Source organism: Dama dama, chromosome 8 (genome assembly GCF_033118175.1).
Source record: "Dama dama isolate Ldn47 chromosome 8, ASM3311817v1, whole genome shotgun sequence".
In the NCBI taxonomy this organism is placed as follows: Eukaryota; Metazoa; Chordata; class Mammalia; order Artiodactyla; family Cervidae; genus Dama; species Dama dama.
In genome coordinates, this window is record NC_083688.1 from 10,357,276 (window position 1) to 10,500,526 (window position 143,251).

A 143,251-nucleotide genomic window follows, 5' to 3' on the forward strand; every position below is an offset into this window, starting at 1 on the left:
TTTAATTTCATGACTGTAATCACCATATGCAGTGATTTTGGAGCCCAGAAAAATAAAGTCAGCCACTGTTTCCACTGTTTCCCCATCTATTTTCCATGAAGTGATGGGACCTGATGCCATGATCTTAGTTTTCTGAATGTTGAGCTTTAAACCAACTTTTTCACTCTCCTCTTTCACTTTCATCAAGAGGCTCTTTAGTTCTTCTTCACTTTCTGCCATAAGGGTGGTGTCATCTGCATATCTGGGGTTATTGATATTTCTCCCAGCAATCTTGATTCCAGCTTGTGCTTCCTCCAGCCTAGCGTTTCTCATGATGTACTCTGCATATAAGTTAAATAAGTAGGGTGACAATATACAGCCTTGACATGCTCCTTTTCCTCTTTGGAACCAGTCTGTTGTTCCATATTCAGTTCTAACTGTGACTTCCTGACCTGCATACAGATTTCTCAAGAGGCAGGTCAGGTGGTCTGGTATTCCCATCTCTTTCAGAATTTTCCACAGTTTATTGTGATCCACACAGACAAAGGCTTTGGCATAGTCAATAAAGCAGAAATAGATATTTTTCTGGAACTTTCTTGCTTTTTCGATGATCCAGTGGATGTTGGCAATTTGATCTCTGGTTCCTCTGCCTTTTCTAAAACCAGCTTGAACATCTGGAAGTTCACAGCTCACATATTGCTGAAGCCTGGCTTGGAGAATTTTGAGCATTACTTTACTAGTATGTGAGATGAGTGCAATTGTGCGGTAGTTTGAGCATTCTTTGGCATTGCCTTTCTTTGGGACTGGAATGAAAACTGACCTTTTCCAGTCCTGTGGTCACTGCTGAGTTTTCCAAATTTGCTGGCATATTGAGTGCATTGATATGTGGTCCCATCACTTCAAGTCAAATAGAAAGGGAAAAAGTGGAAGCAATGACAGATATTATTTTCTTGGGCTCCAAAATCACTGCAGATGGTGACTGCAGCCACAAAATTAAAAGACACTTGCTCCTTGGGAGGAAAACTATGACAAACCTAGAGAGCATATTAGAAAGCAGAGACATTACTTTGCTGACAAATGTTCATATAGTCAAAGTTATGGTTTTTCCAGTATTCATTATGGATGTGAGAGTTGGACCATAAAGAAAGCTGTTGTTGTTCAATCGCTAAGTTGTATACAACTCTTTGTGACCCCATGAATTGGAGCATGCCAGGTTTCCTTGTCCTTCATTGTTCCTTATGGTCCAATAAAAGAAGGCTGAGCCCCAAAGAATAGGTGTTTTTGAACTGTGGTGAGGGAGAAGACTCTTGACAGTCCCTTGGATTGCAAGGAGATCAAATCAGTCAGTCCTAAAGGAAATCAACCCTGGATATTCATTGGAAGGACTGATGCTGAAGCTGAAGCTCCAATACTTTGGCCATCTAATGCAAAGAGCCAACTCATTGGAAAAGACCTTGATTCTGGGAAAGACTGAAGGCAAAACAAGTAGGGAACAGCAGAGGATGATAATACAGAATGTACTCATTTTGGTCTGCTTCTTTTGCCAGACATTATGTTTGGACGAAATCACGCATGTTGTTCACATAGTAATAGGCCAGTAATTTTCACGCTCTGTGATACTACAATTTGTCCACCCTATTGCTGATGGACATTTAGGTTGTTTCCAGTATGGAACTTGTAGACATAAATGCTGCTCTGCAACAGAAAACAATAGAATTCTATATCATTAACACTACCATTTAATAGGAAAACTATAATTACTTTAAAAAATCCAGATGCATATCAGAATTATCTTGCAATTATTTGAGAAATACAAATGCTCAGGTATTGCTTTTTTCCTCCAAAGCTCCAGACGTGTTTCTAGTGAACAACCGCGTTTAAAAACAACTGGACTGTATAATCATCTTTTGCTTTTATCTGGTTGTTTCACTTTTCCTATTTCATATTCAGTGCTCCCATTTCATTTAGTTTATGTTTTCCAATTTCTGCACCTCTTTTTTTTATCACTGTTGTTCTTTCCCAAGATTTTATTAAGTGTAGTAGAAAAACTTTTGTATGCATGTATATAATATATACAGAACTAGTATGTATAATATGTACACATATATAGTCATGTATAATATATATATTTTAGAAAACTTATGAATTTTTGCCATTTGATTCCACTTGTTTGACATACTATGAATAGAAATACCAGATTTCTAATTTATATTCACTCAAAACTTTGATATAGTTTCATGTATTTTGGCATCTAGTATTACTGCTTAAAGTCTAGAAAATTTATTATCTTAGTGATTTTTTTTTTTTTTAACTTACCGGCTCTGACCCTCCCGGCCCATCGCCTCCACCGCCCAGCGGGGGCGAGAAGGCGAAGTCAGAAGCGAGCTGTCCCCCCATGGGGAAGGAAGGCACCCCGAGCCGGGGGGTATCTTAGTGATTTTTTAAAAAAAATTTTTGAATGAGGATTGAAACTTGAAACTTCTAATCCAGTTCTGAGAATATAAAGAAATATTATGTTGTTAAAAAAAAAAAAAAAAGGAAATTAACATGTGATACAGTAATATTTGCAGGTCAGGAAGCAACAGTTAGAACTAGACATGTAACAACAGACTGGTTCCAAATAGGAAAAGGAGTACATCAAGGCTGTATATTGCCACCCTTATGTGCAGAGTACATCATGAGAAACGCTAGGCTGGAGGAAGCACAAGCTGGAATCAAGATTGCTGGGAGAAATAGCAATAAACTCAGATATGCAGATGACACCACCCTTATGGCAGAAAGTGAAGAAGAACTAAAGAGCCTCTTGATGAAAGTGAAAGAGGAGAGTGAAAAAGTTGGTTTAAAGCTCAACATTCAGAAAACTAAGATCATGGCATCAGGTCCCATCACTTCATGGAAAATAGATGGGGAAACAGTGGAAACAGTGGCTGACTTTATTTTTTTGGGCTCCAAAATCACTGCATATGGTGATTACAGTCATGAAATTAAAAGATGCTTACTCCTTGGAAGGAAAGTTATGACCAACCTAGACAGCATATTAAAAAGCAGAGACATTACTTTGTCAACAAAGTTCTGTGTAGTCAAGGCTATGGTTTTTCCAGTGGTCATGTATGGATGTGAGAGTTGGACTATAAAGAAAGCTGAGCATGGAAGAATTGATGCTTTTGAACTGTGGTGTTGGAGAAGACTCTTGAGAGTCCCTTGGACTGCAAGGAGATCCAACCAGTCCATCCTAAAGATCAGTCCTGGGTGTTCATTGGAAGGACTGATGCTGAAGCTGAAACTCCAATACTTTGGCCACCTGATGTGAAGAGTTGACTCATTGGAAAAGACCCTGATGCTGGGAAAGATTGAAGGCAGGAGGAGAAGAGGATGACAGAGGATGAGATGGTTGGATGGCATCACCAACACAATAGACATAGGTTTGGGTGGACTCTGGGAGTTGGTGATGGACAGGGAGGCCTGGAGTGCTGCAGTTCATGGGGTTGCAAAGAGTCAGAGACGACTGAGCGACTGAACTGAATAGTATTATTAACTACAGTATTGATTTTGTTCAAATTTCACAAAATTTTATGCTAGTGTGCATTATTTGTTTTCATATCTTATTCAAGACTCCACATTGTATTTAATTGTATTGAGCAGCTTCAGCTGTGTACAACAAACTGGTAAATTCTTTCTTCATTTTTATTCTTTGCAAATATTTTCTAATTTTCCTTGTTATGACTTAGATACAGCCATCATTTAAAAACGGACATTTAATTTCCAAATACATGAGATTTTAAAAGTATCTTTGATATTAATTTCTCATTTTGATATTAATATCTCCTTTAAAATGCTCTCTTCTCTGCAATCACCCTCTGCATTTTTTCAGTCTTCTAACTTTAGTGAGGCTTTCCAAGGCTAAGTCAAAGATCTCTCTTGGTAAATGTCACATTGCACTTGAAAATTATTTTCAAATGTCTTTTGATATTGATTTCTAACATAATTCCACAGTGATAAGAGAACAGATTCTATACGATTTCAATGCCTTTTGACCATGAAATTTTTGCACCTTGTTTTATGTCCCTAGATATGTTCCAGTGTCTCCTAGTTTATAATGTATGAGAACTTGAATAAAATTTGTATCCTATCATTGCATGAAAATCGTATAAATCTTAATTATGTTGAATTGGTTCATAGTACTTTGCAGGTCTACTATATCCTTCAACTTCTCTGTATATTCATTCTATTAATTTTTGAGAATTTGATATTGAAGCTCCAACCAAAAAATTAATTTATCTACTTTAAAAATAACTGTAATATAAATAGAACTATATGTAACCTTGTTATGTATTTTCCAACTCTCCTGTAAATGTGTTATCATATTTTCACAATTTAAAAAATAAAAAAGAAATATATCTAAAAAAAATAAATGCTTCTCTGGCCTTCTTCATAATAGCTTTGAACTGGAAACAACTCCAATGTTCATCAATAAGGGAATGGATAATCAAATTGTAGTAAAATCATGTGATAAAATACTACTAGCAATAAAAAAGACTAACCCACTGACATATGCAACATCATGGAAATATCTCAGAAGCATATTAATTGAAATAAGCCAACACTAAAGAATACATAAAGTATGATCAAAAAACAAAAACATAAAGTATGATCCCTTCTTGATGAAGCCTGAGAATAGACAAAACCAATCTGTAATGATAATAATCAGAAAGTGATTTCTGGGAATGAGGGAAATTGATTAGAATGGAGCACAGATGGGACTTCCCTGGTGGTCCAGTGTTTAAGAACCCACCTGCCAATACAGGGGACACAGGTTCAGTCCCGGGTCTCCTGGTCCAGGAGCTAAAATCCCACATGCCCAGGGGCAAACCCATGTACCACAACTACTGAGTCCCCAACCCTAACTAATGACTGAAGTCCATGTGCCCTAGAGCCCATGCTCTGCAACAAGAGAAAACACCACATTGAGAAGCCCAAGCATCTCAACTAGAGAACAGCTCCAGATCACCACAACTAGAGAAAGCCCAAGTGCAGCAACAGTGTAGCCCCTCCACTGCCACAAAAAAAGGACCACAGTTTGAAGAAACTTTCTTTGATAACAATGAAAATGTTGTATTTCTCAGTTTGGGTGGTGGTTATGTGGGTGTATGGGCTTCCCTGGTGGCTGGTGGCTCAGATGGAAAAGAATCTGCTTGCAATGCAGGAGACACCGGTTTGATCCCTGGGTTGGGAAGATTCCCTGGAGAAGGAAATGGCAACCCACTCATTGTTCTTGCGTGGAAATTTCCATGAACAGAGGAGCCTGGCAGGTTACAGTCCACGGGGTCACAAAGAGTTGGACATGACTGAGCAACTAACACAGTATGTGGGTATATACAAATGTCAAAATTCATTGAAATGAACATGTAATATCTGTGCATTCTATTGTATGTTAATAATAACACAATAAAAATTAATACAGATGAATTCTGCTTAGTCATAAAAAAATGCTGGTATGAACTTCCTTATACTTGGTTTTTGGAACACATATGGATGCATACCTGTTGAGTATATAGTTAGTAGAATTACTGGGTCATAGAATATGCATGAATCATGGCTCTGCAATTTAATAGCTGCATGACTGTGGGCAAGCATCCAGACCTCTAGAGAACACCAGTTTCTTCATCTGTTACCAAGGAGCTAATCTCACCTTGATGGGTTTAAACCAAGAAAAACTGTTTTTGTCAATTAGCAAAAAAGACATAATGCTGAGAAATCTCATTTTCTAAAAGCAGTGCTTTTTCAGAAAATTTGCTATTTGAAATATCAGTAAGACCAGAATATTCCACCCTTGCCTGGAGCATCTGAGTGACTTTGACACAGAGAAGCAGCCTCAATTTCCAACCCAGGTGCAGAGCTTCAGATAAGGGGTTTCTAGATACAGCATTCCACATTTATCTTCACGTTGTTAGTTTCCAAGGAAACAGGATTCTGAGTCCTCTTGTTAGCTCAGGCCCGATGATAATCCCTTTACACATAGCCTGGTATGTTTTGCGGCTATCAAAAACACTGCTTCTTTTAAATTTTACCTACAGTCCATCCTTCAAAATTCTAGAATAATTCTCTCTCCCTGTGCTTGGTGAGACGCCTCACAATTCCTCTAGTTTGTAGTCCCTTTTGCAGCATTAAGTTAATAAATCTGTCAGACCATAGGTGGTCTCTGTCAGATAGGTTTCATCTTAGGAATTACCAATAACTTTGTAAAATGTGTTCACATTGCCTTAATAGGCATTTAAGAAATTATTATTTATTATTCATGTATAAATTCAATATATACTCATTTGACATCTAGTATTTGCAAGGCACAAATGTATTTCTACAAGTGACAGCACAAGATAGCCACGGCACAAATGGAAAACCACTTTTTATTTTAGTTGAAGAAAAACCAACAATAACAACCACCATTTTTGCTGAAACCAGGATGAAAATCTTTACTGAACTTCACTTCATTAAACAGTCAAATGTAAATGAAAACATTCCCAAGACTACTTTCTAGGTAAAAAGTACAATGTACATGATTTACTATGGTGGTGTTTCAGTTGCTAAGGCATGTACAACTCTTGTCATGGACTGTAGCCAGCCAGGCTCCTCTGTCTACGGAATCTCCCAGACAAGAATACTGATTTACTCTACTATGTGTGCTGTGTGCTAAGTCGATTCAGTCATGTCCAGCTTTTTGTGACCCTATGGACTGTAGCTCGCCAGACTCCTCTGTCCATGGGATTCTCCAGGCAAGAATACTGGAGTGGGTTGCCATGCCGTCCTCCAGGGGATCTTCCCCACCTAGGGATTGAACTGGCATCTCTTAGGTCTCCTGCATTGGCATGGGGTTCTTTACCACTAGTGCCACCTGGGAAGCCCATACAATACTACCGTTGTTGTTTAGGTGCTAAGTTGTGTCCAACTCTGTGATCCCACGGACTGCAGCACACTAGGCTTCCCTGTCCTTCACTATCTCCTGGAGTTTGCTCAAACTCATGTTCATTGAGTAGGTGATGCCATCCAACCATCTCATCCTCTGTCACCCCCTTCTCTTGCCCTCAGTCCTTCCCAGCATCAGGGTCTTTTCCAATGAGTTGGCTCTTCATGTCAGGTGGCCAAAGTATTGGAGCTTCAGCTTCAGCATCAGTCCTTCCAATGAATATTCAGGGTTGATTTCCTTTAGGAGTGACTGGTTTGATCTCCTTGCTGTCCAAGGGACTTTAAAGAGTCTTCTCCAGCACCACAACTCAAAACCATCAATTCTTTAGCTCAGCCTTCTTTATGGTCTAACTTTTACATCCACATCTGACTACTGGAAAAACCATAGCTTTGACTATATGGACCTTTGTCGGCAAGATATATAAAATTATGGACTTCCCAGTTGGTGCTAGTGGTAAAGAACCCATCTGCCAATGTAGGAGACAGAAGAGACACAGGGTTGCAAAGAGTCAGACAAAACTGAAGCGACTTAGCCGGCAAACATATAAAACTAAGGATTCTAAAAAAAAAAAAGAAATGGTTTTAAAAACCAGAATGAAAGCCCCCAAATGTCATCTGTCCTTCTCTAAAGAGAAAAAAAAAATGCTCTTATAAATGCTTCAACAAAAAATAGAGACAGATTTGCTTATAAAAGCTCTAAGGCTGAATGCAGGCTCATTCACCCATTAAGGGCCCCCTCCCACCTAGGCAAGCAGCTTCCTCTCTTGGTCATTCCCCAGAGACTGCAAAGCAGACTGGGGTGAAGTGGGGTGGAGAAAATGGAAAACAAACACTGCCAGCTTCCCCTCACTTCTGTCTATCTTGATCTCCTCCCAAAGCAAAATCTACCCTTGTCTTTCCATTTACCATAAGCTCACAAAATGCAGTCTTCTGTGGAAACACTGAGGTCATACATTACAAGTTACTTAAGGGAATGATTTTAAAAATTTGAGAATCTAGTTCTCCAAGAAATCCTAGTTTGGGATATAGATGAAGAAGCTATTTGGAGGGGATTTAGATGGAGAATGAATTTGGTAATATGAGAATGCATTTTAAGGACATAGCAAGATGACAATATGATTAGCTTAGTGCTTGAGTTTTGCAATCAAATCTCAGAAAAGCAAATTAACCTCTGTGGCATTAACTTTCTCACCTGAAATAGGGAAAATGATGATGCTTGTTCTGTTGTTACTTTCAGTTCAGTTCAGTTCAGTCGCTCAGTCGTGTCCGACTCTTTGCGACCCCATGAATCGCAGCATGCCAGGCTTCCCTGTCCATCACCAACTCCCGGAGTTTCCTCAAACTCATGCCCATCGAGTTGGTGATGCCATCCAGCCATCTTATCCTCTGTTGTCCCCTTCTTCTCCTGCCCCCAATCCCTCCCAGCATCAGGGTCTTTTCCAATGAGTCAGCTCTTCGCATGAGGTGGCCAAAAGTATTGTTGTTACTTTACTTCAACATTTAAAAATCGATTGTCCGTTATCTAGTCTGAAGGTAAGAATAGTTAGGACATCGTCCCTTGGCGTGAAACAGCTTACGAACAACTGAACTGCAGTGTGTGTGTGTGTGTGTGTGGGGGGGGGGGGGTCACACCTAATACGTGCTTAAAAAATCTTTTCATTATTATTATTTTATTGTTAGGCTTCCCAGGTGGCGCACTGATCAAGTATCCGCCTGCCAATGCAGGACACACAAGAGACGCTGGTTCGATCCCTGGGTGGGGAAAGATCCCCTGGAGAAGGAAATGGCAACCCACTCCAATATTCCTGCCTGGAAACTTCTATAGACAGAGGAACCTGGCGGGCTACAGCCCACAGGGTCGCAAAGAGTAGGACACGATTGAGCGACTAAGCACTCAGACTAGAAAAGGGGTGGAGGGAGAAATGAAAGTGATTTGTAAACCATAAAAGTGCTTCAAAAATCCTCCCAAAGCCCTAGGGGATGAAAACAGAGTGAGGCATCTCAGGAGTTCGGTTACGGATCTGGGTTTCAAGGTTGTCGAATTCTCCATATTTGGGCCTGGGTTCTCAGAATAGAACAGGATAGGATGTTAGAGTTGAGATCATCTGGTACAATTTTATGCTAATCGAAAAATTCTTGCCTTCTGTCGCCGCGCCCTGACAATAAACAACACCGCCACCCCACATTCTCCCATCCAAGTCCCAACGGCATGACGTCATCGCTCCGCCTCTCAAGCTCCAGGGCGTCGCGTCTCTAAGCTACCTTTCAGCCACCAGGTCCAGCGGCGCCTGCGCAAATGCGGGGCGGGTCGAACCGGGGCCGACGCGGGCGCGCCGCGAGGGGGCGGGGCTGGTGCGCACGCAGCTTCATCCCGTCCCCGCCCTTTCTCTTCCCGGTTTCCCTGTCAGCTTGCGGGTCGGGTCTGGCGGCTGTTTCCGGTAGGAGCCGAGTCGGTGTCTGCTCCTCGTCATGTCCTACGGTCCCTTAGACATGTACCGGAACCCGGGGGCCTCGGGGCCCCCGCTTCGGGACTTCAACAGCATCATCCAGACGTGCAGCGGCAACATCCAGCGGATCAGCCAAGCCAGTGAGCCGGGGTACCGCGGCGGCTGGGGGGCGGGGGCCGTCCTGACAAGGCTGCCGGGACCGCAGGGTCCAGCCGGGGCTACGGCCAAAGCCACACCTGAGGCCATCTCGGGCGCTCCGCTCTGGATACGGTGGGCTGCCATCCGCGAATCTGCCAGGCCCAGGCAGCCTGAGGGTCCGGAGCCTCAACTGAAGCTCGAGTTTCTTCTCAGGAGTTCTGCCCTTAAGGTGTTTTGGGGCTAAGACAGCCGTCCTGACAGCCCCAGGGTGGGAGGGTGTGTTTGTCTGCTCCAGAGCAGTGAGTGAGTCGACCTGATGCAGCGGTCAGCCGAGTTTTTCCTGTCATCTGCTTCCCTCCACCCACTTCTCTTTGACCAGTTTGGATCGGGAGTTGTTTACCGGTTTAGACTTTACATTCTGCTCAGCTTCTTGAAAGTCAGCTGCTTTCAATTAAGCAGACTGGAGAATGCATGTGTTTTGGTGACTTTAATACAGTTCTTCCTGTAATGTTTGGAAGTCAGTTACAATGACTTGTATTCAAGGGATCTGATGACTTCTACTTTAATAAAAAGAATTCACCAAAGACACTTCAGTTTACAGTATTTTGTCTTTTGTAGCAGAAGATTTGCGTGTTTTTGGATTTCAAGCTGATGAGTCTTTTGTTTTCCTTCCCCGTCTAGTTACTCTTTTCAACAAGCATGATACACAGAAGCTCAGGGACATGGCCACAGTCACATAGCAAGTAAGACATGGTAGAGCTGGTGGTGGATTTCGGAATGTCTTTGCTTGTCTTAAAACTGCCTCCCCACTGTTAGGATCTAAATGAGACTGTAGATGAATGTGTTAAATCTTGTGCCTGAAAATCAGCTCAGAGCCTTATAAACAGGAGGTCAGCAGCAGCAGCAGCAAATACTTGGAAGGAATGGTATCATCATCCGTGTTGTTTATTATTGTGTTTTTGTGAGCTTGGCTGTACCCTGTTAATGGGTAGAACTAATTGGTCCTGAATCACAATTATGTTCTATATTTTAAAGAAAAAAATACCACTTAGCTTTTAAATTTAATATATAATGTAGAATTTGAGAGAGGGAAAATTTCTGATGGAAATCATTTGAGTCTTGGCTCCTTGGAAGTGGAAAGAAGACTATGTGATCTGTGAAATCCAAAAATTTGAAACAAAAATTTATATGACCACTGGTGGGACTTTCCTGGTGGTCCAGGGAAGTTAAGACTCCATGCTTCCACTGCATGGGGCACGGGTTCAATCCTGGTTGGGGAACTAAGATCCCACATGCTGCATGATGCAGCCAAAAAATAAAAATATTTTAAAAATATATGACCACTAGTTAGGAAGTATAGTACTTTGTGTTCCAGTTTCCTTTTGTGAGGTAACTGTAATACAGGCTAGATCAGAAAATTCTGATTCAAAGCCAAAGATTTATTGTTGAGACCAAATCTAATTTTAATGTCTATTTGTGAAATGTTCATTCTGTATGCATTTATTTGAGTATCATGCATGTACTGTGTGTAAGAACTGGCAGGGAGCCTGTGGCGTACATAGCAACTGAAAGGGTTTGGTGCTATAGAAGAGATAAAATAAAGTTATAGGTATTCAGGAGAGACATCTTTTTCATTTGGGAGGGACCAGGGAAGGCATTATGGCATTTGAGTTAGGTCTGGCTGGAAAGATGGTGGAACGGATTTGAACTTTTTACAATAAATAAGAGAAGGGCATTTTAAAGAGGGAATTAAATGAACAAGGCATGGTAGGGGGAAAGCGTGTGCTGTGTATAGAAAAGTAGAGTGGTTTAATTTGGCTAATGTGGTGGATTCTAGAAAGTAGTGCAAAGTAGGCTTGGAAAGGTTAAGTTGGGACCCAGATATGAAGGGCCTTAAGTGCTAACCTCATAGGTTTGGATTTAATTCTATAGGAATGTGTAAGTCGAGTTGGAAGGGAGAGGCTGGAATCAGAGACACCAGTTAGAAACTGAAAATGAAAAGAAAGAAAGGATAGGAGAGGTGTCTTTGGCAGTAGAATTCATAAGATTTAGCTCTTGGTTAGGCATCAGGCTCAAGTAATAGTTGGATTCAGCCACTAATAACATTAATAGCTAACACTTTTGATGCCTACTGTGTGCGAGGCGATGTAAGTGCTTTACAGGCATCATGTAACTTGATTTTGTAACAACCCTGTGAAGTAATGACCAGTATTATTTCTTTTTATGGGTTAGGAAACAGGCTAAGAAATTTGAAACCATATCTGTCTCTTATGACCAACATTTAGCCTTTTTATAGTTTTTAACTAATATTACAGTTTTGTAGCAGTTAACACTTCAGCAGGTTAGAAGTGACTTTTTTTTTTTTTTACTCTTCATAAGATGCTATGGGGAATACCTGAGCTGTGGACCTTTCTCCTCTTGTGGTTTGTCTACCTCTCCTGCTAGATTGTTAGTTCCTTTAAAGAAATGAGACCTGACTTATTTATCTTTATATTTCTAGTACTTACCTCAGATCTATCCATATGATAGATTCACTCATTCGCTGTTCAGTAAGTATTCTTTGAGGACCTGCTATTAACTGGGGATGGAGTGATGAGCAAGATAGACAAAACCCTGCCCTGATAGTGTGTGTGTGTGTATATATATGTGTATGAATGTGTGTATATACATACATATGCATACATACACATATATAACTAATATGGAGAAGTAATAAATGCTATGGAGAAAAAATAAAGCAGGATAAGGAGACACAAAGTAACCCGAGGAAGAAGCGCTATTTATCTTACACCAGATGGTCAAGGAGGGCCTCTCTGAGTAGACATCTGAATGAAGTGAGGGAGAGAGCCATGTAAGTAACTGAGGGAAGGCATTCTAGGCAGAGGAAATTGCAAGAGCAAAGACCTCAGTGCCTTCCAGAATGGCAGGGAGACTAATGTGTCTGGACTGCAGTTAGAGAAGGGAGCGTAGTAGGAAAAGAGGCCGTGGAGATAGCCAGGGCTCATATTATTTAGGGTTTTGATGCTCAGTAAATTGTATTTAGTAGATTTGAATGAATGAGGTTTTTCCACCATTTTGGAACTCTTCCTGCCTCATTTACCTTGTGCTATGTGGCTCCTACCACATCTTATGACCCTTGGCAGTGTGAGTTGGAATTTTCCCTTTGGGATTGTTTAGTGAGGCTCTGGGAAATGGAAATTGGTAGGGTGACATTGCCTCTACCCAGTTATCAGACTGGTACCCATCCCCCAAACTTGGCCAGTGGACCTAAGTATATAGTCTAGATGTGACACTCCCCCTCCACCCCGCTCCAGACATATGCCCACATCCATATAGTCCTGCAAGGACCTGTACTTATTGAAAATATGAGAGAATAGCTTATTCTTTTTTCTCAACTTTTTAGCTGCATTTGTGGGTTTGGAATTGCTGAGCCTGTCAGGCTGAAATACGGCAGGCCACTGTGTGGGTTGTTATAGGTACAGCTAAGGTTGACTGCCTGGCACAGACGGTTGTTATCAGTATGTGTGGGCAACAGAAGAAAAATGCTTGACTCCGCCTGTTGTGAAACGAAGGGTCTAGGCAGATAGAGGGAAATAACCTAACAGGCTCCAAGTTATCTATGAAGAGATGAAAGAACAGCATGTCTGTTCTTTAATGTTGCTAATTTTGATATGATTTTGTTTACTAAAAAATTAAAAGCAGCTAAACTTTTGAAATTGACTGTTGTGTGAAATCCTGTGGGCTGTTCTTTCAAAATTGTTTCCCTATTGTCCCTTTGCTGTTTATTTCATTGCCCCTTTGTGAAGTCTTCATGATCTCAACATCTGTATCCAGCAGCACAGTCTAGTGTTTCCGTTCCCTTTCTAGTTCATTCAATAATGCTATCAGCAGTGTGTCTAAAATCCCTCTTACCTCCTCAAGAGCCTACAGTGGCTGGCTGTTGTCTGCTGCATCAGGTCTTAGCATTCCACTTTGCTTCCATTGTCTTTGTCATCTTAATCCAAATTAGCCATGTTTTCTCCTACTCATCACCCTTTGCTCCAGGCAGGCTATTTTTCTTAACATCCCTAAACACTGGTTTGTGCAGCAAGTTTTTGCTCATTCTATTCTCCTTTCTTCAATCGTTTCCTACCTTGCAAGCCACCTAAATTATACAAATCCTTTGAGTTGTGCTTAAATCCTGCCCCTTGTAACTAAGCTTTCCCTTGCTTTTCAAAGAATGAAGTCAACAGGAGCCTGGGAGTTAGGCTCAGCAGATCTGTGACAGAGTTCTTGCTCCTCTGTGTTGTACCATTAGCCTGGAGCAGTTCCCCTTTCTGTCTGTTACCCCATCTGTAAAATGAATGCTATTGGTAAAATGGGATATTTGAAAGTGCCTAGTATAGTGCCCGGCACATAGTAGACATTCCATAAATGGTAATATTAATGGTTGAGTCCCCTGCTCCACTATAGTTTAGTAGTTAAGTGAGCGGGCTCAGGAGTCAGACTGTCTGGGTTTGAGTCCTAGTTCTGCTTCTAACTAGCTATGTAAGCATATTGCTGTACTTCTCTGTTTCAGTTTCCTCATCTATAAGATGGAGTTAATAACAGTCTTTACTTCATAGGATCCTGAGAATTAAATGAGGAAATTTATGTAAAGTGCTTGAAGCAGGCCTGCAACATTGTTTAAGAAATATTAACTGTCATTTTGTTTTCCTTTTTGAATTCGCAAGCTTAGCACTTACTTTATTCTGTATTCTGTAATTAATTCATGCTTTTTGACCTTGTTATTCCAACTGAGAGATCACTGTTAGTTTTGTGGGGCTAGCGACCATGCATTGTACAGCTCTCTTTAGCTACAGGGCCTGGCACCGCAGTGGATATGTATTAATAGTTGGCATTCAGTATGTACTTAATTGATTTTTATCATTGCTAAGTACATTTTTCTTGGTCTCGAGTTTGATAATAATAGCTATGCTTGATTGAGTTCTTTTAAGTGCCAGACACTGTTCTGAATTTAGCTTCATATTATCTTAATGTCAGCCTCACAACAACCACATGAGGAGTCTCTTGTTATTCCTATTTTTTAGGTGAGGAAACTGAGGCACAAAGGAGTGGAGCCTTTCACTAGGAAGTGTGGAACTGGGAATAACACACAGGCAGTCTTAATTCAGAGTCTATGTTCTTAACCCATTGTGTGTTCTGTTATGGGTATGGTAAATAGAAGATTATACCTTTGATATTCAGTGTTCATGTTCAGTTTAGTTTAGAGCTTTCCTATTATAGTAGCTAAAAAGTCAGGTCATTTTCATTGTAGCTTTGCAAAAACATTGCAAACCTAATTTTCAGAGTAAGACACTGAGATGACTTCATTGTCATATGATTTATGTCATAACATAAGCTATCATGTTCTCATTTTATGTAAACACGATTCTTTCTTAGAATATATGTTTGCTTGCTTACCTTTATGGTGGTTGCTTTCAATGTGTCTAGACTTTGATATGGACTAAGGTTCATTTGGAGATTCAGATTCTGCTAAAAGCTGATATCAGCTAAAAGTCCATGAAGAGTGTTCAGTTTAGAGTAGGTCCTAGTGTGGATGTTAGCTGTAATGTGCAATAAATTGGTTTGCTTCGTAGTCTTATAAAAGTTTTAGCCAGGACATGCTTTTAAACATGAGAGGTCAGTGATAGGAGAAATTGAGGCCTAGTTTTAAAAATAACAAAATTGCTTACACAGAACTGAAGAACTTTTGTTTACATTTGGCCTAGTCATCTGGTTTCCAGATTATGTAGCATTTCATAGAGGATAGATACCCAGTGATTTTCATCCAAAATGTAACAAATCAATCTAAAAGTAAAACTTTTATTTACTAGAATGCTTAGAAAAGGCTAACCAAGCTGACCAGAAAACTCTTTCAGATTTAACCCATTTTGATAAAAATTATTCCAAAAAGTATCACTTTACTTTTTAACATCTTAAGTGCATTCAAGGGAAAATAAGTGTGTATGTAACTATTTCTTTTTGTGATTTAGGTTTAAGGGATACAGTTCTTTTCTTTTTTAAAGAAGAATTATTTGTTTATTTTTATAGCTGGGCTGGGTCTTTGTTGCTGTGTGTGAACTTTCTCTAGTTGTAGCAAGCGGGGGCTATTACCTAGTTGTGGTGTGTGGGCTTCTCATTGCCATGGCTTCTCTTGTTGTAGAGCACAGGTTCTAGGCTCTCAGGCTCAATAGTTGTGGCACACAGGCTGAGTTGTACCCCACCGTGTGGGATCTTCCCAGACTAGGGATCAAACCCATGTCCCCTGCATTGGCAGGTGGTTTCTTAACCACTTGACCATCTGGGAAGTCTCAAGTGATACAGTTCTTGGTTGTGAAACAGATGGGTCATTGAGTCACTATTTTCAAATAAACCCTGATGTTGGTTATGGAGGGCAGTATACAGAGAATTCTACTTCCAGTAAACAAAGAGGCTACTGTCCTTATCATTTGAGTTTTGGGGCATCTTGCTGGGAACTTTTAGGAAAATATCAATATTCAGGAATTTGAATAGAATTGATGAAAGCTTGGATTCATTCTGGTGCTTAGCTAACAAGTGATGCTATAAAGTCCTCCTCCATCCCGCCACCCCAATCCCCCCATCCCGATTTACATATCTCAGCAAACGAAGTCAGAAAAGACTAGGTAAAAAAAGTTCTCGGCTGAGGATAAACCAAGAACAGCTGATTTTAAATTGACTTTTCCCCCATAGTCTATAAAATCCCCTTTGCTGTCTAGGGCATTTAATACGTTTTGATCAGTGATTAACAACTTGAAATTTTGAAATCTCTAGAGTTTCTAAAGAGAATGCTCTATGTAAAGACAGTCAATAAGATGAGATCTATTTCCTTGAACTGTAACATTCATGTTACATACTAGTAACATTTACCTTTATGTGTCACCCTGTAACCAGTTATTTTCTGGAGGAGTGTGTATGCATGTGTGGTTATGCAAACACAAAAATGAGTTAGAATGTGGTCCCTCCTCTCCAGAGGCGTATAGTCAGTCCAGTCCCATTTGTACAGAGAGGCAGAGTCTCTCTCAGCCAAACTGTGGCTTGCAAAAAAACTGCTTGGTTACACAGCATCATTCTGGGACTAGAGCTTCTTCATTATTGTTGACTTTTATCATTGAGCAGTGGTGGGAGTACTTAGAGGTCATTTAGTCCTTATGTAGTCGTAATAATTGAATGAGGAAAAAAGCCCCACCCACACAAATAGTAAGTACTGTGACAGACAATAAGTACTCGATATGTGTTAGTTAAACCTGAATATCATATACAATTGGTGAAAGAGACCCAGCAACATGAAATGATTTATATGGTGCCGTACATGTAGTTAGTGGTCCTGTTTGGCTTAGAGTTTAGATCTCATTATTCCTAGCTCTTGTTCATTCATATCTTCTGCCTTGAAAGTGGCGTGACATAAAACTGAAGCTAACTCAATTAATCAGCAATTGCTTACTGCTCCCTGGGTGCTGGCACTCTGCTGGACTCCAGTAAGTACGAAGGAACCTTCCCAAAGGTGGCAGGGCCTTAGGGAAGGAAGCAGGTTAGAGCAAGGGCATCAGCCTGTATGGAGGAGAGAGAACTGTTAAGTTAGGGACCTGTCAGATAAGCAGGGTGGGGCAACACTGGCAAATGGAAGCCTGCCCTAAGTCACTATATTCTGTGTATTTCCTTTAAAGGTCTGCTTGCCTGTGAGAGAATCTAATGTGACATAAAAAAATATAGTTATTGGAATTAGCCCTGGATTTGAATTCTGGTTTTTATGACCCTGCTTAAAACCACTGGTGGCGTCCCACTTCATTAAAATGCAAAGGCCTTGCTCTAGTTTACAGGGTCCTGTGTGTCCTGGCTCCCCTCTCTGTCATCTCTCTCTAGTCACACTGGCCCCCTGTTTATCCATCACAAGTGCGCTCGCCTTGGGCACTTTGTGCTTCATGCTCTCTGCTAGAAAGCTTTTCCCCCAGATATTCTTCAGGATTTGATCTTTCACTTCCTTTAGGTCTCTGCTCTGTGTCACCTTATCAGGTCATCTCTGACTACCTTGTATGAACTAGTCCCCTCTCCCTACCCTGTTATTCCTGCCCGTACCTGATTTTATTTTTCTTTATAGCACTTATCACTACCTGATACATGCTTATTATCTCTTCTCCTAAGAATGAAAGCTTCTTGAGAGCAATATCTTCCAGAGCACATAACTGGAGAATAGGTATTCCGAGTGAAGGAATGAGTTTTGTAACAGTGTGAGCTCAGTGTCCCCACCTGTAATAATGCTTACCTAATAAGATAAGGGGCTTCCCTGGTGGGACAGCCGGTAAAGAATCTGCCTGCAATGCGAGAGACCGGGATTCAGTCCCTGGGTTGGGAAGATCCCCTGGAGAGGGGAATGGTAACCCACTCCAGTATTCTTGCCTGGAGAATCCCATGGACAGAGGAACCTAGCGGGCTACGGTCCGTGGGGTCACAAAGAGGTGGACATGACTGAACAACTAGCCCAGCAACAGCAGTGAGATAATGCTTATCAGGAGCGAAGGAAAGGCACTTCTCTGGTGTTTCCTCCACTCTCAATACTTCTGACACCAGATGTGTGGGTTTACCGCACGCCACTGGTCAGTTTCTCTGGACTTAAGTTGGGTGTCCTACAGTTTAATTCAATTCTGACACTACCTGGAGTTAGCATCAGATTCCACAAATTAAGGGCTTAGTCCCACAAGGCTCCCCCGACCCCGCCCCCCTTCAGATGCCAATTGTAAGTCTAGGTTCTTATCTGTCCTTCTGCTCCGTGAGCTGTATTCGAGGTGTTCCCATGAGCCCCTCTTCAGGTTCAGCTAGTTTGCTGGTCCAGCTCACGTAACTCAGGAAAACATTCACTTACTGGTTTATTATAAAAGGATATAATTCAGGAGCAGCCAGATAGAAGAGATTCCTAGAAGAAGGTATGTAGGAAGAGCTCAAAATTTCCATGCTCTCTCTGGGCACTGACACCCTCCCTGCATCTGCATGTGGTCACCAGTCTGTGCTTGTGTGTGTGTGGTCACTCAGTCGTGTCTGATTCTTTGCGACCCCCTGGACTGTTCCAGGCTCCTCTGTCCATGGGATTTCCCAGGCAAGAATACTGGAGTGGGTTGTCATGCCCTCCTCCAGGGGATCTTCCTGACCCAGGGATCCGACCCGTGTCTCCTGAGTCTCCTGCTTTGGCAGGTGGGTTCTTTACCACTGAACTACCTGGGGAGCCCACCAATCTGGAAGCTCATCAAATCTAGTTCAAGAATTTATAGTGTTTAATTTGTACTTCTCCCTACCCCTAGTTTCCCTTCTCAGAGGTTGGTGGGTGGAACTGAAATTTCCAACCTGCTAATTACTTGGTCCTTCTGGTGACAAACCCTACCCACCCTGAGGCTATCAGGGCTTAGGTCACCTCAATAGGTAAGCTCTGTATGCTCCAAAGGAGCCCTTTATGAATAACGAAAGACACTCCTATCACTCAGGAAATTCCAAGGCTTTTAGGAACTCTTTGCCAGGAACTGAGGACAAAGACCAAATATACTTTTTATTATACCACATCAAGTACATAGCCCAGTGTCTGGCACATGGTGAATGCTCTGTAGATGATAATGTCTGTCCTCTTTCTTAAACTATTTGTTTGGCCAGCCAGTTGATAGCTTTGATTCTAATTCCCATTAGACTTAGGTAAGAAGGACATTATACATCTTAGTGATGAAAAATGGTTATTTATATCTTACATAATGCTTTTTTAGCAGAATGCAATCTTTTATAGTGCTTTACATTTTCCTATGGAACCATTAAGCTAAAAAACCCTCATTTAATAGAATAGTTATATTTTAGGAAAGTTTGTCAAAAGGCAACTTTTTAGTCATGTGAATTTTAATCATTTTTAATCATTTAAGCACTTTAATCATTTATATTTCTGTTATAAAATTGGAGTTATATTTTTGCTTAAAAGATGGTCTTAAAATAAGATAAAATCATGATTTGAAGTGTTACATACATATATATTCTGGACTGTGGAAACTTTTGCTTTGCAACACCCATGATGGCACAGTGATCTGGGAAGCCTCATAGAAGACAGTGAATGCTTTTAAAATGCAAGCATGCAAACAAACAAAAAAGTCATACAATAAAATTTCAAGCTCTATAAATGAATGAATGAATGAATCTCCCCTATCTTCTCTGCCAACAGATAAAGAGAATAGAAAGTAGGACATAGGAAATCAGGGGCTCTATTCCTGTTGTAGAAGTCAGTGAGCGACAAGGGTGTTCAGATTACCAGGCAGTCTGTTTCTGCTTATTGATAGACTTATCAGTTCCTCCAGAACTCTGCTTTCCTCGTCCAGGGCTAGGGGCTTAAACATCTAGGATTCAAATATGACCATTCCTAATCTTAGTACAGTATCTTGGTAGAGTAATCTGAACAAAGCAATGTACTATTTGTCTACAGACAGCATAGCTTTAAAGGAACATAGGCATTGGAGTATGATGTCCCTGGGGTTGAATGTTTTGCCCTACTTCTTTTTGTGTGTGCACTTACATAAGATATTTAACTTCTCTAAATCTATTTCCTCATCTGCAAAATGAAGATACATCCACTTCAGACTGTTGCTATGAAAATGAATAACATTGTGTATACAAAGCTCCTAATATAGTACTTGGCACATAGAAGTGCTCAATTAGTGGTAACTTACTATCAATAATAAATGTACATTGTCTTTCCAAATATGTTTGCTGTAGAAAATTATTTTGTATTCATGAATTTAAATTTTTGTTGTTGTGAATTGATACTTGGTATCAAGGCCATTCCAAAAGAGAGAAACATTTTAACCAGTGCCACTGGAAATCTGGCAGAATGTGGAAGTTCTTTGGGAGTGCGGGACAGAGCCACCATCTTCTGCTTGGTGGCATATTTACTCTCTAGGAGAAAGGTAGATCTCACAGGTAGATTTAGAAGAGAATAGAAGATCAAGACCAGGGTCTTGATCATAGCATGCTTCCTATTGGTTGTACATACTTACTCAGGATATGGGGAGAGACCAGTGATCTGAGAATTAGGGTGCTTGTTTTTTAAAAAAATTTTTATTGAAGTATAATTGATTTACAGTGTTGTGTTAGTTTTAGGTGTACAGCCCAGTGAATCATATATATATATATACACTCTCTTTTTTAGTTTCTTTTCCCTTATAGACCATTGCAGAGTATTGAGTAGAGTTCCCTGTGCTATACAATAGGTCCTTATTAGGTTTCTACTTTATATATAGTAGTATGTATACATCAATCTCAGTCTCCCAATTTATCCCTTCCCCCCTCCCCAGGGTGCTTGTGATGAATGTATTTTTCTTTTTAATAAATTTGTTTTTCTCCTCTCCCCAGCCGCTCAGATAAAGAACTTGATGAGCCAACTAGGAACTAAGCAGGATTCAAGCAAGCTACAGGAAAATCTGTGAGTAGCTTCCTAACAAGGTTGGGATTTGTGAGGGCCTTTTAGGGACACACTTAATGCTCTTGCTGCTTGGCGGCTTAGGTTTCAGGCCTGTGATTCAGCATGAGAGGCAGTGGGACATGAGGTCATAGATGGATCTAGAAGAGGAGCAACAAAATACATTAATGGGTTGTGATCTCCCCTGCCTCTCAGAGTCCTTGGACTCTGCTTTTCTTCCTCCCTTGGGCAGCTTAGCAGAACAATTTAGGGAAGTAGAGGGGGAATCCCTACCACTCTGCATTCAGCCTACATGAGCTTCATTGTTGGCACAGTGCTCACCTAATCTGTTGGATTTCCAACTGTATATAATATTAGAAAAGTGTATTCGGAATGACCCAAGGGGAGAATAGTGGAATAGATTCTTTTTATTACATCCTTCTTGACTCCGCCTCTGCTGTTAGAAGTTCTAGTTTTCATCTTTAACAATGTTTTTGTTTCCTGTCTTAGACATTGGGAAGTGAGAGAATGACTTATTGTTAGTACTTTGAGCTTTTTTGAGGGAGACGTGAGGTAGCTGTGGGTATGTTAGTACTGTCTGTGATGCTCAGGCTTCGGATTGACTCTTTTGGGGGACTTTTTTGTTTTGTTTTGTTATTGTTATTTTTTTTGCTGTACCATATGGCTGGTTGGATCTTAGTTCACCAAGCAGGGATTGATCCAGTGTCCTCTTCGGTGGAAGGGGGAACCACTGAACCACCAGGAAATCCCATTTTTGTTTTTTGTTTTTTTGACTCCCTCTTGGTTTTGACTCTCATTTTTTGTTGTTGTTGTTGTTGTTTGTTTTGCTTTTTTTTTTCCCTTCTATCTTGGAGATCCCTTTGCAGTGAAAAAATATTAGTAATTAGTAGTGTGGTTTCTCTGTCCTCCCTTAAAACCTTTGCAGAAATGGCCAGAAAATAGAAGAAACCATGACTGAAAGGAATCTTTTTTGTATTTCTAGTACCTTTCAATCCCACACATTTTTCCCTCTTTAATTTCCTTCCCCCTCTGCTCCTTCCATTTTTTTTTTTTTTTACACAATATAGGGCTTCTTTGTTTTGGAGGAAAGAACCAGAAAGTCTAGCATAAACCATAGGTAGGGAGCCAAAGATAAAGCTGAAAAAGCACCAGCTTTAAGCACAAACGTGGGAGTTGATCTTTGGAGGTTGTTCCCTCGGGTAGAATCTGTGCTTCTAATGCACCTTTCATCCAACCCCCAGTGCGTGGATTCTGTCACTAGTCAGTGGACTGTGACAGACAGTAACCATGCAGAACTCTTGGGCAAATCAGTGTGAGAATTTTTGGAGAGTTCAACATGTTAAAACTATTAGATTGAGGTGTGGGGGCAGCTGTTCTTGTATTTCTATCAGAACTGCTGAGAATGCTTTTCTTTTCTCCCCAAAGAATTAAAATAACTAATCAGCACTTTTCATTGAGGTAGGTTCTTTCTACTCGTTAACGTGAAGACAACTTGAAGTGAGTTTGAATGGGTGGTACTTTTGGAATTTTGTTGTGAACCTGAGCATCTGGGAACCCATTCCTTCAGGTGCCCTTTCATTCCCTGCATCATGAGACACTCTGAGAACAGACTGATGCTAACAGCTCTCAAGAAATGAGAATATCCTAAAACATATCTTTTCTCTCTTAGGCAACAGTTACAACACTCTACAAATCAGCTTGCCAAGGAAACAAATGAATTACTGAAGGAACTGGGATCCTTGCCCCTTCCTTTATCTACTTCAGAACAGGTTGGTATTTTCTGGGGTTTTGATTTGTTTATTTTGAAAAAGAAAAATACTGTTTTTTTTTTGAAGATGCAGTATGTGAAACAAACTTGGCCTTCACACTGAACCTCAGTTTCCTTATCCATAAAATGGATAAGTGTCTATTGTGACAACAGAAAGAGTGCATGTACCAGATCTTGCAAGGTATTAGCAGGTACTCAATATGGGTAGCTGCTGCGATAATTAGCAGTAATATATTAATATATTAGTAAAATGGGTTTAACTGAAGAAGAATCTCAGTGTTTGCATCTTGTTGGGATTTGATTAGCAGCTTTATGCTTTCTGGCTTGATTCTAGTTGGCTTGTATCCAGTGTCTATAAATTTCAAGCAAACGTCTTTTTCACTTTGCAGTCACTTTCATGTCACATCAAGTCATTTGTAGGTTTCCAGTTAAGGAAATGCTCTGAGAAATAGATTTCTCTACTCAAGTCATTTTCTTCAGTGACCATTTAAATCCTTTAAAGACACAGTTTCTGCTGGAATTCATTGTTCCCTTGATATGCCATGCCTTTACTTCACTTGTTCTTAAAGTCAAATGTGTCCCCTCCATTGTAGTTTGACTTTTTAACCTACTGTTCATGGTCTGCCTTACATCCCGTCTCTTCCAGGACAAAAATCTTCTCTATCTTAGACTATTGTGATTTTATTTTGCTTTAGTTTCTATACCATTCATGGGGGCACTTAACTTGCGTTGTTTTTTATTAGTGAATTTTTTAAATGATGATATTTTGTCTCTGATGGCTCTAAAGATGAAGCCTACCACTCCCCTTCCTGGATTGTCTATGAATTGTAACTGTTGGAACATAAAATAATTTTAGTGTGTTGTGATCACCATTTAAAAGAAATGAAACAGAATAGAAATATCAGAGTGTATAACCATGTAATTGAGGGAAATACTGTTACATGAAACTTTTGTTTCACACATATGTGTGTATATGATGCTAGGTCAAGATGTCACATTCTTATTCTGGATCTCCATCAAAAAGTTTGAAAATCATCAGTTTAACTCATTCCTGGCAAAGCGTTTAATGAAGTATGTGTTCAATCTTTGGATTTTTGGCATCCCCTTTCCCAAAAGAAAAGAACCAAAACTAGGTACTTTGTCATCCTGCTACAAAGTAGTAACCTTAACATAATCACCCTTTGATTCTGCCTCTGTGTGCTATTTGTGTTGGCTGTTTCTCATACTGGACCAGTTCCCCTTGCCATTCATTCTTTCAAATTGTTCCCAAATCACCCCTTTCCTCCTCCCAGCTGTGCACATAGGGAATACACACTTGTAGATAGTTTTAGCAGTAAAAAAAGGGAATCTCTTAGTCTGATATGTCAACACAATGTGCTGCAGTCCATGGGGGTCTCAAAGAGTTGGACACAACTGAGCGACTAAGCAACAGCAAAGTGTTAAATAGTAGCCTAAGCAAAATAGAAAGTTCAATCTACTTAAAAAAAAAAAAAAATCTAATGTATTCCAAAATCAAATAGAAATTATTTTTGGATTATGTATCTTCTTGTTTCCTTCCATTATCTTGAATCATTCAGTTCAGTTCAGTTGCTCAGTTGTATCCGACTCTTTGCGACCCCAGCGACCCCATGGACTGCAGTATGCCTGGCCTCCCTGTCCGTCACCAACTCCCGGAGTTTACTCAAACTCATGTTCATTGAGTCAGTGATGCCACCCAACCATCTCATCCTCTGTCATCCCCTTCTCCCGCCTTCTATCTTTCCCAGTTTCAGGGTCTTTTCAAATGAGTCAGCTCTTTGCATCAGGTGGCCAAAGTATTGGAGTTTCAGCTTCAACATTAGTCCTTCCAATGAATATTCAGGACTGGTTTACTTTAGGATGGACTGGTTGGATCTCCTTGCAGTCCAAGGGACTCTCAAGAGTCTTTCTTCTCCAACACCACAGTTCAAAAGCATCAATTCTTCGGCACTCAGCTTTCTTTATAGTCCAACTTCACATCCATATGTGACTACTGGAAAAACCATAGCCTTGACTAGATGGACATTTGTTGGCAAAGTTTGGATCATTAAGAACATGAAATAAATCCACAGAGGTGTCATCTCTGGTGAAATATAAATCCTGGATTCCCTTCCTCCTATTGTGCTGAATATTCTTTTCCTTTTCAACTGTTTCTTTATCTAATTAATCTTAGCCCTATCACTCATCTTTTTGCTACTGGACTATCAAACCATACATCCTACTTTCACACTTCTTTCATACTTATGCACTATTATCAGTGATCTTCTAATTGCCAAATCCAGTGGACTTTTTTTGAGTTTTTATTCATTTTTCTTTGTTTTATTTGATCCTCCTGTTCATCCTGTCTTTACTGAAACGTCCTTCTTCTTCCCATGATTTCCATAGTAAAGATGACAAAATAGTTTTTTCGTGTTCCCCAACTCTGGTGACCCATTTCTGGCCTTTTGTCTTTCTTACCCCAGGTTGAGTCTCAGCGTCTTTCTCTGACTGTGTGTCTTCCTAGAAGTGGGTGTGCCCCAAGGCGCTACCAGTGATCCTGTAATTTTGTTATTTTGTGCTTTCCCCCCCAGGAGTCTTTTCTACTTTTATGAGCTTCCTGTGACTTTTATGACCATGGTCCCCAAATCTTTTTCAATCCCTTGCCCCTGCACCTCTAAGTACTTGGCCCATATTGCTAATTCCTGCTCTGACATCTCCTCTTTGATATGCTAATGAACCCCTCCTGTTTCACCCAAACCCCTCACTAAGCTGACTGACAGTACTTATTGTCATAAAAAAATGTTTGTGCCTTTTGACCTAATATTTCCACTCATGCAAATGTTTCTAAGTTCTAAGAAAAAAAAAGCCAACTGTTCACTCTGGAGCCAGGTTTCCTGGATTTAAATTCTGCCCCTGCCATTTATTATATGATCCTAGGCGAACTGCTTAACCTCTCTGTGCCTCATTTTCCAGATCTGTCAAATAGGTACTTTAATAGTATAGGTAGATATATGGATTAAATGAGTTATTATATAAAGTAGTTATAACAAGATGATATGTGATAAGAACTGTATAAATATTAGCTGTTACAATAGGGCTTACTTTAGCTTTGTTTATTTATAATAGTTAAAAATAGAACAATCTAAAAAAAAATAGAATAATCTAGAAGGGATGCTTATGTAAAATTTACTAGATCAACTTAGTGGAGTATTATGTAGCAAAGACCAAATTGTGAAGAGTATGTTAACATGGAAAATGTTTATAATATACTTCAAAGATAATATTTTTGGATAGTGAGATTGGGGAATGATGTTTTTCCCCCTCTATTATTTAATTTTTATGTAAAAATTAAAATCTCAGGATAAAAAGTCCCTCATCTAAATTTGCTTTCAGTGTTACCATCTCTCTCCCAGGTGTGAAATGTGAGTCATCCTTTGAAATTATCCTCCTTTCCCCACAGCCAGTCGCATAATGTTTTTTAGATTCATTTCTTTATGTTCTCATTACTGATACCATGTCTTCCTAACCTTAAATTTTGATTCTTGTGGTCATCTTTTTGACTTATTTCATTTTTCCATTCCATTGTGTTCACCATCACGGACTCATTTTTCTAAGTTATCATTTTGTACATATCATGTTCCCCTCATAGAAATCTTCATTGCTCTTGGTTATTTAGAGGTTGAATCCCAAACTCATTAGCTTGGCATTTAAAACCTGCAGCTGCAGCGGGTGGACTTCTTCGGTGGTCCAGTGTTTAAGAATTCGCCTGCCAATGCAGAGGACATGGGTTCAGTCCCTCACCTGGGAAGATCCTGCATGCCACAGAGCAACTAAGTCTGTGAGCCACAGCTACTAAGCCTGAGCTCTAAAGCCTGTGGTCCGCAGTAAGAGAAGTCACTGCTTTGAGAAGCCTTCGCACTGCAACAAAGTGTAACCCCTGCTCTAGAGAAGGCCGGCGTGAAGCAACAAAGACTTGGACAGCCAAAAATAAACTAAAAAATAAAATAAAACCTGCTGTGGGGGCTTCCCTAGTGGTCCAGTGGCCAAGACTCCGCCCTCCAATGCAGGGGCCCCAAGTTCACATTCTACAACTAAAACCCCCCAGGCCACAACTAAAGAACCTGCATACCTGAGTGCATCTGTGCTAAGTCGCTCCCATCATATCTGACTCTTAGCAACCCTATGGACTGTAGTCTGGCAGGCTTCTCTGTTCATGGGATTCTCCAGGCAAGAATACTGGAGTGGATTGCCGTGCCCTACTCCAGGGGATCTTCCAGACTAGGAGTGGAACCCACGTCTCTTAGTCTCCTGCATTGGCAAGCAAGTTCTTTATCACTAGCGCCACCTGGGAAGCCCTACATGCCGCAGTGAAGATCAAAAATCCTGTGTGTGCCACTACGACCTGGTGTGGCCAAGTAAGTAAATCTTTAAAAAAGAAAAATAAAACCTGCAGTGGCCAGCCCCTTCCCTATTTTTTCAATTTTATCTTTTAGCTATTCTCATGAAAAAAACCTTTGGTTCCAGTCAAACTACCTTTTTATAAATCCTCTGCAAATTTCTGCCACTGTGCCTTTGCTCACAGTTACCTTGCATGGCTTTGCCTTTCCCCTTCTCTCTGCTATTCATGCCTTACTCTTCCCTTAGTGTCCACCACCTCTTGAGGCCTTGGCCACTTGGATTCTTACTGATTATACTTGCCTCTGTATAACGGTGTAGTACCAATTGACAATAGCAAGTGCTCTCAGTGTGTGCTTTTTGAGACATAGTATCAGTAAGCTACTAAGTAAACATAGCCTGTAACTCTGCGGAATAAGCTTTTAGGTTCTCAAAGATTTTGAACCTCACTACAGTGTGAAGGCAAATGATTCTACGGTGTTCAGGTAAGCTGTGAACTAACTATAGATGAATACAGTTTTTAACATGTTAGCAAGGAAACAGTCTCTGAGTCCAGTCTAAATCCATAGGTGTTTATTCTGCTTTTAGATTCTCCTGGGAACCAAAATTCTGAACTGTGGTTCCCTCTGAGATTCCCTTACAAGGTAAAAGACACCCAGGTCACAGGTTTGTCAGAGTGAAAGAAGGAAAACTCTGACTTGGCCTATAGTATTAACCAGAGATTTGAGTTAGAAAAGAGCAAGTTCGTTCATTTAAGGAAGAGCCTATTTCACAGTTCTTTTCCTAGTTGGGAATTTTTAGGGGGTATACTTTTGCTTTTAAAGGGAATTAAAACGAAATGATTCTGGGTTAATATGAAATTTTAAGTTCTTGTTTAATTTCCCAGCGCCAGCAGAAACTTCAGAAGGAACGTCTCATGAATGACTTCTCTGCAGCCTTAAACAGTTTCCAGGCTGTGCAGAGAAGGGTGTCTGAAAAGGAGAAGGAGAGCATTGCCCGAGCAAGAGCTGGATCTCGTCTTTCTGTGAGTTTATTTCCAAAAGAAGACCTCTGTAAATTTCAGGATGTTCTTTCCTAAGTTTAAAAAATTTTTTTGATCATTTGTCTTTGCTTACTATTCCTCCAAATAATAAACATGGACATTAGCTGCTATGAAAATGTCAGATTGGTATGACCTTTGTTAAAAAAGTGTACATATGGTCAAAGACTGGAAAGGAATATGCACAACGATTTACAAAAATGACAGGTAGAATTATGTGTAATTTTCTTTTTTCTTTCTAATTGTCATATTGATCTTATGTTAAAAACTTTTTAAAAAGAAAGGATAAATCCATTTCCTAGAATGTAGCAGGCTAGGTTATTTGGACTAGCCTTCTCTTTGAAAAGAATTAACATACTAGATTTTAACAACCCAATGTCTCAAAAATATCGAAGAGCCATGAAAATATTAAGATCAAAGCCTAAGAGAAAGTGTGAACCCATAGAGATAAGCAGAGCACTGAAAAACTACTTTTCTACTGAGTACATTTACTGAGAGCAAACGTGAATTCAGTTTTGATGTCCTTATGGCATGAAGTCAAAGTAATGTGTCCATGCAAGGTGAATATTGTAAAAGAAGGTGCTGCTCAAATTAAGCTGGGCCCTAAAAAAAATGAAAAGTAAGCCCTCTTCTCCCCTAGCAGACTGCTAAAAAGTTGCATTAGCACTGAGGATGGCAGGAGGGAGGGGAAATCCCGACAGTAAATTGTACCACAAAGTAACCTTCAGGCAGATTTGCTGCCCAAATTCATACTACCTGAATGGTCCAAAAGCCTGAAGCTTCTAGTAGTCCTGGTCTGGTCAGGTACCTTCGTGCCAGACAAAAGCAAATACAAATTGTCTCTATTCAGACACCTTTATCCTAGCCCGCAAAGAATACTGGCAAATAATTTTTGCAGTGTAATGAACAGCCCAGGGTACGCAAAGGATGTAATGCAGCAGGAACTTTCCTACCTGACCAGTGGTGGTGTAAGTTGGAACAGCCACTGGAAAACATTTGGCTGTAACTTCAGAACACACGCACACCTTATGACCCAGCTGTTCTACCCCAGAGAACTCTGTGTGTTTGTACCAGGATATACGCACAGGAGTGTTCATAGCAACATTATTTGTAGTAGTCAAAAATCAGAAACATTCCAATGTCAGTTAACAATAGAAGAGATAAATACGTGGTGGTACTATATTACAACAGAGAAAATGAACCATAGTTATATTTAGCATGAGGGATGGATCTGGCATAATCTAATGTGATCCAATCAAAGCATGAAAGAATACAAACAGTAGAATTCCATTCATGTAAAATTCAAAGTCAGATAAAATATTAAATATTGATATGTATAAATAATTTAAAAATACAAGAAAATGGTGGCCAGAAAGTCAGGATAATGGTTACTATGGAGGAGAGGGAGGTGGTTGTTATTGGAGAAGGGCACAGAGGTAGGCTCTAGGACACTAGCCGTGTTTCGTTTCTTGATCAGGGGAAAGAGTGAAAACTAATAATAATTTTAAAAAACCCACTGTATTCCTCTGGGTGGGTAGAATTTTGAAATTTTCTTTATTTTGCTTAACTTTTTGATTACTGTGATCACAAAAAACGGAAGGTTTTTTTTTAAATAGATTGCTCTTTTAACTTTTTTTCTTAGTTGTTAAATTACAAAAGTAATGTATCATTAGACTGATTTTTGAAGTCAATTTGTCACTTTAGAACCTGATATGCTTTAAAGGTCTATTAAAAAAAAAATCTTTACAAGTTCTGAAAATTTGTTTGCTTGCACCTTTTCAATGCTTTCCCTTAATCCACCTCTCTCCAAATTTTAAAATAAGTTGTCACTGTTATTAATTTTTATTCCTTTCTTCTACCATGTTCTCTCCATCCTACTTAGTATGCTTTTGATTCTGAACCCAAAGTGGAATGCAGATTGGCTTTTGACTACTTTACACCCATTTCCTAGTCAAGACAGATTGCCAGAGCCCTGTGTCATCTTATAGATCCTATCAGAGCCAAAGGATGTTGCTTCTTTATACTGTAGCTAAAGGAGGCCATTGTGTGTGTGTGTGTGTGTGTGTGTCTGTGTCTGTGACATGTTTGTGAATAACAGCAGCAATAATGCCATCTACTTTCTAGGCGGAGGAGAGGCAGAGAGAGGAACAGCTCGTCTCCTTTGACAGGTAAAGGAATTATTCTAAGGTAGATAGTTGAGATGGGATTTTATACTTTATACTTACTTTTAATTTTAAAAATCAGTGAGAAAAAAAGGAGGAAAAATAAAGGAACCCCTGGGATCAGTTCAGTTCAGTCACTCAGTCGTGTCTGGCTCTTTGCCACCCAGTGGACTGTAGCACGCCTGGCTTCCCTGTCCATCACCAACTCGCGGAGCTTGCTCAAACTCATGTCCATCAAGTTGATGATGCCATCCAACCATCTCATCCTCTGTCGTCCCCTTCTCCTGCCTTCAATCTTTCCCAGCATCAGGGTCTTTTCCAGTGAGTCAGTTCTTTGCATCAGATGGCCAAAGTATTAGAGCTTCAGCTTCAGCATCAGTCCTTCCAATGAATATTTAGGACTGATTTCCTTTAAGATTGACTAGTTTGATCTCCTTGCAGTCCAAGGGACTCTCAAGAGCCCTGGGGTAGGTAATTTATAATCCATCAAATTAAAAAAGTCAAAACAGTGGGCTTTTCCATAATCTTTGAATTATGAAAGGGATAATTTCAAAGTGAATAAAAAACTTTCAAGAAATCTCTGATGTCTGTGTGTTGAGGAGAGGGTTTGGCTCAAGAGGAATAGAAACCCCAAAACCTACAAATTAGGAGGGTTGAAATTTTACCTGTAATTCAGATTTAAGTTCTTCAAAGTTCCTGGGTTTCTGTTTACTCACCCCTAAAATGGAGGCAACCCTAGAAAAAGCAAATGATTTGTATCTACAAAACATCTCCTATCTCCTCCAAACTGTATTAACTAATTCCATAGAAATGTATTGATGGTATTAGTTCAGAACATAAAGTATTTTGTCACAGGTATGCATCTGTCTTGCCACCACTATCCTATGAGCACCTCAGAGGCCTGGAGTGCTCTCTGTCTCAGCTTTGTATCTCCAGAACATGGAGAAAATTCTCTAAGTATTGTGGAGATGACATGTGATTTATGTGTACTACTGGAAAGGCGCTTCATACTGAATTTTCAAAGTGCATGTCTCGTATGTCATATGCCTTTCTTCTAAATATGGTAGCAGAAAAGAAGAGTTGTAACATTTCATTAGCTTTTTTACTTTGGTTTTCTATTAAGAAACATTTAACAGCCTTGAAGAGAGTCTTGAAAACCGGGAGATGTGATTCTGTCAGACTAATTGGTGAAGCACTGACAGATCACTTAACCCGCTCTTCTCTACCCATTTAGTACCTGAGATACCAACACAGCTTGTACTTTGAGAGTGCCCTGGGAGAGAATGGGCCAGAGATTTAACATCTCTGCCCGCTTCTTGTCTAGCAAGATTATAGAGTGTACTCCTGAATGGAAACAGCAAGGAGCCCCATCCCTTGTGATTCTGCCCCCTCTTGGTTTTGCCCATGAAAGCTGAGACCTGGTTTTCTTGGTGTTACCCGTTCTTTGCCTCTGGATGTGAAGAATGTAACCCCCAGGGACTTGTATTGTTACTAGAGGAGATGGAGGCCTGGTACTGTCTTTGGACAGGCTCTGCTGACAGAAGACATGATATGTCTTATGACCACCTTTGCGGGGAGGAATCAGCCCATGTGCTTGTCTCTCTGCAGCCATGAGGAGTGGAACCAGATGCAGAGACAGGAGGATGAGGTGGCCATCACCGAACAGGACCTGGAGCTTATTAAGGAGAGGGAGACGGCAATTCGGCAGCTGGAGGTGAGGGCCAGGTCATGTATTTTGTTTGACTCAGTGTATCTGCAATCTGGTTTTTCTCTCAGTAATTATGAGAAAGGATGAAATGAGTTATATGGTTTGCATATTATGTCTCAGTGTAATCATGGTGAATATGAACTACTCTTATGATCGTATCAGGATTCCCTGGGACCTCAGCTGGTAAAGAATCCACCTGCAATCCAGGAGACCCTGGTTTGATGCCTGGGTTGGGAAGATCCCCTGGAGAAGGGATAGGCTACCCATTCCAGTATTCTTGGGCTTCACTGGTGGCTCAGCTGGTAAAGAATCCGTCTGCAATGTGGGAGACCCGGGTTCAATCCCTGGGTTGGGAAGATCCCCTGAAGAAGAAGGGAATGGCTACCCATTCTAGTATTCTGGCGTGGAGAATTCAGACCACAAAGAGAATTCAGGGTCACAAAGAGTCGGACACGACTGAGCAACTTTCACACTTCACTAGGATGGTATTGGTCATGGTGCATGAGGATATCTGGACCCCCTCTTCAGTCACCCTATTTTATATGGTCTGCATGAGAATACCCACAGAGAACAGAGTAAGGCCAGCAAATATTTTATTAAGACATTGTCCCAAACCTCAGTGCCAATCTCTAGGTTCAGTGGGGCTCTATGGAGAGTCCTTTGCTTAGTCTGAATAACCCAGAATAAAGACAGGCCAAAAAGTTTGCTCCATTTTTGTGCATCTGAAAGCCCAATCCCAAATTGTGGGTATCTCATCAGTGAGTCAGAGAAACAGGAACAATTTTTGAGGTGAGTGTTGAGAGAGAGGTCTCAAGGCCTTTCTTACCTGAGTTTCCAACTTTAATTTTTTGCATGATGACCAGTAAAATATCCTTAAACCTGAGTACTTTTCTCCATGGAGATGGAAGACTGCCATCTTGGGGGCAGTGAGGGGAGGAGGGTTGTAGAGAGGAGAAACTTTGACCTCCTCCTTGACCTTCATCTATGGCAGTGGTTCTGAACCTTGACTGCACTTTTAGAATCACTTGGAGATTTTTTTTTTAATGCCCCAGCTCTTCTCATCCACCCACCAATTACTAGTTTGAACTGCGTGTGATTCTCTTAAATTTTTATAGGTTAAAAATGGGCAAACATGCACAGGAAGCCCTGGGTGGGGCCATTTTTTATCTTATAAACTTCCCAGGTGATTACAAAGTACAGTCAAGCTTGAGACACACTGCCCTAGAGTCCTCTGTTTTTTTTTTCTTGATATTTCTTTTTTTAATTGAAGGATAATTGCTTTACAGAATTTTGTTGTTGCCCTCTCTTTTTTGATGAAACAGTTCATCCTTGTGCTCGTACTTAGTCATGTCTGACTCTTTGCGACGCCATGGACGTGCCAGACGCCTCTGTCCAAGTGATTCTCCAAGCAAGAATTGGAGTGGGTTTGTCATTTCCTACTCCAGGGGATCTTCCCAACCCAGGGATCGAACACATATCTCCTGTGTTTCCTGCATTACAGGTGGATTCTTTACCGGCTGAGCCATTGGGGATCATTTCCTACTCCAGGGGATCTTCCCAACCCAGGGATCGAACACATATCTCCTGTGTTTCCTGCATTACAGGTGGATTCTTTACCGGCTGAGCCATTGGGGAAAGCCCAAAGTTTGACTTCAAAGATGTCATGTGTTTTCTTTTTCATCTGTTGCTACTAATCATCTAATTGATTCTTTAACATGAGAAATCCTGTCTAGCCGAGAGTAGAATGAGATGTGTGGAGCTGAGGAGAGGAGTGTAATGGGCACTTCACATTCAACAGAATCAAGGTCTAATTCCTTAGCCGTTGCTTTTTCGTATCCAGTCATTTCCTGCATCTAACATGCAAACCCTGTTCTAACAGTGCAGCAACACACTCCTGTGTTTCCCTTCTCCTCCCACTCTATTATACTTCTCACACTCTGGTCACCAAATCTGTTTTTTCCCCCACATCAAGCAATTCTGCCACATTATCAGGATGTGCTACAGTGCAACTTAGTTCTAATACTGTCTTCCTGGAGTTAGCCTCAGATCCCACAGATTGAAGGTTCAATCCCACAAGACTGACTCCCTTTCAGCAACTTCAGGTGCCAGTCGCAAATCCAAGTTATCACCTGTGCTTCTGACCAACAGGTTGGAAATTGGAAGTTCTCACGACCCCCTCCTTGGGTTTGATTAATTAGCTGGAGCAGTTCACAGAACTCAAGAAAACTGTTTACTCATTTACTGGTTTATTATAAAAGGATACAGCTCAGGAAGAGCCAGACGGAAGACGTGCATAGGGCAAAGTATATGGCCAGGGTACATGGCTTCCATGGGGCTTCCCCAGTGGCTCAGCGGCGAAGAATCCGCCTGCAGTGTAGGAGATTCAGGAGACGCAGGTTCGATCCCTGGGTCGGGAAGATCCCCTGGAGGAGGACATGGCAACCCACTCTAGTATTCTTGCCTGGAGAATCCCATGCACAGAGGAGCCTGGTGGGCTACAGTCCATAGGGTCACAAAGAGTCAGACATGACTGAAGTGACTGAGCTCGCACGCATGCATGGCTTCCAGGCACACTTCACTCCCCATATCTCCATGTGATCACTAACCAAGAAGCTCTCTGATCTTCTGGTTACATGGGCATGATTGATTAAATAATTGGCCTTTGGTGATTGATCTAACCTTGAGCCCTCTTCCCCTCCCCAGAGGTCAGAACTGGGGCTGAAAGTTCCAACCAACTAAACACCAGGTTGGTTCCCCTGGCAACTAGCCCCTGTCCTTAGGGGTTTTCCAAAAGCCAAGCTATTAACATAAACTCAGGAGTGGTTGAAAGGGTTTGTTTTGAATAAAAAAGGACATCTTTATCTCTTTTATCACTTAGAAAAAAATTTTAGGAGCTCTGTGCTGGGATTGGGACAAAGATCAAATATATATTTCTTATTATGAATCATAATATCACACCCATGTTATAGCCAAACTGGGCTGTTTGTTCTTTAACCCAGTTACCTTTCTATGTATATGTCTTCTTAAGTCCTGCTTCTTCTGCCATAATCTTCCTTCTCTGCTTGAGGTAAATGCTATACCATTTATTAGTCATTTACCATATAATACCCTTTCTTCATACTTCTCTTATTGTATACTGATCCCTCCACCCCACCTCCACCTCCAGATAACTATTATTAAGCCCTTTTATATTCACAGCAACTAGCCAACTGTCCTAACTATAGTAGACTCTTAACAAGTAACGGAGGTGCTGGCTAGAACTGTTCTTGCCAAGTTGTGATTAGGAAGTCATTGCTTTGAAGGTATCATTTTTTTATTGTAGCATCTGAGAGGCAGCACATTGCTTATTGAAAGAGCGTGGGCTTTAGGAATATAATCCTGGCTGCAGAACTTAAGTTTCCTCACTGATGAGTTGTGTGACTAGACAAGTTACATAACCTCTCTGAGCCTCATTATCCTCAAAGAAGACATTTACTTCATAAGAGTTACTGAATGATTAATTCAAACATCGTGAACTTTTAAAAAGATTATTTATTTATTTACTTACGACTGTGCTGGGTCTTTATTGCTACCCAAGGGCTTTCTCTAGGTTCAGAGAGCTGGGGCTATTCTTTGTTGTGGTGCGCAGGCTTCTCATTGTGGTGGCTTCTCTTGTTGCAGAGCACAGGCTCTAGAGTGCAGGCCAAGGATCAGACGTGTATCCCCTGCCTTGGCAGATGGAGTCTTTACCACTGGACCACCAGGGAAGCCCATCATGAACTTTTAATTCTCAGTTTTGCCATGTGTAGCTGTGAGACCTTAGGACAAGTCATTAAACCTCTTTGAGCCTTGACTTTCCTCTTCTGTAGAATGGAGATAATACATGTGTTATTGGGTTTTCATGAGGACCAGTTACGCACGCACGCACGCTATGTCGCTTCAGTCATGTCCGACTCTGTGTGACCCCATGGACAGCAGCCCACCAGGCTCCTCTGTCCACAGGATTCTCCAGGCAAGGCTACTGGAGTGGGTTGCCATTTCCTTCTCCAGAGGACCAGTTAAGTAATAATAATAGCTAACACTTACGAAGTGGTTATTGCATAGTTTTAAGACCTTTTTATTTAGTATTTCTGAAAATCCTATGAGATGGGTACTGTCATTGTCCACATTTTAGTAGGGAGGTCCAGAGAAGTTCTTAAGGTTGAACAAGATTGTGGAGGGTTAACAGTCCTCTGTAACTGATAGTCAGGCTCCAAGAGACTGTGCTTCTAATTTCCTACCTGGCATAGTACTCTGCCTACAGAAGTCATTTAGTAAGTATTAATAAATTAACTTCATTTTCATTTTCTGTTTATAAAGAAAGCCTGATTTATAAGCTTTAAAAACACATGTGTTGTTAGTAGCCAGAACTTTAGGTAAATAGAGGAAGTGAATCTTCCAACATGTTACTTAATGTTGGTTAATTTTTGTGTGTGTGTGTTCCTTAGGCTGATATTTTGGATGTCAATCAGATATTTAAAGATTTGGCCATGATGATCCACGACCAAGGTGATCTCATTGGTATGTATTATTGATACCTTTAACATAAAGGTGAGTGGATAGTTTTTGTATGCAAAGAAGTCAGTAAGCTGTGTCTTAGGAATCTAGGACTACCATTTAAAAATCACTAAATTCATTTTCGTAGCAATTTTCTTACATTGTCAAATGTGGGAGTTAAAATGAGGCTTCCATGAATAGCTACTGCCGTAGCCTCATGGTAAGTCTTTGGTTGTTTAGGGAAATAGCTGTCAGCTTCTCAGTTTTTATCTTCAGAAACTTGCACAACTATGGGATTCGAAACCCTTTTTAAAAAAACTTTTTATTTGGAAATAATTTCAAGTTCACAAAAAGTTGCAAAAATGAAAATAACAAGAAACTCCTTTATAAGCTTTACTTAGATTTACTTCTTGTTAACATTCTACCACATTTGCTTTTTATTTGCACTCTTTCTATGTATTTACCTGATTTTTTTCTGAACTGTTTGTGGATGATTTGCATACTTCATAACCCTCTACCTCTAAATAATTCTTCAGTGTTTATTTCCGAAGAAGAGGGCTATTCTCTTATGGGGCTGGTAACTTTTGATCTCATGGCTGGATAGTTGGAGTGATGATGGTGAACAGGATCCTTAGCATCAGAATTCTCTTCAGTTTGCAGTCTTGAAACATCTGACTGTGATAAAACATCAACTGCCCTTCTTTTTTGCAGACAGCATAGAAGCCAACGTGGAAAGCTCAGAGGTGCATGTAGAAAGAGCCACTGACCAGCTACAGCGAGCTGCTTACTATCAGGTAAAAGCAGGTACAAAAGAAAGTCACTCTGTGCTGTAGACTCTGGGGGCCATCAGAGTCACTGACACGGTGAGAACAGCTGCAGCCATTTGTTTAGTCTTAAGCTGGAGGCAGGTAGTCATAATTGCCATCCCAGCTCCATTTTTAGTATTTTCCTTTGCAGAGAGATCTACAAAAAAGGTATCAAACTTTGAATAAACTGACATAGAAGCCTCTCAGCTACAAAGCTATCCCCGTAAGCTAGCATGATACCTGATTTAGGGTAAGGCTAATTTTCTAACCTAAACAGCTGAAATTTGTTTCAGTTAGGATATAGGTACAAAGTAGGACTTTGCAGATAATGTATGTTGACTGTTGCCACAGAAAATGGACAGACTCAACTTGGACTGCTGTTTATGTATGAATTAATTGGGGCTTTATCATATGGGGGTTATTTTGCTGTGAACAAATAGGGGTTAATTGTTCTACTTTCTGTAAAGTGGTATTTTTCTACATACTAGTTGAAACTCTGGTTTTACGAACTTTATCCAGGTATTCACCTCAGTTTACACATCTTGTGAGTGAGGTTCTTCTCATTTCTCCTCAACCTGATGTTGCATGGCTTTTTAGAAACAAATAGCATTTAGTCATTTACCATGTTCCTAAGATAATTGTATTTCCCCTGGGACTGTTCTTAAAGAAATTTGTATTTAACAATAGTTTCCTTTTAAAAACTGAGTGATGACTTTAATATCCAACAGTAAAGAACAGTCAAGTAAATTATATACATCCACTTCATGTTATTTTATGTGGGAATTAAAAGAGATGTTTATGAAGAGTTTATAATATCACAAATTTTATTCTAAAATATTGAGTGAGAAAACCATCAGACATGATACAGTATGGTCCCAATTATGTCAGATAAATGTGCCTGGATAAAAGATCAGAAGGAAATACAATTAAAATGTCAGCTGTTTTATCTGTGGATGATAATTTTCTCTTCTGCTTGTCTGTATTTTTTACAGTGAACATAAAATTTTATAATAGGTATAAAACCTTTATTCAAATACACATGTACAAATAACTTGTTTTATGGCAAATAACACCTTGCAACATAAACAGTTCCTTTGCAAAATTGTATTTGGGAGCATTGAATGAGAACTTGCACTGCTGTCTAGCACTGGTACCTTGAGATTTTTGAGACAGTGTCTGCATAATCATACACAGAGTTTCATTTTGCATTATCAGGAGGCCGATTGATGAAGCACTCTTTGAGTCTTATAAACATTTTTTACTTGTTTCATGAGCGTCTTCTTTACATATTTCTCTCCTCAGAAAAAATCTCGCAAGAAGATCTGTATCCTGGTGCTTGTCCTGACAGTGATTATTGTAATCTTGGGATTTATTTTGTGGATAGTTAATAAATGAAGTGATTGCGTCCAGCCTTCTCCCGCTGAGCTGTTTTCAAGGGCAAGTGCTTGTTGGAGTCTTGCCAGAACAAACTGATCATAAGAAGAGAGAATACACCAGAATGTCTTGTAATAATTTAGTTAGAAACTAACTACTAACTAGTCCTTGGAATTAGTGACCTATGGAGACAGTATTTATCAGTTTGTGTATACATTTTATTGATTTCTCAAATTAAGAATTAATTTATGTGGATTTTCTTTTCTCTTGTATTCTGATTGCTCATCATCCCAAGTGTTTACTGAAAATTCCATTCTAGATATTCTTGTTTTAGTAGGTTAACACTACAGTCTTGTAATATTGTCTTTTTATGTATATACAAGATTTACCTTTTTACTAGCAACTGAGATAGAATTACTTTCTGTCACCCAGCACATTGGAGTTTGTCAGAAACTATATAATAAGCCAGCAGTTTTTATTATTTAACATTGTAATTTGAATTTCTAAGAAGCCTGTTCCCTATATGCTTTGAAAAATTTTGGCAATGTATTTAACTAGAGAGTGAAAAATTGCACATGTGATCCAGATTAAATGAGAAGTAATGATTTGAGCTGGCCAGCTATTGGGGATATGTGTTCATCTAGGTTTAAAGTTTATTACTTGTTAGTGTCATTGACTGCAGTTCATCCATATATACGCTAAACCATCTTGTCCACTTTTTGAAGAGGTTAATTTAATTAACATTATGATGCTCTGTGGCGTTCCTCTCCCACCTGTCTGTATAGAATGGGAGAATTAGACAAAGCATGCTTTTGGAAAGCAAATAGGAATTGTTTGGAATGATTTAATCTTTTGTTGTTGTTGCTCAGTTGTGGTTCTACATTCCTGGTAAATGATGACTGTTGCCATCAAAAGGCTGCCCCCTACCCTAATAAGGTTTGCTGGGCATATGGTGGCAGGGAAATTTTAAAAGCTAGACTGAAGTTTGTTTAAAATTTAGTCCTGTGAACTGGCAAGAAAGCAAAGAAAAGTTTCTTTTTTTGTAAATAATATTGGTTTGGAATAGTGATGTTAGAATTACCCTAATTTATGAACAAGAGGTTAATCTCTCCATGCATAGTTTTAGACACACAAAAAATGTTTCAATAAAAGATTGCTGTCTTGTAATATAAATGTTGTCCACTCCCCTTTTTCACAGGTCTAGGGAAGTTACAGGGGAAGTAATTTTTTTAGGTTCTCAATAAGTATGAATTGGGCCAACAGTTTCAGTTCATCCTTTAGTGAATTAGAGGATTTGGCTGGGTATATTTATATTTACTTCTTCCATTCCTTTTAATGTTACTTAATCTTCTTTTACTAAAATATTGTGAACAGCAGGGAAACAAGGGCTAAGTACTTTAGTTTCTTTGCACTCTTGCACCATTTCACCATCGTAATACAAATAAACATTTTAAAAGCTTCTATTATAAGTTTCTATGTGTTAACATCCTAATGCAGTAGATGCCAGATGATGTGCTGTCCAGAGAAAAACTGAGACCTGCAAGAAAACTGGGGATTAGGTGAGGACTGGTTTGGGTGGGGGGAAGAGGCCCTTTCCTTGAAGAACACAATAGAGCTGTTGGGGTGTCTCAGAGGCCCAGGCAGCAGCTTCGGAGCTAATTCACTGGTTCTGCAATCACTGCCCCTTCAGCTCTAAATTATAGTTGGACCTGAATACATCATTTATAACACTCCAGGCAAGAAAAAAAAGGCTTGATTGTAAAAAACAAAACAAAACACTTTTCAGTTTGGGTTAAATGAAGCCACCATAGTTCTGTTCTATAATACTATGTAATCCCATGGTGGGATTACATAGTAATCCAAATATGACCTTGGACTAGAATTGCAATGGCCTGGAACTTGTAGTAGTTACCAAGAGCTTCTGCTAAATGGGCCTAAGAAACCTGTTCACAGAATCATCCTTATCTGTGCTTCGTCCACCTTGAGGCACCATGGTTTAGGGCAGTGATGTTCTTAACTATGGCTTCACATTAGAAACAAAAAAATACTGATATCTTGGTACCCCCTGCCACAAGATTCTAATTTAGTTAGTGGGGGTTATAGCTTAGATATAGGGACTTTTAAAGCTCCAGATAATTCTCAGGTATAACCATGATTGAAAACCATTGGTTTGGAGGTCAAAAACTAGACTGGGGTACAGAAGGCCTGAAGAATCTTAACTCTCTTGTTTACTCACTGTAGGTATTTGAACAAGTTTCTTAACCCATAGGCCACAAGTGTTCTCAGTTACTCTTTTATAGTAACTTTAAATTATAGCTTTAAATTCTCTGATTATAAGGATCACAAGGGTTTAGTCTGAACATACAGATTCTGTTTGTCTCTGTATTCCTTTCCTTTTCTCTTTCTCCCTTTCTCCTTTCTTTATGGAATGTTTTCTCTTCAAGTGAATTAAAACTGTAGTACTGTAGTATAGGGTAGAGTAGAAGTGTCCTGTGGGCCACTTCCTCTCTGAATATTCGAGAACAGGAACTTGCTAGCTGCTAGATCTGTGCTCCCTGAACAGGTTTTGTTTTGTTAAGGAGTGGAGATACACTCCCTTGTACCACTGGCAAAAATATCAAAATGAAATTATGCTTCAGTCAGTGCAAATTAAAACACCTTGAGCCTCCTCCATTCAGTTTTTGTTTTGGGTTTGTTTTTTTCCCCCCTTCTTCTGTTCAGAGGCAGTTCTCAGCCATGGGAATGAAACTTTCACTTTTGGTCACTAAATGCAGACCAGAACCCAACTCAGTGTTAAATAGAACCCAATTCTATCATGTTTCTAGGAGTAGGAATCACCTGCTTCATCCCTGCTTTTCTAAGCAAGTTTAGGGTATCCCTAGGTTTCAAAGAATTTTTCAGTATTGCTTTCCAGTATTATGAATTACAACTACTTCAGAATCTCCACCTTGCCATGGAATAGCTTGAAAGATTTTGATTCTAACCCTTGATCTGCTTTTAGGTCAACTGAGGAGTTCATTTGAATCCTTATCCAAAATGAAATTTGATTGACAAAATAGTACTTAATTTTTAAAAGAGATAAACTTGAAATAATAGAATTTTTAATGTGAGACTCTGATTGAGGACCAGATTTTCACAGTCCATGGAGAAATGAGAAAAATAATGTTAGTGGGCTTTTTAAAGTGCCATCTTTGAGCTAATGGCTCCCTCACTTTTTAAAAAGATTATGAAAATGAAAAGGTGGTGATGTTAGGTCACAGTCTTCATTTAAAAATCTCCTTAGTTGGCAAAATAAAAGTTGATGCCCCTGTAGTATTTTCTTTTTCCCCTAGTCCATGACATCTCTAATGTCTGAATCACTCATCTAGACTAGACCCATCGCTTTACAGCTGAAGAAGCTGAGGCCAAGGATGGTGGTCTACTGCAGGAATTTAAAGGCTTGTGGAAGTGCTCTCAGTGGTCATTTGTGGGGTGATATTGAAGCCCTTATTACAAACAATTCACTGTGTTAAACATTTTACATTTATCATCTTATAGCCACAAAATCATTGAAGAGATTATTTTTCTTGTCCTCTTTTTATGGATTAGGAAACTGAGGCATAGTAAGTGACCTGGCCAAGGGCACACAGTTTAGGAGCAGTGGAGCCAGGATTTGATCTCAAGCATACAGACTTTAAAACCATACCTTTAGACACTTATACACTGTCTCCATTTATCACTAATACAAACTGTCCTGCCCACCACCTCTTGAACAAAGCTTTAACTATCTGGAGTAATGGCAATTTCTATTCACTTTTCATGAACATCTTTTCTTTTCTTAGCACCTTGTAAATTTTTTGTTCACCACCCGGCTAAATGAAGTTTCCTGATGTACCATCTGTATACAAACATTTTTTTCAGTGTCTCCATTTGATCATATCAAAGATCTTCTAAGGAAGTTTTTTTGATATCAGTATGTTCCTTATGTCTTTAGATTCTATTCTAAGGAAGTCTCAAAGTGTAAGAAATTAATCTTTTTTGAGATACCAAAACCCATTGGCAGCTAGTCCATCAGTCTTTACATTTCAAAAGGTTCACCTCCTAGACTGCTGTCCTCTAGTTTGCATATCTGTACTGACATCATTGGTGCCCAAACAAAGAGCATTTTGCTTTATAAGGCCTAGGTAAGTGTGCCATTACATCAGCAGTCAGTGTGAATGTTAGCTGTGCTGAAAACAGGGGAAATGGCCGAGGAATAAGTTATAAGGGTAAGAATGTAGTTTTAGGTTTCTTTATAAGGGATTAAATAATGGACCACCCATGGAAGCTGAGAAATTGAAAGATGAAGCTGACGTGTTCTTAAGGTCACTGATAGCTAGAAATGGCTTCAATACCACCTCATGCCTGAAAAGGGCATAGGACCTCAAAGGCCCACACAATCTCTCCAGATAAAAGTACCTTCTCTTTTTCTGTTACACTCAAAACACTTGAGACGATTTAATTCTTTTTAAGAATCAAGTCCTTGTGCTCAAAGGAGGGAGCTATAGCCTGTTTTCCTGAAACCAAGTTTAGAACTACTGGCCTAGTCTATCTTTGGAATTGCAGGGCTGCAAAAGGGGGTATATTAACCTGTTCACTTGATAAGTGATCTGAGGGAGTCCCCTGGCAGTCCAGTGGTCAGGGCTTGGTGCTTTCACTGTTGTGGCCTGGGTTCAATCCCTGGTGAGGAAACTAAGATCCTGAAAGCCACGGATGCAACAACAACAACAACAAAAAGTGATCTGACCAGTTAGCATCCTTGCTGGATGAGTTTATTGTGCTTTTGAAGACCAGTGGAAAATGGTATTCTAAGAGTTGATCAGTTTAAATTCTAAGTTAATATTATGCTACAGTTAAATCTTGATGCCTGGAGATGTCACCCAGGGCAAAATCTTTTGAACAGGTTGATGTTCGATTTAAAATCTAGAGGACCACTAGTAGGAAATCAGGACAAGAACTCCACCAGAGAAAGAGATAATTTGCCATGCAATGCCTTTTTATAGGTGAACAGTAATTTTGCATTTGGTTTCCTTAAAAGAAAAAAACAGGTTGGATAACCCTCTCATGTTTTCTACAAAACTGAAAAAGTGTTGGGCTTCAGTTGCATGCTAATAATAAATATGACCATACCAACATCAAAGTATGAGAGAGAGTGATGATTCAAGAGCATGGGCTTTGGCCTCATACAGATTTAGGTTTGAATCACACTCGTTCTAGTGTGAGGCTGGGCAACTCAGTCTCTCTGAGCCTCCCCTCAGGGATCATAATACCTATTTCAAAGAGAGTTTTGAGGATTAAATGAGATGATCCATATAAACTACATTCTAGCCCAAATAAGCACTCAGTAGACATAGGCCATTACAACCAAGAAGCCCTGCTGATGATCGTTCACTCAGCTGTTGGACAAAAGCAGACCTGAATCCTAAGTCTTCCTTATACAATCTAGTCACTATGACCAAAATTTTAAAATCCAAAGAGGCCTCCACTTGATTAAATAAGCTTTTCATTCATGCATTTTGATGATCTGGACGCCTGCCATCTGGTTGGATCCGTCCCTGGCTCCTGTTTGTCTAGAGTTTACACGATCCCGTAAGGTAGCTTCTCAGGACCATCAGAGGAGAAACAACAGACTGGTGTTTTTCCAATCCCTAAGCCCTATACCCTCTAACTTCTCTCCGTCTTGGGAGTAAAAAGGCTGACGGTGCGAGCCCAGGGCAAGGGTGGCATCACAAGACTTTAGAGCCTGGGAGCGTGTTTGAAAAAAGAACGTAGAGGGAAACCGAACCCCTCCCTACGAGCCCATTTTCCTCAGAAAGCTGCCGACCGAGAGAAGCCCTGGCCTCCAGAGAAGGTCAATTCTCAAACCCTGAAAAACATCCCTGAACAGGATCCCAGTCTCCACCTCTACTACAACGCGCTGTGCGTCGGTGCGTCCGTGCGTGCGTGGGTGTGTGTGTGCGCGCGCAGACGCACAGGCCGCTGGGAAGCCGCCTCTCCCCTTCTGGGTCTTCCAGTTTCCCAGCGTGCTTAGGGCCCGCCAAATGGGAGGGGGAGACGCAAGATGGCGGCAGCCGCGAACTCCGGCTCCAGCCTCCCGCTGTTCGACTGCCCGACCTGGTGAGTGGCGGGGCGACCAGCGCTGAAGTGGCCTGGCCTGCGCTGGCCTGTGCCGGCCGGGCGGCTGATTTCTCGCGGCGAGCCGAACGGCCCAGACATCTTGGGACTGACTGAGGGAGAACTGTCCGTCGGGCCGGGCGGCGTGTGGAGGAACCAGGAGCTCGGAGCCCGGGCCCAGAAACTGAGGAAACCCAGAGTTGGGGGCTCTGAGGCGCTGGCTTAGGCAGCCCCTCGGGCAGTCAGCCTGTTGCCGGGGCACTTCGGGGCCTTGGCCTCGAACTTACCCCAACTCCTGACTGAGTGCCTGGTGCTCTTGTGGAGCCCGGTACCTGCCCCCCGCTCTCTGTCCCGAGCGCGCGCGAGCTAGCTTCCTGGCCCCGATTCCCGCTCGGAGCCTCGCATCCCGCGGTTGTTACTGCAGCCTGGTGCGATCCTTGCCTGTCTCTCCCTGACTGGGAGCTCCCTGAGGGCAGGAACGGCTCTGACCTACCTCTGCGCTCTCAGCCACTGGCGCGAAGTCGGGCGCCAGAGGGCATCCTTGCTTGTTAGGAAGAACCCCTTTCTTCCCTTCGCAAGTTCTTGGGAATAATGGAATAATTTTAGTCTTTGAGTGGAGTACACGATGAATTATATGAATTGCCTGGCAAGGCGACCCATCCGAGTTAGAGCTATTTCTGCTCATCACAGTGTATTGTTATGTGTGTGTTTCTCTCTGGCTCTGTTATATTGAACCCCTCAAGGGCAAGGGCTGCCTAATGCATCTCTATAGTCACAGTTCCTAGGCCTGAGCCAGACACATAGTAGGAGTTCAGAAAGCATATTTTGGATGTAACTTGGCTTTTCCTGTTTTCCAGACAAAATGGGCTTTTGTCCAATGCACTGTCCTCCCAGCAACCACCATAGAGGAGTTGGGTCAGACTTGTGAGATGACTGTGTTGTCTCTTCAGTTAGATGTAAATGAATGCATTTGTGTTTTGTGTGTGTGCACGCGCGTGTGTGCGTAGATGTTGGGGCTCTGGCAAGATTGTTCTTCCTTCAAACTTCAGAGGAGCAAACACAGGAAACAAGTGAATGTGTAGCTATTTTCTGAGTCCCTTTGCACTTCTGCAACACACAGTTGCTCCAGTCTGCAAATTGTGTCCATTTCGGTTCCTTGCCGCATTGATTTCAGAATGTTTACTTATGTCTTCTAACTGTAAGTTTACTGGGCCAGGATAGTAAATTTATAGTTAGAAGAGACTGTATAAGATCACTTACCATTTCCTTAACTTCTGGTGTGCACCAGACACTGTGTTAGGTGCTTTGACATATATGTGTCTCCCTTGGATGGTATGGTTATAGGAGTATAGAGAAAAGTTCCCTTATACATGCCATTGTAGAATGACCTGTTCAGGGTAACAAATATCTTTTGTATTTATTAGTACCTGGTTTCATGGCATAGTTTTGGATTGCCCTAACTGCCTAAATTATGTGTCTGGTTTGACCTCAGAGCTCAGGACAATACCCTCTGTTTATTCTGTGATAAGTCTACCTTGATCAACCCCAGACACCAACTGATTTATTCTACCTTTGTATGGTATTATTGGTAGTGGCAATCTTAGAATCAAACTCCAAGTGACCAGACAACCCCAACTATAGTACTTGCATTCTCTGTGCTGCTTTCTCTCCAAGGTAGATAATTCAGTGTTAAAATACAGGTTTTTTTGGTGCTGCTCTAAATACAGATCCCCTGAAATATGTTTTAGAGTAGTTGAATCACTGGGGAGGTAAGTGTCAAATGCAGAAAGGAACTATAATAACAGTGAAGTAGATGACATTTCTGCTTGAACATGAACTAATTATAGGCTGGTAGGAGAGCTGCAGTGTTGAATGGGATAATGATTGTAAATGGCATTTGCAAACTCATCCTGAAAATATTTTTTCACTGTTACTTTTCAGGGCAGGTAAACCCCCTCCTGGTTTACATCTGGATGTAGTCAAAGGAGACAAGCTAATTGAGGTATGGAAATACACGTCTTCTCTTTTTTCCCCACCACACTGAAGATTCTTGCCGGTGACTCACTTTTCCACCCCCTCTCCTGTGCTTTGTTTTCCAGCAATGCTACTTTTGTTCATCCTGATTTTTTTCTATTAAAAGCACATAGTGATAAAACACATGCCAATGTGTATCTTCACTGATACTGTGTGTTTTTGTGACTTCTCTCACCTTCCAAATGAAAGGTTTTAATAGATCGTGGGCCTGTAGGCCTCAGTGAAACTGGATGCCCTATAACTTGGTGAATTCCTTCTCTCTGAGTATGTGGAGTTGTGTGGAAGTTGCAAGGTCTGCAATAATTGAAGAAGAAAGTGAATGATATAGATTGAATTCAACTTTTAAGTTGCTTTTATGAGATTCAAGCTAAAGCCCTTCATAGAAGAGAGTAAACTAAGACACATGTTCAAAAAAGAGAATGGAAATGGTGATGAAATTCATTCATTCATTTAAAACATTTACTGAGTGCTTACTATGTGCCAGTCTTTGTGCTCGTCATAGGGAATACAGCAGTGAACAAAATGAACATGGTTCCTGTCTTCAAAGAAATCATTTGGTGGGAAACACAGAACCATACAAAAATTTACATGATTATAATTGAAGTAAGTACTATAAAGAACAAGTGTAGCAGCATTCTAGCTTTTCTCCAAGTCTCTAGAATGAAAACCACATAGAACTGCAAGGGAACACGAATTTTGATTAGCTATTAGGTTGTGTGGATTTTTTTTTAAAATTCTTTTGTTGCCATTTATTTACCAAGAAATGGGGATTAAGCCCATTGTGGCCATCTAGTTGTGAGTCTTCGTGTATTCAACCAACTTTATGTTTGCTTGCTCAGATATTTAAGTTAAAGGCTCTATTATTGAGTGCAGTTATTTTTCTTTGGTGTATATAGTAAAAACATTGCACTCTGTAATGAAAACTGTCTGTGAGATCTCCTGAAGGATGTTCTATAAATACATTGTTTTCACTTTCAGGATGTTGTAGTGATACATGTATTTTGCAAAACATTAAGGCAGAAGTTATGATGAATTTATCAAGCCCTTAGCCAGTCACTTAGAACCACTTTGTCATGGGTTCTTCTATCTTAAAGGTTACAAAATATCAGGATTATTCAAGGGAATAATTTAGCTAAAATGTCTTTTTTTTTTTTAAACTATAAATTGTTCCACACATATAAAATGTTGCTCAGTAGACATATAGGAATCTATTTTTTTAACCAGAATTTAATAAATCTTTAATTTGCAATAGGGAGAAACATATAAGGAGCCTAACTTTAATGATAATATAATTCTTTTCAGAAATAACTTATGTATTTTTATTTTTTAGAAATAATTTATATTTTCAAAGCACTCTTAACTTGTCAAACATCCCTCTGATTACTGGTTTCCATTAACTGGTAATGCTGTCTTTCAGTGCTCTTAGGTGTGCTGAGTTGCCACAGAGGTGTCATGTTACAATCCGTAGGCATCACTGTGTTGTTTCTGAGAGAAATAAACTCCAAATCTGCTTATTATTTAAGGATTTAGGCAGCACTTGATACTAACCGAGCTATCTATGTCCAAGCCTTATGTCAGAGGCCTGTGATGTGTTGTGATAGCTGGGTTTAAGAAGTGCAATATTAAAACAAAAGCCATGAGTCTTTTAAGCCCAGGGTGTAAAGCTACACTCTGAGTTATAACTCAGAGGCACAACTGGATAATGGTATTAGCCATAGCTGTTTAAGCAATTGTGGTTTAGTGACTACTGAAGGGCCAGTGCATTATTTCATTCACTTGGACAGAAGAAGCAAGTTGTCTTAAGAATTCACTCATTTTTTTGCTTCTGAGGCATACTGTTTTTTCTCTACATTTTCACACTTCTATAATTGAGATACCTTTAATTGTGAATGTGCATATTTAATTTGGAGGCCTTTTCTCTTTTTCCTTCTCTAAACACCTAAATCTCTGGTATTTTCACCTTGTGGTGGTGGTTAGTCGCTAAGTTGTATCCAACTCTTTTGTGACCCAGTGGATTGTAGCCCACCAGGCTCCTGTGTCCTTGGCATTTCACAGGCAAGAATACTGGAGTGGGTTGCCATTTCCTTCTCCAGCGATCTTCCCAACCCAGGGATCAAACTTGTGTCTCCTGCATTGGTAGGTGGATTCTTTACCACTGAGCCACCAGGGAAGCCTGGAATCATAGAAGGTGATCAGTTTTGTATTAGAACCCAAGAGCTGGTGGTCTTATGACTGTTTAAGTCCAGCCTTTGAGCTCTGTGGTTAGCAAATTTAAGTTTGTGAAGACATCATGTATGTGCAAATAGATAGGAATGGGAAATGCATCTATGAGATTCAACTTGCATAGATATTACCTAGAGAAAAAAACATGTTGACATGTTAGGGCTCTCTCAATTCTAAAACAATATCTTATTTTTAACCCAAGTCTTAATATTTGGGTCTAAGCAGGCGTGGGATGATTGTGGGATTGAGCTGTCAGACTGTTTTTGAATCTTGGTGCCCCCTAGCACTAGGGGCCTGAGACAAGCTCTGCCAGCAGCAAGTGGGCTCTGCTGGACAGAGTTTCCCAAAAGTGACCCCTATCCCTTTGAGCCTTAAAGTATAAGCTGGCAAGGAACTGGGTAAGTGTTTAAAAAAAAAATTAAGAGTGTGACCTATACTACTTGTTCACTCCTTAAATGTTTTTTGCCATATGGTGGATTTTTTGATGCAGGAATAGTGAAGAAAATATATAGTGGTTATAAAAGCTTAGACTCTGTGAAGGCAGACCTGAATTTCTGATCCAGTTTATAAATATCTAGCAGTGTGAACTTGCATATATTAATTAATTTCTTTATGCCTCACTGTTCCTATCTATAAAAATAGGAATAATAGTACCTACTTACCTCACAGTGTGGCTGTGAAGATGAAATGACATAGCATAAATCTCATAGTACAATGTGTGCACTTAAGTACTCAGCAGTTGTTAACTGTTACCAGTTTGTGAGGTACATTTCTGGTTTTGTAAGAACACTGAAGCATAGGGGAGAATAGTAGCCCACTGTGAGTTCAGTGACATAGCCAGGAACGAAAAATAAGCCTCTTGATTCCTAGCCTGGTATCATCTTAATTTGACTGTACTTCCTTACTCAGCTTTGTGCTGTCTTCTCTCAGGGATTTTAGAAGGAGCATAGTGTGAAATGTGAACTAGAGCTTAGTGAGACATTCTGTTTAAAGGAAAAAAACAGGGAATTCCCTGGCATTCCAGTGGTTAGGGATCGGCGCTTTCACTGCGAAGGGCATGGGTTCAGTCACTGATCAGGGAACTAAGATCCTACAAGCCACGTGGTGCAGATAAAAATAAAAACTGTAAAGGAACAACATAATGTATATGAATGAGGGTTATTCTTCAAAGGCTCAAATTGTAGACCTTAAGAACTGAACGAAGTGTTAGCAAAAATTTAACCTAGAGTCCTTCATCTTTGACAGCCCAGTCCACAACCAATATGTGGCAAAAGCTTTACTGATCTAGGATTAAAAGAAAAGGACAGTGTAGTGAATTTTTCATAAAGCTAAATTCAACTCAAAGAGTGGCCCTTTATCCTTGTCCTCCCTGCTTTTTTGTTAAAATGACCTTTCTTTTATAAAATGATCGGTGACAATGGTAAAAGAAAGTTCTTTATTGGTAAAATGAAAGTTAATAGTGCTACGTCAGCCCCTACAATTTTTAAAGTAACAGTTTGCTGCTCTGCAAAATCCTCTTTTCTGCTATTATATTGAGACATTATATAGTTCTATTTTTTCCAGTTTCACAGGAGTGGTTAGAAACATTTTGGAGTTCTTCTCAGAATTATTTCAGACCCATGGCACTGTTGTTTAGAATATTAGCATTGCAAGTTATTCATACCTGAATTTAAATCCCACATCTGCTACTTAACCAGCCTGACTGCCTTGAATGACTAGATTCATCTCTCTGAATTTATTTTCTTATGTTTAATAATAAAGGTGATAGGCTTCCCTGGTGGCTCAGACGGTAAAGAATCTGCCTGCAGTGCAGGAGACTGCAGTTCGATCCCTGGGTCGGGAAGATTCCCTGAAGCGGGTAATGGCAACCCACTCCAGTATTCTTGCCTGGAGAATTCCATGGACAGAGGAGCCTGGCGGGTTTACAGTCCATGGGGTTGCAAAGAGTTGGACAAACTCAGCAACTAACACTTTCACTTTCTATAATAAAGGTGATGTTTAGTTCACAGACTTGTTTTGATGATTAGATGAGATAATGCTTAAAATGCCTAGCAAAAAATAGCCCTTCAATAAATGTGAATCTCTACATTCTCTTCCCTCAAACCTGGAAAATCTTTGCCCTGTGAGGTCATACCATATTTGGACACAGCAAGTACTCATTTAGAGTTAACTCTGAGTAATGCTTTTTTGTGGTCAAAATGAAATGGGACCATAAAGTTAGATCTAGAGGCTCATACAGGGATGTCTAATGTAATTCTGATTTCAAGGGGTTTCCAAAAATAAGTTGGGGCTCTGGCAGCATGATTAGAATATAGGTAAGTGTTTATACCTCCCTTCCTTTGTGAACCAGTAGATAATCTTCATTTGAATAAAAGACGTCTTATTCCTTTATAGGCATGGCTTATGTTTTTATTTCCTGCTCAACCTAAAGTTAAGTGAAATCTTAAATTTACAATGAAAAGAAGACAGCCTCTCTTGCAGGCCATTTACATCTAATAGGATTAGGGAAAGTTCTTTTCATATCAGCACTCAACATGAGACCACTATATTTGGGGAGAATAATTGCCAACCCCCAGAAATGTTACTAAATTTTTCTGAGCTGTTTATCTTGAAGAATAATAGGAAATATATATATATATATATTTTTTTTTTTACTTTGACAAGGAATTTTACCTTAATATGCTCTACTTTTATTGGAAGAATTTTTGCTAAACCCTATTGAAACAAACTTTATGTAGTATTTTATATTTATTTAGAAACTGATTATCGATGAGAAGAAGTATTACTTATTTGGGCGAAACCCTGATTTGTGTGACTTCACAATTGACCACCAGTCTTGCTCTCGGGTCCACGCTGCCTTGGTCTACCACAAGCATCTGAAGAGAGTTTTCCTAATAGATCTCAACAGTAGTAAGTAACTCATATCCCATCCCGTTTTATACATTCCCTTTTGGGCAGTGTGGAGATGCTCTTTGGGTTCTTCAGATTTGGAATTGTGTTTTATTGCTCATCAAGGAAGTTTATGTTTGGTTTTTGAATCAGTCCTTCTCCATTCCTGTGGTATTTCCTATTTTACTGAAATAATTGATGAGTGGAAAGAGAAGAAGATATTAGGGAGTGCTTTCCTGAGGAGAGTAATAGGTATATAGGGAGAACAAAAAAAACACCTAAGAACTAGGGAATGTGTTCGTAGGCCCTTGAGATCCAGTTTAAGCAGAAGTTGTGGTTAGCTCCATTAATGTAGTAGAGTTGTGGGTACAGGACATTATTAAAAGAATCCTTATTTTGAGCAAGTTCAGTTTTTATAATAGGTTCTTTATCTCAGCTACATTTTGCTTTGATTACTACTACTAATACCAATTTTAATTCTATGAGCACACTCCAACTATAAGATTTTCAAGTTTGTCAGAGATAATCTCAGAAATGCAGTTAAAACGTGACTACATGGGGCCTTGAAGTTTGTTCATTTTCACCTGTGTATAATTAATTGCAGCATGGAATGTAAAGGAACTCCTTCCTGGGTTCATCGTGTTTTACTCCTTTTCCCCCTCCCCATACACATGCACACATTACCCCAGTACGGTTATATGATGGTTTTGGAGAGCCTTGTCTCATAAGTCCGTACTTGCAAATTTATCTCTTTTCTCTCCATTTCATAATATGCAGAATGTAGACATGGAAAAATATCCAGACTCTCCAGTAGGATTTTTGGCCTACCTTGCCATTGGTATTGCACCTGTTTCAGCCAGCCGCATTTCTTATCCTGGGGAAACCCCAAGTATAACTGTTACCCATCCAGCAGTTCCTATATTCCTTAGGCTTGGGGCTGGAGAGGTCAGACCGCAGCAGTTCCTGTCCTCCTCTTTGCGGGGCATGGCTTTTGCTGGATTGGAGCCTTTCCTGCTGGACCCAGAATGGAGCCAGTCTGGCTGCAGAGGTACTTGTTATGTGGGGTTACAGCAGGTCTGAAGATGTGTAAGAAATCCACTATAGTGATTCAGGATTCAGTGAAGGAGTTTTCCTTTTCGTTGTGACTCATGACAAGGGATGCAGAGTGGACCCAATGCCATTTCTGTTTTGAAAAGCAAAACTGATGTGCTGGCAGAAGCTTCTCTTTTGCAACTCAGGTTTGTTTTTTGTTTGTTTTTTTCTTTTCCTCTCTTATATTTCTGATTTGGTTATTCCCAGCACACGGCACTTTCTTGGGTCACATTCGGTTGGAGCCTCACAAGCCTCAGCAAATTCCCATCGACTCCACGGTCTCATTTGGTGCATCCACAAGGGCATACACTCTACGTGAGAAGCCTCAGACATTGCCATCAGCTGTGAAAGGAGATGAGAAGATGGGTGGAGAGGATGATGAACTCAAGGGCTTACTGGGGCTTCCAGAGGAGGAAACAGAACTTGATGTAATTCTATTGTCCATGTCATTGTTATGTCTTGGAGACTCCGGTTTTTGCAGTATGTAGCTGTTCTGTGTAGCTTGAAATGCCAGTGACTTAGCAGCTGGAGTTTTTCTTGAACAGAGTGATAAGCCTTTGCCACTTTGGCAGTGTGGTGTGGCCCTTGGAAATCTGCATTGTGTGGGTTTGGTTATATATAACCAGGGCTGACTAGCCAGTAGACCCTTATGGTTGTCGTGTGCACCTTTGCTGCGTGTTAGAAGCCAAGGCTGGGAATTACATTTCTTAAGAGCTACACTATCCAATGCAGTAGCCACCAACCACATTCAAAGTACTCAGTAGTCACATGTGGCTAGTGACTAACCATACTAAATAGCTCTGATAGAAAACATTTCTATCATCCAGAAAGTTTGTTTGAACAGCACTGGCTTAACAGAGAATGAAGCTTTCATTCATTTATGTAGCTTTTTTTGATACCATCCAATCAGCCCAAGAATCTTCTGAGTAGAACTAGACTGCTTTTGTCTGGACCTGGCTGCCCTGAATTTTACAACATTTAACTTTAATGTGTTAAGGTTTTCCTTGTCTAGAGTTGACCCCAGTAGTTTGTGGTGTAGCTTTTGTCTTCCCATGCCTGTCACTGCATTGGTGTGACTGGTCTATCCAGGTAGATCAAATGCCAGCCTGTCCTTAACCACCCACATACATTTACTCTTCTTGTATACAGAGGCAGTTTCCCAGATGTTAGGAAGAAAAAAGCACAGTAGAAATCTACAACTCAGAAGTTAGTTGGTTGTAAATAAGTAGCCTCATAGCCAGGGTCCTGGTTGGCAGTCCCTCTTGCCCATTCTTTTCCAGGCTACTTCCATGCCTCCTCCTGTCATCTCTAGGTCTTGTTCTCAAGACATTTGGGATGTCTCAAACTGCAGTGCAGATTGGAATAAGTCCAAGGGATTGAAAAGAGGCAGGCAGCAGTGCTGAGGCCAAGTTAATCACTGAGATAGATGGATAGTTATGAATAGAAATGGGGCCAGACAGGGATGGGGAGTGACAAAATATTAATGCCAAATATTCAGTGCACTGGCAGCGTCCTTACTAGTTTTAAAGGAGAGAGCTACTGGGAAAGAAACTATCAGTTTTCCTTTCTCATCTGTTTTGTTACTTAAAAACAGTTCTTGAATTTCTTCCCAGTCGCATTCATTTAATTCTCAGCATGAAGACATGATAACCTTCTTCAAAAAACCCCCAAACCTCAACTCAAGGGCTTTTGCACAGATGACTTCTTTTCAGCTCAAGGTCCTTCAGCCCCTTTTGAATATCACTGCCTCACTGGTCACTGAAGATGTTTCGCATTCTGTCAAATGAGGCTTGCTGGTATTAGCTCTTTAGGGACAATAATGAATCTTTTCTGAATGCAGAAGAGAATTTCATCTGTGTGAAGAGGTCAAGGTTAGCTCCTAATACCTTCCTGCTCTTTGTTTGGTAATATCCTCCTTCAAATCCCTTGTGTACTTATTCCTATCTTTCCTGTGTGAACTCTGGCCCAGAACCTGACAGAATTCAACACTGCCCACAACAAGCGGATTTCCACTCTTACCATTGAGGAGGGGAATCTGGACATTCAGAGACCAAAGAGGAAGAGGAAGAACTCACGGGTGACCTTTAGTGAGGATGATGAGATCATCAACCCAGGTGAGGTATCTTCCTAGTTTTTTCTGATGAAAAGGCTATGATCCTAGAGAGTAGTTTACACTCTCTAGGTTTAGGTCAGTTGTTTCTCAACAAGGTTTAGAATAACAGGTGCTATATTGAGGGGAGATATTTTTGTACAGTACAGGCATACTTTGGAGATATTGTGGGTTTGGTTCAAGAATTTCAGTAAAGCAAGACACAGACATTTTTTGGTTTCCCAGTACACGCAAAAGTTACATTTACACTATGCTGTAGTCTGTTAAGTGTGTGACAGCATCATGTCTAAAAAGACAACGTACATACCTTAATTAAAAAATACTTTATTACTAAAAAATGCCAGCCATCATCTGAACCTTCAGCAAGTTGTAATCTTTTTACAATAGTGACGACAAGGATCACTGGTCATAGGTTGCTATAACAACTGTAATAATAATGAAAAAGTTTGAAACGTGAGAATGATCAAAATGTAACACAGAGCTAGGAAGTGAGTGAATGGGAAAATTGCACTGAAATACTTACTTGATGCAGTGTTGTCACAAACCTTCAAATTTATCGATATAAAAAACTCAGTGTCTGTGAAGTACAATAAAACAAGCTATACCTTTTCATTGATGGAGTGCCCTGAACACTCAAGCATTATTGAGTTGCAGTGTGAAAGAAGTAGCTAGAGGAAGGGCCCATACGATTCAGTATACAGAGCATGGCTGTAGTTCTCCTTTGCTGATGCAATATGTCTGTATCATAGTAGAGTTTAAGTATAGGTTAGCGCAGACACTATTGTCTTCATGGGGTTCTGTGTATGACTGGTAACTCTTAAAATTGGAGAACTTTCTGCCACTATTAACTGAATTGAAGACTGGCCTCTTTAAGGCTATAACTTCTACTAAAATACTAAATGTGTTTTGTAGTCTTAAGGGGGAAGGAGACTCTCAGCTATAGACAGTGGTCCCTGAATGCTGGGAAATGTGCATGAAGGAGAGTAGACTGGGGGGAGGCACCCTGAGGGTGGATGTTTGCAAGGCTGACCTTCGCGAGGAATGAGTAGGCGAAACCAGAGCCTGAGAGAAGCAAGTATTTAGCTCGGCATAAAAAGCAACAACAAATCCTTATATTTGGAAGAAGAATTAAAAGAATTCCTGTGAAAGAGATTGGAGCATTCATTCTAGTGACTTTTGTTCACTTTCTGATGATGTGTGAAGTGAAATGAATTACTTGTCAAAGTCGTGAATGCCCAAGGGAAATGTTTAGTCAGGAGCTGGATGACTAATCTAGAAAGTTTATTTCTGGATGCCAGATAAGAGTTTCTAGACGTTGGACATAGAAATCTGTAGTTTTAATAAGCTCTTATTTGTACTGATGAACAGCCAACAGTATGGGAATGACTGATCTAGATAATTCATTAAGTCTTCTTCAAGACCTAGGGTCTGATATGTTCTGTTTTTTCTCTTGAAAATTATTGTGGAACTTCTCTGGTGGTCCAGTGGCTCTCTGTGCTCCTGATGCAGGGAGCGTGGGTTCAGTATCTGGTCAGGAAATTAGGATCCCACATGCCACATGGTGCGGCTAAAATGAAGAAGAAGAAAATTATTGTCCTGGAACTTTCTGAAGGCAGTATGTTTAGGGAGAGTATGGCAGAGTGTTTAAGAGTGTGGGCTCTGATCAGAGGGCCTGGGTATGAAATTCATGTCTCTGCTTGGTAGTTCTGTGACCCTCTGGCCAAGTGACTTGTCAGACTTCTGGCCCCACAGGATTGGTGGGGAGATTAAATGATTACATGGAAAATACCTCAGATCTGTGCTTGGCACTCAGTTCAGTTCACTCACTCAGTCATGTCTGACTCTTTTTGATCCCATGAACTGCAGCACACTAGGCTTTCCTGTCCTTTACCAACTCCCAGAGCTTGCTCAGACTTAGGTCCATCGAGTTGATGATGCCATCCAACCATCTCATCCTGTGTTATCCCCTTCTCCTGCCTTCAATTTTTCCCAGCATCAGGCTCTTTCTCAGTGAGTCAGTTCTGCCCGCCAGGTGGCCAAAGTATTGGAGCTTCAGCTTCAGCATCAGTCCTTCCAATGAATATTCAGGACTGATTTCCTTTAGGATGGACTGGTTTGATCTTGCAGTCCAAGGGACTCTCAAGAGTCTTCTCCAACACCACAGTTCAAAAGCATCAATTCTTCGGCGCTCAGCTTTCTTTATAGTCCAGCTCTCATATCCATACATGACTACTGGAAAAACCATAGCTTTGACTTTTGTTGGTAAAGTAAATGTCTCTGCTTTTTAATATGCTCTCTAAGTTTGTCATAGCTTTTCTTCCAAGGAGCAAGTGTCTTTTAATTTCATGGCTGCAGTTGCCATCTGCAGTGATTTTGGAGCCCAAGAAAATAAAGTCTGTCAACTGTTTCCATTGTTTCCCCATCTATTTGCCATGAAGTGATGGGACTGGATGCCATGATCTTCCTTTTTTGGATGTAGAGTTTTAAATCCAGCTTTTTCACTCTCCTCTTTCACTTTCGTCAAGAGGCTGTTTAGTTCCTCTTTGCTTTCTGCCGTGAGGTGGTATTATCTGCATATCTGAGGTTATTGATATTTCTCCTGGCAATCTTGATTCCAGCTTGTGCTTCACCCAGGCACTCAGTAGCTCTTGATAAATGTTAGCCATTATCCCAGTCATCTGCTAGCCCTTTTGCATTTACCTGTGTAGACTTTCCTATACCAGAAGTAGACCTGGCAAGGAACTTCTTGGTAGATCTTCCAGGAGCAGAGATTTCCTGCAGTAGGTAGACTCCCTCTCCAGGAGTTGAATGGCCTGAGAGTGAGGAAAGGGCGAGAGGCCCGCACACTGTTCAGCCAGCACAGGACAGGGTCTCCTCGATGGCCTTGTCCTCACTTCCACAGGCCTGTGTTGTTCGTGGGGCACATACCCTGTTAGCTATGCTTCTTGGGCTCCAGTTGCTCTTGCACTTCATTTAGCTTTCCTGAAGGGATGATTGGAATAGGGCTCCCATGGTAATGAGAGAAAATAAGGGTGCCTTTTTTTAGAGACCTTGTCTCCTTCCTGATGAGCCTGGGTACCTTTTCCTCTTTCTTTTTCCGTATAGAAGCTGTTCGTTCGTTCATTGAACAATTGTTTGTGTATGTAATTCCAGGGTGTATTCTTTAGAGGCATCCTAATATGTGAAACGGAGAAGGCAATGGCAACCCACTCCAGGACTCTTGCCTGGAAAATCCCATGGACGGAGGAGCCTGGTAGGCTGCAGTCCATGGGGTCGCGAAGAGTCAGACATGACTGAGCGACTTCACTTTCATTTTTCACTTTTATGCATTGGAGAAGGAAATGGCAACCCACTCCAGTGTTCTTGCCTGGAGAATCCCAGGGATGGGGTTGCACAGAGTCGGACACGACTGAAGTGACTTAGCAGTAATATGTGAAAAGCCAGACTTAAATAAACCAGGGGCTCTTCAACTAAATAAGGAATACTTTATATCCCAAAGGGACTCACAGGAGTGTTTCTTTAAATAGCAAACACCTTCAATGCATTAAAATAAGGTGTACAATGTCTGCTAGGGAAACAACTCCTTTCCTACCACTGTATTAAGATAAAAGGGCCGGGGAGTTGTGTTTTCTAGTTTTCTAGTAATGTTCTAGTCTGTGCTTGCCTGTTTCCCCACACTTTGTCTTCAGTGAGAAAACTGTTCATTGTAGGTCATCCAACCCAGTCTCCCCTCTGTGCTCCAAGATCACTACTTTCATACTTCTCTTGAAGCACCTCCCTTGTATTGTGATCCATCTGGCTTTATAGCCCTGAGCTCCTTAAAGGCAGGACAGTGTCTTGCTCTTCATTTCCATGTCTTCTGTCCAATAAACGAGAGACTGATTGCAAGCATGTCCCTTAAATTGATCTTAGTCCTTTCTCCTGGCGGAGTGAATGAATGAAGCTAGAAGCTTTGGAGGGTGCAGTAGTGTGTGTCTAAGCTGTGAAAAGCTCTCCCACCCTGCTTGGGCAGGGGCTTCAGATCCTTTAGTGAGTCTTCCTTGTACAGGCATGCATTGGAGATATTATGGGTTCCATTCCAGACCACTTCAATAAAGCAAATGTCAAAGCAAGTCACGCAGATTTGTTTGGTTTGCCAGTGCATATATAAGTTACATTTACAAGTGTGTAATAGCATTATGTCTAAAAAATAGCATTATATCTTTAAAAAACCCGTGTCCTTGTTTCTTTACAATGCTTTAAGTAACTACTTTATTGCTAAAAAATGCAAACTATCATCTGACAATGCAGGGTCGCCACCAACCTTCAGTTTGATTTTGTTGTGTTTTTTTTAAAAAACCCTTCAATATCTGCAAAGCACAGCAAAGTGAAACACAGTAAAGCGAGGTGTGCCTGTGTACAGGTGTTCAGCTCAAAAGGCAAAGTGTGTGACCTCTTGAGGTGAGTAATAAAAGAGGTGTCCCTCTTTTATTACTAACATGAGATTGATGATGTCTACTTTTTTTTTAAATCTCCCCTCGAAAGAGGGAAGTATGTGGAATGGGAAAGTGGTCTAGAGCACAGGCCTGTTTCTGGCTGCTGAGATTTATATTCTGGCTCCTCTCCAGTGAGGTGACTGGGTCCGTCATTTTCCTCCTCCAAGCCTGAGTTTGTTTTCTCATCTACTACATGTTTACTCTAGTGGTACCTAGCTCATGAGGTTGTTATGAGGATTGAACACATACCCAGTAAACACCTGAAGGGTTAGCTGTATTTTACTGTTTTAATATGAGTTATTGTGATGGCTTTGTTCACACTGAGACATGTGACTTTAATCCTCCCAGTTGATTACTGAATTAACCCTGCCCTCATGTCTTTTTGCAGAGGATGTGGATCCTTCAGTCGGTCGCTTTCGGAACATGGTGCAGACTGCAGTGGTCCCAGTCAAGGTAGGAAGCATATTTGAAATGTTATATAATCTGGATTAAAAACCCACTCTTCAGTGTGTAGGCTTAATTTTAAAACACCTTCTTTGTCCCTTTCTTGTTTTTCATACTTTGGGAATACTTTTACCCCATCTGTGTGTCAGGATCCTGGAGTGCCATAGAGAAACTGCAGGTGACGAGCCAGCTTAATGCTGCATGTAAATTATAATGTGATGGAAGTCTGTAAATTTATCTCTCAGCAGGGTAGGGTGCAGAGAGGTAGGGTACCCACCTCTCTTTAGTCTTCCCTTCTTAACTTGGAGTAAGCTGTTAGGCAAAGAGGAGGCATAGTTGCCTTTGGCATGGCACCTCTGGCTTTTGCCATGGCTTTATTTTGTGAACAGGAGTGGCACAGATACGAAAGCCAGCCCATGTTGGGTTAGGTTTAAAGATAGCTCTATTGAAGAACCAAGAAGTGGAAGCTACAGAGATGTTCTGAGTGCTCAACACATGGAGAACCACCTGACAGCTAGGGCTCCAAAAGGGAGCAAATGGCCCCTGGAAGCAGATCCCTTTTGGCAGAGGTGTTCAAATGGTGATTGGAAGATGCTGATCAGAGCTGCTAGAGAGAGTTGTTTTTTTCTCTCTAGTCTTCAGAATATATTATTTCGAGAAATGTGTCAAGTTTCTGGTTAGTCTTTGTTTCAGGAAGATCTTTCATTGAACTTTAGTCCGATGTGAAAAACTACAAGATGAAATTTTTCATACAACTCCGTAGAGTTTGTGTCACGTTTCCCCTTGAGCACCTTTCTCTTCTTTCTTCTTCCTTTGGAATTTTCTGCTGTGTATTTCCCCCCAAAATAAAAATTAGAATACTTGCAACCATCTATTAATCACCTTTGTTTCCTAAAAGGGCATTTTAATATAAAAAAAAAAGAGAGAGAGGCATGACCTTAGGGTAAAGAATGGTCACTTAAACTGGATAAGTCTTACTTTATGAAAAGTTCACACACTGGCCTCATTTTTCTCAGTTTGACGTAAGATGGTGAACGCTTTGTTTGGAGCAGTGTTTAGGAGCCATATGTTAGATGCCCACTGTAAGGTCTCTTCAGACCCTCAGATTTCAGGACAGTGAGATGGGTTGTTTGGGAAACAAACGAGTTAGGGATTCAGGGGCCTTTCCCAGTTTTTCTCGGACTGCAGTAGAAGAACCTAACAGCACTCTTCTGTCTCACTTCTGTCTCCTCTGTAAACCACAGAAGAAGCGGGTGGAGGGCCCTGGCTCCCTGGGCCTGGAGGAGTCAGGAAGCAGGCGCATGCAGAACTTTGCCTTCAGTGGAGGACTCTACGGGGGCCTGCCCCCCACACACAGTGAAGCTGGCTCCCAGCCACACGGCATCCATGGGACAGCACTCATTGGTGGCTTGCCCATGCCATATCCGAACCTCGCTCCTGATGTGGACTTGACTCCTGTTGTGCCGTCAGCAGTGAACATGAACCCTGCACCAAACCCTGCTGTCTATAACCCCGAAGCTGTCAACGAACCCAAGAAGAAGAAATACGCAAAAGAGGCGTGGCCGGGCAAGAAGCCCACACCTTCCTTACTGATTTGATATTTTTGGTCATGGAGGAGGGTGGGCTTGGGTGGGAATGGGGTGGAAGGGTGATGGGGGAGCTAATGAACTAGGGGGAAAAACTTTTCATGTGCGCAGTATCGTCTTTCAGAAGGTCTCCTGGGGTCCTGACCATGTAATATTAAAACGGAGGGTGAAGTTGAAATATCCCAGAAAGACCTGTCTTCAGAACACTTTCATTGCAGAGAAATGTTTCATACATCCTTTTAAATAGATTGCCCTGGCTTTTCCCCAGGCTTTCCTTTTCTCCTTTTTTCTTTTCTCCCTCTTTCTAGGGTCATTTTTATTTAAGGTCACATACCCCAGGGAGAAACTCTAGGCCCTCAAGTTGAATCCAGAGCTGTGGGGGTGACAGAAGCCCCACCAACCTTGTCGGTCCAGTGGCCTAATTTATACCTACTATCCCTGCAAGTCCAGGTAGCAGAAGGATTGCCACGGATTCCAGGTTGCTTAACAAGAGGGTTTAAAATTCTCCAGTTAAGCTAAGATTTAAACTCAAAAGTGTTTTCCTGGGTCAGTGGTTTTGAGGTCCAGTAGTTAGGCTTTTCTCTTTTGTCCTTTCTGTTAGAATGAGAACATTTTGATTTTTCTTCATCTGTGACCAGTGCCATAGACACAGGTTGATAGTTTTAAACTTACAGTATTGTTTGAACTTTACCTGTTTTTCTTGTCAAATCTGAGTACTTGCGGAAACTTCTCACTTGATTTCAGGGTACTGTCCTCTACTCTCTAAGGTATTACTTTCCTTTTTGAGTGTGTTATGAAGGCAATTTTTAAAGGATATGATCAGTTAGAGCAATTCTAATTAAAAAGGAAAAGATTTTTAATTTGAAGTAACGGATGTCTCTAAGAGGACATTTTTAGATGATGGTTCGGAGGCTCTTTCCCCCACTCGACCCAGAGCTCCAAGACTAGAAGACCTGGCTAACAAACACAGGAGACGAAGGTAGGCCACATTGATGAGAGCTTTGTACAGAGATTTGTACATTTGTGTAATAGGCCTTTTCACGCTTTATGTGTAGCTTTTTACCTGTAACCTTTATTACATTGTAAATTAAACGTAACTTTTGTCATTCCGGTGCAGTTTGTGATTCAGTTGCCATCACCTACTTCCACTGCCATACGGGAATATTTGTCAGAGGTACAGCTGTCAGGCTTGGGAGGTGGCTCTGTGTCCCCATTTTATTACCACTAATAAAGATGCCCCCTGACAAATTGGAAATTCTAATTAGAGATTCCAGTCCCCTGAGGAAGCCTCACTGAGCAAAGTGGGTTGAGAGGTGCCTGCTGCCCTTCATCAGCAGGCAGAGCCTCAGCCTGACAGGGAGACTGGCGCCCTTGTCCCGGTGTGGCCACCGCCCTCTGGCTGCAGCCGTGTGCGTTTGAGCCACAGCTCAGGAAGCACGGGGGTGAGAGCAGCAAAGGGGAGGACGTTTAGGAGGCGTTTCAGTGGAGTCTGACCTGGATGGAGGTGTCTTGCGTACTAGAACAGTGTGTGGCAGGAAGTACACTTTGTGTATGCTGAGACAACGTATGTGACTGTGGTGGAAATGCCAACTAGGTTCCAGACCCCAGAGGCTGAGACTGTGGACTCACAGCAGGAGCAGCCTGGCAAAAGGAACAGAGATCTATAAAATCACAGCTAGACAGAAGTTTAACTTCTCTGCCGGCTTCCGTAACGATGTCTGTCCTCATCTTATGAGGATACCTTCCTGTCATCATAGCAAAGGTTACTGTTAGTCCTGGTTAAAAATCATTCATTGAGCACCTGCCTACTGTCAAGCGACCATCTACAGCATTTATTTAATTTTCATAGCCCTAAGGAATACTGTTTTTATCCCTATTTTACAGATGAGAAAACAGGTTCAGAGATAAAGTAAACTTCCCTATGATTTCATGTAGTGAAATCAGGGTGGGAACTGGATTCTGACTCCAGAGCCTGAGCACAGGTTAACACGGCCTCCGGGACGAGGTAAGGGGAAGGGTGTATGAGCCGTAGTTGGCTTGCCATCGGGCTATGTAGGCTGGAGCTAGATGTTTGGAAATTGAAAGTCAAGTTTTTCCCAAACTGGACAACTTACTAGAAGGTATAATAAAGGATTTAGATGTATTTTAAATAATAAAATCCTTCTGGTGAGAGATCATGCCATTTGTTATTTCGTTTCAGAATTTGAGTTGCAGAGTAAAACTTGAATTTGTCTCTCAAAGAAGGCTCAGTAGAGAATATCCAAGCCTGCAAAGCCCTTTCTTTTCAAAGGTCCGTTTGACTTTAGTGGAAGCAAGAATGGCTGAATTTGGTGGTTACACAGCAAATAGAGGCACGTGTATGGAAACCTGGCTTCCCTGGCACCCAGATTGCTGATTTATTCCAATCCTGTTTTAGTGCCCCTCTAAGGGCAATACTGCAGGAAGCGGCTTAGCTGCCTCTCGCCCCTAACACAGCTCTAGCCGATGACTGTGGGGAGGTAAACCCCTCCTGTTCACCACCAGGATCGGCAGATGGTCTCCATTGCTCAGGTGAGCACAGTGGTGCTGAGGGATGCAGAGATGAGAAGCGACTGTTGGTTCCCCAGCGTCCTATGCCCCTAATGGCCCCTCTGCTGAGCAGGGAGGGGATGACTTCCTGTTTACTCCCCATGATGGGAAAGGGTGGTGAACCCCATGGAGAAGGACCTTTTGGCTGAAAACAACAGGTTGATCACAGCTTAAGAGCAACTGTTTGGTAACTGCTTGCCTAAAATGTGCTTGTCGTTATCAACTCAGAATTTTTAGAGTCAGGAGGGTTTGTGAGATCCTGGCTGGATCCCTCATTTTGCTTGTGAGCAAACAATGGCAGTGGGGACTTTCAGCTAACACGGATTGAACATGTGTGAGGTGGGCGTACGGAAGGGCACTACCCCTGCCCACTAGAGGCCTGCCTTCTAGAGGAAAACAGGCACACTTTCAGTGCTGCTGTTCAGATGCTGAGAGCTTCAACAGGGATAGATGGGATGAGGACAGCAGAGATGAGCGAGATCAGGGCATCAGGGAGGCCTCTAGGGAGATGACATTTGCGCTGAGCATTGATGATCAAGTAGGGATTTGCTGCATGGAGTAGTGTGATCTGTGGTTCTCCAGGGAGAGGAACCAGTGAGATGCATGGAAGATGGATGAGGGGATGGCTACTCGGCAGGAGGGAGCAATCAGGAAGACAGAGGCCAGGTCCCATGCTGTGAGCTTTGCTGGGGAATTGGAAGGTATAAGGAAGCCAGTGAAGGATTTTTTTTCCCTTAAAAAAAAAAAATTTGTGAAGACATAAATATGGGAAAAATCTAGAGACATACACATCACACACACAGACACGCAGCCTTCTCACCCAGAGTGGGGAGACATCCTTGGGGAGGTTTCAGGCAGGGCAGTGATTGATGGGATTCTGGTGTTAGATGAATGAGGCAGTTCCTGCCCTCAGGTGAGTCTGAAAGCAGGGGAGACAGGTGTTTCAGTTCTCTCCACACGGTTTAGCCAATCCAGAGGTTAAGCCCAAATGTTGAGAGAATGTGGGAAAGTTCCCCAGTAGTTCTCTCTGTGAGAGTGAGAGGGCGCTAACAGGTGAGGGTCGTGGAAAGCCTCAGACCTTTGACATTTCCAGATGGAGGTGGGGGCACTCCAGGCAGGGGCAGCTGCAGGAGTGGAGGGAGTCAGGGTGGATTAAAGCCCCTGCCCCATGGTGGTGGGGGTGGTAAGAAGGGCTGCGTGCTCACCTACCGAAGTTGCATGGTACCTGCTGCCATGGAGTGAAACTGCTGGAAGAATTGGATGTGCAGTCTTCTACCTCTGAACCCGGGCAGAGGAGCAGTTCCAGAGTCAGCCAGCAGGCGGGGCCCTGCTTCCATTCTCGGAGCTGCTGTCGGAACCGGTGTGAAGATGTAGGATGGTCCCCCAGGGTGGGAGATGAGAGGGAAGAAGGAAAAAAAATCTGGCTCCTTGTCGGGCACCCTGATGGTACTTTTATGTGTTTTATAACCCCTAAATTCTCCCAGAAGACCCAAGAGGAGGTTGGTGGTGTTCCCCCCTTTATAACTGGGAACTTGAGGCTCGCAGAAAGTGCTCAGCTTGACAAGTGAATTTCTTAGCAATTCAAACCTGGCCCTGATGATTAGGGCTGTGAACAGCACAGGGTAGCTCCTGACTCAGGTTGCGGCCCCTGCCTGTGCCTGGGGTCTGTGGGAGACCGGGTTGAATTTTGATCCCTCTCTGGTTTTTCTCTTTCTGTTTCCTACCCTTCTGTCTCCGTCTCTGGTCCCCTTTGGGGTCTGTGGAGCTTCAAGTGCTGTCTCCACAGCTGGGCCAGGTGGGGTGTCTAAAGGTCCCTGCAGACACTATTACTGCACTCGTGGCCTGGGGGCAAGGTTACTGACAGGAAGTGCAGCTGAGATGTGGAGGGAGGCTCTCCACAGAGAGCCTCTGCTGACGAAGTCTCCAGCCAGCTGGCCTGCCTCAGCACACCCAATCCACCCCTGTCCTCATTACCGTGGTCTTCCTCCACAGCCAGGCCACCACCTGCCCTTGGAGCCTGTCTTCTCTCCCCTCCGGTTATGCCCGCTCCAACTGACACTGTCAAGACAGGTTCTCCTCCAGACTTTTCCCAGCAGCGTTCAGATGCACCATCACTGCTTTCAAAGAGAAACAAAGCAAAAAACCTTCTCTTGATTCCACTTTCTCACCAGCGACTTCCTGTTTCTCTGCTCCACTTTTCAGTACAACTTCTGGAAAGAATTGTCTCATCTTGTGCCTTCACTCTCCTCCACTCACACTCAAAGCCACTTCAGTCAGGCTTTTGTCCTAACGCTCCATCAAAACCAGGCCTGCTGATGACTCCAGTCCTGGTGTTCACTGCTCTGCTCAGAGCATTCCCGAGGCCCCTTATTCCGTGCAGTGTTAAGAGCCACGGTGTGCACTGCTCTGCACGCCTCCCTTGCCTCTCTGTCCCCCAGCCCCTCTCCCCCTTGCTCCCTCTGCCGCAGCCACCCCAGGGACTAGCTGGCCCTTCAAGGCACACTCCCATCCTGCCCTTGTGGCTGGAACTCTTCCCCCAGATGGCTCTCTTCCTCATTGCCTTCAAGTTGAACAAGAGGACAGCAGGCCCTGGCCTCCAGTGGCTGACCTGGCTCCCACAGCTAGGCCTTGATATTCTCCTCCTGCACATAAACAGTTTCACAGAACATCAGTGTCCAGACAAGGCCACTCTGACCAGGGTGGGTCAAGACAATCATGTCTGAACACAGACAAAACGTAAACGTTATCCAAACTACAAAAAGGAATAATTACCTTAAGTGTCAATGGACTGAATGCGCCAATCAAAAGATAGAGTGGCAGACAGGATGAAAAAACAAGAGCCTAGGAATATGCTACCTACAGGAGACCCACCTTAGGGCAAAGGACCCACACAGATTGACAGTGAGGGGATGGAAAAGGATATTTCATGGAAACAAATGAAAGCTGGAGTTGCAATATTCAAGTCAGACAAAATAGACTTTAAAGCAAAGGCTATTAAGGAAAGATAAGGACAGTGTATAATGGTAAGAGGATCAATACAAGAAAAGGATTTCACGCTTATCAACATAAAGGCACCTAATACAGAAGCACCCAAATATCTAAAACAAATACTAAGACCTAAAGGTTGAAACTGATGGGAAAACAATGATAGTAGGAGACTTTAACACCTCACATCAGTGGACAGATCTTCTAGACAGAAAATAAGGCAACAGAGATCCTAAATGATACAATAGAATGGTTAGACTTAATTGGTATTTTCAGGACAAAGCATCCGAACCGTAAAAAGGACCAGCCATCCCTGTAGTGGGTTGACTAGTCATGACCCCAAAAGGTACATCCACCTGGAACTTCAGAATGTGACCTTATTTAGAATAATAGTCTTTGCAGATGTAATTACGGTAAGCATCTTGAAATGTAATCATCTTAGATAAGAGTGGGCCTTATGTCCAATGATAATTGTCCTTGTAAAAGACAGGGAAGGACATCAAGACACAGAGGGGAACCTTGTGAAGAAGCGGGCAGAGACTGGAATGATGCATCTAGAAGCCCAGGAACACCAAGGGCTGCCATCAGCCACCAGAAGTGAGGAGTGAGGCATGAAACAGCCTCCAGAAGGAACCAACCCTGCCAACATCTTGATTGCAAACTTCTGGCCTCTGGAACCGTGAGAGTAAATTTCTGTTAAGCCACCAAGTTTTTGGTAATCTGGTATGGCCATCCCCCTATGGTTCATAAGGAAAACTTGTGTCATGCTAATGATAGCAGTAACCTGGATCTGGTCTTCCCTCCTCATTAAGGTTCATTAAGATCCCCAGTCATAGAATTGCCCCCACTCTTGCCATCCAATCCAGAGGAAAGTCCTGCTTCCTGAAGCCCTCCTAAATCATCTAACCCAAGTCCAAACCATAGAGTAAGTCCTTTCTAACACTCTCTGAGTGGCCCCATGGTCCTCATGGTCCCCACGGAGGGTGCTGTCCCTCACTACGAGTCAGAAACCCAACATGATAACTTCCCTGTCTTCCTGGTGGTCTTTGGCTGGAGGTTGTTGACAATGTCTTCACCCAAAGTTTACCATCTCCAGTGAAGACTGCAGTCGCCCCACCTCTCCTACCTCCCGCTTCCCTCACTCCATTTTCTTCGTGGCACCCATTGCCTTCAACCACACTGGATCAACTGCTTATTCACTTTGTATTGTTTATGGCCTGTCTCACCCATCCCCAACCCCATTTGAATGTGAGCTCCACTAGGGGCATGGATGGTTGTCGGGATTGTTTCCGGATGTATTCAAAATGGCTGGGACAGGGATTAGCTCATCTAAACAAGCAGTAAATATTTGTTGAATGAAAGAACCATTGCTAGGACAGGCACTCCTAACCAACTTGGCCATCAGGAAGGCTTCTCTGGAAATGGGGTGTGAAGGCTGGGATCTGATGGGGGAATAGAGGTGATCCTGCATGAAAGTGGGGAGGAGCTTTCCCAGCAGGTGCAAAAGGCCTGGGGAAGCGAGGGGGTATTTCAGGACGGATGGAGTGCAAGCGCTTCAAAGGCTGAAGGGGGAGTTCTAGAAGGGGAGGGCGAGATGAGATTGCAGAGTTGTCAGGGGCCAGAAGAGCTGGGTCATTGGGAGCTCAGACTTCACCCTGAGGGTCACGGGGAGCAGGGCCTCCGCTTGGTGAGGCATGTGGGCTCTGGAGCTCGGCCTCAGTAGTTGTGGTGCACGAGCTTAGTTGCTCCGCAGCACGTGGAATCTTCCTGAACCAGGGATCAACCCGTGTCCCCTGAACTGGCAGGTGTATTCTTAATCTGGACTACCAGAGAAGTCCAAAAGGCAGCATTTAAAGGGCAGATGACAGGACGGTGCTGACAAAGAGGTGAGGCTGGAGGTGGGAAGACCAGTGTGGCAAGACTGAAGGAAGGTGAGATAACACCACCTGGGTTGAAGTGGCAGCTGCAGGGAGGGGGCGGAGTCCTGGGAGAAGGAAGACCCCTGGCCTGGGCATCCGGCCGTTCAGGGGTGCCATTCACTGCGGAGGGGGGCATGGAGGAACGGGCTTCGGGAAGGCGCTGAGTGTGAGCGCCTTCAGGGGAACATCAGGGGAGATGTCAGGTGGGCTGTTGTATACCTGGAGCTCAAGGTCGGACTGGAGACTCCGGCTCGGAAGACGGCCGCAGTGGGACTGAAGCTTTGGTGGAGATTTCTGAAGACTTCTGCCTGAGGAGCCGCAGCCCCGGGGGCTCAGGGCAGGCAGGGTGTCAGGAAAGGTGGACGCAGACCCATACCCCCCACCCCTTTTCCACTCTCGGTCTCACTTTGCTCCCTGGAGCCCCCTGGCCCCCATGCCTGGAATCACTTGCTAGGACAGAAGACTCTCTCCTAATAATTCACCGCCCCTGGCTTGTTTAGGAGGGAGTGGGAGAGGCTCTGTGTGGGACACAGCACACATGGCCACCGCCGAAGCGGTAGCTGCTCTGGAACCAAAGCTCCTCCTGGGGGCGGAGATGGCAGCCCGGACCGCCCTGGGACTCAAGCCCTCATTATTCTGGGAAAGTTCAGAAGTGGGACCACATCAGGGGTCAACCAGAGGCAGTCTGGGCACAACGGCACCGTCAGCAGCTCCCAGACAGCAGGGCCGGGAGGCAAGTCCGGCACAGGCTGGCACACTCCCTTCCCATCCCAACGGCCCCAGCCCCCTGCCCCCGAGACTCTGACTAGAGCTGAAGGCAGCCTTGTTCAGATGGGAAGGCTTAACCCAGGCTCCCTGGGCTCCATCCCACTTCCTTCTGCCTCCCCCTGCCATCTGCCCACCAGCAGGGCAGGTCTTCCCTCCTACCTCCTGGAGCACCAGCGTCTGCAGCCCTGAGTGGCCCTCCCTGCCTACCAAGCCATGTCTCACACCTCCTCTGGGGTCTTCTCAAAATATAGTTCACAGCACATCACTCCTCATTCTGATGTCCCTCAAGCAGGGACTTGTCCCCAAAGCTTTTGGATCAGAGGCCAAACTCTCCTGGGGCCTCCCAGGCTCCCACTTGACACTTTTTTTTATTGTCAGTTCCTCAGTGTGCATCCTCCCTCGTGCCCTCCCACTTCGTTTCCCACTCACCCTTGGCTTGCATCACTTCCTCTGAATGACCTTCCTTGGTCCCCAGGTTGCTGGAGGAAGGTCAGCTTGAATAAACTTCATTGTCTGGGTTTTTTCCACCAGGGTTTCTGGAAGGCAGAGTCTGGGTCTGTGGTGTTGACCACAGTTTCCCAGCAAACCCACAGTTGGCCAGCCAATAGGGATGGCATTGAACGAAAATGTATCATGAAGCGCTTCCCCCTTCTCCCCTCCCCAGATCCTTGGGTCCTTCCCTGCTAGATCAGGTCAGCCGGTGGTGTTACCCTCCATGCCAGCAACAAGCGGCAGCCAAGTCCAGAGACTGCCACCCCTCCAGTGCCACCCGGAGGGTCTCAGCCCTGAACTCTGTGACCTGGCAGGGTATTGGGAGGAGACACCAGCAACTGAAGTCACGTTTCATCAAATTTCCCAGTCCCTTAGGGGAAGTGAGGGTAATGAGATAGACCGAGAGTTTCTGTGTGAGAGCTCCAGAGGGCCCCTGAGAAAGGGAACTTGCCTGGGGCTTCCTGCCTGGAACAGCGAACAGCAGAGGAGCTGCTGGATCCTGGGAACCTGGTTCCGTCCCTTCCTAGCAGCAGACCTCAGGCACACTGCTTACCTTTCCCCTGCAAAATAGAAAGCACCAGATAACGCCGTCTTGGGAATGGTGAGCTGAGCGAAGCCATGCACCAAGAGCCTTTTGCACGGCGACTGGTGCGTGGGAAGCCAAGTTCTCCTTCCCAGGCCTTCCCATCACCTTCCTGCACATGAAAATTCATGTGTGTGCCACATCCAGGCCGAGGATGGCTGGGCCAGACCCAGCAGAGGGGACAGAGGACATCAGGGCAGATGTGTTGACTAGGGGATGTGGGATAGCACCCCAGGGCTGAGGAAGACCTGAAAGTCCTAATAGGAGGAAGCGGGGGGGACCTGTGGCCTCCTTCAACACCCTGTCATCGCAGCTGGGGAAACTGAAGCTGAGAGGTGGTAGGAGTTGCTGTCGGAGTGTTACCTGGAGCCAAGGTTGGTACTGCAGTTCTCCTGAACCTGCCACACTGAATATAGGCTTTGAGGGCACGTGCTTTAGACGCAGACAATTATTTGGCTCAAGATCACAAGAAAGGACTTTCCTGGTGGTCCAGTGGCTAAGTATCCATCTGCTAATGCAGGAGACACGGGTTTGATCCCTGGTCCGTGAAGATTCCACATGCCGCGGAGCAACTAAGCCCATGCATCCACGGCCACTGAAGCCGGTATACCCTAGAGCCTGTGCTCGCCACGAGAAGCCACCGCAATGAGAAGCCCGCACACCGAAACGAAGAGTAGCTCCAGCTCACCGGCACTAGAGAAAACCCACACGCAGCAACAAAGACCCAGCACGGCCCAAAATAAACAGATAAATAAAGCAAACGTCACAAGAAAGATTGTGACAAGCCAGGGACTCAGGGCTGCCAACTCCCTGGGACCCTTTCTTCTACCCCAGTGAGGTCAGGGAGTGAGGGTATATCCCACATTCCTGCATCTTCCCATCATCCGCTCAACAAACACCAGGTTCTGTGAAAACAGGAGAGAGAGAGACACAGCCAGCTCTCAGGGAGCATATAGCCAACTAGGGAAGAGATGCTAAGAAAAGAAATCACAAGTAAATATTACAGTATGACTGTAAAGAGGGCTGTGGAGAAGTTCATGGATCTGTGCAGGGGTATAGCTAGGGAGGATGCACCCTCTGTGGGATCAGGAAGGTCTTTTGAGGATGTGATGCTTAAGTTGAAACTCAGGATGAAAAAGGTCATTGTGGGGCTCCCGCTCTCACAGCCACTGCAGTACATTGAGCTCCATAGAGACAGCGCCGGGGCAAGTGAGAGCCAGACAGGCACTGGGCGACTCTGTGCCTTGCGGAGGAAAAATAATTAAACACGGGCAAAGGAGATCCTAAGAAGCCGAGAGGCAAAATGTCATCATATGCATTCTTTGTGCAAACTTGCCAGGAGAAGCACAAGAAGAAGCACCTGGATGCTTCAGTCAACTTCTCAGAGTTTTCTAAGAAGTGCTCAGAGAGGTGGAAGAGCAGGTCTGCTAAAGATAAAGGAAAATTTGAAGACATGGCAAAGGCGGACAAAGTCCGTCATGAAAGAGAAATGAAAACTTATATCCCTCCTAAAGGGGAAACAAAAAAGAAGTTCAAGGATCCCAATGCACCCAAGAGGTCTCCTTCGGCCTTTTTCTTGTTTTGTTCTGAGTATCGTCCAAAAATCAAAGGTGAACATCCTGGCCTGTCCATTGGTGATGTTGCAAAGAAACTGGGAGAGATGTGGAGTAACACTGCTGCGGATGACAAGCAGCCTTACGAGAAGAAGGCTGCTAAGCTGAAGGAAAAGTATGAAAAGGATACTGCTGCATACCGAGCTAAAGGGAAGCCTCGTGCAGCAAAAAGGGAGTTGTCAAGGCCGAAAAAAGCAAGAAAAAGAAGGAAGAGGAGGAAGATGAGGAAGATGAAGAGGAGGAGGAGGAGGAAGAAGATGATGATGATGAATAAGTTGGTTCTAGCGCAGTTTTTTTTTTTTCTTGTCTATAAAGCATTTAATCCCCCTGTACACAACTCACTCCTTTTAAAGAAAAAAAATTGAGATGTAAGGCTGTGTAAGATTTGTTTTTAAACTGTACAGTGTCTTTTTTTGTATAGTTAACACACTATCGAATGTGTCTTTAGATAGCCCTGTCCTGGTGGTATTTTCAATAGCCACTAACCTTGCCTGGTACAGTATGGAGGTTGTAAATTGGCATGGAAATTTAAAGCAGGTTCTTGTTGGTGCACAGAACTAATTAGTTATATATGGGGACGGTAGTTTTTTCATCTTCAGTTGTCTCTGATGCAGCTTATACGAATAATCGTTGTTCTGTTAACTGAATACCACTCTGTAATTGCAAAAGAAAAAGAAAAAAAGTTGCAGCTGTTTTGTTGACTTTCTGAATGCTTCTAAGTAAATGCAATTTTTTTATTTAAAAAAAAAAAGAAAAAGGTCATTGTGAGATAATAATTATATATCGATATTGATATCCACCCCTGGCTCCTAGCATGGAGTTCCTATAAGCTTGTAATTTCCTGACTGATGTGAACACTAGGAGCATCTTTCATTTTATCGTAGTCACTTGTTGGGAGTGGGGGGCTGGGATCCTGGCTGGGGGCTGGTCACCAGGAAGACTAGCCGTGATTATAAGCTTGGCATTTTCACACACACACATACACACCCCATGCCAACTTCTCCAGGGGAGAGGGCTGGAAATGGGGGTTAGTAGTTGATTATGTCCACATAAAGATCCCCAGAGCATGGGTTTTGGGCAGCTTCTAGATGAGCCAACACATCCATCCTGTGGGAGGGTGCCTCACCCCAGTGCCACGGGGCAGAGGCTCTGGTGCTGGAGACCTTTCCAGATCGCACACTACGGGTCTCTTCATCTGGCTGTTCATCTGCATCCTTTGTCGTAACCTTTAATAAACTACTAAAGGTAAGTAAGTGCTTCCCTGAGTTCTGTGAGCCACTCTAACAAATGGATCGAACCCTAGGAGGAGGTCATTGGAACTGTTGATGTGTAGACGGCTGGTCAGACTAGCCTCTGAAGTGTGTGGAGAGGGGCAGTCTTATAGGACTGAGTCCTTAACCTGTAGAGTCTGATTATATCTCTGGGGTGATAGTGTCACAATGCAGTTGAATTCTAGGGCACAATTCTAGTTGGTATCACAGAGAATTACTTGGCATGGGGGAAATTCCCTGAGAAGATAGGGCTTTTCCCGACACGGTTATCCAGGCAAGAGGGTGGAGTGTATTCCAGGCAGAGGGAATGGTATATGCAAAGTCCTGTGGTGGGAGGAAGTGCTCCAAGTTTGTCTTCTCAAGATAGTGGGTTGAAGACATCTTCTTCCTCTTTTCTTCTTGAAAATCCCCCTGCCCCCCGACACACACCCACACACACTAAGGAGAACAAGAAATAAGAACTCCATCTTCTAAGAAGATATTTCTGACCTCAAACTAAAATATTGTAGAAAACAACCAAATACTCTAGATTCCAGTATGGTTAAATAATGGTTATTAAACAATTTTTTTTTCTCTAGCTCTAGAACCCTAGCTCCTCAGCCCTGCTCTTTCTCACTGCATTAACTAACAAAATTCCAGTGCCTGGCCCTAAGAATGAAAATCTCAACTTCTATAAAAACAAGCCTCAGAAAGATGGGGAGGACCTGTCTTTTCTCCCCTGAAGTACCTGTAGAAACAGAAATACTTACTATACTCCATCATAAAAATGAATTTAAGGATCAGACATGATAGAGGTGAAAGCAAGAAATTTCATGAGCATGTCCAACTTGTTTTCCTGTCCAATGTCTTAGAAAGATTGAAGGCAGGAGGAGAAAGGGAGGACAGAGGATGAGATGGTTGGATGGCATCACCGACCTGATGGACGTCAGCTTGAGCAAATTTGGGGAGTTGGTGATGGACAGGGAGGCCTGGTGTGCTGCGGTCCGTGGGGTTGCAAAGAGTCAGACACGACTGAGTGACTGAATTGAGCTGTAGAAACTGTGGGGCTATGCATGAGAAATGTGTTAGCTCTGTTCATGCACATCAGTCCTGGGAAGGGCTCTTTGCACAGTCTTAAAAGACAGCCAGGCTTCAGATTGTTCAACATTCTGTGCAAGTAGCTTTTAAATTTCAGACTTAAGACTGGGATGACAGCTGGCTACTTTAACTGATTATTTGAGCCAGGATACTCACTGAAAGGCAGCAGGATGCTATGGTCCTCCCCCCGGGTCCTCGGCCTGCCTTTTGTCTATGGAAAACTTAGTCAAAGAATAACTTTAGGCTCCCGGCGGTGCCGCGGGGAGGGCAAGAGCCACAGCTGGAGCCCGAGCCCGTGGCGGGAGCTGAGACCCCAGCTCGGAGATCCACTGCCCGCACCTCCGTGCCACCCTCAGCCTGCGGCGCAGCCCTCCGCCCACAGGATGGATGGCGCCTCTGGGGACTTGGGCTCCGGGGACAACGCCCTGACCACTGAGGCTCTTTTCGTGGCGCTGGGTGCAGGAGTGATGGTGCTCAGTCACCACTGAGCGTGACTGCTGCTCACCCAGGTGGGTCATGAGACGAGGCCCCCCACCACTGGGACCAACATGCTGGGGAGGAAGGTCCTCTACCTCGCACGGCAAGCACGATGCGAGTGGACGGACAGACAGGGCTGCTCCAAGCCTGAGCCCCCAGGCTGACGTCCAATGCCCTCTCCACGGTGACCCAGGGCAGCAGGAAGAAGGTACCAGATGAGATCCAGCAGGTTTCCAACAAGGATGACATGAAGACATCTCTGAAGAAGGTGGTGAAGGAGACCTCCTACGCGATAATGATGCTGTGGGTGGTTGTGCATGCTGGCCCTCCCCCGGCAAGTCATCTCAGCGCACGGCACGGTCCAGTTTGTGGGATGGGAGGCCAAGTCCAGCAGCGTGTTGACCTCTGTTGGGAAGATTTTCAAAGAAGAGGGCCTGCTGGGATTCTTTATGGGCTTAACCCCCCACCTCCTGGGAGATTTTCTTATGGGGCTGTAACCTGCTGGCCCACTTCATCAATGCCTGCCTGGTGGATGACAGCGTGAGTGATGCCCCAGGCTGGGGAATGACCAGACTCTAGGTTCCCAGTTTAGTCAGGTGCTGGCCATCCGGGCCAACACCAAATTTGTGATGGGGATTGCGATGAGCCTGCTCACCTCTTCCTTCCTGCTGGTCGGTGATTTCTTGGCTGTGAACGACTGTGGGCTGCAGGCCGGGCTCCCTCCTTAGTTCCCAGTGTTCAAATCTTGGATCCACCGCTGGAAGAACCTGGGTGTGCAGGGCCAGCTCTTCCGAGGCTCCAGACCGCTTTTCCGCCGGGTGTCATCAGGAGCGTGGTTTGCCCTGGAGTAAGTTGAATCACCTGAAGAAACAAACCACGCTGCCTCAGCCTGGCCACCTCGAGTGAGGCCTGATCATCTCAGGGCTCCTGTCAGACGACCACCCCAGCATCACCTCCAGGTGCTCTAGCACGGCTGGACATCAGTTTTCATATTTCCCATGCATCTGTCCAGAAGCAGGGACTGGGTGGGGGTGAGGCTGCGTCCGGTGGACTGGGCACTCTTAGACCTGGGGAAGGTGGGGTGGAGCTGGGGAACGGGGGCTCAATCCCCTTACTCTGCAGATTTCCCGAGTCTGCCTCGTGCAGGGGGCCAGAGACGGGCTTGTGGAGGCCCACGTTGCATGGGCAGAGGCTCATGAGTTCAGGTCCCACCTCCCACTCACACCCTTCAAGTCACCCCCTGCTCACATCACGCAGCTCAGCTGGGAGTTTCGCGCTCTTGCTTTGTAAATAGGATGTGATCCCCTTTCACCAGGCCACCATCACGTCCAGGCCTTGGCTAGGAGGCTATCTTTGTTTTTCTCAACACTGCTTGTCTGAGAAGACAGCACCTTCTAAATGGGAAATCGTGTCACTGCTCAGAATGTATTCCCACCCTCGCCCCTACCCCACCCTGGTCAAGGCAAAGGCTCCTCAGTAAAAAAAAAAAAAGGCTCCTCAGTTTAATGGTGATGCCTCACGTGCGGGATATGGTTGTCTGTGCAATCATGAACACTCAGATGTTAGGCAGATCAATGTCTCTAGTCGTATCCAGTTTAAAGTACCTAATAAGATCTGACCCTTTCTCCCACAAATAAATGCATTGGTGGTGATTTGGGGAAAAAAAAAGAAAAAATTTAATCAGAGAAATGAGAACATGTGAAAAACAAAGGAGACCAAATAGTAATAATGTAGTCATTAAGCATAGTCAAGAATCTTTAGTTCCTTCTCAGTGGCTATACATAATATTCTGAGTCATATCCTGTGAGCTTATAGATACTGAAACCCCAGGTGGAGAAGTTAATTGCACGATGACCAGAATGTACCCACTTTACCCACCACATGAGTGGCCACAATTCCGAGAATGGCCTCAAAGAAAGGGAAACAAACCCACCCAGGAACTGAAGATTAACTATCCCTAAAACAATCAAGATGATACTGGTCAGACCACTGATGACCAATATGAAGATGACTGTCAGAGCTGACTGTGCTGTTTCTGCACGTAGCCCCTTCCTTCTGTCTGTAAAGTACTCTTGCCTGGAAAATCCCGTGGATGGAGGAGCCTGGTCGCAAAGAGTCGGACACGACTGAGTGACTTCACTCATACTTCTGTCTATAAACCTCTTGCCACTGGCTGCCTGTGGTGGGGAGTCGGCCTTTGAACAGACATCTGCCCCTCACCCCTGCCTCTAGTGCCAGCATCTGAGATAAAGCAAACTTTCCTTTCCGCCAACTTGGCTTATTTATTGGCTTTTGAGCAGCGAGCAGCCAGATCCTGCATTCTTTCGGTAACATTATAATGATCATGTTATAATTGTATGACTGTTAGCATAACTGACACCATCTTGGGCCCATTCAGCTTCTCTTGTCCTTCCTTCCACTGACCATAGCCAGGAATGTACTGTGTGGTGTGTCACATCTCTGTCATCATGGGCTGTGTAGTAATAGATACTGTTTATTACTTGTTAGGTCCATGTGGTTCTATGCTCTGTTAGTCTCCAAACAGTGATGAAAACCTTTGCTGACTATTCCCGGTACCCATGAGACTAGTTACTCACTTATAAATCTTGACTTGGGTTTGTAAATGGGTAACTTTTATAAAAAGTTCCTGTTTTCAAGCATCTACCCCACACCCTAGGTTAACCATAAAGCTCTCCCCAGTGGGCCCTCAGCAGTGAATACTGCAGCTGCAAATGTTTCTATTTCATTGTCTGTCCCATCCCACCCTGTGAGGAAGAGACCCTAGAATAAACTGATCCTCCAATTATATGGAGTGGCCTGCCTCGTTTTTTTGACCTCAGGATACCTGATTCTCAGGGACTTCCCTGGAGGTTCAGTGGTTAGGACTTGACACTTTCAATACCACAGCCCTGGGTTTGACTCCTGGTCGGGGAGCTAAGATTCGGTAAGCCTTGAGGCACGGCCAAAAAAAAAGAGATACTTCTCAGCTTGGTTTTTGTTACCTCCTGTAGCCAACAGTTGGCAAAGCGGCTAGGAGACTGAAAACGACATAGAAATGGGCAAAGGGATAGTGTAGGGGCTGGGGTGAGGGAGCCTGTTGGTGGTGGGGGATTCCCAGGCTGGCAAGCTGCTTCCACGTGGGGTGACCTGGTGAGGTTTGTGGAATGCTTCCAGGCCAGTGAGTGGGCACAGGGTGCCAGGAAAATGCCAGAGGGCTTACTAAGAGTATTAACCCAAGTGGTGGGAAAGCAAACGTGGAAAAAAGAAAGTGAGCTAGCTATCGGCTATTGCATGGCCTGTGTGTGTCCTGAGGATTAGCACAGAAAAGGCACTGCAGCTCAGCAGGGTACTAGAGACGACAAAGAGGTGCAGGCTTTATCTATTTATTTATTTTTCATTTATTTTTATTAGTTGGAGGCTAATTACTTTACAATATTGTAGTGGTTTTTGCCATACATTGACATGAATCAGCCATGGATTTGCATGCATTCCCCATCCCGATCCCCCCTCCCACCTTCCTCCCCATCCCATCCCTCTGGGTCTTCTCAGTGCACCAGCCCTGAGCACTTGTCTCATGCATCCAACCTGGGCTGGCGATCTGTTTAACCCTTGATAGTATACTTGTTTCAATGCTAGTCTCTCAGAACATCCCAGCCTCACCTTCTCCCTCAGAGTCCAAAAGTCTGTTCTATACATCTGTGTCTCTTTTTCTGTTTTGTATATAGGGTTATCGTTACCATCTTTTAAAATTCCATATATATGTGTTAGTATACTGTATTGGTCTTTATCTTTCTGGCTTACTTCACTCTGTATAATGGGGTCCAGTTTCATCCATCTCATTAGAACTGATTCAAATGTATTCTTTTTAATGGCTGAGTAATATCCCATTGTGTGTATGTACCATAGCTTCCTTATCCATTCGTCTGCTGATGGGCATCTAGGTTGCTTCCATGTCCTGGCTATTATAAACAGTGCTGTGATGAACATTGGGGTACACGTGTCTCTTTCAGATCTGGTTTCCTTGGTGTGTATGCCCAGAAATGGGATTGCTGGGTCATATGGCAGTTCTATTTCCAGTTTTTTAAGGAATCTCCACACTGTTCTCCATAGTGGCTGTACTAGTTTGCATTCCCATCAACAGTGTAAGAGGGTTCCCTTTTCTCTACACCCTCTCCAGCATTTATTGCTTGTAGACTTTTGGATAGCAGCCATCCTGACTAGCGTGTAGTGGTAACAGACCCATCACAAGCACGGAAATCGAAACTGTAATCAGAAATCTTCCAGCAAACAAAAGCCCAGGACCAGATGGCTTCACAGCTGAATTCTACCAAAAATTTAGAGAAGAGCTAACACCTATCTTACTCAAACTCTTCCAGAAAACTGCAGAGGAAGGGAAATTTCCAAACTCATTCTATGAGGCCACCATCACCCTAATACCAAAACCAGACAAAGATGCCACAAAAAAAGAAAACTACAGGCCAATATCACTGATGAACATAGATGCAAAAATCCTTAACAAAATTCTAGCAAACAGAATCCAACATATTAAAAAGATCATACATCATGACCACGTGGGCTTTATCCCAGGAATGCAAGGATTCTTTAATATCCGCAAATCAATGCAATACACCACATTAACAAATTGAAAGATAAAAACCATATAATATATCAATAGATGCAGTAAAAGCCTTTGACAAAATTCAACATCCATTTATGATAAAAAACTCTCCAGAAAGCAGGAATAGAAGGAACATACCTCAACAAAATAAAAGCTATATATGACAAACCCATAGCAAACATTATCCTCAATGGTGAAAAACTGAAAGCGTTTCCCTTAAAGTCAGGAACAAGGTGCAGGCTTTAGAGAGGGACATCCAGACACCTCATTGTTCCACCACCTCAGACCTTTTGCCAAAGAAAATGCAACAAGGGACGCACACAGAAGTGAGAGAGAGAACTGGAACCCCAAGAGGTGGAGTTCTTGGGATAAACACTCATCAGAAGATGAGGACATAATTGTATAGGAAGAAGACCCGAGCATGACCTCTGATCGAAACTAAAACCCAGGCGGGAGTTCCCTGGTGGTCTAGTACTTAGGATTCAGCATTTTCACTGGGTTCAGTCCCCGGTTGGGGAAATGAGACCCCACAAGCTGTGAGGTGTGGCTGAACAATGAAGACCACTTCATGGCAAATAGAAGGGGGAAGAATGGAAACAGTGGCAGATTTTACTTTTCTGGGCTCCAAAATCTTAGTATGTGTGCTGCCGAAGCGAGCACCTGGGCTCCAAAATCATTGCAGACGGTGACTGCAGCCACGAAATTAAAAGATGCTTGCTTCTTGGAAGGAAAGCTATGGCAAACCTAGAAAGTGAATTTAAAAGCAGAGATATCACTTTGCCTACAAAGGTCCCCATAGTCAAAGCTATGGTTTTTTCAGTAGTCATGTAAGAGTTGTCATCAACTTGTCATTCAGTAGTCATATGAGAGTTGGGCCATAAAGAAGACTGAGCACTGAAGAATAGATGCTTTCGAACTGTGGTGTTGGAGAAGACCCTTGAGAGTCCTTTGGACAGCAAGGAGATCAAACCAGTCAATCCTAAAGGAAATCAACCTTGAATATTCATTGGAAGGACTGATCCTGAAGCTGCAGGTCCAATACTCTGGCCACATGATGCGAAGAAACGACTCATTGGGAAAGACCCTGATGCTGGGAAAGATTGAGGGCAGGAGAAGGGGGCGACTGAGGATGAAATGGTTGGATAGCATTACTGACTCAATGGACATGAGTTTGAGCAAACTCCAGAAGATAGAGAAGGACAGGCAAGCCTGGCGTGCGGCAGTCCGTTGGGTCACAGAGAGTCGGACACGACTGAGTGGCTGAATAGCAACAGCAGTGCCGACTGCCCTTGGGCACCGTTTGCGTGCAGCTGGGCTGGGAGAAAGCCAGGGCTGCCTCGCCGACCTGACTGAAGGGATACCTGCAGGTATACACCTGGCTTGGCCAAATGAGGGGGACGTGTAACCTTCACCTTTAAGACGGGTCTCTGTGGAAGACAGACAGGAAATAGTGAGGGAGTCGGGAATGAAATGTGCCATCTATGCTCCTAATTTCCAAGTTATCTACAGCAAGTGTGAAGGATCGTATCCTGCAGTCCACTCCAGGAACTTGGTACTGGACCGTAGTTCCAGGTTTGGCCCCATGGTTAATCAACACATTCAGATCGTGGCAGCTGTGACAGCTCATCTGAGTGACTCTGAAAAGGTCTGACATAAGGGAAGTAGGCGGGTAGATAAAGCCAAAGAGAGAAAAACAAAAAGTGAGGCAACTAAGAAAGGGGCCCAACTAGAATTTCTCGCAAACAATTATGAGAATACCCAGTATCATGAGTGAGCAGGACTCTATGGGGCCTTCCCAGGACAGAACCCTACCATGTACTTCCCCCGCCTCTTGTTTGTAGAAAAACTTGCGCCTCCTACGCTTCCCCAAGTTCCAAAGGATAAATTTAATCAGGAAAGTTGAGAAAATGCAGGAACAAAGGAAAAGAGTCAAGCAAGACAAAATAATAATAGTTTATCCATAAAACAAAGTTAAGGGCCTTTAGCTCCTCCTCTAGGGCTAGAGATAATATCCTGAGCCCTGTCTTGAGCTGTTTTGCAAAAACTGAAAGCCCACAAGTTGGAAAAAGTTCTGTATGTTACCCATAAGCACGTAGACCCCAGATCAGTTAGAACCAGAAAGCTGATGTTAACTCTCAATTACCTTACCACCAACCAATCAGAAGAATGTCCATGAGCTGATCACACACCTCGAAACCCTCTCCCTCACCCTGTCTTTAGAAACCTTTGCTTAATAGCCGTTGGGGAGTTTGGGTCTTTTGAGGATCAGCTGCCCTGGATTTCATGCTTGGCACCCTGCAGTAAACACTGCACTTGCCTTTACCACATCCTGGTGTCAGAAGACTGGCTTTACTGCCCTTGGGCAAGTGGACCCAAGTTTGGTTCAGTAACTGTATTAGCTGGGACCCTCTAAGGAGAATATGGATAAACACCCTAATTCAGGCCTTTTCACCCTATGAGAAGCATTACCCAAACAAAACTAGTTTATTCCCCTAATAGCATGAGTAAAAGGGGAAGAGGCACATCCCTGTGTTCCATTGCTGTGGGAAGATGAAGAACAGGGGTGGGTACCCCGACTCCTAGACATTGGTGTGGGGTCAAGCTTCCTCCTTGGTGCCGGCTACAGGAGGCAAGTGGAGGCCCCCTGTTGAACTATTTATTTATCCCGCATCAATAAACAGACTATTCTGGCTTTAGCTGATACTGGTGTTGAGTATACCCTGATTCATGGGAATCCATCCAAGTTCCAAAGGGAAATACGAGCCATTGATGGACATGAAGGCCAAACAGTTACAGGTGAAGCAAATGCACGTGTATTTACAAATCAGAAGGCTGCCTCCCTGCCCCTTTCTGGTTTATATTTCGCCCATACCCGATCAGGTGCGTGTGGGTGTCCTACAGGACCTGGGCCTTCCTTGCAACCGCCAGGGTGAGTTCCATTTACAGATGCCAGCAATCAAGCTAAAGGGGACCCTGTAACACTGTCTGTCCTTTGGAGAATGGTGGCAATAAAACAATATCGCCTATCTGGGGGACAGGAAGAACAGGCTACCATCAAGGAATTAGAGAAGGAGGGGGTTATAAGGGGCTTACCAGGTGATACTAGTGGTAAAGAATCCGACTGCCAATGCAGGAGATGTAAGAGATGTGAGTTTGATCCTTGGGTTGGGAAGATCCCCTGGAGTAGGAAATGGCAACCTGCTCCAGCATTCTTGCCTGGGAAATCCCATGGACAGAGGAGCCTGGAGGGCTACAGTCCATGGAGCCACAAAAGAGTCAGACATGACTGAAGCGACTTAGCACGCCTGTTGCAGTAGGGGGACCCCTGCCAGGGCCCGAAACTGGGCTCTTGTCTAACACTCGGAAATGACTTGTCCGAGGAGACACGTGCTGACAAAGCAAGAGATTTTATTGGGAAAGCGTGCCTGGGTGGAGAGCATTAGGGTAAGGGAACCCAGGAGAAGAGCTCTGCCTCATGGCACTTGGTCTTGGGTTTTATGGTGATAGGATTCGTTTCCGGGTTGTCTTTAGCCAATCATTCTGACTCAGAGTCCTTCCTGGTGGTGCACGCCTTGTTCAGCCAAGATGGATGTCAGTGAGAAGGATTCTGGGAGATGGTGGTGTCTCCTCCTGACCTTTCCCGAACTCTTCCGGTTGGTGGTGGCTTATTAGCTCCGTGTTCCTTACCGGGACCTCCTGTCATAAAAGAGCTCACGCAAATCGTTGCTATGGTGCCTGGCCAGGGTGGGCGGTTTCAGTCAGTGTGCTCCCCCTAACGTGCCTGCGTGTACCCACAGGAGTTATAAGACTGACACAAAGCCCAGTCAATAGCCCCATGTGGCTGGATGAAAAACCAAACAGCACCTGGTACATGACAGTAGACTACAGAGAATTTAACAAGCTAACACCCCATATCTGTGAGAGTTCCAAACACAGGCAGAGTCTTGGATACGATCTTGTCTCTCAAGACATATCACTGTGTCTTGGATTTTTCTAATGCCTTTCTCAGCTTGCCCTTCGAGAGGGACCAATGTGCCTTTACATGGGAAAGGAGACAATGGACTTTTACTGTCTTGCCTCATGGTTAACCGCACAGTCCTACTATATGGGATGGTGGCCCAGGACTCTCCCTTTTTTGTTCTCTGTTTTTACATTGATGATATCTTGATAACCTGTGATGACTTGATGTCTTTCCCAAGCCACTGCATCTTTTCAGGAACATTTAAAATCTTGAAGATGAGAGGTAAACGCTGACAAGTAAATGCAAAGCCCGGGACAGTTGGTCAAGTTCTTGGGTGTCCTCTGGTTTGGTGAGATCAAAGGGATGCCTGAGACTGTCTTTGATAAAAACACAGACGTATCCACACCCTGCAGTGTAAGAGTTACCAGCCTTTATAGGGCTGAGAGGGTACTGGTGGCCTTTTATTCTCCATCCCCACTTGCTCAGATATTAAGACCCTATATGCTTTAGTAAAAGAGTGACAATCTGGGACTGGAATATCCCACAACAAGAGTCTTTTGAAAAGACCAAATGGATTGTCAAACATGTCCAAGGACAGAGCGTGTTAATGTTGCACACAAGGAGTGAATTGGCTATAAGTGTACATCTGGAAGAGTTTGAATGGGAACTGTTTGACAGCAACAAAATGGGAAAAGAGCCCTGCTGGGATTCTGGTCTCAGTTACAGAAAGGGGCAGAGAACTGGTCTCAGTTCAGTTCAGTTCAGTCGCTCAGTCATGTCCAACTCTTTGCGACCCCATGAACTGCAGCACGCCAGGCTTCCCTATCCATCACCAAGCCCGGAGCTTGATCAAACTTTTGTCCATCGAATCAGTGATGCCTTGGTGGTGCCCAGAGAACTGGTTTAGTCCTATAAAAAAACAATCCATAGCAGTGTTAACTAAAAGATATTGTCACAACCTGAAAGTAGAGAGTCATTTTATTTGGTGGGAATGTTTAGGACTCTGAACCCAGGAGACAGCATTTCAGTAGCTCTGAGGAAACTGCTCCAAGGAGGTGGGGGGCTGAGGGGTGGGGAGGCAGGCTATATACAAGTTTGCAACAAAGGGAGCAGGCAGTTTGAACAACAAAGATCAGGCATCAAGTTAAAGAATTTGGCATTCTACCTATGGGAAGATGCAAGTCTCTGGGCTCACTGAATTCATTCCTCATTCCTTTCATATGCACCTCAACTATCTGGGGCCAATCCTGTTTCCTTGTCCACCTAAAGGAATGGCAAATGGCTGTTTCTTGCTTTCCCTCAGCTCCCCAGCCATCACCGTAGGGGGTGGCAGCATCTGCTGGATGGCAGAAATCGCTGATGGCTGTGTCATTTCTTACAGATATGGCAACCCCATGGATTGCAGCCTGCCAGGCTCCTCTGTCCATGGAATTCTCCAGGCCAGAATACTGGAGTGGGTAGCTGTCCCCTTCTCCAGGGGATCTTCCCAATCCAGGAATTGAACCCAGGTCTCCTGCATTGCAGGAGGATTCTTTACCAGCTGAGCCACCAGGGAAGCCCAGTTATGGCAGGAGGTATTTTCAATTCATAGCAGCTTCCCTAGTTTACAACAAACTGAGGATCTGACCTCCAACTTACCCTTCAGCTTACTGACTCCTCTGCCTATGGGCCGATGGTTTAAGGACCTGCTTTTGAAACCTAAGTGTGCCTGTGCACATCTGAGCACTTTACACGAGTGCATTCATACGTTCAACAGAGAAGCACCTTTTACACCGATCCCCTCGCCCAGGTGTTCAGGTTTCATTGGGCCCAGTGACCACCAGAACCGCTCTGCCGCTCATCTGTGGCACCCTCAGTAAAGCACAGGTATGAGAAGGTTTGGAACGCCCCCTGCTCATGCATGGTACATGGAGGGCAGCCGTAGGGGCAACCCACCTCTGGACAACTCGTTTGGATTCTGATGTCATCTGGGTCAGGAAGGGACTAGACACAGTAGTCGGGCAGAACTCAAGGTGGTGACTACTCACCAGTCCAATGCCCCTCAACCTTGCCACTGGCATTGGGTAGTGTGGAAAGGCTTGGCAATGTGGATGTCTCAGTGGCATCAAGATAACTGGAAAACATTCAATAAACCTCTGCGGGGATTGAATTACGGGCTGATATTTGGACTGCCTGCAGGCAACCAGGTGCCCATGTGCCTGTGTGGCTCACTTCAGCCCATTCACCCTTCACTCTACTTGGCAGTCATACTTCTAGTGCATTAACCAGATCAAGAGTCCTATTACTGGAGGAATTACAGACCCCCTCTGATGTGGCAGAATGGCTCCACTGAAAGAAAAAAGGCTCCGTTTACCCTCAAATACATGGATTCCCGAGCTGTAGATCATTTGATGTGCTGAACCTTGAGACACCCCTGCAGGTAACATCAGACGCTCTGACCATCTGGTTCCCAGATGGCGAGCGGACTACTTAGGGTTTTGGTGGGTGTCGGAAGGGTATCCGCGTGCTATAAACCTGTACCCACACAGCCACTGGATCAGTGGAGGCCTTTGCCAGTAAGAGCCAAACGGGCCATTACAGTCAAAGGCCTGTCAAATTTGGAAGTTAAGATAAGGAACACTGACCCAAATTAATGGTGATCAAGGACCTCATTTCAGTGTGGGCAGAAGCCTGAGGAAGTTTTTGGACTTTTCATTTTATTTACAGCTCCACTGCAACTGGACTGGTTAATTGGATTTTTTTTTTTTTTTTTTTTTTTAAGTATTTACTTATTTGGCTGCACTGAGTCTTAGCTGTGGTATATGGGATCTAGCTGCTGCATGTGGGATCTAGTTCCCTGACCAGGGATGGAACCCAGCCCCCTGCATCGCGAGTGCAGAGTCTTAGCCACTGGAACAGCAGGGAAGTCCCTATCTTGCTCGTGCTCAGTCGTGTCCGACTCTTTGTGACCCCCCCGGGACTGTAGCCCACCAGGCTCCTCTGTCCATGGGATTTCCCAGGCAAGAATGCTGGAGTGGGTTGCCAAGCCTGCCAGGCTCTTCTGTTCTGAGTAATTTCATAGGCTAATAAGTAGGAGGGTTATTCCAAGTATTCTGGGGAAGGGGTAGAAATTTCCAGGAATTGGGCCACCTCCCATTTTTTAATCTTTGATGGTTGGTCTTGGAACTGTCATGGAACCTCTGGGTGTGTGTGGCCAGTCGCTCAGTCATGTTTGTTTCTTTGTGACCCCATGGACTATAGGCTGCCAGGCTCTTCTGTCCATGGAGTTTTTCAGGCAAGAATACTGGAGTAGGTTGCCATTTCCTTTTGCAGAGGATCTTGGACTGCAAGGAGATCAAACAAGTCAATCTAAAGGAATTCAATCGTGAATATTCATTGAAAGGACTGATCCTGAAGCTGAAGCTCCAATACTTTGGCCACCTGATGTGAAGAACTGACTCACTGGAAAAGACCCTGATGCTGGGAAAGATTAAAGGCAGGAGAAGGGGATAACAGAGGACGAGATGGTTGGATGGCATCACTGACTCAACTGACATGACTTTGAGCAATCTCTGGGAGATGGTGATGGACAGGAAAGTAAATCCACTTCTTGCCTATTACTTTTTCTTTCACTGAATTCTTTCTGCAATGAGACACCAGGAACCTGAGCTTCATTAGGTCCTGAAAGCAGGTCTATGATCTCAGCTGGGAGACTGTGGGTTTTGGCTGGGTTTGAATCCTGGCACATGGGCTCAAGTCCCAGTGAGAAGGGAATGGTTTCACATGTGCGTAGAAAGGACCAATCATGCCCAAACAAATCACAAACCTATCATAGGTGGCTTCCTGATGAAGTCTGCCAGGTGACCCACAGGCATGAAATACTGAATAGACAGGAAAAGAAGCAGCTTCCTACAGGGGGCCCCTTTATGACTCCCACACAGGGGATCTGGATATGTGGAGCCTATCTGTGCCTTATCTGCCCTGTGGGAGGACGAGGTGATGCTCTGTGGGGTTTCTTTCCCTCTCGGGCCGTGTATGTACGCATGTTCTTACTGGAAGTTCCCCATAATTTCCTACTATGAGGTCCAGGTGGCATGTCCATCGTAATATGTCATGCTGGGAATGGCCAAATCTATATTCCTTCCCCAGTTCACAGATGTAAATGCCATTCTGGTAATCCAGGCATAAGCACAGTTCACCACATCAGCTTTGAATGACCCCCTCCAAAGTATCTCTTTATTAAACCAGGAAACTGCTCGAAAGAGAAAAGGGGTGATGCAGACTATACAGTTTTAGATATGTTTGACAGCTGGGCAGGGAGGAGCTTGTGCCTTTACTGGGCAGGAATGCTGCCCATTTATATAATTTCATCTGAATCCAACATAACTGATTCACTTTCTCATATGAAAACAGTCATTAATCAAAGTTTTCCTTTGCTGATGCTTTTACTCACTGGCTTACTTCTCTCCTGAGTAAATGGGGAACCGTATGTCCTTAGTAAGTTTTTATGTTTAGTAGGAATCCTTTGTTCTTGCTGCCAATGATAAATGAAAGCCACCTTCCAAGATCTGTCCCTAGTGTGGCTGCTGCGGAACAATGATGGATAAGGCTGGATGGCCATCAAGACATTATCAAGATGTCAGGATTGGAGTGTATGGGTGTTGGCATAACTGACACCATCATGTGCCCATTCAGCTCCTGCTGTCTTTCCACTGACCCTACCCAGGACTGGACAGTGCAGTAAATGACTTCTCTGTCATCAAGGGCTTTGTAGTAATAGATACTGTTTAACAATCCTTAGCCTCATTAGAGATAGATCCTGTTTAATGACCAGGTAGCCTCTATGGTCTGTTAGTCTCCAAACAACAATGAGGACCTTTGATGATATGTTCCCAGTGCCCACCAGACCAGTTGCCCATTCATAAATCTTGATTTGGGAAAGCACTTCCTGTTTCCAAGCACCTACCCCTACCCCATAGTTTAACTATTAAATTGCCCAGTGTCCCCTCAGTGGTGCAGAGTGCAGCTTCCAGTGCTTCTGGATCATTGTCCACCAGATCCCACACTGTGAGTAAGCTACTCTCTAATAAACTGATATATTTATGGAGCAGCCTGCCTCAATTTTCAGTCTCCAGAAACTTCCTCAGTTGGTGGGCACTTTTCATTTCTTCCATCCTCCAAGAGTCACCTCTTAATTACTTCTAAGGTTTTTTCTCTGGAAGAGTGAGTCAAAGCAGAAGACAACTGTTTGACAACTCCCTCTCTTCCTCATGATATGTAATATCCATGAAATAAGAACAGGATGAATTGAAAGCAGAATTTTAAAGAAGTGTTACCAAACCAAACTTGGGTTCACACGCTGTGTGCAATGAAGCCAATCTACTGATACTGGGTTATGGGGAAGGAAAGCACAACGTTTATTGCAGGGCACTGAGCAAGGAGTCCAAGGGGTTTAGGGGTCAAAAAGCCCAAACTTCCTGATGACTTTCAGGGAAAGTATTTTAAAGACAGGGGAGGGGAGGGGAGTTGTGGGGTGCACAATCAGCATGTAGACTTTCTCTTAATTGGTCAGTGGTGAGAAAATCAGGAGTCAACATCAACTTCTGGTTCCAGCCTTTTGGTGATCTGTGTGCTTGTGGACATCATACTACTAACTTTTTCCAATAATGAATGTTTCAGTATTTGAAAAACAGCTCAAAGAATATGACTCAGCATATTATCCCCAGCCCTTGAGGTAACAACTAAATGTCCTTGAGTTTGCTTAATGGTTAAACTATTACTATTTTGTCTTGCTTGGCTAGTCTCCTTTTGTTTCTGCGTTTTCTCACTTCTCTGATTAAATTTATCCTTTGGAACTCAAGGAAGGCCTAGGAGTCTGCAAACAAGTGGTAGGTGGAGGACTTGGATGGGGTGTTGTCTGTCTCAAGAAGGCACCATAAGGTCCTTCCTGGAAATTAAAAATATATAAAAGCAGAAAAATTTAAAAAGTGGTGGAGTGGCTAGAAGATGAAGTCTATGAAATCTGGAAAGTAGCACAGAAGCTCAAGGAGATGAGAACTGGTCCAGAAACTACAATATATGACTAAAAGTCACTCCCAAAAGGGAGAAAAACAAAAAAACAGGCAACAACAAAAAACCAAAATAAGAAAGTTTCTAGAACTGAGAATGAGAGTCTCCATATTAATGAGATTCACAAGTGCCCAGAAGCAAGAAGGAAAGCCCTGCAGAGGGTTGAGCATGTGAAAAATCAGAGCACCAGGGACAGAGAGAAGGCTCTCAACCCTTAGACACAAGGGGTCTGGGATGAGAGTGGCACTGGACTCCCAACAGCAAACATGTTACTCCAAGACTGGGAGCCATATTCCAAGATTGAGGGAATACTGTTTACAACCTGGACCTCAAAACCAGGCAGATTGTTTCTGAAGAATAAACAACGTTGTACATTAGATTTAGGCTTAGAAACAGTCTGAGATAACTTTTTTTTTTTTATGAAGTAACCTTTTTTTTAAAGTTCATAATAAAACACATATAACAAAATTTACCATTAAGAGCATAGTTCAGGAGTGTTAAGTATATTCACATTGAACTTCCCTGGTGGTTCAGTGGTTAGGAATTTGCCTGCCAATGCAGGGGACATGGGTTCGATCCTGGGGTTGTGAAGATTCCACATGCCGCAGGGCAACTAAGCCATGGGCCACAACTACTGAGCCCATGAGCTGCAACTACTGAAGCCCGCATGCCCTAGAGCCTGTGCTCTGCAACAAGAGACGCCACCGTAGTGAGAAACCCGCAAGACACCCGCTCTCTGCAGCTAGAGAAAGCCCGTGCGCAGCAATGAAGTGCCAGTGCAGCTAAAGAGACATATTTAATTTTTTTTTATATTTAATTTTTAAAAAATGTATGTTCATATTGTTGTAATACCAATCTTCAGAAATTTTTCATCTTACATAACTGAAACTTGATCCCTACTAAGTAATAACTCCTCGTGTTCCTTCTCTCCAGGCCCTGGCAACCACCCTTCTGCTCTGCATGTCTCTGGTTTTGACTACTCTAGATACCTTGGTTTGGTTTTAGCTGCTGTGTCTGACTCTTGTGACTCCATGAACTGTGGCCCGCCAGGCTCCTCTGTCCATGGAATTCTCCAGGCAGGAATACTGGAATGGGTTACCATTCCCCTCTCCAGGGGATTTTCCCGACCCAGGAATTGAACCCGGGTCTCCTGCATTGCAGGCAGATGATTTACTGACTGATCTATGAGGGAAGCCGCTAGACAGCTTACATAAATGGAATCACAAGGTATTTGTCCTTTTGTCACTGGCTTATTTCACTGAGTATAATATCCTCAAGGTTCATCCATGTTGTAGCACGTGTCAGGATATCCTTCCTTTTTGACTGGATAATATTCCATTTTACATACATACCACGTTTTGCTTATTCATCGTTTGTGGGCCATTTGGGTTCTTCCATGTTCTGGATATGGTGAACAACACTGCTATGAACATGTGGGTGTACGAATCTCTGTCTGAGTCTCTGCTTTCTGTTCTTTTGGGTTATACCTAGAAGTAGTATTGCTGGATTACATGATAACTGTATTTTTAGTATTTTGAGACAGAGAACATCTTTTTATCTTTGCTGAGAGGAGACTGCAGACCCAGCTGTTTCCCCCAAACCCAGAAAGGTTTTCGTGGTGTTTGGAGCCCAAAGCCTGACCCCTGCTCCCAGAACTGAGCCCATTTCCTTCCCTCTGTTCGCCAGTCACGCAGGCACTGCAGTCCCTTCTGGGACAGAAGTAAATGCCACAGAGAGCAGGGAGTTTCGGCTTCTATCCCCTCCCAGCTAGGACGTGTGGGGTAAACACTCTTGGGCTCACACCCACTTCCCCAGGCCCGAGGCCCCTGCTTCTACTTTCTCTGTTCCCGCTTTGCTCCACCCCAGCTTCCCCTTTTGGAACCTAACCTGTTCTGAGGCCTGAGAGCCTCCTACCCAGGCCTTCTCAGCTGCCACCCCTACTGATCTGGGTCCTGCCAGATGTCTTGGGACCCTCACTACCCCCACCCCCTGGGCCAATATCCCCCATGCCTTCCCCGAGGTTCTGGGACTTGAAGAGGGCTTGCAGCTAACCTTCAGAGCTGCACAAAAGACGGAGCAGAATCAGACCTTCAAAGCTTCACCACCAGACATGGCTCCTCCTCGACGCACACCTCTCATGACCGTCAGGGCTGGTGCTTGAGGAAGAAATCCACAGGAGCCCGGGGAAGGCTTCAGGCTGCAGGACAGAAGCCTTCTAACCCAGCAGCAGTGTGCAGAGGGCTTCCAGCCTCTGCCGGCTGGCTCACCCCTGAGCAGAGGTGTCCTCCTGCTCTTTCCACACCGGCCTGGACCCTCCTGATGGCTGGGGTGTTTTCCATCCCCTTGGGCAAACTCGCCACACTGGTGGCCATTGAAGCAGACAGCGAGACCCTGGGCCCACCATGTCCAGCGCTGCCTCGGCATGCCCTTCCCTTCCTGGAACCACCCCGCCCCCCTTGAATGTGGCCCGATGACCCCAGGCCACGTGACATCACGTGCCAGAGCAGATGGTGCAAACGCAGCAGCAAGGGCCCCGGTCACCCCGAATCACCCTGACCATTGGTGGCCCACAGTAGGCCGTCACCTTCAGACTCCACAAACCTGACAGGGAGACCATGGAGAAAACTCCAGCCCTGGGTCCTGGGTGCCTGGCAGGCACCCTCCGTGAGGGCTCCTTCCCATAGCACCTCCCCCACCTCTCTGCGGGCCTGGGCTTCCCCCTCCACAACCCACTCAGCTCTTAAGGGACCAGGGGAGGTCCAGACGGGTGTTCCCGTCTGGAAAGGGCTCAGGTGATGGCAACCACAGGCCTGGCTTCAAATTCCAGATCCTCCACTTGCATATTGTGTAACAGCAAAGACCAGTTTTCCAGTCAGAATCTCGTTTTCAAAAGTAGAAATCAGGAGGCTGGGAGAAGGAAATAAGAGCTGAGGGCTCTGAGAAACGTCTCAGACACAAGAGGCCCTTGGGAAGCAAGAGCAATAAGAGCGAGCACTTGGCGCGCGCCCAGAGGCCTGTGTTCCTCTATCATTTTCACCAGGACGCCCCTTGCTAGTCCCCACAGTACAGAAGGGACCGACTCCGAGAGGTTAGGAACTTGCCCAAGATCACACAGCTAAGTGATGGAGCTAGGATCCAAGCCCCGCTCTATCTCCAAAGCCCATCTTTTTATTCACCAACCTCTACTGTAATCCTAGCCAAGACTGGGCTATGCAGAAATCTGTCAGACTTACATTACATTGTCTCCTGAACCAACGGCAGAGAGATGAATTGTCGTTTTCGGGACTTCTCTGGTGGTTTAGTAGCTGAGATTCTGTGCTCTGAATGCAGGGGGCCCAGGTTCAATCCCTGGTCAGGGAACTAGATCCCACATGCTGCAACTAAGACCCAGCGCTGTCAATTAGAAAAATAAATAATAAAATAAGCAAAAATATATATTAAAAAAAGAATTGCCATTTTCTCTGGCCTGCTGAAGGAGCAGCAGAGCTGGGCTAAAATCCAAGCAACTCCCCTTTTTCATTGCCCTATCTTAGGCCAGTCCCTTTCACTTTTCTGAACCTCATCTGTAAAGTGGGACTGTGTTTTGTCTTGCTTACTCTTGCTTACTAGTTTTGTCTTGTTTATGAATAGGGAGGATTAACTGAGTGAACCGTTGTATATATATTCCAAGCACCTGCTTGGGATAGGTGCTCAGCGAACACCCTTGATGGTGTTTCTGGAAACACGTGGAAATGTCCCCTCCATCCCATCTCCTCTGCTTAGCAGATGCTCCTCCTGGGTCTGGAGCCCTCTTGGATGCCTCAGCTCTTGAAAATGTCTCTCTCCTTCATTGTCTTACTGCATCCAGCAGAGGTGTGGCAGCCTGTCACCAGGACTAAAATACACCATTGGAGGCTGTAAAAACAAGCACATCATTTGACCCAGAAATGCCACCTCAGGAATCTATCCTAAGAAAGGAGTTTCCACCCATCAGTAATGATGCTGATCACTGAGCACCTACTGTGTGCCGGGCCCTGTTCAATATGCTGGAAGTGCAATGGGAGAGGATAAAGCAGACTGGTACCCTGGTCTCTGCCCGCTCAGAAGCTACCTAATTGCTTAAGAACAATTAAGCAAATAATGGGTTGGCCAAGAATTTCCTTCAGTTTCTAAGTAAAAACAAAAGACACATTTTTCATTTTCATTAACAACTTTATTCAACAAAATATTCACCATTTTGTTTCACTACATTCTGCCATTTCTTGGGCAACTTCATAATTCCATCTTCCCCAAATTTGGAATCTTTTTGAGCAACAAACTGTTCCAGGTACATTTCACAGTCTTTCAGAGACACAGTTTGGATCCCTGGGTTGGGAAAATCCCCTGGAGGAGGAATTGGGAACCTGCTCCAGTATTCTTGCCTGGAAATTTCCATGAACAGAGGAGCCTGGTGGGCTACAGTCCCTGAAGTCACAAAGAGTTGGACATGACTGAACGACTGAGCACACACATAGGGAACTGAAATTCTTATCATTAAGAGAATCTTGCAAAGACTGAAATAAATGGAAATCTGAAGGTGCAATGATGAATGGATTAGAACTTCCCAGCCACACTGTTAACAGTTTTTGCCTGGTCTTCAAGGAGATATGTGGTCTTGCATTACTCTGATGGAAGATTACACATTTTCCATTGACTAATTCTGGATGTGTTTCGTTGAGCGCTGCTTTCAGATGTTCTAATCTGGAGCAGTACTTGTTGAAACTAATTGTTTGTTTTTCTGGAAGGAGCTCTGAATACAGGACTCCCTTCCAATCTCACCATATACGTAACATCACCATCTTTGGATGAAGACTGGCCTTTGGTGCGGTTGGCGGTGGTTCACTTCAGTTTCCCCATGATCTCTTCATTCCACATTATTTCAAATTAATAATACTGGAATTCAACATGAGGGTAGTGGGACTTACGTCCTTTTTATGCAAAAACTATCAGTATGTAAACATGTTGGGCTTCCCAGGTGGTGCTAATGGTAAAGAACCTGCCTTCCAATGCAGGAGACACAAGAGATGATGGTTCAGTCTCTGGGTCAGGGAGATCCCCTGGAGGAGGGAATGGCAACCCACTCCAGTATTCTTGCCTGAAGAATCCCATGGACAGAGGAGACTCGAGGGCTACAGTCCACAGGGTCGCAGAGTCGGACACGGTCGGACACGACTGAAGTGACTTAGCACATCCACTTTTCATCACTTGTCACAATTTGTTTTAAAAATGAAACATTTTCGCTACACTTAAGTAGAGATGGCATACACAAATATGGTCAAGGGGTTTTTTTTCACTTAACTTCTGCGGAACCCAAACCTCAACATGATTAACGTAACCAAGATGGTGTAAATGATTTTCAATGCTTGATTGGAATATTTTGCGTATGTCAGCTATCTCCTGCATGGTATAACACTGATTGTTCTCAATTTCTGTCTTGATTTGATCACTATAACTTCAACCAGTCTACCTGACCTTGGAGTCTGGTCCAGCAAGAAAGCTCCAGCATGAAACTTTGCAAACCACTTTAGACACATTTGATTAGTCACAGCACCTTCTCCATACACTGCACAAATCTTTGTTTGTTTTTTTGCATTTTCACCTTTCTTGAAATAATAAAACATAATAGGCCAAAAATGTTTTTTTTCTTCCATCTTCAATATTTAAACTACACAAAAATTCACCAATTTTTAGGTTAAAAAAAAAAACGCACGTTGATATGACAGCTATCACAATACAAACTAACAACAGTGCTTCAAATGAAGTTAAAGATAACTAAGCGCTACTAGAGTTATCTTACAGAGAAAAACTAGACAAATTTTTTGGCCAACCCAACAATTACACAGATAGATACACAACTGCAAGTTGTACTGGCAAGGAGATGGTTTCTATATGTCAATACTAGTACGTTTTGCCTACTCAGTTTTGGTAATCCCACTTCTGTGCCCAGGAATCCAGGAAAATGCTCACAAGGTAAACACCAAATGAAAAGGCAGGATTTGCAAATTTCTGTTGAAAATGATTACTCAGGAACAACTTCTTCCCCTCCTCCTTTTTCCCCTTCAGCAGCTGTATTTATTTATCTACTTATTTATCTGTCTTTTACTTTTATGGACATATGTTAATAACTGATGTACAGTACTGTGTATATTTAAGGTGTCAGCATAATGGCTTGACTTACACACATCATGAAGATTAGTGAATATCCATCAGCTTATATAGATACAAAAGTAAAGGAACAGAAAAAATGTTTTTCCTTATGATGAGAACTCTACGATTTGTTCTTAACCACTTTCATATGTAACACATAGAATTGTTAATAGCATTTATCATGTTCTACATTATATCCCTAATACTTACTTATATTATAAGGAATTTGTACCTTTAGCCTGTCTTCATCCAATTTCCCCTCCCCCCACCCCTACTTCTGGTAGCATAAATCTGACATCTTTTTCTATGAGTTTGTTTGCCTGTTGAGATATGACACTATGTTAGTTCCTGACCACAACACAGTGATTCAATATCTCTGTACATTTTAAGATGATCCCCTTGATGATTCTAGTTATGATCTGTCACCATACTAAGATGTTACATAATTATTGACTATTCCCCACACTGTATACTTCTTTCCTATGACTCATTTATTTTGCAAGTGGAAGTTCGTACCAGAGGAGCTTCTTCTTGGAACTTAGGGCTGGACCTGACATCAGCTGGGTCATGGGGCAGGAGGTGGTGTCTATAAATGTCTATGCAATAGAAAAAAAAGACAAAAAGAACAGGCAATGCAGTAGCAAGGAGACTGTCAGCAACCAGAGTGTGGTTTCTAAACACCATTCTCCGATAGAAGGAAATCTTGGCTTCTGGGAGAAATGGCTGATTGTATGGTGGGGGCAGTGAGAAGACAAGATGACCCGGGAGCGTCTGAGCACCAGGCAGAAAGGAAGGGCTCAGAGAAACAAACAGTGGGGCCATGGCAAAGGGGCCCAGGAGCCAGACAAGGAGCTCCCAAAGCTGGAAGAATTTGAGCAACCAAATAATGTAGTATTAGATTATAATCAAAGTATAAAATAAATATACATGTGTCCACACTGACATGCTGCTACTGCTGCTAAGTCGCTTCAGTCGTGTCCGACTCTGTGTGACCCCACAGACGGCAGCCCACCAGGCTCCCCCGCCCCTGGGATTCTCCAGGCAAGAACACTGGAGTGGGTTGTCACTGCCTTCTCCAATGCATGAAAGTGAAAAGTGAAAGTGAAGTCACTCAGTTGTGTCCGACTCTTAGAGACCCCATGGACTGCAGCCCACCAGGCTCCTCCATCCATGGGGTTTTCCAGGCAAGAGTACTGGAGAGGGCTGCCATTGCCTTCTCCACCATACTGACATAAATAATTGAATAAATAAATGGGGGAGGGACTTCCCTGGTGGTCCACTGGTTAAGAATCTGCCCGCCAATGTAGATGACACAAGTTTGATCCCTGATCTGGGAAGACTCCACATGCTAGGGAGCAACTAAACCCATGCGCCACACCTACTGAGCCCGCAGCCTACAGCCCGTGCTCCGCAACGAGAGAAGCCACCGCAATGAGGAGCCCACACACCGCAACAAAGAGTCGCCACCACCCACTGCAACTAGAGAACGCCCTGGTGCAGCAACAAAGACTCAGCGCAACCAAAATAAATCAAGTCAAATAAATAAATGGGGGGGGAGGAGAGACAAATTAAAAAAAAACAACTTCATTTATTTATTGTTGGCTGCCCTGGGTCTCTCTTGCTGAGTCAGGGCTTTCTCTAGTTGCGGTGCACAGGCTTTTCACTGCGGTGGCTTCTCTGGTTGCAGATCAGGGGCTCTAGAGCTCAGGCTCAGTAGTTGTGGCATGTGGGCTCAGTTGCTCTGCATCATGTGGAATCTTCCCGTACCAGGGACCGAACCCGTGTCCCCTGCATTGGCACAGGCAGATCCTTAACCCCTGGACCACCAGGGAAGTCCAAGACAAATTTTTCTTAAAGAAGAATTCCAAATAATTTATTTGGGTGCTGCCTCCCGGTGGTTAAGGTTACCATCACACTGAAAAGTCATGTGGATATGTCATGTACGCCCCAGAGGATGTGATGAGAAGGGCACCTCACCTGGGAAGTAACCGCCCCTAAAATTCATAACCGCAGTCTAGCCATAGGAAGACATCAGAAAACAGCACCAGCAATAACAACAAATTGAGGGACAATATCTGACCAGTACTCTTCAAGACAATCAAGGTTATAAAAACAAGGTCAGAGAAATGTTGAGAAAGTGTCACAGACAGGACTCATTATGACTAAATGCAACATGGAATCTTTGTTGGGATCCTGGACCAGAAAAAGGACATCAGTGAGAAAACAGATAAAATTCAAATAATGTCTGTAGTTCAGTTTACAGCAACGCAGCAGTGTTGGTTTCTTAGTTTTGACAAATGCACCCTGGTAATGAGAGATGATACCAACAGGGGAATTTTAAATTAGCTGAGGGATATATGGGAAATCTCTACTATTTTTGCAACTTTACTGTAAATCAAAAATGAAAAACAAATAAACAAACCACCACGAACACTCCCAAGCAGGATAAAGAGTAGAAAGAACACTGCAAAATGTTAGTTACATTTGGGTGGTGAGAAAAGAATGTCCTCTTTTTATTTGTCAAATGTCTTTATTTTTATTTTAAACGTTGGTTATGATTTCTGATTAGAAGTCTTCTGTTACTCTCATAGTGACAAAAATGGAAATAAAGCATTTTGCACAGTATCTATATTATCTCACTTAATTCTTGCAACCAGCTCAGAAAGGTTCTTTCTTCCATTTTACATGTGAGGAAATGAAAACTCAAAATCAAAGTGATTTGCCTAAAATTATAACAAGTAAGAGAAGGAGCTGGGATTTGAACCTTAGTTGGTCTAACTGCTGAGGGACAGGGAGATGGAAAATCCTTATCCATCTCTCTGCAGTCACCAGAAATAGTTGGTCTCTGTCCTAAGCAGATTTCTCTTTAGCCCAAGGAAGAATTTTTCAGGAGAATTGTCCAGAGGGAAGGAGCATCCTGGAAAGTTAATGAGTTCCCTGTCGGTCGAGGATCATGAAGTGTCCCTGAGAGGGATTCGGGAGACCTGATGCTCTATCTTCCTCTTCAAACCCAAAGGGCAGGGCTGTGTCCCTTCCTGTGAGACTCAGAACTGGACCAGGAGTTCTAATTGACCAGGGCAGGGGATGTGAGTGGGTGTGGTGGAATAATGAGGGCATGGGGGGCAGGGGGGAGTAGGGGATTTCTCCTTCATCTTCATCCTCTTCCCCCCTCCACGATGGAGTACATCACTGATGCCTAGACACGTGGGGATCAGTTTTTATTTACTCAGAGCCTCCCGGGACAGAGGTTCACAACATTGTACAGGAGACAGTGATCAAGACCATCCCCAAGGAAAAGAAAGGCAAAAAGGCAAAATGGTTGTCTGACAAGGCCTTACAAATAGCTGAGAAAAGAAGAGAAGCTAAAGGCAAAAGAGAAAAGGAAAGATACACCCATTTGAATGCAGAGTTCCAAAGAATAGCAAGGAGAGATAAGAAAGCCTTCCTCAGTGATCAATGCAAAGAAATAGAGGAAAATAATAGAATGGGAAAAACTAGAGATCTCTTCAAGAAAATCAGAGATACCAAGGGAACATTTCATGCAAAGATGGGCTCAATAAAGGACAGAAATGGTATGGACCTAACAGAAGCAGAAGATATTAAGAAGTGGTAAGAATATACAGAAAAACTATACAAAAAAGATCTTCGTGACCCAGATAACCATGATGGTGTGATCACTCACCTAGAGCCAGACATCCAGGAATGTGAAGTCAAGTGGGCCTTAGGAAGCATCACTGCGAACAAAGCTAGTGGAGGTGATGGAATTCCAGTTGAGCTATTTCAAATCCTAAAAGATGATGCTGTGAAAGTACTGCACTCAATATGCCAGCAAATCTGGAAAACTCAGCAGTGGCCACAGGACTGGAAAAGGTCAGTTTCCATTCCAGTCCCAAAGAAAGGCAAGGCCAAAGAATGTTTAAACTACTGCACAATTGCACTCATCTCACACACTAGCAAAGTAATGCTCAAAATTCTCCAAGTCAGGCTTCGACAAAGCATGAACCGTAAACTTCCAGATATTCAAGCTGGATTTAGAAAAGGCAGAGGAACCAGAAATCAAATTGCCAACATCTGCTGAATCATCAAAAAAGCAAGAGAGTTCCAGAAAAACATCTACTTCTGCTTTATTGACTATGCCAAAGCCTTTGTGTGGACCACAACAAACTGAAAAATTTTTAAAGAGATGGGAATACCAGACCACCTGACCTGCCTCCTGAGAAATCTGTATGCAGGTCAAGAAGCAACAGTTAGAATTGGACATGGAACAGAAGACTGGTTCCAAATTGGGAAAGGAGTACATCAAGACTGTATATTGTCACCCTACTTATTTAACTTATATGCAGAGTACATCATGAGAAATGCTGGACTGGATGAAGCACAAACTGGAATCAAGATTTCCAGGAGAAATATCAATAACCTTGGATATGCAGATGACACCACCCTATGGAGAAAGTGACGAGACTCTTGATGAAAGTGAAAGAGGAGAGTGAAAAATTTGGCTTAAAGCTCAACATTCAGAAAACTAAGATCATGGCATCCAGTCCCATTACTTCATGGCAAATAGATGGGGAAACAATGGATACATGATAGACTTTATTTTTGGGGGCTCCAAAATCACTGCAGATTTTGTCACAGATGGTGACTGAAGCCATGAAATTAAAAGACTCTCCTTGGAAGAAAAGCTATGACCATGTAAAGTAATTAGCCTCCAAGTAATAAAAATAAATGAAAAAAAAAAGAAAAGAAAAGAAAAGCTATGACCAACCTAGACAGCATATTAAAAAGCAGAGACGTTACTTTACTGACAAAAGCCCCTCTAGTCAAAGCTATCGTTTTTCCAGTAGTCATGTATGGATGTGAGAGTTGGACTATAAAGAAATCTGAGCACGGAAGAATTGATACTTTTGAACTGTGGCGTTGGAGAAGACTCTTCAGAGTCCCTTGGACTGCAAGGAGATCCAACCAGTGCATCCTAAAGCAAATCAGTCCTGAATATTCATCGGAAGGACTGATGTTGAAGCTGAAACTCCAATACTTTGGCCGCCTGATGGGAAGAACTGACTCATTTGCAAAGACCCTGATGCTGGGAAAGATTGAAGACGGGAGGAGAAGGGGACGACAGAGGATGAGATGGTTGGATGGCATCACGGACGCGATGGACATGGGTTTGAGTAAGCTCGGGGGGTAGGTGATGGACAGGGAAGCCTGGCGTGCTGAAGCCCATGGGGTCGCAAAGAGACACGACTGAGCTACTGAACTGAAACTGAACTCCCCGGTGTCAGGTCCTGGTCTTGACTTTCTACAATAGCGCCACGAGTGTGAGAGGTGGGTACTGCAACCCCCGCGTAGAGACGCGGGAACGAGGGCCGGCAGGGGAGGGTGGGTGTCCTGGAACGCCCCTGGGCGGGGCCTCAGACCAACCTCGCCCCGCTGGGCCGGCCCGGGCTGGACCGCGCGCAGGCAGTTCAGTCAGCATCCAGCGAGCCGAACGGGCCATGGAGCCGGTGTCGCTGCAGGACTTCGTGTGCGCCCTGGACCCCGCCTCCCTCCCGCGTGTGCTGCGGGTCTGTTCGGGGGTCTACTTCCAGGGTGAGTGAAGGGCCGAGACCCCTCCGACCCCACGGCCTCGCCGCGGACCGGCTTCCCCCGACCCGGACCTTGGAAACCTGGGGCCTGCGCCCCGGGGTTCGAATCCGACGCTGCCGCTACCCAAGCTGTGTGATTGGGGCCACTCTCCAACTTCTCCGGGCCACGGCTTTGGCCTCCGTGGAATTGGTGGGGGGGCGGGGGGTGGTCGCTGACTGCCCGGCAGGGTGTCGATGGGAAGTCACTGAGCTCAGATACTCAGATGGGTGGAACCGAGCCAAGCTGGGCTGGAACCGTCGGGCGCATTGCAGGAGGTCCGACCGTGCGCCGTCTCGGCACTCAGGCGCTCGCGATGGGGAGCTGTTGCTTGATGATTCTGAAGGGCCAGGTCTGCCCTCCCCTCCGTGTACCCTCCGCTGCCCCACCTTGACACCTGTCTACGTGTCCTATTCTTCGGTCCCTCCAATCCCGCCTTTGCCCCTCTGCTCGGCACTGGGCAGTACTTGATTCGACCAGCTCTTCGGTTCGCAGCTGAAATGACTCCTCCTCCGGGAAGCCCTCCTGGCTCCTTGCACGCCCGCACATCTGCCCACCTGGCCGCAGCCCGCCTGGTTCACAGGGGTGGCGCACAGCTGGGGCTTCGTCAGTAGTCATTGCCTGAAAGATCTAGAGGGGAAGAACTGACAGGCCGTGAAGGTGAAGGGAGAGGCGGCAGCTCTGAGCGGGGGCAGGCGGGAGGAACTGTGGGCGGCTGAGTGGGGAAGGAGGAGGCGGAGGAGAGAGGGAAGCGAGAGTCTGGGTGGGGTGGAGAAGGTTCCTTCCTTCGAGAGCAAACTCCGCCTGAGTGCCCCGACCCATCCTGTTCCCTCCACCTGCTCCCTTGCTCCGCACAGGAAAGCGTTCTGAGGCTCCAAGTGGGGTCACAGATCAAGGCTGAGACACCTGAAGGGCCACCGGAGGCGGGACCCGCCACCAGGCCATGGGGCCCTGCCAGGCCCGCTTGGGAATCCCATTTGAGGGATCTGGGTTCAAATCTCACTCTTCCTGTCTCTGGGAGCTTCCTGCAGGCATCTATGCTGTTTGCTCTCCTCCTGACTCCCCCGCCCCACCCCACACTGTGTCACAATATTTGTTTCCTCATTCTGCTCCCCACCCCCACCCCGGGAGAAGGGAAGTGGAGGAAGTAAGGAGAAGAGAACCTGACAAGGTGACCGCGTTGGGGTGGGGGTGAGCTGGAAAAGGGCCGATGGTGATCCTGGTGGGACAGGTGGCTCTGATTGCTGCGTGGTTCAGAGCCCCAGGTTGGAGGCAGACATCCCGGCCGAGTCCTGGTAATGCCTTTTATTACCTGATCATCTTGGGCTGCCCGCCCATTCATCCTTGCCAAGTCCTTATATAGGAACAAAAAGTCCTTCCCTCCAAGGATAGTCATGGGTCTTGAGCGCGATGATACCCCTGCAGAACTGGGCACAGCGGTGGTCATCGAGTCCATCCCCAGCACCAGGGCTGCTGTTCTGACCAGCCCTGAGGGTCTGGAGCCTCAACTGTGTGTTGGAGCCTGAGTGTATTTTCCTGGGGGTAAGGGATGGGGTTTTCATCAGTTTTTCGGGCCCTGCTGGGGCTGCCCTCGGTGTGAGGTAGAGTCAGGTGGCCTCGAGTTTTGCCCACCTGCAGTGTCTGTCCTTCGTTCAGCAGGATGGCGGGGTGGGGGCCTATGCACTGCCTGAGTGGAGAGATCTTTATCGAGCACCTTCCATGTTCTGGATGCTGCTTTAAGCTCTTGAAACCAGGAAACGTGGGGCTACTGTGCTTGAAAGTGGGGGCCCGGAACACTGCCTACAGGGCCCACCCTCTCAGTGGCCTGCCATTCTCTCCTATGCTTCCTTTAAAAACAAGTCATTTGAAGAAGAAAGTGCCAGTGTGGGTGTTTGGCTCTTTGTGATCTCAGAGCCTCTCTGGGCTTGACTTTGCAGCTGTCTAATAAGGGAATTGGGCTTCTCTAGTGGCTCAGATAGTAAAGAATCCACCTGCAGTGCAGGAGACCTGAGCTCGATCCCTGGGTGGGGAAGATTCCCTGGAGGAGGGCATGGCAAGCCACTCCAGGTTACTTGCCTGGAGAATCTCATGGACAGAGGAGCCCGGCAGGCTATAACAGTCCATAGGGTCCCAAAGGGTTGGACACGACTGAACCGACTTAGCACGCAATAAGGGAATTGGGATTTACTGGGTGGTTTATTCATTTGTGACTTAAAACACCCTCTTTGAGGCTGAGCCTGTGCTGGGTGAGCTGGATCAGTCCTGTTGTATGAGTTAAGTTCCGGAGGCTGGGGGCTGTGACCGCAGAGGGGTACAGTCAGCGCTAAAAGCAGGCAAAGTGGCATCGATGCTGCCTGAGGACAGATGAGCCGGTGGGTGCTGGGCAGGGAAGACAGGGAAGGGCATTCCAGGTGGTGGGAACAGTGCGGGCAAAGGTGTGGTGAGCAGCGCCTTGGGGGAACAGAGCCCTGGCCCCCAGTGACTGGCATTCGCTGAATGGGCGAAACCGAGTCTGTGTCTCTGCAGGCTCCATCTACGAGATCTCTGGGAACGAGTGCTGCCTCTCCACAGGAGACTTGATCAAGGTCACCCACGTTCGCCTCCAAAAGGTGGTCTGTGAGAACCCAGGGACAGGCCAGACCACCGAGCTCGCTCCCAACTTCCAGGGTAAGGTGGGCACTTCTGCCTCCCTGAGTGCCCCGGAACCCTCCAGACATACTCTCAGACCCATTGGACCCCCCCGCACAAACCCACAGCCCTCTGGGTTGGCCCCCACGGCCCTCTCACATCCACCGCCACCCATCCCCGAGGCACAGATGACCCCTGAGCGCTCTGACGGTGCCCCGAGCTGGCATGGCTGTGTGCTCTCCTTGTCCATCTCTGATGACGTCTGCCTCTTGGCAGAGACTTTTCCTGTTTCGTGTCTTTGTCCACGTGCCTGTTTTTGTCGTCGTCCCCACATTCAATCACCAAACATTCATTGACCCTTGCTGCGCACCAGGCCTTGTGCTAGGGGTTGGGGGGTGTGCGCTCAGGATGAATCAGATGCAGCCTCCTCCGGTGGGGAGCTTCCAGGATGGCAGGAGGGCAGCAGAAGCAGGCACCCTTTAGAGAGGGCTCTGGGCACGAGGGGCCTGCCTCAGAGGTCTGTGCGGGCTTCCTGGGGGAGGTAGCACCTGAGTTGGAGGAAGGATCCCAGCTAGAGGGAGTGGCATGTGTACAAAGCATAGTCACTGCAGGAGGTGTGCGACGGTCTGCAGGCCCAGACGCTAAAACCAGCAGCCTGGATGGGAACTTCCAGGTCTGCCGGCTAGTAGCTGTGGCCGTGGTGAGTTCCCACGGTCTCTTTGCCTCAGCTCCGTTTTCTGTAATGAGGCAGTCAGGCTTGATGGCATCACCTACTCAACGGACATGAGTCTGAGCAAACTCCGGGAGATAGTGAAGGACAGGGAAGCCTGGCGTGCTGCAGTCCACGGGGTTGCAAAGAGTCGGACACGACTGAGCGATGAACAGCAACAAGGTTCGATGTGAGCATTGAATGAGTTGCCAGGTATGATGCGCTCAGAACAGGGCTGGGCTCAGAGCAGGTGCTCTCTGAGGGCTTGTTTTCAGTATGGCCTCCTGATTTTAATCACTGAAGTACAGTTTTGTGAGTGAATGTTTTTGTTTTTTAGGACATGCACCAAATATTAGGAGTAATATTTAAATATAATGGGGCGTCAGGTCTGTAAGGGGCCTGGTGAGGGCATGGGCTCCAGGTGAGGAGCAAGAGGTGGGGAGGTGAGTGGAAGCCAGACCACTGAGGGGGGCTTGTGTGGGGCACTGATCCATTTCAGTCTTTATTTTGAAGCTATTAAGTAGCCAAAGAGGGTTTTAAAAAGGGAAGTGATGTGTTTTGTTTTCTATTTTGAGGATTTTTAAAAAACTTGAAATAATTTCAGACTCACAGAAGACTTTCTAGAATTCCTATATACTGTTTATCCAGATTCACCAATTATTAAGCATTTTGTTACATTTGTTTTCTGTGTATATTATATACACATATACATACATATGAACATATATTACTATTATATGTGTATACATATGTAATCTTTTTATCTATCTGTGTGTGTATATATATGTATCTTTTTCTGAACCGTTTGAGAGTAAATTACAGACATGATGCCCCATTACATCTAAATATTACTCCTGATATTGAGTGTATCTCTTAGAAAACAAAGGCGTTCACTCACAAAGCTATAGTTCAGTGATTAAATTCAGAAAATCTAATATTGATACAATACTACTGTTTAATCCACAGTCTGTATTCAGATTTCACCAGCTACCCTATAGTATCCCTTGATAGCCTGGTGTTTGCCTTGATTCAGAATTCAGCCCCAGATCACACGTGACATTCAGTTTGGCCTCCTTTAGTCTCCTTCAGGCTGAAATAGTTCCTCTGCCTGCCTTTGCCTTGATACCAGTGTTTTCTGAAGAGTCCAGATCAGTACTTTGGCAGAATATCCTTCAGACCGAGTTTGTGTGCTGCTTCCTTGAATAAATTTGTGTGGAGGGCTTGGGGCAGGAAAACGCAAGAAGTGATATTACCTCCGGACACGGGGTATCTTAGGCCAGTCTGGTGGCAGAAGAATGGACAGGGCAGGGGGCGGGGGTGGAAGGGGAAAGGGGAGGTCAGGGGTCGTTTGGCCAGTAGCTCTTGGGTTTCTAGTTTGGGAGGGACAGTGGTGCTCACCCACCCAGGACAGGGTGATGGGAGCTAGGGTGTGGAAACAGAGCAGTGCTGAGGTATCTGGGGGCAAAGATGGAAAACGTCAGGGGCAGGAGGCGCTGGGAGGCGGGAGAATGTGGCAGTCAGCGTGTCTGTCCTGTTCTGTCTCTGGTGACCATCCCTCTGTGTCTGTGTCGGAAGGAGCCGTCCCCAGCCCTGCCCCTCGCTGTCCACTCGATACGGTCACTTGCTGCCTCTAGTCCCTCAGCCCTGCAGCCCGGATATGCCAACGCTGGCCCACCTTTGACCCCTGTCCTCGGGATTCTGCCTGGTTCTCTGCAGCCAGACCTGGGTGTGGGGTTCACGGCCCTAGGCTGAGCAAAAGCCTGCCCCACCCTGACACCCCCTGCTGTGCCCCCCCCCCCCCCCCAGGCCACTTCAGCTCCCTCACCGGCCCCCAGAGCTATGGAACCCTGGAGGAGCTGGTCCATGCTGCAACCCAGAGCTCCAAGCTACTGCCCATCCGCTTCATGTCGACCCACAGAATCACCACCAAGGCCAGGGTGGTGCCGGAAGAGCAGCCCCTCAAGCTGGAGGCTGTGGAGATGCACAACGGGACCTGCTGTGCCCGCTGCGTGCTGGACTCCGGGGCCCAGCAGGTCCTTCTGCACCTGCCCTTGTCCCAGCAGGGGCCCTTCTGGGAACTGGAGCCCGGGCCCCCTCGGACCCTGCTCCAGGTGCTGCAGGACCCCGCCCTGAGGGCCGCCCTCCTCACCTGCTCCGCCTTCCCCTGGCGCTCCCTGACCTTGATGCCCCAGTATGAGGTCGAAGCCATCATGCACTGTGAGTTCCCGGGGCAGGAGGATGGGGGTGGGACGCGGGAGGGACAGAGAGGTCCCAGGGGAGCTGCTCTGATCGACGATGCCCCCCTCCCTGTGGACAGACCAGGGATTCTGGGTGGTTTACCTGGTATATACAATGTAATGGAGTGAAGATTCCCCAGCAGTGGAAGTTGGGTGCAAAAGGAGATAGGAAAACAGGGTAACTTAAGTAAGATCCCATATAGTTTATAAAATTGGGCAGAAGTTGGGTTGTGCGCTTGTCCACTGCTAGGACAAAGAAACGGAGTGTTACAAAGTGAAACCTTGAGCCTTTGCTCTGAAGAAATGTATTTTCCTGTTCCTGGGGAGGGCAGGATTGTTGGTGAAGGGCCTGCTGTCTGGGAAAAGGCACTGTCTGGCTGAGTCCCCCGGCTGTTTCTTAGGTCACTTCTCAGGTGGGCTGGTGGCCGCACACAGAGGGTTGGTGAAGCAGAGGCAGAACCTGCCAGGTCTGGCCGGTCGGCGGCCACGCTGGAGCAGAGGTAGAAGGATTGGTGTGTATATCGAGGTTCCCAGGGCACCCCCACCCCATTCTTCTACCTCCACTCAGGCTTGGCCTCCGCCTGGCCAGACCTCTGCCTCATCAACCCTGCTTTGGATGCTACCAGAAGCCTCACTGAGGACTGTGTTAAAGAACCTATGCTTTGTTTACTAGTTTTTTATTTTTTATTTTTTTAATAACAAGTTGGCTGCCCTGGAGAATGAGGCAGCTCAGGTAATCTAGAAAACATTCTAAAGGAAAAAAAAAAACAAAAACAAAACCAAAAACAATATAATGAGCCTGCATGTGCCCATGTCCCAGCTTCAACCAGTTATCAGCTCGTCTGGCACAGAGCAAAATTCCCAACCCTGTGACCTGAGGGAAGTCATCACCACTCCTCGGAGTCTTAGTGTTCTCATCTGCAAAATGGGAACATACCCTGTTCCAACTTCCATATGGTGCGACTCACACAGCACAGTGGGTAGGCCAGTTTTCCTCATTCTCTTAGAGTTTAATGCACTTGGCACTTTCAACACCAGGGCAGGACGTTGTCCAAAGTCATGTAGTCAGTGTTTTTCTTGATTTGACTTTATCTGTTCAAATCCAGAAAGGATTTGGAAAGACAGTTTATACAATTATATTCAAAATTCAATTAAAATTTTGAAAGTAAACTGACTGGATATTCAGTGATATTAAGGAATTACCAAATGATTATTTCAATGTGATCATTACCTAGTTGTTATTAAAATTTTAATTATTCCTTCTTTTAGCAATACACACTGAAATGGTCACAGATGGCAAGATATGATTATTCTGATTCAAAGTAACCCAGTGGAGGGGGAATGGATAGATGGGGGTATAAATGAAAGAAGATGGTTTAAATGTTGAAGCTGGATGACAGGTACTTAAGGGTTCACAATACTTATTCTACTTTTGTAAACATTTAAAACTTTCTATAATAACTTTTTATTAATTTTTAAAGAGATTTTTTTAAAATGTAGATCATTTTTAAAGTCTTTATTGAATTGGTTACAATATTGCTTCTGCTTTGTTTTGTTTTTTTTGGCCACTAGGCACGCATGTAGGGGTCTTAGTTCCCCGACCAGGGATTAAACACACATCCCCCTGTATTGGAAGGCGAAGTCTTAACCACTGGACCACCAGGGAAGTCCCTATAATAACTTTTTAAAAAGAGGTAGAAGGAAAGGAGTGGGTGAGGAAGCTGGCACAATGGGAAAATGCTGGTAGGAAGGAAAAGATGGAGACAGGCAGGAGGTCAGCAGGCCCAGACCTCTGAGGGGAGGAGGGCGCGGGCCCAGGCTGACCTCTCCCCTCCACAGTGCGCAGGACCGTCGTCAAGATCCCCTCCACCCTGGAGGTCGACGTGGAGGATGTCACCGCCTCCTCGCAGCACATTCACTTCATACAGCCGCTGCTGCTGAGCGAGGCCCTGGCCCGGGGAGGCCCCTTCCCCCTGGCCACAGAGATCCTGGAAGTTCCGGAGGGGTCCCCCAGCTTCCTCAGCCCGTGGCTGAGCTCCTTACAGAAGGGCCAGAGGCTCTGCCTCCATGGCGTGGCTTCGCCGCCCTGGCGGTTCTTGGCCTCTACCAGGGGCCGGAAGGTGCCCAGACACTTCATGATCTCCAGCGCCTACCGGGGCAAGCTGCGGCGGCGGCCGAGAGAGTTCCCCACGGCCTATGACCTCCTGGGAGCTTTCCAGCCGGGCCAGCCACTCCGGGTCGTGACCACAAAGGACTGTGAGGGAGATGAGCTGGAGAACCTGGGGTTTGCGTCCCTGGCTGTGGGTGACAGGCTGGAGGTGCTGGGGTCTGGCCAGGCCCTTGGGCCACATGAGAAGGACACAGATGTCTTGGTGTGTCAGCGGCTAGGTGAGCAGACTGGGGAGGAAGAGGCTGGGGAGGATGACGAGGTGGAGGACCAAGAACAGATTCTGCTGCCCCTCTACTTCTCTGGCGGCTTTGTGGAGGAGCTGAGCGATGCCCGGCGCTACAGCCTGCAGGACCTGACTGCCCAGTTCTCACTGCCCTGTGAGGTCAAGGTGGTGGCCAAGGACCCCAGGCACCCCGCCGACCCTCTGCCCTCCTTCCCGGGCCTGCAGCTGGAAGAAAAGATTCTGGAACCCTTCTTGGTGGTCAGCCTGGACTCCGACCCCGAGATGTGCTTCGAGATCCCTCCCCGGTGGCTGGATCTGACTGTCGCAGAGGTCGAGGAGCTGCCGGGCCAGCCATCTGGGCCCCTCCCCACAGCCACAGTGGAGGAGCTGACGGAGGCCTTCTACTATCGCCTGCGGAAGCTACCGGCCTTTGAGAGTCAAGCTCCCCCACCCAGGCCTCCGAAGAGTAAGGGCCTCAGTGAGCAGAAGAAGCAGATGAGCAAGGAGAAAGGAGTCAAGGTACCAAGAGAACCCATCGGGCAGGGAGGGGCCCTCTGTTGGGATCATTCAAGTCCTGCTGTTCTTTCTTTGTCTGGCGTGGCACTTCTCTTCCAGTTGTAGGGAACCTGCGGTTTATAAACGTGCGCACCTGGTCCCTGCTATTCCATCCTGACCATCCTGACATCAGTGTGATTATCCGTATTTTACGGTTGAGAAAATGAGGGCTCGGAGACTCTGAGATGCCCCCCAAGTTGCACAGTTCAGGGGCCCTGAACTGGAGCATAGCGTTGTGACTCCAAGTTCACGGGGCTCTTCCTGTCTCTGCTAACCCTGCTGTCACTCCCCAGCTCACGCTACAGCATTTTTCACCCGAACCGAACCGTTGTAGCAGCCTTTTCAACCCCTCCCCACCGACATCGGAATGGCCTCCCACATCTCTCCTGGTCGCTGAGGGGCCTCAGCCCCATCTTCTGAACCCTTCAGTGGCTCCCCGTTGCTGGGGGTGATGGACTCCCTTAACATGGTATCCAGGGTCCTTTAGAGCTGACTTCAGCCTCGCCTTCCCAGGCCGGTTTTCCATGTCAGCAGCCCACGCTCCAACTCCTGACACGCCCTCAATATGCCAAGATTCCTGCCTCAGCACTTCACGCAAGCCAGTCTTTTTGCCAGGAACATTCTTCCTCCTTTCAGACTCCTGGGCAAGGCTCAGCTTAGATTTCTTCCAAGGCAGTGACAGTCCTTCCTCATCTGTATGCACACTGCATGCTGTATGTAGCCTGGAGGTGGGACTACGCCTGTCGATTTTTCTTTTTCTGGTTGCGCTGGGTCTTCACTGCTGTGTGCACTCGCTCTAGTTGCAGCGAGCGGGGGCTACTTGAGTTGTGGTTTGTGGGTTTCTCTTGTTGCTGAGCATGGGCTCCAGGCGTGTGGGCTTAGCTGTCTCACAGTTTGTGGAATCTTCCTGGACCAGGGATTGAAGCCATGTCCCCTGCGTTGGAGGCTGATTCTTAACCATTGGGCCACCAGGGACGTCCAGTCATGAAGTTTTAATCAGTTGTATTTGGTCTCTCGGGCTAGAACAAGAGTTCTGTGGGGCAGGCTCCGCTGACTCCAAGGCAGGCGGAGAAGGTGAGAAAAACTCACTGCCAGTGAGTCTGAACGGAACCAGATTGAATCACAAGGGGGAAAGAACCGCAGAGTCAGAAACACTAAGTTCACGTCCCAGCTTCCTCACTCTGTGGCCTGTACCCCTTCTCTGGGCGCGTTTCCTCACCAGTGAGCCTGAGATAACATTGATAAATCTTAGTGCAGTTTTGTTAGCCTCAGTTGGTAAAGAACCCGCCTGCAATGCAGAAGACCCCGGTTCGATTTCTGGATCGGGAAGATCTGCTGGAGAAGGAATAGGCTACTCACTCCAGTATTCTGGCCTGGAGAATTCCATGGATTTTATAGTCCATGGGGTCACAAAGAGTCAGACACCACTGAGCAACTTTCACTTTCACTCGTTGGGTGCTTACTCTGGGGCAGGCACCTTATATGCAGCCCCCCCAGCCCTCACGACCTCCCTCTGAGGTGGGCATTGGCAGTTCTTTTTATGGTTGAGAAAACAAGAGGCACAGAGTTTACCTGAGATCACAGTTAGAACTTCTCCAGTGACTCAGCAGGTAAGAAACCCACCTGTAATGCAGGAGACAGGAGACTCTGGTTTGATCCCTGGGTTGGGGAGGTCCCCTGCAGGAGGGTATGGCAACTCATTTCAGTATTCTTGCCTGAAAAATCCCATGGACAGAGGAGCCTGGAGGGCTACAGCCCAAAGGGTCACAAAGAGTCGGACACAACTGAGCGACTAAGTGCACACACACACACACACAGCTGGCAAGTGGCAGGCTGGGGGTTGAAATTGGGTCTGACCACATGGCCTGAGCACCTTCCTGCCATGCTTAAGGCGTGTTGGGGTGTAGGGGAGAATGATATATATGAAACGCACTTTGTAAACTGTTAACAAGCCTATTGTTTTGGGATGTGGCGAGACTTGTATTTCGTACTATGTAGGGAGGTACTGGGATGGTGGTGGAAGTTAAAAGGTGACCCCGATAACTCCATGGCTGATTCATGTCAATGTATGACAAAACCCACTGCAATGTTGTGAAGTAATTAGCCTCCAACTAATAAAAATAAATGAAGAAAAAAAAAATAAAGAATTTGGGCAAAAAAAAAAAAAAGTGACCCTGAGCCATCTCAGCCCCAGAAGGAGCTCATATCTGTGGGGCAGTGGTAGGGTAGTTGTTTTCTGACAAGAATCAAGAATAGACTAGGACCTCTGAAACACAGGCCTGTGACAGTGTTGGAAAGAATGCGGTCCAGAGCTGAGACCTCCGCCCCAGCCTTGGTTTCTTGGGGCCCGTTTCCTGCTTGTTGTCCTAGAACCAGCAACTCTCCCTCCCTGGGCACGAGTGTTCTCTGCTGCTCACCAGGGAACTGTACTGTTTGCTCCTGAAAGCACGGCGGGAAAAGCAGTGGCTTTCGTTTTGTGTTGTTTATTTCTGGCTGCGCTGGGTCTTCGTTGCCGGGCGCGGGCTTTCTCGAGTCGCGGTGTACTTGCTTCTCATTGTGGTTGCAGTGGCATCTCTTGTTGCGGCACGTGGGCTCTAGAGCACGGACTCGGTAGTCGTGGCACACAAGCATAGTTGCCCCGTGGCTTGTGGGATCCTCCCAGGCCAGGGATCGAACCTGTGTCCCCTGCACTAGCAGGCGGATTATTAACCACTGGACCACCAGGGATGTCCCGAGCAGCAGCTTTTTAGAGGTCACAGACCTGTTCTGGGTCCCAAGCTTGACCTGGCCAGGGATCCTGTGAGGAGTGACGTGGCACATTTTTCACTGAGCCTGGTTCCTTACCTACAAACTGGGAACTCAAACAGCTCCTCAGAGGATGAAATGAGCCGATATGCCTACAGTGTTTGGCACATCGTGTGTTTGGCACATGGTAGGAGTTCAGTAAAAGTCTTCTTCCTCTGGGACGCTTCTCAGCCCTGCACTCTTAATTCTGAGGCTTTGTGACTACATTTTATTCCTTTGGTGACAGATCTGAAGGACAATGACTAAATCCCTGTGGAAAAATGCAGGGACATTTTCCTGTCTGGCCCCCAATCCCATTTTCCCTCATCCTGATCCCCTTTTCCCCTGCCAAAGAACATTTCAAATGCTTGTAGCAAAAACTCCTGGTGTTCTGAGATGTGCTACTCTGAAAGGGAAGTTCAGAGGGGAGCAGAGGAAGTGACATTTGGAGGAAATTGTATTTCGTGGACTCTGCCACCCTGTTTTTTGAGACCCCACTGACTTCTGCTTTTTCTCCCACATAGTCCTCTCAAGTCTCCAAATTGCAGGAACCACCTCTGCTGCCTAAACTCAGGACGAAGTCCTTGCCAAAGGTCACCCAGGACAGCTCCAATTTATATAGTGAGGTTCCTGGACGCAAGAAGGGCCACAGGCCTGCTGTGCCCATCACTGAAGATTCAGGTGAGTTCCCTCAGCCCCTCTCCAATCCTTGCTTCTCCCCTCCCCACCATTCTGCTGCTGCTGTGCCTCTGATGGCACCAGCCAGACCCTCAGCAGGGCCCTGCCTGTGGCCAGACCCTTCTGCAGTCCTAGCTGGATGCACAGGCCTATATGGGGTGAGCTTAGGCTGAAGGATCCTTACTGTCCTTCTCCTAGGGGCTCCAGGGCCCTGGCAAGCAAAATGACTTCATCCCCCAACTACCCTCCCCGAGGCACACGGGAATGTTGGCAAAGTGTGCAGACACAACCAATTGTGGCTTCTGGGCTACCAAGGACCTTAGAGCGTCCAGACCAAACCCTCCCCTGTCCAGGGGGTGGAAGTGCCCTAAAGAGGGGAAGCAATCTAAGGCTGAAGATCCTTACTTACCGGGATTCTTTTGCAGATGATGAACATGATTACGAAGAAATACTTGAGCAGTTTTCGAAAACCCTCTAGGCACTGAAGGAACCTTATGTCCTAACTGCTGCTTCTCAGGGAATCTGAGATACCAGCTGACAGTTAGAGGCTTGTAGAGGACCTTGGACAAGACCTCTCAGAAATCAGACTGTGGATGAGGAATGGCCGTCTGGGGACTGACTGGAAACCTGCACCTGCTCCCCTCAGGTCCAGGTTCCTGCCACCAGGGCTGGCTTCTCTGGGCCCAGCATCCTGCATTTGGCTCTCAGCCTCAGAGCTTTGGTATCAAGTAGCCAACTGGGTTCTACTTAATCCTGCATCCGCAATACCAGCTGTCCCACTGGTTAGTGCAGAAGGGAACCCAAGAGACTGCCCACCTTGATGCTGGCAGCACAGCGCCTCCTGCCTCTTCTTGGTAAAGGGGACTCAATCCTGATCACACGCTGCAGTGGGAGTTTTTTTAAAACATGTACCACCCCTTCTCCACTCTTGTCTCCCACTCCCCATCCCCAGCTCTGAGCCCGAGGGACTGGGACTGTCTTCCTCATCTTTGCAGCACCCAGCACATAAACAGCTAGAGGTGACTATCCAGTATTATTTTATTTTAAAACCAGAGAATAAAAATTACATCTGAGCTTCTGGAAAAATGATACTCATGATCACTTATTAAGTTGCATCTGTGTGCCAGACTCTACAAGCCCTATCTAAATTCTCAACTCTCTGAGGTAAACAATGGCAGGATTGTCAGCAGAGGACAGGATAGACAAATAGATGGTAGGAGTCTCCAGCCGAGGTGGAAGCTGAATAGATGGTCCAGTTTCCACTCCTGGATTCTAGGCATTACACCTGAGTGTCCTTCCTTTGCCTACTACCATCCCTCCGGCTCTCTGGACCCACGCCACACCCCAGCACGGAGCTCTCCAGGTGACCCCTGCGCGGTGACTATTGCTGCTGGGCCAGTCTCCAGTACCTAGCACTCATTCTTGTCTTCACAGCAGTTCCCATGCCCTCCTCCGCAGACACAGTCTTACTACACAGCGGACGCTGAGGAACAGAGCACTCTGGGAAAGCAGTAAGCAAAGATGAGTTCCTCCCGGGCACAGGACACCCTAGGGTCAGGACCACATGCAAAACAGCAGCAGCTTTTACTGTCAAGTCCACACTGGGTTTTGGCACCAAACTGAGTGAGGTCACAGAAGGGAGGCAGAGAGGACCACCAGTTTCCTCAAAAGGGCATTTCTGAGTGGCCAAATGCTACCGTGAGGAGAAGGCAGTGATTTCCCAGCAGGGAAAGCTGGGCTTAAATCGAAAACATGGTTGAAAACCACATTGTGAATGTCTTACCAGAGCAACGGGGGCAGGCAGGGAATGGACCAAAGGCAGACACCGCCCTCGGTGCTCATCTCCTTTCCCTCCACAATAAACCGCTGGGCGGGGGGAGGGTATTATAATGAGGTTAGAGTCCCCCCACCCCCCAGCAGTGATCTCCAAAGTGGGCACACACGATGACTGACGGGGAAACAGAAGAATTACAGCTGATCCTGGAACAAGGGGGTCAGCGCACTGATCCCCACACAGTCAAAAATCCACATCTAACTTTACAGTTGGCCCTCTGTATATGCAGATTCAGCCAACTGCAGATTGTGTAGTGTGTACTTATTGAAAAAATCTGAGTATAAGTGGACCTGTGTGGTTCACACTGTGATGTTCACAGGGTTAACTGTATTAGTATCCCTTCATATTTATTTTTAATATCCTTTTTCATTTCTAATTTTTGAATGTTTTGTAATATACATAACAAACTAACATAGTAACAGATGTAAATAACTGTTAAATAAAGGAATGTAACTTGGGGGTGCATGCTCAAAAATGTATCAAGAGTTTTGAGTTTCTCTCAACATTTCCCACCTGTACACCTAGAAAGATCTTCCTGAGAGGAGGCTGGACTCATGGCTTGGCCGTGACATTGGGGATTTCTGAGAACTTCGGTCACAGTGCTGTTCTGCTGTCTCAACAGTATGCCAAGAGAACACTGCATACCCAACATCCCAGGTGACCACAAACATCCAAAAGTGTACGCTCCCCTGGCCTGAGCAGGTAGAAGCTCTACAGAGGCTGGGGTTTCATTCTGCTGAGGAATGGCCTGCCTCTGCTCAGTCCCAAGGGCCTCTGTAGTGCTCGGGAACCACAGAACTCCTGTAAGATCATGTCAATGCCAAGATGGCAGGGAACTCTATCACCGGGCAGCTACTCTGTGTTACTGGGAATGTGGAGTCAGCAACACCTGGGACACCAGTCTCTTCTCTTGCTTTATACTCCTAGAAGCTGGCAAATGGGCTGACACAGTAGGTACTGAACTCGCTGAGTTAATGAGCAAGCAGTTCTTGACTGCTAAGTCAAATTCAAAGTCAAAAGAAGAAGAAAAAACCCGAACCACTGCTCTTGTCCCCTTGCCCATTTGAGGGTGTCAACATGGTAACTAGAAAGAGAAGTAGACTACCCATGAAAGTATCCTATCATGCATTCCATATTCAAATGAATATTTTTTTAAACCTGTTTTTAGCCATTGTTTTAGGAAACAAGAATGGACACGCTTGCAGATAAACACACTGCTTGACTGACTCGTAAGCATCTGCACAGTCCCCAGGTGGGAAGTATCCTGTAAGCGCAGAGAGCAACCACATTGTTGTTCTGTCAGAAACCAAGGGGGGTGGGGCCTCCTTCACACAGCTGCTGGTAGACGTCATTTAGAAACACAGTTAAAGCAGTTATAGAACTTTTATTTGCATGTTACACCTCATTAACTTATCTAAGAATCAGTTGAGATGATAAAGTATTAATTATTGCAGCATAAGGAAATAACACTTTTACAAGTTACTTCAATAATAGAACTATTTTATTAAACATATGAACGTACTTATTTTGTACAACACGCATTTCTTTCTCTCCTCTGCCCCAGGAAGCCAGCACTCTAGAACCCAGGTTTATAAAAACACAGTTTTGGCAGCTACTATGACAAGGTGAAAAAAGTGCAATTCTGAAAGTAACACCACATAACCAAAGTGGGGAACCAAAAAAGGCAGAGGTGAGTGGGCCCAGTGCTGCTCATCTTCTCTCAAGAGGAAACAATTTAAGAATAGAAACTCTTGAGCATTATTTAAGCAGTACTGCCCAACTCTCTTGGTAGCATCTCTCTTTCAATTCCATTTAGCTTGATGTTGTAACTAACTAATCTGTTACTTCTTTAAGAAATTCTGCCCTGGTTTATATCCTTTTCAGAGGCCCATATCCCTTTGAGCTTCAAAAACACAGAAGAGTAGTAGTAAGTTTCAAAAGGATGTCAGTTGAGATCTTTTACAGATGAAATCTACTTCCTAGAAGTCAACCCGCCAATTATATGCACAGCTGGTGACAAGAGGCTTCAAAAAAATGGTCCAAATGGAAAATATCTCAGGTACCCAGTTAGATCCAGTTATTCTGCGTCTGTGGATTTAAAATGATCATCATCCACGGTGGAATAGATGTGTCCTTCGTTGCTTAGAAAATCCACAGCTAGCCTAGAAAGAAAGAAAACACTCTAATGCAGAAGATAGGAAACTGCCTTTTAGATATGGCTGAATATGTAAACTTCCCTCATTTCCCAACTTTCTATCTTGTTGTTTTAGTCAGTAGGTTGTGTCCGACTCTCTCGTGACCCAATGGACTGTAGCCCACCAGGCTCCTCTGTTCATGGGATTTCCCAGGCAAGAATACAGGAGTGGGTTGCCATGCCCTTCTCCAGGGGATGTTCCTGACCCAGGGATCAAACGTGTGTCTCCTGCATTGGCAGGCAGATGCCTTACCAATTCACAGCCATTTTGCTCATAGAAGGCTCTTGCAGAGAGAAACATCAGTTCAATTGCAAAACTGAGGTAATCCATGGAGACAATGGTTTTAGGGCTGCCTTGGATCCCTCTCCCAGATTGTATAAAGCAAAGAAAGTAGGACCTCACTTAAATACCAGTCTAAATGAGCATCTGAAACTAGGATCTAGTCGTTCAGCTTGCACATAATGTTTCCTAGTAGAAATAGCTATTAAAAACAAACAAAAAAAAGCTCCTCATCCATCCATGGGCCCTCCAATTTCCCTCTGGGAAATAAAGTTGCAGGAAGGAAAGAAAAGGTCTTCCAGAAATGGTTTTAAGGCCTTCAGAGTTAGTGTCAGTATCATATTTAATAATAGTAACAACTTAGAAAGCACTTGTAACCGCCATTTTCCACCTCATCATCACAGTAACTCTTAGGACAGGAATTATTATCCTCATCTTACAGGACAGGAAATGGAATGAGACATGAGCATTTTTCTCTACTGAGATCTAGAATTTCAACTGATTTATAGTAACAGCTATCACAAACACAATACTCTGTTTGATGAGTTCATTAGAATCAGGAAGCTGCTCATCTAACAGGTTATCAGGACAATGATGCTGGAAGGACTGTCTAACGGCTTTAGGTCCAGACAGCATGAGGCATACTCTCCACATCTGGAACAGTAACACCAATGAGACTGTACACCAGAGGACCAGGAGCCAGGACCTCATTCCTCTAGACTAAGTTCTATAAGAGTTATCAGGTCAATTTTTGCTCAAAATGACATGCTTCACACATAACTGGACTTACGATTTGTTGAATGAGAAAATGGATAAGGGAAGTGACAGGCAGCACCATCTTTATGAGTCCTTTTTCTATTTTTCCATGACTGAACAACTTCCCTCTTATTTCTTTTTTTTAACTCACTTCTCATTAAAGGAAACCTTGGTGAGGTGAAATGGGTACATTCTGGAACCTTAGCTCACAGAAACCAAATACTCACTTGATTGAGGCTACGGACATGTGTTGGAGTTGGTTCTTGAGATCCTGAAAGTTCAATCCTTCAGGTCTTGGGCAAGCCTTGATCAAATTCAGCACCTGAAGATTCAAATCAGAAAGATTTCAATAACTACTATGAATCAGCTCCCTCCTATCAAGCAAGAATCTCTTTATAAGAAAGAAATGAGTCAGATACTTAGCACCATTAAGAAAGTAACAATTTACAGCTCTGCATCTTGCAAAGTCTGGAGCCACTCCATTGTTTACCTGGTTCTGGGCCACAGTGAGGCCATTTGCTGGTATGAAGTTATTCCCACTGAAGTTCCCAGCTTCACTCATTCCTGGATTGCTGATAGATGCTCTCCCTGCTGAGGGCTGAATTAAGGAAGTTCACAACATTAGTAAGTTTACCAATTTAAACATAGTTCTTGCTCTTTTAAATAGCTTAATAAGTAGTTTACAAAAAACAATTTAAGCAAATTTTTTTTTTGTTTTTCTGACCACAACGTATGGCTTATGAGATCTTAGTTTTCCAACCAGAGACTGAATCCAGGCCACGGCAGTGAAAGTACTGAATCCTAACCACTGGATCGCCACGGAATGTTCTAAGCAGAATTTTCCAAGTAACAATTGCTTAGACTGGAAAGGACAGCTATTATCTAATGAGTATTTCATAAGATAAAGTCATCTCTGAAGTATATATATCATATCAAACAGAGAGAAAGGTACTTCCTGGCGTCCCCTTTTCTTTGCAATGTGAGAGGAACCAGAGGAAAAAGAGCACAAAGAAAATTAATGAGTTCTGCTATAGTGGTATCTATCTTTGGTGCTCAATCATGCAAGCACTTACCAAGCGTCAGCTAGGCATTAAGCATTACAAGGAGAGAAAAGGAGACACAATTCTCATCACCCTCTTCTTCTTTTTAACCAAACTTTTAAAAAATAATAGACTATAGTCACTGTTTTCACTTTTCTACCCTATTTGGATTCTCCCTAAATATACCCCTGAAACTGTTCCCACCAAAGTCACCAATGCTTTTCAACCAATACAGCCAGTAATCCCTTTCAGTCCCTCATAACACTTGACCTCTTAGGAGACACTGCTGACCACACTCCTCTTGAAATGGACCCGTCCCTGGGCTTCCTAGCACCATATTTTTCTAGCTGTCCACTTAACTCTTGAACTCTGCCTTTTTAGTATCTCCTCTCAGTCTCCTCGTCTACCTATCTTTCAAAAGGCTGATAGTTCCCCCAGGATTTCATCCCAGACTTCCTCTGAGATCACAAATCCTTGTCCTAACCATCAACTGAAGACCACCACTCAGATGTCCCATGTACTTCAAAATACAGTTCACTCCTTTCCTCCCCAAATGGCCTGCCCCGCTATGTATTCCATCCCAGTTAGTAAGCTCAAGCCCAGTCCTGCAGAAGTCAGCCATCTGTATCTCCAGTCCCTCATCTCCCATAGTCTGTCCCCACAGCCTATTAATACAATCTCAACAGCTCCAGTCCATCCTCATCACCCCTAGTCTCCTGACCACTGTCTCAGCTGTAAGTCTCTCCTACGTCAATCAACCCTCCTTATTGCTCCAAGTAATAATTTCTGATCACGTCTCTCCTCCACCTAAAAGCTTTCAGCTGGCTCCCCTGCCTGTGAAAATAATATGAAACTCCTGGACATTCAAGACCTACCATAACTAGACATCAGAGTTTTTTTTTAATTCTTGACCACTAGCTTTTAACACAGGGACTTCTGGCCATTCACACATGCCTCTGACACTTTATTCCATGTCTGGAATGCTCCTTTCATCGTCTGCCTGGCAAACACTCTTCTTATCCTTCAAAGCCCAACTTAACTGCCACTGCCTTCAAGAAGCTGTCCCTGACACCCTCCCAGGCCAGGCTGGTTGTGCTCTTTCTTTCGGGTCTCAGAGCACTTGCCCCACTCCCTCTCACAGCAGCCATCACAGTTTTGTCACTTTCTTCTACAAGTCCCTTCAGCTTTGCAGTGCCTGGTGGGCAGCAGGTGCTCAGTCAATGTTTAATTTATTGAACTGAATAAAGATGACAAAAGATCAAATATATTAAGTACTCATTACAAGTAAAAGAGCATTGTGGAAGCTCATCAGGGGAACTCCCATCCAGGCAGGAGGCTCATTCCTTCAACATTTATCCATTAAATGCCAATGCTTTGAGGTCATAAAAAAAATAAACAACAAAAATCAGTCATGATCCTCTTGTTTTCAAGCTAGATGCTTTCACGCTGCTTTCTGGTAAAACAGAAATCTCATGTTATGATAATACTGACCTGAATGCTATTTCTTCCCTGGATACCTCTGCTGATATGATCTGCTTCAGGTATCCCCCCTACCTCCCATGTAAATTTTACGACTTGGTTTAGGCATCATCTCCTCCAGCAGGCCTTTCCTGATGTCTGGGTCAGGATAGGCAACTCCTCTCTGTGGTTCCAGAGTATACTGCACTTGCCACTCATCGCTGCTTTCACTGCTTAAGTGATCTGAACCACCCCCCCAATACTTGAGGAAACTCATTGAGGGAAAGGGTTATTTGATTTACTTCTCAATATAATTATCTATGCTCACAACTTCCACCTATTCTCTTTAAAACCATTTTTATCATAGAACATTTGATACATATGTATATGTTATGAAGCACAGTCATAAGACAAACACCCTAAGCTTTCTATTCAATCCCATTCTTTCTAGCCCATGTTCCCCCTACCCGTTACTGAATCCACTCTTTTGGAGATCCACGTTTCCAAATTCGACAGACCCCTCTCATCATCTTACCTGACTTCTGGGCAGCATTCTCCAGGTGAACTCCATTCCATCCTTAAAACACTCTTTTCAGAATATCCTATGGAATCACAGTCCCCAGTTTTCTTCCTGTCCAGCTGACAACTTCTTTGACTTTCCCTGGCTCCTGTGCCTCCACACTCCTAAAGATTAGTGTTCCAGATCTCAGGTCTCTAATAACTCACTAGTTATCTCATCTCATCTCATCTGAAGCTTTTATATACCATCCACACAATGACTCTCAAAGTGCTCTCTCTAGCCCTGACCCTCCCTCGAGTCCCAGCCTTATTCAGTCAACCTTCCACTCCGGTCTCCATTTGGGTGTCTAACTGGCATGTCACATTTGTTAAGTCCAAAACAGAATTCTGGATTTTATCCTCAAAACCTGCTAGCTCCACCTGGTTACTCAAGCCCCAAACCTAGGAATTGTATCTGAATCCTCTTTTTTCTTTAGATCCTGTTTCTAAACTATCAATAGGTCCTGCAGCTCTACCTCCAAAACAGATTAGAATCCAACCTCTTCTCCCAGTTGCTGCTACCATTCCCCCAAATTATAGCTGTTGCTATTGCTGGAGCCTCAGTCTGCTCTCCATACAAGAGCTCAAATGAGCTTTTGCAATGGTAAATCATACCACATCACTCCCTAGTCAAAATCTTCTAAAAGCTTACTATCAATGAGAAGAAAGTAATTCCTACTACAGCTATGAAGCCCTACCTCATCTGGGTCCTGCTTCCTTGTCTACATCCCTCTACCATCCTCCTGTTACTTGCTTCACTGCAGACAGTGTGGCTTTCTTAATGGTCTCAGATATGCCAAGCTTGCTGCAATCTCATGGCTTCTGATTTTTTTATTTCCTCAGCTTGCAATGTTCTTTTCTCACCTAAAATTATACCATATGTTTTCCTCCATCACTGTCCTGTCCTACTCTGCCTTATTGCAGAGTATCTATAACAATATATAATTATATATTTATTTTCTTGTTTACGATCCATTTCTCTCAAGAATGTAAGTTTGAGTGCAGACACTTAATCCATCTTGTTCACTGCTGTATTCATAGGACCTTGAATTAATGACAGGCATATGCTATGCTCAATAAATTGAATGAATTTCTCTTTGTATCCCCAATGCTTAGCAAAACGCTTGGCAAAGAACAGGATGCAAAAGCAAACCAGTTTTCCAGCCCCTCCTACTGTAACCAGTCCTCCACCTTGCTACCAGAATCATCTAAGGGCATTCTAATGCTCAGATCAACAAACCTTTTATGTGGTCCTACATGGACTTGTCAAACTAAATTCATACTACAGAAAAAAATGTTGAGAAATTTCAACATGAAACAAGAAATATAATTTCAGGGACAAAATAATGGTGAATAAATTTTCTCGTTTAGCCAACAGGTTAAAAGGGAAGCAGCAAAATGCTGTCCTAGTTTTTCTCTGAATATGGACTGAAAATCCTTAAGCGAAGAGCTAAGCCCATCATGATGGGTCTATACTTGAAGTCTGTCTGGGCCTCAACCATTCAAGACAGTGGAGAGGTATTGTGAGAGGAATATGAGTGTTTCATCTGGAATAAAGTAACATGGCAAAGCTCATAGAGAAAATTTTTTTAAGACTGAATGATGTGTGTCTTCTGGCTCGATCTGCAAAATGTTAAGGAAATCAAAGCCCGAACACAGAAGCAGTTCCTCCAGGGAAGAGAAAAAACAATGAGCGCGAAACTGCTCACCTGGCTGCTCGGCTTGCTCAGCATCATGTGTGCATTGACTACTTCCAGAATATGTGTGGTGAACTCATTCATATCCTCCAGGGGCATGATCTTAAAGGCTACCAGGCTTTTCTTGTTCTATTAAAATAAAGAGAAAAATGTGAACAAAGGCTAAGCACATTAGAGTCAATTTCAGGCCAAAAGATCATGGCTCTTTTCTTGGTTACAGTATTTTATTAAATGAGGAAAATGTGCTAGATATTGAAAATTTTCAGCTCAAAGTTAATTCAAATATAGTCAATGAAATATAGTCAAAAAAACAAAACTAGCTCAGAGATGTTCAATGATTTTCCCAAGGTTAAACAAAGAGTCCAGTCTCTAAATCCAGTGTCTACCCTTCCACACCTAATGAATGTCATAGCTGGCAACTGTAGGCTGAGATCTTGTTCTTTCTCTACCTTTTTGTTTTAAATTGAAAAAACTCATTATTTCCTTTTGAAGAAAATAATGAAATAACTTCAATATAATTCCCATTAAACATAGAGACTTAGTTAAGTCTTAAGTATCCCAAACGTAGGCATGACTCCAGAAACTGCTTCATGCAAATACATTTTAACTGTTTTTGTTTTTTTCTCACTTTACCTGGAATGATCTCAGATGACCAGCCACTTTCACATATGTTTCTGGAGGGACCACAGTGTTTTCACTGCTGGCATCCTAACAGAAAAAATACAAACACACACTTAGGTTTTAGTGATACTGGTGAAAGCCTCTTTAAAATTTATGAAGATAAAGTTACAATAAGAGCTAAAGGATCCTAATGTAGTACTAACTAGTTTTCCCTGCCTTTTAGAATTTAATATTTTAAAAAATAAAATCAGGAATTAGAATAATATTTCTAAAGGTAATTTCCAGTTCCAAGTTCTACATTAAAAAAAAAAAAAAAAAAAAAAAAACCAGCAAACAATTACGGCACTTTTCATTCAGTGTTCTCAGGCACACAACTTTCTGGTAAGACATGCTTCTCAGCACAGCAACTCTACTTTTAGAAATTTAAGAAAATTACTAACAACATGTAATCAAGATTTAGCTTTAAGAGTAGTCATCTCAGCATAGTTATGAATACTACTAAAACATTTAAAGCAAACTAAATATCCAACAAAAAGTACACATTCATATAACGGGATACTTTACACTGCTGCAAAGGATAATGGAGAATTCCATTTACTGCCTGTGAATATCAGTTGTGGCTCATCAATTGGGACTCAGCTTATTTCCCACGAGGTGAAACATACATGTCAAAACGTTAACAAAAGTTAACTGGGATAATTACAAATGATTTTAATATTTCTTTATGGGTTTTCTAGGCTATGTACCTATTATTTATAAGAAAAATATATAAGCTGACTCAGTTCTTTTCTGCTTCTAGAATGCGTGTGTTTGCGTTAAATTGCTTCAACTGTGTCCAACTCCTTGTGACCCTACGGACTATAGCCCACCAGGCTTGTCTGTCCATGGGATTCTCCAGGCAAGAATACTGGAGTGGGTTGCCATGCCCTCCTGAGGGGATCTTCCCCACCCAGGGATCAAACCCTCTTTTGTCTCCTGCATTGGTAGGTGAGTTCTTTACCACTAGCGCCATCTGGGAAGCCCACTTAAGAGAATACATGAGTATAAAAAGAAATATAAAATATAAATAGAAAATCTGGATGTTTAAACATAAAAAGCATTCCAATTCCCATCACCTGGAGGTTATCAACTATTTGCATTTCATTCTATTACTTTACATAGCTGAATCTATACCACAGATAAAACTCTGTATTCCCACAAAGAACATTTCAAAACCACTTGGAAAAAGTAAAGCTGGATGTATACTTCTTTCCTTTTACTAAAATATATCATTTAATTATAAAAAGGCTTAATCATATATAGAAATATGAAAAGAAACCATAGAAATTATAGAAGGAAAAATGAACAATTAAAAAACAATAATTTGAAATAAGGAAAAGCTTTTCAAAGTCAAAAGACAAACTAGAGAAATAATATAATTATGATAAAAGATTACTACTTTTCAGGCTTTTGCAAACAAAAATAAACACTCCTAGGGAATCAAAGTACTCAGACAACTAAAAAATCTCCCCACAAATTTACATTTTGTTCTTGTTGTTGTTCAGTCGTGTCCGACTCTAGGCGATCCCATGGACTGCAGCACGCCAGGACTCCCTATCCTTCACTATCTCACAGTTTGCTCAAACTCATGTCCATTGAGTTGGTGATGCCATCCAACCATTTTGTCCTCTGTTGTCCCCTTCTCCTCCTGCTTTCAATCTTTCCCAGCATCAAGGTCTTTTCTAATGAGCTGGCTCTTCCCATCAGGTAGCCAAAGTACTGGAGTTTCAGTTTTAGCATCAGTCCTTCTAATGATTATTCAGGGTTGATATCCTTTAGGATTGACGGGTTTGATCTCCTTGCCGTCCAAGGGACTCCCAAGAGCCTTCTCCAACACCACAGTTCAAAAGCATCAATTCTTTGGCACTTAGCTTTCTTTATGATCCAACTCTCACATCCATACATGACTACTGGAAAAACCATAGCCTTGACTAGATGGACCTTTGCTGGCAAAAGTAATGTCTCTGCTTTTTAATTCACTGTCTAGGTTTGTCATAGCTTTTTTTCCAAGGAGCAAGTGTCTTTTAATTTCATGGCTGCAGTCACCATCTGCAGTGATTCTGGAGCCTAAGAAAATAAAGTCTCTCATGTGTCCATTGTTTCCCCATCTATTTGCCATGAAGTGATGGGACCAGATGCCATGGTCTTAAGTTCTCTGAATGTTGAATTTTAAGCCAGCTTTTTCCCTCTCCTCTTTCACCTTCATCAAGAGGCTGTTTAGTTCTTCGCTTTCTGCCATAGTTATAGTGTCATCTGCATATATGAGGTTATCGATATTTTTCCCAGCAATCTTGATTCCACCTTGTGCTTCATCCCACCCAGCATTTCTCATGATGTACTTGGCATATAAATAAGCAGGGTGACAATATACAGCCTTAACATACTCCTTTCCCAATCTGGAACCAGTCCACTGTTCCAAGTCCGGTTCTAACTGTTGCTTCTTGACCTGCATACAGGTTGTGCAGGACACAGGTAAGGTGGTCTGGTATTCCCATCTCCCTAAGAATTTTCCAGTTTGTTGTGATCCACACAGTCAAAGACTTTAGCATAGCCAATGAAACATAAGTAGATGTTTTTCTGGAATTCTCTTGCTTTTTCTATGATCCAATGGATGTTGGCAATTTGATCTCTGGTTCCTCTGCCTTTTCTAATTCCAGCTTGAACATCTGGGAGTTCTCGGTTCACGTACTCTTGAAGCCTAGCTTGGAGAATTTTGAGCATTACTTTGCTAGCACGTGAGATGAATGCAACTATGCAGTAGTTTGAACATTATTTGGCATTGCCTTCTTTGGAACTGGTATGAAAACTGACCTTTTCCAGTTCTGTGGTCACTGCTGAGTTTTCCAAATTTGCTGGCATATTGAGTGCAGCACTTTCACAGCATCATCTTTTAGGATTTGAAATAGCTTAACTGGAATTCCATCGCCTTCACTAGCTTTGTTTGTAGTGATGCTTCCTAAGGCCCACTTGACTTCGCATTCTAGGATGTCTGGCTCTAGGTGGGTGATCATATCATCATGGTTATCTGGGTCATTAAGATCTTTTTTGTGCAGTTCTTCTGTGTATTCTTGCCATCTCTGACTAATATCTTCTGCTTCTGTTAGGCCCACACTGTTTCTGACCTTTATTGTGCCCATTTTTGCATCTCTAATTTTCTTGAAGAGATCTCTAGTCTTTCCCATTCTGATGTTTTCCTCTATTTCTTTGCACTGTTCACTTAGAAAGGCTTTCTTATCTCTCCTGGCTATCCTTTGGAACTCTGCATTTAGATGGGTATCTTTCCTTTTACCCTTTGCCTTTTGCATCTCTTCTTTTCTCAGCTATTCTTACAAATAGCCTCCTCAGATAACCATTTTGCCTTTTCCATTTCTTCCTCTTGGGGATGGTTTTTATCATCACCTCCTGGACAATGTCATGAACCTCCATCCAGAGATCTTCAGGCATTCTATCAGATCTAATCCCTTGAATCTATTTATCACTTCCACTGTATAATCATAAGGGATTTGCTTTAGATCATACCTGAATGGCCTAATGGTTTTCCCTACTTTCTTCAAATTAAGTATCAATTTGGCAATAAGGAGTTCGTGTTCTGAGCCACAGTCAGCACCCAGTCTTGTTTAAATATAGTTAAAAAAAAATTCAATCTCACTAAAACTAAATTACATATAAAAATAACATTCTCAATGACAAGATTGTATTTTTTAAACTATCATACAAAAATTTAAGACTCATAAAACCTACTGTTAGGGTGTGGGGAACTAACTGGGCATTCTCATGCACAAATTAAATTAAAAAATGCAAAATCGTAAATATAAGATTAACCAAAAAACAAAGTATTTTAAAATGTATATTTCCTCCAGAAAACCTAGTTTAATTCATCTTAAAGAGATTATTTCATAATCATGAAGAAATATACACACAGATACTCACTGGGGCCTATTCTATAATAACAAATGATGGAAATAAGTTAAATGTTCTGACTGGGTCTAGAAGCAAGGGATGATGTATCCTTATGATGGAATAGGTGGTCACCAGAAATGGGGGAGTTCTGAGTGAAAAGGGCAGATAATGAAGCAGTTGAATATCATATTATCCTTTATGTAAAACTGTAGGCATCCATCTCATAAATGTACAAATATGCAGAGAGAAATGTCTGAAAGGGTATTTATCAAAATGTACTCTAACAGGGCAACCCACTCCAGTACCCTTGCCTGGAAAATCCCATGAACAGAGGGGCCTGGTAGGCTACAGCCTATGGGGTCGCAAAGAGTTGGACACGACTGAGCGACTTCACTTTCACTGTAACAGTAATCATTTTGGGATGTGGGATTTCAGGTAATCTTTAAATGCTCACTTATTATAAAAGTGAGCAGCATACACTTCACATGAGTACGTAGTATTAGGCATCTTTAGTAATCACCTCCCCACCTGATGGCAGGGACTGTGTGGTTACATTCTTCATCTACCTGGAATCAAGCAGTCTAGTTCAGAATCAGTATTCCAATTATAACTGTTCAATAAATTCTCCTATATTTTTCTGAGGTGCAAAAAATAAAGAACGCATAACTATCAAGTTAACTCTTCATAGATGATTGTAGTTTTTGAAGTGAAAATAGCATACAAAGTATCCAAATTTTATAAAATGAATGCACTTTTAAAACAACATTAAAAAATGAAGAATCTGGGAACTTCCTGGAGGTCCAATGGTTAGGACTCCATGCTTTCACTGCAGGGAGCATGGCTTGATTTCTGGTCAGGGAACGAAGATCCCAAAAGCTGCACAGTGCAGCAAAAACGAAAACCTAGAAGGCTTCTGCCCAATTAAAAAATAAAAGGGTAAGAAGCATATATCTTCTTTCAGTCTATCTTCTCCATGTTTATACATACACTCAGATACATGTTGCTTTGCAAAAATGGGGCCACATCACACATACTATCTTTAACAAGCTCTTTTCCTCTCAACATTTATGGTAAACACTTCTTTGTGACAATGCATACATTTCTACATCATTTGCAGTATTTTAAATATATGCCATGGTTTAATTAATAATATCCTATTGCTAACATCAAGATTCCTTTTAGTTTTCCATTATGATAAATAATGTGATGATCAACTTACAACTAAACTTTGCACACATCTTTATCTCCTTAATGTAAATTTCCAGCAGTAGACTGCTAGGTCAAGTTTTCTGTGATGGGTGACCTTGATCATAGGCTGATTTTTGAGAAAGGTTATACTCATAACATCAAGGTAGGATGGTATACTCTTTCCCAGACAAACACTGACAAACCATTCCCCAAATTAAGTGCCTCCTGCTCTCAACAGAAGTAGACATTGCCATTCTTTTTTCTTTGCCAATTTAATAAGTTAAAAGTGGTATCTTAATGTTCAGTAAACCTGCTTTTTTATTGTTGTTGCAACTTATATTTCACATATTATGAATTACTTGTGCATTTCTTTCCCTGTTTCCTAAGGTGCAATTGCTTTTTCCTTTGTAAGAACTTTCATTAATTAAAAATTTTAAATGTTTGTAATATGTTGCAAAAAAATTTCCCACTCATTTGAATAATATTTACTCAGGGCCCACTATGTAACTGGCATTGTTCTAGGTGCTGGGATACAATGCCAACATAAAAAATCTTTGTATTCACAAAGTTTACATTCTAGTATGTCCTGTCACTTGCCCTTTAACTTTGTTTATAGTATTTGGGGAAGTTTCAAAGATTTTAAATTTTAATGAAATAAAATGTATTGACCGTTCATGTTAGGGTTTCTGTGTTTGACGTCTTGCTCATGTTTTATAACAAGACCTGCCTTTAAAAAGTAAAACTAAAAAAGTTCGACATCTCCAAAGTCCCAAAATAACCCCACCCTGATTCCAAAACAACTACTTACATCTGTATCAACCCACTGGCGAACATCCATGGGTGCAGCTGTCATGTCATCTATCTTGTAAACAATGTTGGTTGCAGCCTTCTCTGCATTTCTGATTATCCCCACAATAGTGACCTAGACCAGAAGGAAAAAAAGTTTAGTTTTCTTGGAAACCAAAGTAACATTTATGTATTTTTAAATGATGTTAGTTTTATTTCATTCTTCACGTTAAGTGACTCTTGCACAAATTATTTTCCATACCTGTGAAATTTCAACATTTCCAATTCTGAATACTTCATCAACCAGAGTAGCAGAAAGCAGTTGAGATATGGTACAGGGTACAATGTGCTGAGCTCGAGCTCTCTGAAAAAAAAAAGTATGCATAAATTCAATCAAGAAAATAATTAACTACTGTTCATTTAGCACCTGCTATGTGCCAAGCACTATACATATAACACTGAATCTTCAATATGATCCTATCTCTACTTCATACAGGTGAAAACCAAGGTTATATAGTTAACAAATGCCATACTTTAGATTTCAAACCCAGGTCTGTTTGACTCCAAAGTTCCTGATGAATGGATAAGTCTGTGCTGGACTAGGGATCACCAAAATGAGTAGACCAGATTGTGGACAGCGTAAGGACCTGCTTCTGGAACAGACTTTTAAGAAGAAACTCCACCTTTAGGATGAAGGCAAGCTGGAGCTGGATATTCATCACTGATGAGAAGGGGTCTGAGAAATGGTCAGCACAGAGAGAACTTTGGAGTTGTTCTAAGTCTCATGATAAATGACAACAGAAATTTAGACGTACAGCTTTAGGATAGATGTTCTGACAATCAAACACGAGTATGGGGGAATTGGGATTAAGGCGTGGTCACACTGGACATCCTAAAGGAAAGGGACAGGAGGCAATGGGCAGAAGAGGACAGACACCCAACTCACATCTGGAAGCAACCTAACAACAGCGTGAACTCTTATTTTGCCTACCACTGGTCAGAGGACATAAAGATGAGTATAATGGAATAGGATTTGCCCTCAACACACTCCTAGCTTAGAGGGGGTACAAATGTAAACAACTATCTTGATCTTTGTACACTACAGAATGAGAAACTCTATGTGGAATCTCAGGAAAGTTTATTGGAAATTTCAAGAAGAGGGAGCATTTAGGCTGGACCTTGAAGCATAAAAATTTTGATGGTGAAAAAACAGTGGGTAAGGAACATGCATTACAGACTGAGAGCAAATATGTACTTTCATAGACTCTTTAGGAAGGACTCTATACAAATCAGAAAAAGCAAGGTGCATTAAAGATGAGGGTTCTTCCTGTTGGAAATCAGTAAAATGCAAACCCAGTAACTGTTCTATATGTAAAACTGATTTAGAAGTCAAAGCTTATCTCTGAAGGTCCATGATACTAGCAACATTTCACTTTACTAAAGCATAATTTTGAATAGTGAGTACTGCCAGGATAGTAGAAAGTAAGCCCAGCCAACTACCAGCACATATGTCACAAAAGGTGGCAGCGAAGCTTGAGGGTAAAGATTATAGCTCCACCACTCAGGAGTAGTGTGCCCTTGATCACATTTCTCTATTCATCTGTTTACCTCTGTTTCCTCATCTATAAAACAAGGAATGATAAAATCACTAAAAATCATTATGAGAAGTAAATATATGGTGAAGTACCTAGACTATCTGGCACACTATAAACACTCAAGAAATATCAGCAATTATTAGGCCAGCTATTGTTCCTCACTCTTTCTATCTGCAATAGCTTTTGATAAGGATGTAAAGGAACAAACTATGTTTTCCAATTTTATGGTATTGGTAAATGAAGTTATATGCTATATTAGTATTTATACATTTAAAATCTGTGGAGGTTCTGTTTTCATCTATCACACTTGAGATTTTCACTGTATCTTTAGCATAAGAAAACTTAGGAGCCACTATGGTAAGAGCAGCACAAACATGGCTTTGGAGCCAGACAGTCCTATAACCTGTGTTCAAACCCCCCTCCACAGCCCTGGACACACTGCCACCTATTCTGTAAAATGAGGATATCAACCTCTGGAGCTGTAAACAAAACATATAATGTATATAAAAGCACTAATATCAATCTCTATATATAGCCATATGTATTCAATAAAAATTATTATTCCTCAGGTAAAAATGTTATATATGGGTAATTACTGAGGTGTTAGTAACACCTTCAGATTTGCCTCAAATCACAGAGGATTCTTGTGTTTTGTTAGTCAGTCAGTCGTGTCTGACTCTGTGACCCCAAGGACTGTAGCCCACCAGACTTCTCAGTCTATGGAATTCTCCAGGCAAGAATACTGGAGTGGGTAGTCATTCTTTCCTCCAGCGGATCTTCCCAACCCTGGTCCCCTGCATTGCAGGCAGATTCTTCACCATCTGAACCACCTGGGAAGCCCTCTTGTGTTTTAACGAGCACCTATTATGTGCCAGGAACTGATCACAAAGAGGTCCCGGTTTCTTCCAAAGCGTCTCAGAGAGAGTGCAAGCACAAGTATGTTTAATTTTGAAAAAAAATTATTTTTTAGTTGACTATGAACCACTAGCTACTCTGACAATACCGTAAAAAACCCCAAAAACAAAAAACCCACCATTTTAAAAGGCAAAACATGATAAATTTTGGAAATTTCACATGAATTGATCAAATATAACAGGTTTATAGTCAACAGGAGACCTTTTAGATAGAGTGTTAACCTAATTTACTATGGAAAAGGCACTGGATTTAAATACAAAAGACCTGGGTTTGAGACTCCAGCTTACAACCATCACTATCACTTTCCTGAGAGTTGGTCTTAATATACAGCCCCAGTCAGGTGGAGATGCTGAGATAAAAATTCTAACAGCCCGAAATGAAGAAAAATATTAAGCTTAAGAAGAAAAGATGAGAACCAATGATCTATCTTTTATGTTTTCCTTTACAGCCTCAAAGAAGACAAATTTAGAGGACTTGGAGTTCCCTCTGGTCTTCCTGGGAAAAAGATACAACAGACATAAGTTGCTCACCAGATTTTGGATTTGTGCAGCATCACATGTGCACTAGCTATGCAAGTTCAGGTGTCCCTTAATCACCTTGAGCCTATGTTGTGCAATGGAGTAAATAATAAGTCTCTTATAGGATTATATAAAATAATCATATGAAAAATACAAAGCAATGCCCAAATGTATGGGAATTATCAATGAATTCTTTCCTACACACCTGTGAATCAATAGCTCAGGTAAAAGCTTATCAACCTGGACAAAAAACACGGAACCGACTAATACTCAATCTTAACACCAAATTCTGTATTTTTAAAAAGATGAAATCAACAGCAGCTATTAAATGCAAACTTATTTCTGAAAGAGTGAATAACAAGCATTTGGGTAGCTTTTTACAGATCACTTTCCTATACTTTATTTATCAAGTCTCAGAACGACCCTGTGACATGAGTAGTACTAGTACTATTATCTGATGAGAAAAATCAAGGGCCACCAAAACTAAGGATGTAAGTTGCTTCACTAAACTCACACCAACACTTAAAAGGCAAAGTTGATTCTGGACACCATGTATTCTGGCTCCAAAACTCAAGCTGTTTTCAATAATACTCTCTGGGACCACTTATTGAAATCAACTCTGGGATAGGCATAATTATATTACTATAATATTAAGTCTCACAACTTTGTAAAGTATGTATTATTAATCCCATTTAGCAGGTGCAAAACGGACTCCCAAAGTTAAGAAATCTGTCCGATGAGACTCTACAAGGAGTGGCAGAGCAACGGTTCAACATATAATATATCCACTAGACTTCAAAGATGAAGCTCTTTCCACTGCGTTAGAACACCTCATTTGTCCGATTCTTTGCAACCCCATGGACTATACAGTCCATGGAATTCTCCAGGCCAGAATACTGGAGTAGGTAGCCTTTCCCTTCTCCAGGGGATCTTCCCAACCCAAGGAGGGAACCCAGGTCTCCCACATGGCAGGTGAATTCTTTACCAGCTGACCTGCCAGGGAAGCCCAAGAACACTCGAGCAGGTAGCCTATCCCTTCTCCAGGGGATCTTCTGGACCCAGGAATCAAACAGGGTCTCCTGCATTGCAGGTAGATTCTTTACCAACTGAGCTATCAGGGAAGCACCTCATTGCAGCTCCCCTAGAGGCTCAGCTGGTAAAGAATCTGCCTGCAATGTGGAGACCTGGGTTCAATCCCTGGGTTGGGAAGGTCCCCTGGAGAAGGAAAAGGCTACCCACTCCAATATTCTGGCCTGGAGAATTCCAAGCACTGTATAGTTCATGGGGTCACAAAGGGTCGGAAAGGACTGATAACTTTCACTTTTCAGAGCACCTCATTACATTTCATTGAAAACTGACTTTCAATACATGAAGAATGCAAACTAGGCTATACAAGCAAGTTTTTTTCCCACAAGACTGACTCATTAGTTCTATTGGTAAATTTCAAAATAAAGTCAAGTTAACAGTGGATGCAAAATTAGGGAAAACATCACTTTTCAATACTAACAGCATTCAATTATAAAATTCGATAATAACTGACAATTACAGCTCAGGTTTAACACCCTTCCTTCGTCTCACAGATTTTCTCTCACAGGTGAGTTAAGAATTTCAGGAAAGGATAAAATAAAACGAAAAAGCGTTCAACCTACGGATTTCTTTTCGGCCTGTGAAGCTGTCGGCGATCCAAAGCCCCCAGGGGACTGTGTGTAGCTGCTGGCTCCTCCGAAAGAGGAGGAGCTATAGCTTTCAAATCCACCTGGTTTTAAACAACAACAGTATAAACACCTGTGCCGCCCTCCAAGCCTCTGAAAAACCCACCCGACCCCCACCCCAGACTTCACCCTAACCATCCCAGTGTCTCCCTAACCGTCCCCCGCCCCATCCCACCACCCCCGGCCCACACGCCCCCTCAGCCGGCCCCCAGCTCCTCCCCGATCCTCGCCGCCACAGGCCTCTCCCACCCCGCGCCTTGCTAAATCTTTTCGGCGATTCTCATCACGCGCCCCGCCCATCATACTGTTCCACATCTTCGACACGATTCTCTCAGGAGAGAGTTCCAGAAGGTTCCCGTCTGGTGGGTTGGCCGACCCCCTCAACACCCCTGCCGCTCCCGCCGCGCTGTATCTACTTTTCGCTGGCGCCACAAACTCCTTCCCGCGAAGGACAGAGCCAATCAGCATCCAGAACGCTTAGGGCTTCAGCCAATCAGTGCCCACGAATCTACGCCTTTTCCTGTCTTCTCGCGCCAAGCTCCTGAAAACTCGCACTCTGCTCCGGTGAGGGCCAGAAGCTCCGGCGGCCATCATTACAAAGGGCAAAACAAACTGCGCAAGCGAAGGTAAGGCTGAGAACCACTGAGATAGGACGATGTCTCAAGAAAATAACCAATCAAGACGATACTTCCGCATCTCAGCCCGTGTACTCTCACTCGCGTTAAGTGAGTGACACCTTACATCACTTCCTTTCCACAGCCTTCTCCTCTTCCCGCCAAACTCTCACTAATCAAACGAAGCCCTAATCTAAAACGTTATGGTAGAATTCCTGCTTCTGCGTCTCCGGCTGCTGATCGCACTTCATTTGCGCCTCCGGGAAAGTCACAGTACTGGTTTCAGGGTACCTAGTAGAGTTGGTTGCGTATTCTTTTCCGTAGCTCAGTCGTATCTGACTCTTTGCGGCCCCGTGGACTGTAGCCTGCCAGGCTCGTCTGTCCATGGAATTCTCAAGGCCAAATTACTGGAGTCGGTATCCTCTCTCTTCTCCAGGGGATCTTCCCAACCCAGGAATCGAACCGGGGTCTCCTGCATTGCAGGCGGATCCTTTACCAGAGCTGCTAGGGAAAACCTTTCCATAAAGAGCCAAGTTCATTTCTTATTGCTACCTCCTCGTCCTTACTTTCCCCAGTGAGACTGTGAGAAAATTACACTTTCCCAGAATGGCAAAAAATATGAGAATAACATCCCCCCAACCAGTCTTTCCTCACCCAGATCTAATTCAACTCTGTGTCCTCGGTTGCTTCAAGTGCTCCGTATAACGTGGTTGTGTCCCTACCAAAGAGAGTGGACCCTGTCAGTCCTCTGCCTAAGTACTACTACATTGTTAGGACTCTTCCTCCCTCCTCCCCTGCCCCCAGTTACTTAAAAATATTTATTGACCTTCCACGCAGAAGGAAATGGCAACCCACTCCAGTGTTCTTGCCTGGAGAGTCCCGTGGACAGAGGAGCCTAGGGGGCTGCTGTCCATGGGGTCGCACAGAGTCAGACGCGACTGAAGGGACTTAGCATGCATGCATGCATTGGAGAAGGAAATGGCAACCCATTCCAGTATTCTTGCCGGGAGAATCCCAGGGACAGAGGAGCCTGGTGGGCCACCATCTATGGGGTCGCACGGAGTCGGACACGACTGAATCAACTTAGCAGCAGCAGCAGCAGCATTGACCTTCCAAGCTCTGTGCTGGCCACTGATATTCAGTGTTAAGTAAGATAGTCATAGTCCCTGGGCTTCTGGGCCATTGTATTTCCTTTTGATAAAACTGCTGGCACTGTCTTAAACATTTTACATTTATTAACTCAGTCCTGTGAGGTAGGTAAATATTGCTGCTGTCCTCACTTTACAGATGAAAACCTGAAACTCAATTGTGGGAGTCTACATTCAAGTCCAGGATGTCTGATTCCATCAACCAAAGTAGTTAGTGTACCTTCCTGGACATCCTAGAATTGGGGCACAAACTCAATTTGATAACAGGATCAGGCAGGAAAACTGTAAACATAATAGATTGGATAGTAGAGGAGAATTTGAAAAACTTTTCTTCACAGTAAGGAAAACAACCACACAAGCATAATGATAAATATCGACTGACATAAAGAATATGGACTCAGTGGGACTTCCCTGGTGGTCGTGGTTGGGAATCCACCTGCCAAGGCAGGGGACACGGGTTGGATCCCTGGTCCGAGAAGATTCCACATGCTGCAGAGCAGCTACACCTGTGCACTACAACTACCGAGTGTGTGCTCTAGAGCCGGGGAGCCACAACTACTGAGCCCGTGCGCTTCAAATACTGAAGCTCGGGTGCTTAGAGCCTGTGCTCCGCAACAAGAGAAGCCCCCCCAAAAGCCCCTGCCCTGCAACTAGAGAAAGCCTGCAGGCAGCAACAAGGACTCAGGGCTCAGTGTTGCCAGGTCGTTTAAGTTTTTTTTAGTAGGCGCCAGAAGCCTGTGATTTTATGTAAAAATTTGCAAATTTAGAGTGTTTGTAAGTAATTTAAAAATTGCAAAATGCTACCCAGGTCGAATAAAAGGTATCTGTGGGCCAGATGTTGCTTGTGTGCCATTCCTTTCCTATGTAAATTCCTTTAGCCTCAAAATCATTGCTGAGAAATACACAAGATATAGCCAAGAACAAAAGTCATACCAAGATAACATTATTATGTTAAGCTTCAGGTGACTGAAACTTACAGTGTAACAAGGAAGAACATATTTATGATATATAGGATAAAATGTTTCCAATAAGAGTATTTGGGAAAAATCAGATGTGGGTTCATTTGGGGTAGTCACCCTCATTTGAGGTGCAACTGGTTATAAATTCAGCTGAGAAGATCATACTTAAAAAAAAACCTTTATATTTGGCTGTGCTGGGTCTTCGCTGCTGCGAGGGCTTTTCTTTAGTTGCAGAGCACGGGCTTCTCATTGTGGTGGCTTCTCTTGTTGCAGAGTGCAGGCCGTAGCAGGAGCAGGCTTCCGTAGTTGCAGCTCTTGGGCTCTACAGCACAGACTCAGTAGTTGTGGCTTACGAGTTTAGTTACTCCAAAGCATGTGGGATCTTCCCACACCAGGGAGTGAACCTGGGTACCCTGCATTGGCAGGCAGATTCTTTACCCCTGAGCCACCAGGGAAGCCTAAGATCATATTTTTAAAATAAATAAAATGTTTTTAAATTCCATATATATGCGTTAGTATACTGTATTGGTCTTTATCTTTCTGGCTTACTTCACTCTGTATAATGGGCTCCAGTTTCATCCATCTCATTAGAACTGATTCAAATGAATTCTTTTTAATGGCTGAGTAATATTCCATAGTGTATATGTACCACAGCTTCCTTATCCATTCGTCTGCTGATGGGCATCTGGGCTGCTTCCATGTGCTGGCTATTAGCCTCCAACTAATAAAAATAAATGGAAAATATAAATAAATAAAATGGTGGACTTCCCTGGTGGTACAGTGGATAAGAATCCACCTGCCAATGCCGGGGAATGTGAGTTTGATCACTGGCCCGTGAGGATTCCACATGCTGCGGAGCAGCTGAGTCATGCACCACAACTCCCGAGCCTGTGTGCTGCGACTACTGAAGCCCAGGAGCCTAGAGCCTGTGCTCAGCAATGAGAAATCCCCGCAACAAGAAGCCCATGCACCACAGCAAAGGGTCCTTGTTTGTGACAACTAGAGAAAGCCCATGTGCAGCAACAAAAACCCAGAGCAGTCAAAATAATTAAATAAATAAAATGAAATATTACTGTTTTAAATATAAGAATGCAAAATGTCAAACTAAGATTTTTGCACCTCTTTTCAAGAGCTTGATGATCTGATAAATTGAGCAGAGGGCTCAGTTCTCAATTATTGATAAAATGATTAGTATTTACTTTCTGTTTGTGCATGGGGGGCAGTGAATTCATCTGTCAAGGTTTTGTTTTATCAAGTTGAAGACTTCCTGTCACATAGAAGGGATTTCTGAGAAGTCTTTCCTTTCCCTCTCCAGGTAGACTGCTGTCAGGGAAATTCACAGCAAGGTTGAGAAAAGGAAAGCGAAGCGAAGCGAAGTGAAGTCACTCAGTCGTGTCCGACTTCTTGTGATCCCATGGATTGTAGCCTACCAGGCTCCTCTGTCCATGGAATTCTCCAAGCAAGAATACTGGAGTGGGTTGCCATTTCCTTCTCCAGGGGATCTTTCCGACCCAGGAATCGAATCCAGGTTTCCTGCATTGCAGGCAACGCTTTACCACCTGAACTACCAGGGAAGCCCTGAAAAGGAAAAGCTACACTTTAAAAACAATCTGGTGGGGACTTCCCCACCAGATTGTGCAGGGGTTAAGACTCCACCCTTCCAATGCAGAGGGCACAGGTTCAATCCCTGGTTGATCTGGCAGTTCCATTTCTGGGTGTATACCTGAAAGAATTGAAATTAGGGACTCAAACAGATAATTCTACACCAGTGTTCATAGCCAACAATTATTCACAAAAGTCAAAAGTGGAAGCAAACCAAGTCTCTATTGACAGATGAATTGATAAACAAAATGTGGTATGAATATACAATTGAATATTATTTAGTATGAATATACAATTGAATATTATTTAGTATGAATATACAATTGAATATTATTTAGTCTTGAAGAAAATTCTGATACACGCATGCTACAGTATGAATGAATGTAGGAGACTATGCTAATGACAAAAATGGCATTATGTCTTTCATAAAAGACATGAAATAAGCCAGTCACAAAGGACAAATATTGTATGATTCCACTTATATGAGGTACATAGAGTAATCAAATTCACAGGGACATGAACTGCTAAGTAAATAGCGGTTATCAGGGGCTGGAGAGAGAGAGAAATGGGAAGTTATCATTTAATGGGTATGGTTGCCATTTGGGAAGATTAAAAAGTTCTGGAGATGGATAGTGGTGATGGTTGCACAATAACAGGAATATAGCTAATGCCACTGAACTATACTTGAAAATGGTAAATTTTATGTTGTTTCTATTTTACCACAATTAAAAAAATTTAATCAACCCTACTATTTCTTGAGTATTTACCACATGCCAGATATGTGCATTATCTCTACTAAATGCTTCATATGCATTATCTCCCAAAGTTTTTGACCTGCCATTTTAACCTGTAAGTTCATTTTCCCTCCACATCATAAATAAACATGTTTTGATCAGAACTGTCTCAACATCAATGAACTTTCAGTTAGACTTGATTTCCTGTTCAATTTTTTATACAGTGAGTTTTAGCCATTTCTAATTTTTTTCCATTTTCAATTTCGCAGAAATCACTGTGAATCAGTTCTTTCCTGGGTAAACTTTACAATGAGGGTTAAATTCATCTTTCAAATTTGATCCATACCAAATTTTAATTTTTTTTCACATCTGCCGCTGTAGTTTCTTGGGTGCTCATTTCTATCGAATACAATTTGATTAAGGGGATTCCTGGTAATTTTCAATGTTATATGCAAAATATGATTCTTTTTTTCTAAGATAATTTTACTGGATGGAGTAGTCATTTTCAGTTTTATATTGTATTGATCATTTCTACTAGTAATTGTCATTATGAATTGGTTGATACTGGTAGAATTCTTTTTTTTTTTTTTTTTTGGTAGAATTCTTTTTGATAGGGATTGTTGTCATTCAGTCACTCAGTCATGTCTGACTCTTTGAGACCCCATGGACTGCAGCACACCAGGTTTACCTGTCCTTCAAGCATCTCCTGGAGTTTGCTCAAACTCATGTCCATTGAGTCAGTGATGCCATCAACCATCTTGTCCCCTGTTGTCCCCTTCTCCTCCTGCCTTCAGTTTTTCCCAGCATCAGGGTCTTTTCTAAAGAGTCAACTCTTCACATCAGGTGGTCAAAGTATTGGAGCTTCAGCTTCAGCATCAGTCCTTCTAATGAATATTCAGAGTTGATTTCCTTTAGGATTGACTGGTTTTATCTCCTTGCAGTTCAAGGGACTCTCAAGAGTCTTCTCCAGCACCACAATTTGAAAGCATCAATTCTTTGGCACTCAGTGTTCTTTATGGTCCAACTCTGACATCCATACATGACTACTGGAAAAACCATAGCTTTGAATATATGGACCTTTTTGTTAGCAAAGCGATGTTTAGATTTTTAAAATGCTGTCTAGATTTGTTACAGCTTTCCTTCCAAGGAGCGAGTGTCTTTTAATTTCATGACTCCAGTCACCATCTGCAGTGATTTTGGAGCCCAAGGAAATAAAAAGTTTCCGTTGTTTCCCCATCTATTTGCCATGAAGTGATGAGACTGGATGCCATGATCTTTGATTTTTGAATGTTGAGTTTTAAGCCAGCTTTTTCACTCTCCTCTTTCACCTTCATCAAGAGTCTCTTTAGTTACTCTTTGCTTTCTGCCATAAAGGTGATGTCATCTGCATATCTGAGGTTTATGATATTTCTCCTGGCAATCTTGATTCCAGCTAGTGCTTCATCCAGTCCAGCATTTTGCATGATGTACTCTGCATAAATAAGTGGGAATAGCATAGGATAATCAAATAGTTAGCCTAGAAACCCCATTAGGGAATTGTAGATAGACAGGGAACTTTGGGGGGTTGGGAGACCACAATAAGACTAACCATCACTCAAGAAGGTAATGAGAATATTCTGAAACAATATTGTGGGCTTGCTTGACTGATGAAACAAAACAAGTCAGTTTAGCATCAAAGCCAGATTGGCTGGCTTAACAATAAAATCAAGCTAACTTTGCTTAGCGACAAAACCACGCAACAGAAGCACGAGACATGTCCCCAAATAATACAATGGTAGCGTGAGACCTACATCCTGCCCAGTAAGTTCAGTAAGTTAATAAGCTCCAAAACATGCCCTTTGGCCCAAAGATACATTCTTTCCACAATGCCCCCCAAACAATAAAACTATAGTAGAGAATAAGGCCTACAACCTGCTCAGTGGTGTCGTCAAGTTAACGACTCCCAAAATATGCCCTGTGCCCACAAAAAACAAGCATTTATGGAAAGGTGAATTTTCAAAATGGAAGACCTTCATTGTAATGAGACATGAAAACATTTTTCCAAAATGTTATGACAGTCTTGGGCTGACCATATAGTGACAAGATAACTTCCCGGCCTTACTTGGGGGAGGAACTGATGAAGGAAACCTGACATCTACTTAAGAAAGACAAAGATCTCCCCTTTCCCTCTCTTCCTTTGATTATAAAAATATAACCCACTGAGTACTCCGGGCAGTGCAACACTTGTCTGCCTGCTCCTCTGTTCATGGGGATTCTCCAGGCAAGAATCCTAGAGTGGGTAGCCTTTCCCTTCTCCAGGGGATCTTCCCACCCCAGAGATCGAACCCAGGTCCCCACATTGCAGGCGGATTCTTTACTGTCTAAGTCACCAGGGAAGTCCTTGTGAAACTTACAGACATCCTAGTCTAACAAATCACTTCTTGTCTATCACTTTGCCTCTTGCAGAATTCCTTTCTGTGTTGAGACATAGAGGACTGTGGTACCAGAGCTCTTCGGAGCCCTGGAAATGACACTAACAGTTTCACTTTCATATTAAAGAGGCTTTTTATAAGTGAAGCAGAACACTTGGAATCATTTGTTTAATGCTCAATTTATTAAAGTCTTATAGGTCATAAACCTTGAAGTCAACTTTTTTGGTATTTAAACATTGTTTCAGTTCAGTTCAATCGCTCAGTCATGTCTGACTCTTTGCGACCCCATGGACTGCAGCATGCCAGGCCTCCCTGTCCATCACCAACTCTGGAGTTTGCTCAAACTCATGTCCATTGAGTCAGTGATGCCATCCAACCATCTCATCCTCCATTGTCTCCTCCTCCTGCCTTCAATCTTTCCCAGCATCAGGGTCTTTTCAAATGAGTCAGCTCTTCGCATCAGGTGGCCAAAGTATTGGAGTTTCAGCTTCAACATCAGTCCTTCCAATGAATATTCAGGGCTTATTTCCTCTAGGATGGACCGGTTGGATCTCCTTGCAGTCCAAGGGACTCTCAAGAGTCTTCTCCGACACCACAGTTCAAAAGCATCAATTCTTCTGCACTCAGCTTTCTTTATACTCCAACTCTCACATCCATACATGACTACTGGAAAAACCATAGACTTGACTAGATGGACCTTTGTTGGCAAAGTAATGTCTCTGCTTTTTAATATGCTGTCTAGGTTGGTCATAATTTTCCTTCCAAGGAGTAAACGTCTTTTAATTTCATGGC

General features: G+C 43.8%; 4 protein-coding genes, 1 non-coding gene and 2 pseudogenes across 7 annotated transcripts; 6 read left to right on the top strand and 1 right to left on the bottom strand.

Moving 5' to 3' along the window:
* Positions 1-9,298: 9,298 nt before the first annotated feature.
* On the top strand, positions 9,299-40,225 carry STX12 (syntaxin 12). Its single transcript, XM_061148339.1, has 9 exons — positions 9,299-9,526; positions 20,934-21,003; positions 22,670-22,769; positions 28,047-28,184; positions 30,324-30,367; positions 31,970-32,075; positions 36,536-36,608; positions 37,296-37,378; positions 38,693-40,225. Exons 1-9 carry the CDS (start codon positions 9,409-9,411, stop codon positions 38,783-38,785), a joined length of 825 nt encoding a protein of 274 aa, XP_061004322.1. The 5' UTR covers positions 9,299-9,408; the 3' UTR covers positions 38,786-40,225.
* Positions 40,226-44,752: 4,527 nt separating this feature from the next.
* PPP1R8 (protein phosphatase 1 regulatory subunit 8) lies at positions 44,753-62,855 on the top strand. 2 transcript variants are annotated; one of them, XM_061148340.1, is made up of 7 exons: positions 44,753-44,899; positions 46,838-46,898; positions 51,910-52,063; positions 53,342-53,562; positions 55,104-55,248; positions 60,108-60,172; positions 61,408-62,855. In XM_061148340.1, the coding sequence occupies exons 1-7, from the start codon at positions 44,844-44,846 to the stop codon at positions 61,759-61,761; spliced, it is 1,056 nt and encodes a 351-aa protein (XP_061004323.1). In that variant the 5' UTR covers positions 44,753-44,843; the 3' UTR covers positions 61,762-62,855. The 2 variants fall into 2 exon arrangements, with proteins under 2 accessions (XP_061004323.1, XP_061004324.1); XM_061148341.1 differs by lacking the exon at positions 53,342-53,562 and having other exon boundaries at positions 44,827-44,899; positions 51,892-52,063.
* Positions 48,462-48,627, top strand: LOC133061080 (small Cajal body-specific RNA 1). The gene has a single exon (XR_009693913.1). It is a non-coding gene; the product is annotated as a small Cajal body-specific RNA 1 (non-coding RNA).
* A 9,470-nt stretch (positions 62,856-72,325) lies between the features above and the next one.
* On the top strand, positions 72,326-73,036 carry LOC133061047 (high mobility group protein B1-like; annotated as a pseudogene).
* A 2,159-nt stretch (positions 73,037-75,195) lies between these two features.
* On the top strand, positions 75,196-76,353 carry LOC133061048 (mitochondrial carrier homolog 1-like; annotated as a pseudogene).
* Positions 76,354-101,740: 25,387 nt separating this feature from the next.
* THEMIS2 (thymocyte selection associated family member 2) lies at positions 101,741-116,209 on the top strand. The gene is made up of 6 exons (XM_061148342.1): positions 101,741-101,883; positions 104,443-104,583; positions 107,060-107,470; positions 109,330-110,402; positions 113,747-113,903; positions 114,326-116,209. Exons 1-6 carry the CDS (start codon positions 101,790-101,792, stop codon positions 114,376-114,378), a joined length of 1,929 nt encoding a protein of 642 aa, XP_061004325.1. The 5' UTR covers positions 101,741-101,789; the 3' UTR covers positions 114,379-116,209.
* A 1,008-nt stretch (positions 116,210-117,217) lies between these two features.
* On the bottom strand, positions 117,218-135,452 carry RPA2 (replication protein A2). 2 transcript variants are annotated; one of them, XM_061148343.1, is made up of 9 exons: positions 135,297-135,452; positions 134,929-135,035; positions 130,514-130,615; positions 130,274-130,387; positions 124,351-124,425; positions 123,730-123,846; positions 119,455-119,562; positions 119,192-119,286; positions 117,218-117,896 (listed from the first exon to the last, which is right to left on the bottom strand). In XM_061148343.1, the coding sequence occupies exons 1-9, from the start codon at positions 135,304-135,306 to the stop codon at positions 117,812-117,814; spliced, it is 813 nt and encodes a 270-aa protein (XP_061004326.1). In that variant the 5' UTR covers positions 135,307-135,452; the 3' UTR covers positions 117,218-117,811. The 2 variants fall into 2 exon arrangements, with proteins under 2 accessions (XP_061004326.1, XP_061004327.1); XM_061148344.1 differs by having other exon boundaries at positions 117,218-117,916.
* Between the last annotated feature and the right edge of the window lie 7,799 nt (positions 135,453-143,251).

Bases quoted from the DNA above. Each gene is read 5' to 3' on its own strand.
- RPA2 (XM_061148343.1), bottom strand. The intron at 130,616-134,928 runs GTAGGTTGAACG...TTTTTTTTTCAG, and splicing joins CACAGGCCGAAAAGAAATCC to AGAGCTCGAGCTCAGCACAT. The intron at 119,287-119,454 runs GTAAACAATGGA...TTGAATCTTCAG, and splicing joins TCACTGTGGCCCAGAACCAG to GTGCTGAATTTGATCAAGGC.
- PPP1R8 (XM_061148340.1), top strand. From the start codon at position 44,844: ATGGCGGCAGCCGCGAACTCCGGCTCCAGCCTCCCGCTGTTCGACTGC. The intron at 44,900-46,837 runs GTGAGTGGCGGG...GTTACTTTTCAG, and splicing joins CTGTTCGACTGCCCGACCTG to GGCAGGTAAACCCCCTCCTG. The intron at 52,064-53,341 runs GTAAGTAACTCA...GGTTATTCCCAG, and splicing joins CCTAATAGATCTCAACAGTA to CACACGGCACTTTCTTGGGT.
- STX12 (XM_061148339.1), top strand. From the start codon at position 9,409: ATGTCCTACGGTCCCTTAGACATGTACCGGAACCCGGGGGCCTCGGGG. The intron at 30,368-31,969 runs GTAAAGGAATTA...GTCTCTCTGCAG, and splicing joins CAGCTCGTCTCCTTTGACAG to CCATGAGGAGTGGAACCAGA. The intron at 32,076-36,535 runs GTGAGGGCCAGG...TGTGTTCCTTAG, and splicing joins CGGCAATTCGGCAGCTGGAG to GCTGATATTTTGGATGTCAA.
- THEMIS2 (XM_061148342.1), top strand. From the start codon at position 101,790: ATGGAGCCGGTGTCGCTGCAGGACTTCGTGTGCGCCCTGGACCCCGCC. The intron at 101,884-104,442 runs GTGAGTGAAGGG...GTGTCTCTGCAG, and splicing joins TTCGGGGGTCTACTTCCAGG to GCTCCATCTACGAGATCTCT. The intron at 110,403-113,746 runs GTACCAAGAGAA...TCTCCCACATAG, and splicing joins GCAAGGAGAAAGGAGTCAAG to TCCTCTCAAGTCTCCAAATT.